The sequence below is a fragment of the Peromyscus leucopus genome, chromosome 2 (genome assembly GCF_004664715.2).
Source record: "Peromyscus leucopus breed LL Stock chromosome 2, UCI_PerLeu_2.1, whole genome shotgun sequence".
Taxonomy (NCBI): Eukaryota; Metazoa; Chordata; class Mammalia; order Rodentia; family Cricetidae; genus Peromyscus; species Peromyscus leucopus.
The window spans coordinates 137879613-138023065 of record NC_051064.1 but is presented as its reverse complement, the minus strand read 5'-3'; the positions used below and the strand labels follow the sequence as shown (position 1 = coordinate 138023065).

The 143453-nt window shown below is 48.4% G+C and overlaps 1 protein-coding gene and 1 pseudogene across 8 annotated transcripts; one reads left to right on the top strand and one right to left on the bottom strand.

Moving 5' to 3' along the window:
- Nucleotides 1–54701: 54701 nt before the first annotated feature.
- On the top strand, nt 54702–125905 carry Zbtb40 (zinc finger and BTB domain containing 40). 8 transcript variants are annotated; one of them, XM_028875387.2, is made up of 19 exons: nt 54702–54860; nt 84743–85469; nt 86102–86235; nt 96501–96663; nt 97220–97362; nt 101607–101799; nt 102027–102110; nt 103413–103549; nt 105003–105204; nt 105708–105841; nt 108454–108622; nt 108935–109396; nt 110056–110262; nt 112905–113069; nt 115968–116182; nt 118641–118803; nt 119442–119528; nt 120417–120643; nt 122214–125905. In XM_028875387.2, the coding sequence occupies exons 2-19, from the start codon at nt 84806–84808 to the stop codon at nt 122406–122408; spliced, it is 3744 nt and encodes a 1247-aa protein (XP_028731220.1). In that variant the 5' UTR covers nt 54702–54860; nt 84743–84805; the 3' UTR covers nt 122409–125905. The 8 variants fall into 8 exon arrangements, with proteins under 8 accessions (XP_028731220.1, XP_028731222.1, XP_028731218.1 ...); XM_028875389.2 differs by lacking the exon at nt 102027–102110; XM_028875385.2 differs by lacking the exon at nt 122214–125905 and having other exon boundaries at nt 120417–120902.
- On the bottom strand, nt 103903–104422 carry LOC114697137 (annotated as a pseudogene).
- Nucleotides 125906–143453: the final 17548 nt, after the last annotated feature.

The window sequence follows — 143453 nt, the reverse complement described above, 5'->3', positions numbered from 1 at the left end:
CCTCACTCCTACCCCCACCCCGTCTTTCCCTCTGAGACACTGCACTGTGGGCAGGAGTGGCTGCTTTTCCACACGGAGCTAAGGCTACCTCTCTGGCCTTGGGTGTCTGACTCACTGGTCTTTGAGCTCTGGCCTCTCACTTGGCGGGCACTGCTGTGCTGGCCTGGGCCCCTCTTGGCCTGTGGCATGTGCCCACATCCCCTGTTGCTGATGGTGGCCCAGCTATCACTTCCCTGTGGCTTCCTTGTCCTGATCCTATCCGGTGCTATGGACTCCACCCTGGAGACATTTAAGGTCTTACAGTCTGCCAGAACCAACAGGGCATCTGAGGTACACTACTCTAGATCCTCCCTTGGTGTCTACACGAACCAATGGACACAGGACAGATTGGCCCAGTCAAATGCCCTCAAAAATCCTGGGCACATTTGTGAGTGCCAGTGCTGCCTGTCTGCCCTGTAGCGGGTCCAGCAGTGCCCCCACCCCATCCTTTCTCCTCCCCTCCTCCCACGCCTTTGCCTCTCCTCGGATGGTTCACATTAAAGTGCTCTCTCTCTCTCTGGTCCAACCTGGCCAGGCTTGACCCATGACTGCAAAAGACACTTTGAACAAAAACCACTCTGTTCCTTTCGCACAAGGCTGGCTTTGGAAACTATCAGTCAGCTCTCTGTCGCTGTCACAAAAGACCTGAGGGCGTTAACTTGAAGCATATTTTGGCTCCTAGTTCTGGAGGCCTCAGCCCAGGGTTGCTTGGGGTCCAGCTGCTTTGGGACCTGTGATGAGGATGCAAGGTGGGACAGAAGAGTGGAGTCCAGCTCACCTCCTGGCAGCCGGGGAGTGGGAGGTAGCCTATTAAAGCAGGAAATATTCGGATTACTGATCAAAGGACTATTTATTAAAGGACTATATTGGGGGGAACAACTCACTAATACAGGATAAGGCAGATTCAGTCGCAGAGTTCTGGAAGGTTGAGAACCACTTCCACGCTGCTTCAGGCCGCCTGATTCGGTCCCCACCATCCAAGAACATGAGAGAGAAGGACCCACATACATGCTTCCCAGGTCTTAAGCTAGCCAAGAGGCCACGTACCCCAAGGCCATAGGTGGAACGAATACCCACTACAGCATCTCATGACAGACTGCCCTCCAAACACCCAAGGTTGTAGAACCATCAGTAGGTCAGTCTATTGGTAGTTAGTTCTCATGACCCAGTCACCCACACACACCCAAAGCCCCTCCTCTCGGGACACACTTTACTTGGGGATGCTTGTGGTCTAACCTGTAATACCCTCCCCACCTCTCCTTCTTTCTCCAGGGTTTCACCAAGTAGTCCTGACTGGCTCGGAACTCACTATGTAGATCCCCGCCTCTGCCTGCTGAGTACCCATGTCACCCGACTCCACACACTTACGGAAGCCAGCCTGGACTCTGCTCTCCCCTTCCTTGAGAAATGAGTCTCTTGGACTTCTCTAGAAGGAGGAAAGGCATCAAGGACATGGTGGAAACAGCCTTCTCTAAAGATAACATCAATCTACTGGAGAAAAGACAATGAAACCCATCAAACCGTGGGCTCATACAGGGGAGTACTGCTCACCGGGGAGTACTGCTCAAGGAGAGGAAAGGGGACCAGCCCCTTTCCTCTCCCAGTGTGAAGGAATTCCCCCAGTGTGAAGGAATGTCAGAGGCGTTGTAGCAGGGGGAGAGGTGAGCCACACGGCTGCCTGTGGGTCTCTACAGCAAAATCTACAGGAGGCAGTTCTGTGGGCTTGAGAGCAGCTCAGGGCTGGGTGAGAATCGCTGTAGAGGGATGGGGGGGGGGGCTTTGGAAGTCACGGGAGTTCTGTGTCTTGCATAGCTGAGTGACCCAATACCCTTGTCAGTGATTAGATTGCATGTTGGAAAATTGTATGTTGTATGTGAATTCTACCTCTGGGGGCCAGGGCTATCAGTCAGTGGTAAAATAAAGCTTGCCTAGCATGCCGAAGACAGCGGGTTCCATTCCCAGCACTGAAAACTCATTAGCCTCGGCACAATGTTTTTATTGTTGTTTGTTTGTTTTTCAGAAAAAATCTTAGAAACAACACAGTTTTAAATTTTAAAGCAACAACGCCACTTCTTTTCTGAAACCCAGAACCCTCTCAGCTGCTTCTCTACTTGAAACCCAGCTCCTCAGGCCCCTGGATCATTCTTTCCCTTCTCCGCCTGTTAAGCCAGCTCATGGCCTCCTCCTGCACCCGTTGCCAACCCCTGGCTGTCTTAGGGCTCTGTGTCCTGTGCCAGAGTCCTCCACACTCACAGCTTCCCCCTTCAGCCACCTGACACCTAAATTCTTCCTTTAAACCCCAGTCTAGATCCTTCTAGATGCACGTCTGGGGTCCCCAGGCCCTGGCACAGCGCACGCTTCAACGTAGAGTTTGCTGAGCGACTCCGTGGGCTGTCAGCAAGTGTTTGCTGAACGAGTGCCTGAAAGATGGGAGGTAGCCTGGAATGGTTGAACAGAAAGTGAGGCAGAGATCTAGAGAAAGCCACATGACCAAGGCTGAACCCCAGAGTGCTGAGGGAACCTGGGGAGGGGAAGGCAACGGGAGAGGTCTGCTGGGGCCCCGCCCACCCAGGCAGGGTGTGGAGTTGACAGATCACAGCATGTGCCCTCCAGGGACCAGGAAGAGACCGGCTGTTCCAAGCCTCACTCAGGCAGTCACTCACAGTATTTACCAAGTGTCAGTCACAGACTCGGGGTAGGTGTGGGAGGTACGAGTTGTTCCAGCTAGTTCCACCACCCCCCCTTTCCGCCCTTGTACATTCATCTCTTCCCCATAAAGATCAGTTTTGTATTGACAGTTTCTGTCTGCACCCAAACAGGCAGGAGAAAAAACAAAATTCAAAAAACAAAAAACAAAAAAGCCCCAGCCCCGCCAGGGCCCGACAGCAGCTAAGTTAATCATATTTCCAAGAACTCAGGCTGCCAAGACCCACAGGCCCGATCGGCTCCCACCTCTGAAGCATGTAGCGCCTGCTTGGAAATCAGAAATGGCTGGAGGAGGAGGACACAGTCAGTCCAGGCACATGCACTGCCCGGCCCCCACGCCCTGCCAATCACTGAGGACGGAGTGAGCGGCGATTGTCACCCCTGTCATGAGGGGCTCTTAGCTAGCCAGTGTCCCAGATGCCGTCCACGTGTGTTCCGTTGTCCGTTGAACCGCCGCTGCTGAACAATCACGTTGTGCTTAACATGCAGCAGGAACCGCTCCAAGTACTTTATAGAGATGAGCTCAGTGCATCCCCCGTGAACCTTCAAGATGCCCATTCTCCTGCTGTGGAGACTGAGGCAGAGAGCTCACCTGAGATCCACCAGGGTGGAGCAGCAAAGCCAGAAAGCAAGACTCGGGGAGGTGGCTCCACCGTGTGTGCTCACATTCCCAGGCAGCAGGGCCTTCGATGATTTCTAGTCTGGTCGAGCATTTTCACTTAGTCACTCAACATTTCGTGAATTCTCTCTGAATACGAGGCACTTTGCCAGGGGCCAGTCATGTAGAGAGAGTAACTCTATTCCCATTCCAAACCTTCAGGACAGGGCAGGGCCATGCTTGCCTCTGCTTTGGGCACAGGGTACAAAGTTAGCAGGGACGAGATTCTGTTTGCTGAGTGACATTGTGGTGGCATTGGAAAAGGCTGTTGAGTTTGGAGCCTGAGAACTTGGATCCCTCCTGCTGGGAAGGAGACTGTTTTGACATGCTCATCTGCATTCAGGTATGCTGTGAGTCCCTCGGGGCTTATATTTAAAGAGCAGAGCCTAGATAAGACAATAATGTCCTCCAAAAGAATGACGTCTTCATGGTGGAATCCTAGGCACCCACCAAGGAGATAATTGGGTAGGTGGGTGGCCCCCCATCACACTGTCACTGCCGGGCCTGTCTCTGAGGGCCTGGGAACACAGACGCCTGCTGGCTTTGCCTGTGCCAAGTGCTCTGCTTGGAGCTGTGAGTCACAAACTGATCAGAGGGGAGCCTGGGCTGTGAAGCCAGGATGCATGTCCACCCTTCAGACAGATAAGCCCATGGGGACCACACAGGGCTTGTGGGAGGCAGGGCCAGGCCCTCCATGCCCCTGGGGGAGGACGCATCAACAGCCTTGTTCTTGAGCCTGGCCTGGGACGGGGCTGCTTCCCTGAGCTGGGAGGAGCCAGGGAGGAATTGATGGTGGCTCCAGAGCTCCCAGGGCTGCTCCAGCAGGATGTCTACCCTCCAGGGGCAGAGGTGACCACCCTGTAGTGGGTTTCCCAGTGGGCAGCTGAAACCAGGGGTACAGGCTCACTATGCACTGTTCTTTCCAGGGACAAAGAGGGCTGGGGTTTGCATTGCTAGTCGTCTCTGGAGGACCCCAGAGTCCCCATCTATGGCTCTACCCCATGGGCCCTGAGATACCAAGGGAAATGGCAGCAGTAGGATTTCCACAGGGGTAGGGTGGTGCCCACCTCAAAGCTCTCCTCTGCTGGGTGGCCTTACGGACTAATGAACATGATGCAGGTGACACTTGTCTGCACTCAGGAACACCGGGCACACGGCACCTCGGCTAGCACAATCCTCTCCCTAGCTCTGTGATAGGAGACAGATGCCCCCCCACACACACTTTTCAGGTGAGGAAATGAGGCCCAGAAAGGTCAAGGCAGTTGCTCAGGGTGGCTCAGCAGTGATGCAGCCGAGCTTCAGGCATGCAGGCTAATGCGGATCCATGCTGTTATGTTGCCGCCCTCCGAGGCACCTAACCCTGACCATGGCACTGAGCTCGGCCCTGGCACAGTGGTGAACAAGAACCATGGTTTAGACATCATGACAAACACTATGAACAACTACAAACACTACAGACACTAACAGCCACTCTTTATTCAGGTTCTTTCAATATGACACTTCCTAGAAGTCAGTGCCCAACACACGCATGCACATAAACACACACTCATATATGCACATAAGCATGCATACACACCAATACACACATATACATTCACACATGCACATACACATATACACAACAAACATATGTTCATACACACAAACATATAAATACAGATATGTATACACATACATATATACAATACATTCACATACATACATGTGTGCATACACATACACACATACATACCCAAAGGCATGTGCCCACACAGTCACATACTCACACATGCACACATTCACCCATGCACTTACTCTGTCACACATGTAAGCGTAGCATGTACTTATGTGCACACATGTGTAACACATGTGCTCACATATCTGAACATACATACACACTGCCCATGCACATATGTGCACACTCACACGCATTGTTGACTGTGCCCTCCTGCCGTGCCTCTAGCTTCCCAGGAGTCACTTGCCTCCCCACGCCCCTGGCTCTGTAGGATTCTGAGCACACCTGGCTGCTGACAGCCAGATGTGCTCACCCTGCTCCTGGCAGACCTGGTGGCCCTGTGAGTGGCATTGGTCCCCACAGAGCAGAGAGGATGCCCAGAGTGAGTGCTGTCCTCTGCAGCACCCAGGCATGAATAGGACCTGGTCCCCAGAGGGTGGTGCTCCTCTGAGAGGATGTGGACCTTCAGGAGGTGGGGCTTAGCTGGAGGAAAAGGGTGACTGGAGAGTCGGCCTTTTTGGGGAAGAGACTGGCCCAGTGCCAGCCAAGCTTTCTGCTTCCTTATTCTGTGGAGCTCCAAGCAATGGTGCTTCCTGTGCTCACAGCCATGGAGCTATGTGGCAATGCTGTGGTCATGACTTTTCTGTTGCTGTGAGCAAGACACGCTACAGAAGGAATGGTCTACTTTTAGCTTCCGGTTCCAGAGGGATAACAGTCCATCACGGCAGGGAAGGCATGGCGGGAGGAGCAGAAACCTGGGTAATCCACCACAGTTTATCTATGTGCAGGGAACAGAGAAGGGGAGCAGGAAGTGGGGCTGGGTGAAAGAGCCTGCCACTCAGAGCCGCACTTCCTTCAGCAAGGCTCCACCACCCACTGGGACGGAGTGTTCAAATACCTGAGCCTATGGGGATCTTTCTCATTTAAATCACAACATTCCACCCATGGCCTCCATAGGCTCTCAGCCATATCATGATGCAAAAATGCATTTGGGTTAACCTCAGAGGTTCCCCTTGTCTTTAATAGTCTAACACACCACTCAAAAGTCCAAAGTCTCCTCCTCTGAGGTTCAAGGCAATCTCTTAACTGTGACCCCTTTTAAAAATAAAATAACTTGGGCTGGAGAGATGGCTCAGAGGTTAAGAGCACTGGCTGCTTTTCCAGAAGTCCTGAGTTCAATTCCCAGCAACCACATGGTGGCTCACAACCATCTGTAATGAGATCTGGTGCCCTCTTCTGGCCTGCAGGCATACATGCAGGCAGAACATTGTATAAATAATAAATAAATAAAAATCTTTACAAAAAAAAATAAAATAACTTACTTCTAACATATAATGGCACAGAATATACATTCCCACCCTGAAATAAAGGCATAGTAAGGAAGATCAGAATCCAGCAGGACAAGCACTAAATCCTGTAGCTCCAGGTCCGGTATCTGGGGCTTCCTTTTCAAAGCCTCTCCAGCTTTGCTGCCTGTAACACATGTCTCTCTCTCGGGCTGGTTCCACTCCCTGTGCGTAGCTTTCCTAGTGGATGTCTCCCAACTCTGGCATCTCCAACATCCTTTCCTGGCATCACAAGTGGCCACGCACAGCCTCCTTGCAAGGACTCGGACCCTGCCACAGGTTGCCTAGCCTTGGTGGCTCTCTGAAATGGTAAGATTCCATGACCTCCTCAATCTTGCATCTTTCTTGTCTCCAAAACTCATGCCAAGTAGGTGGCACTGCCACGTTCAGCTGGCGACTCCTGAGGGAGCCCCACCCGCTGGGGCCACAGTTTAGGAGTTTCTGTAGCTTCCCTGGGCATTTGCTTTGGGGACAGGGGAATCCCTTAGGCTCTCAGTTCATAATTGGAGGCTTAGCTGGGGATGGTCTTGCCCTCGGAGGAACTTCTCCATTGTTCCAGAGCTGAGCAGGAGGCTTCTCTTGAAGGGCGCTAATCTCTTTAGCAATGCAAGCCTCTGGCTTATGCCTGCAATCTAAACTCCCTAGAGCTCTTCCCTCCCCCCCCCCCCCGACTGTACATTTTATTTTCTTCTACCCACTTGCTGCTCTTTTTCACTGCAGACCTGCTAAAGAGTAATCAGTAAAGATGAGGCCGCAGACTCAGTGTTACGCGGCTTTGAAATTCTCGGGACGCGGGCAGAATGCAGCCAGATTTTTAAGCGAAGTGTCACACTATCAGCCCCTTGCCCAGGTCCCAACACTTGCTTCCTTCTCAAACCGCATGAGCTGGGCTTCACTGACTGTGGAGGGGTCAGCACTGTTAACTTCTAAACTCACACAAGAATGACTCATTAAGCTCTGCATGCAGGACTCAAAGTTTCAAATCCTTCCACAAAATACTCCAAAGTATAAACGTTAGAATACCTAGCCACTCCCCAGTTACATGACCACATATGCGCTGTCCAGTAGCCAGGCAAGATGTTTAGTCATCCTAGGGCCTTACGTCATGCATAATCTGTAATCCCTGTGCTGCGTGATCACATAATCTGCGTGCAGCATGGTCATGCCAATCTATGCACATGTGTGGTGTAGCTACGTAAGTTCATATGCACATGTATGGGGGACGGACCTATAAAAGTGGGTTCCACCTATTCCTTCTCTCTCTTCCTGCACAGTCATTCCATAGGCCTAAGCACACCCCTTCGATTCCCTTAATAAACTCTTATAATGGGTTTTGTTGTGCCTCATGGCTTCTTGCATGGTAAACAGCTCTGCTTAATAAATAACATTAAAAGCCACATGGTCAGGTTTCTCACAGCAACAACCCCACTTCTGGTACCAATTTCTATTTAGTCACTACTAGTAACTAAGCAAGTAGTCAGTGATAAAATACCCTGACAAAGGCCACTTAAGGAGCTTTGGACTATGGTTTCAGAGGGGATAACAGTCCATCATGGTAGGGAAGGCATGGTAGCATGAGCAAGAAATTGGCTTGTTACATTTAATACGTACACAGGAAGCAGGAAGGAGCACAAGAAGTGGGGCAGGGCTATAAAACCTCAAAACCTGCCTCCAATGATGATGCACTTCCTTCACTAAAGGTTCCAGAACCTCCCCAAACAGTAGCACCAAGTGGGGCCCAAGTGTTCAAATACATGAGTCTATGGGGGACGTTTCTCATTCAAACCACCACAGCTGCCTTCCACCGTAAGGGAACCAAGTCCACTGACTAAACCTCTCCTGGAGCTATTTCTGTCAAGCATTTTATTCATTCATTCATTCACTCATTCATTCATTCATTCATTCATTTATTTATTGGATTTTCAAGACAGGGTTTCTCCATGTAGTTTTGGCGCCTGTCCTGGATCTCTCTCTGTAGACCAGGCTGGCCTCGAACTCACAGAGATCCGCCTGCCTCTGTCTCCTGAGTGCTGGGATTAAAGGCGTGCACCACCACCGCCCAGCCTGTCAAGCATTTTATCATGGCAACAAGGAGCATGCTTCTCAGCAAACCATCACACCTCCATGGTGACAGTGTCAGAAACATCAGGAACATGGTAACAGCCACTCAGACCTACAATGGCAGCCAGGGAGAGCTCAATAGGCCAAGAAGTGAAGGTCCATCTGAGCCCAGGAACTCACTCTAAGTCCCACAATGGCATACAGCTGGGAGCACAGTCCAGATCTACCCAACTTCTGCCAGGGCTTCATGCCATCCCTGCCAGAGCTCTGCCCTACCCCTTCCATGGTTCTGCCCCATCCTGCCAGGGTCCCACGCCACAGTCCAGCCTCCAGAAGCCAGAGACCTCCAGCGACACTCTGCACAGATACACTGATCCAGGACCACAAAGCCCTGGACCACTGGTGCCCAGGGCCTGGTGGAGGACTCTCCTGACAGTGCTCCTCCTATGTATCAGACAGCCTGTGCTGCTGATAACCTCACACACCCTCTTCTGGCCCCGGAACCAGAACAAACATCACCGTATACTTCACTTTATCACCAGACAGGCAAAGCTGCCCTGCCCCTGTGATGGAGACATACCCTTTGTCCTGAGGCCAGCTCAGCTGAGAGGATAGCACATATGTGCAGAGAGACAGACCAGCCCATTGACAGACCCACTGAGGCATCCTGACTTCGTGAGGCATGCTGTACTCTGTCCCAGGCAGAGGGCAGGGGAGAATCACTCATATTGCCTCCAAGGTTGGACTGATGGTCTCTCTGGAGAGAAAGTCCAGCTCCTCCATGGGGTGAAAGGCCTGTCTTAAGACATCAGATTAACAGAGTAGAAAGTTCAAAGTTGGGAGAGCGAGTAGTTATCGGGTGACCAGCGTGCAGCAGCAGCAGTCAGATCCCAGACTGGCACTTAGCCAATCCGGCTGACACCGCAGAACCAGGGTTCCATGTCCAGTGTCGCTCCACAAGCCCACCCTCATCCCAGGGTGGAGCCAGCATCCCCTTGCCTCTGCCTTTCTACCACAGCGCCATGTCTGACTCATCGCCAAATCCTGCATCACAGTTGGGGATTCTGCTAGGTGTTCTTTCTCCTGGACCTGCCAGTGTCTCATTCATTCGGCTAACGTTAGTGCACACCATAAGCACCAAACAGCCTTGGGGATGAATAACCCACAGCCATGCAGGTGCCAAGCAGAACCGTGGAGGAGGCCAGTGTACAGGGACTTACGCCTGTATACTATATACATACATACACGCACACACCTGTACATGTATTCACACAACAGTGGTGGAGGAACCGGGGGAGACCTGGGGATGTTCCAGGGCGGCTGATCATCCTGGGGTTCTGTCATGGTGGGCATGCCATGGAAATGTGGGTCCTGAAGAGAATTCTCACATGTTATTCTCACTCTTCCATTCCCTACCCTGACTCTATCGGTGGTGGTGGGGTCCGTTAGAAAACCAAAATACCTGGCCTCTGTCCACCTGCCACCCTCTGCAGCCAGTGTGTGATGAGGTCCGAGCCACTGCCGGATTCCACAGTCAGAAGGACTCGTCCTTTTGTTTTGTTTTGTAGAACCTGGGCTAGCCTGGACCTTGTTATACAGCTGAAGATAACCTCGGACTTCCGATCCTTCTGCCTCCACCTCCAGACTGCTAGGATTAGACACGCACCACCGTGTCTGTGGTATGTGGTGCTGGCGATTGAACCCGGGGCCTCCTGCATGCTAGGCAAGTGCTCTCGCCACTGAGCCATGGCCAGCCCTCCTTAGGACTCCTTTCAAAGTGAACAGGGGTTCTCTTCCCTACCCTGCTCAGGCCCTCCAGCGGAGCAAACCCTTCTGTGCAGTGGCCGCCGCTATCCCTCTGACGTCATCCACAGCCTTCCCATTGGCTCCTCTGTCCCTGTCACAAGGGTCTTCGCTGCTCTCTGCGTTTGCACAGCATATCCTGACACAAGACCTTTGCACTGGCCGCTCTCTCAGGTGTGCCCATGGCCACAATCACTGTCAAACGCTTCAGAGAGTCCGCCTCAGATTCTTCCGCCGAAGACGGCATTCCCCTCCTGGCCCTCTGTCCCCGTCCAGGTCTCTATTTCTTGCAATCACAAATTCCTTCCTCATGTTGTACTTCCCATGGTTTGTGGGACTCTGGGAAGTGGGCGAGGTGAGGCCCCAGGTGCCCTCTGGTGAGCGTTTCTGTCTCTAGCGCATAGCATGGAGCCTGGCTTGCAGCACGCAGCGTGTACTGAGTGTTTTGTTTCACAGGGACTTACCAGCGCAGCACTTCCTACCTAGAAGAGAGTCTGCCGTGGGAAGGTGCAGAGCCCCCACGGTGATGCCCAGAAGGTGGGCGAGTGCCTGCCAGCACAGGGCTGCAGCCTAGCGCCGGGCAGGGAGGACATCGGAACTGTGTCTTCTTGCCGTCTCCTTCTGTTCCCATGACACGTGCTACAAAGAGTGTAGACCAGTGGTTCTCAGCGTAGTTTCTAGTGCTGCCGCCCTTTACAACAGTGTTTCATGTTGTGGTGACCCCAAACCATAAAATTAGTTGTGAATCATAATGTAAATATCTGATAAGTGACCCCTGTGGAAGGGTCTTTTGACCCCAGAGGGGTGGTGATCCACAGGTTGAGCGCCACTGGCATAGACTCAACTTTCCCTCAGTGTGACTTGACATCTGGGTTCTTGTTTTTGTTCCAAGACAGGGTTTCTCTGTGTAGCCCTGGCTGTCCTGGAACTTGCTCTGTAGCCCAGGCTGGCCTGGGACTCACAGAGATCCGCCTGCCTCTGCCTCCAGAGACCTGGGACTAAAGGCGTGAGCCACCACTGCCACTCAAACAGCTGAGGCAGGTGGCAGAATGACAAGTGGACCCCGCAGCCGAGACAACAAAACCAAGTTCAAGCAGGGCTAGCCGAGTGTCCTGGCTCGCTTTCTGTTGATGTGGTAAACGCCATGATCAACACCAGGTCGGGAGCAAAAGGTTTGTTTCGTTTTACAGCTCAGTCTGTCATGAAGGGAGGTCAGGGCCGGCACTCAAGGCAGGAACCTGGAGGTGGGAATTGCTAGAAGGAGCAGTACCGTGGGAAGCCCCGGGGACCCCAAAGTCAAGGAAGGAGAAAACCCAGCCAGGGGCATACGTTTTGCCCAACTTCTATGGCAGAATGAACGAAGAAGCCGCCCAGCATTTTAGAAAGGGGGCTAAAATTATTTGATTTCTATTTTTAAATGATTGTCAAAGTTTTTTTTATTTCTGAAAAATAATAAGATATGCTTGTTATAAAATTCAAAAGGCATCAGGGAAAAAATAATAGGAATTCATGTAGTATTCAGCCACATGATGGGCTAGCAAACCTCCCATCGGTCCAAGTGCCTCTGTGTGTGTGTTGCGCTCTCTCTCTCTCTCTCTCTCTCTCTCTCTCTCTCTCTCTCTCCCTCTGGCAGCCCCATCTCTCTTTATAAATCTACAAAAACATTTTACGCAAGTGCATCAAACATTCATGCTGATTTGCAGCCTGCTCATCCCCTGCCCTTTGTAATTTTATGCTCATTGTAAACTTTCCACGCTGGGCATATATTACTTTTATAATCTGGAACATTAAAAAAGCCAAAGACCACAAGAAATAAAGCAAAACCCACAAACACAGGATGAGGGCGTCCTGGCCAACTAGCAAGGCAGAAAAGAAAGGCTTTGGGGTTTGGCCGACCACAGACTCTGGCGGCGGGAGCTGACGGCACCGAGCACGCTCTGATTTCAGTCTGGTCCGTGCTCTCGGGTGATTCCTCGGTTCCTGGTCTGAGAAAAGAAATGGGCCAGGCAAGCAGGCTTCTCTGGGCTCAGCCTGAGGTGGCACTGTATCTGCTGATACCCACCTTGAGGGTCTTAACACCACCCACTCAGTGCAAAACCAGTGTGACGATAAGCTTGTGAGTTTCCTGAGCATTTGCTTTGTGCCAGTCAGTGTCCTCAGGGCATTTTATACGTTCATTGATTTAATCTTCCCACTAACCTAGGACATGGATGCCATGACAGTGCCATTTTTACAGACCAAGAGACTGAAGTCCAGAGAGATTAAGTAACTTACCTAAGGTCACACAGCTTCATGAGCATCATAAACAATACCAGGAGGAGCAAGCTACAGAGGCTGTCATCAGGCAACTGAGAGCTAAAAGACAAAAACACAACCTCACATTCATTCATTCATGCATGCATTCCTTCATTCATTCAACAAACACCAGGTCATGAACACTCATTTATTCAATCCTCTTGTCAATTCCTATTGAGCACCAGCTGTGTGCCAGGCCTGGTGCTAGGCACAGGAGGGAACAGAACAAGGCAAAGCCCCTGGTTCAAGGGAGAGACGGAAGCTCTGAGACATCTGTAGATGCTGGATCACACCGAGTTCAGAAGAACAGAGCAGCGGAGGGGCTGAACAGAGGGGTGGGAGGGAGCGAGATGCAAGGTTGAACATCAAGAAAGGCCACCAGGGAAGGCCTTTGGGATGACAGTTTGGGGAAAGTGACTTGAACACATAGAGAGAGTGAGTTGTAGGCACAGGTGGAGTGTGTGATTCAGGCAAGGAGAATGACAAGCACTGTGGCCCTGAGGCCATAAGCTTGCAAGGCCAAGGAACAGGAAAGAGGATGCTGGGTCTGGGAAAGAGTGAGTGGGAGAATGGAGGGCCTGGAGCAGGCAGAAGAGAGACAGGATTCCCAGGGACAGCTATGACATCACCTGAAAAGCATTGAGACCTTAGGCAGGGAGGCCATAAGATCTGGTGTCCACACTTGAAAGACCACTGGGCTGGGGGACAGCACCTAATAGGGAATCGAGGGATGGAGCAGGTTGCCCAGGCCCAGGGACCAAGCCGCTGGGAGCAGAGTGGGTGGCAATCGGTGCCAGAAGTCAGTATCTGTGACCAGATCACCGCCTGCAAGATCTGCTGGTGGATGGATGCCGGTGGGAAGTGGAGGGGAAGGCAGGACAACTCCATGGTTGGAAACTGGATGCCCTGGGTGTTGTGTACCTACCTACAGGACTAAGACAGGAGGAGCAGCAGCAGACTCAAGAGCGCCATCTGCCTGGAGAGGTGGCAGGACACCTCCAAGAGCAACCAGAAAATCTCAGGCAGAAGGCAGAGTGGGGCAGAGGCGGAGGCAGACAAGGGTCAGCAGTGTGCAGGGGACTCTCCCTGCATTCCCTGTGTGACTCACACCACCCAACATACAGTAGCTCTCGCTCTCCGTGTCTCTCTCTGTCTCTGTCTCTCTGTCTCTCTGTCTCTCTCTCTCCCTCTCTCTCTCTCTCTCTCTCTCTCTCTCTCTCTCTCTCTCTGTGTGTGTGTCTGTCTGTCTCTGTATCTCCCCTAGTCTCCCATGCATTCATCCATGGGTATCAAGGTCAACTCCACTTCTTGGTTGTGGAGAATCTCACTGCCATGAGCATGGGAGAACAGGGTCTCCTCCCTAGAGAGGTCTCCTGTCTCTGAATAAACACCCAGAGAGGGACTGCTGCACCAGGAGAGGGAGGGGGAGGAGGGCCAATCAGACCAGGAAGAACCTGGAATGATAAGACCTGAGATCCCTGAGCAAGGGAGATGGCTAAGCCAGAGGGGCCTGCTGGACAGGAGATGGAGGATGGGGAAGAAAAGGCAGCTAGAGAGTGTCTCAGATCTGTTTCTGATCACAGTTGGTGACAAGTGACACCGTGTGTGGGAGACCAAGGATACCTCTGATGATGTATGTAACCCTCTCAGTGATCAGGGGCAGAATGCAGGATGTCACACAGGGAGGGTGTGACAGATGCTGGAGCCCAGGAAGGGTGCAGACAGAGCCTACACAATGGTTAATATTGATTGTCAACTTGGCAGGGTCTGGAATCCCCTCAGAGTCAACACTGGGCATGTCTGTGAGGGAGTTTCTAGACTGATTAATTGAGGTACGAAGGTGCACTCTGAATGTGGGTAGAACCACCCCATAGGCTGAGGTCCCGGAGCAGATAAAAGGGAGAGAGTATTACCATTCATTGCTCTTTGCTTACTGACCACGGATACAGTGTGAGCAGCTGCACTCCTACCGCCATGTCTTCCCGCCATGATGGACTGGGCACCCTCCAACTGTGAGCCAGAGTGGATCCTTCCTTCCTTCTGCTGCTTTTGCTGAGTGTTTTGTCAGTACAATAAAACAAGGAATTGATCGGCCTGGGAAGGGGTGTGGACGTGTCGCAGGTGTGCCAGCTGTGTCCTTTTGAGAGGAAGGCTGATGCAGACATGGCCGTGGCCAGGGAGGGAGGCAAACAGGAACCTATGATATCCTGGGACAAGACCTGTGGGCAGGAGGGAAAAGGTCTGGGCTCAAAGATCCCAAAAAGGAGAGGAAGAGGTGAGAGACCCACCCCCTTGGCTTGAGGAAGCCACTTCCTAGAGGAGTGTCCCTATGTCTCCGGACGCCAAGCTCCCAGTTCAGTTTTATGAGGGACCCATTTCCCGCTGTCCACAGCCCCAAGAAGCCACTGGCCAGTTGCTGGGTACTCCCTGGTCCAGTCTTCCAGGCACAAGCTGTCCCAGCCAGACAAGGTGATCATGCACGGGTAGCTTTCTGGGACTCTGCTGCAGTATCTCAGTCTCCCCTCATTCTCAATGTGACAGCTCCAGCCAGGGGCTCACACTGCCCCTGTCTGAGATCACTGAGAGGGTTACATACATCATCAGAGGTATCTCTGATACCGCACACGGTGTCACTTGTCACCAACTGCGATCAGAAACAGATCTGAGACAGTCTCTAGCTGCCTTTTCTTCCCCATCCTCCATCTCCTGTCCGGCAGGCCCCTCTGGCTTAGCCGTCTCTCTTGCTCCGGGATCCAGGTTCCTCCGGGTCTGATTGGCTCTCCTCCCTCTCTTCTGGGTGTGTCCCAGTGTCTGCTGAGGAGCAATGGGTAGACTCACAAGCTATAGTGAGAGACAATGCCAGGGAGGGTGACGATGCCAGGGAGGGTGATGATGCCAGGGAGGGTGACCATGACAGTGACGACCATAACAGCAACTACAGCGGTGTTGACAGTGACTGCGATGACTAGATGATGGTAGTGACCCTGACTCTGCTGATGAATGTGTGTCCCTTGCCTCCTTCACGGTGACTGACCAAATGCAACTTTTTATCCATCAGCTTCAGAAAAGGCGCTCTGACCCTGACCTCAGCAGAGTGAGGTTGCTTATTAAGCACTTGCTGTATGTATAGTCTGAGCTATGCACCTTCTATTCTGACTCCAGTGGTAAGAGACAAACGCTCTTTGTGCACATACTTCACAGTTTGCAAAGGTTGAGTTACGAAGAGGAATGAATGGTGGACCAGAGTTTAGAAACCAAGTGGAAGAGACTGGGGCTCCAGGAATGCTGACACAGCGTCCCCTGCGTCACCAGAGACGGCTAGCTGGGACTACACATTGTGTCAGGTGTGGGGCGGGATTGGACACACCCCTCTGAGCTGTGCCTGTGAGGAGCATCAGTGGGTCCCCAGCCTGTGGCACCTGATTTAGCTGCTAGAGGGTGGAGAGAGATGTAGGCGTGAGAGGTACTGTGTCTCCATGTCCCCTGAGGAATGTGGCAGCCTTTGCATTTTTGTGGCATGAAGCGGAAATTTGAGATAATAAAGCAAGGGGGGAAAGAGAGACAGAAATAAGAAAGAAAAAGCAAGGAAACAATAAACTGTTAGCATCTCACAGGCGCCAGGCTGGGCGAGGAAACCGCTAATGAGCCCCAGCTTCTAATTCAAACCAGACAGATAAAAGCCACGTGGTTCTGGTCCCAGTGAGCATGGAGTGCATCCCCACCCCCTGCAAGCCCAGGCTGGGGTGCTCTACCCGGAGAAGAGCAACCTCAGCTGTTGTCTGCCTAGCCACCCAGCAAGCCTGGGCATTGGTGCCCCGTTCTGCCTGCTCTGGAGTTCTATAAAGACGTGAACCTCGGCTCACTTTTTCTAAATGTGTATTAATTTGTTTAATCAACTTCACTTGTATTTTGACTATTGGGCCAGAAGTTCACCCTTCCAAGTACTCTGACTTCCTTGTAAAAATCTCAGAAGCAGGAGCCTGGGCATATTAGAGTTGGGACTCAGGGTTGGATCCCAGCATCATCTGCACCAGATAGACAGAGAATTAACCTTTATGTGCCTGACTGATTTTTCTCAATGCTCCCCAACTCATCCCTAACGACGGCCTGACTATTAGTCTCGCAGCAGCTCATTCTCTCTCTCCCTCTCCCTCTCCCTCCCCCTCTCTCTGTATGTGTCTGTCTGTCTGTCTGTCTCTGTACCGCCCCACACACACCTTGCGTTTATCCATGGGTATCAAGGTCAACTCCACTTCTTGGTTGTGGAGAATCTCACTGCCATGAGCATTGGGGAACAGGGTCTCCTCCATAGAGAGGTCTCACGTCTCTGGATAAACACCCAGAGAGGGAATGCTACACCGGAAGCTGTCTCCATTCTAGTATTCTGAAGCACCTCAATGTCTTTCACCATCTAGGTGTTCATCTGCGTTCCCAGATGTTCCTCCTCCACACCCTTGCCACCATGGACTCTTAACAACCCCGCTCCTCCAGGTAGATCCAAAAGGAAAGGAAGTCAGTCTGACACTTCCACGTTCCCCGCGCCTCTAGCCGCAGTAGCCAAGATCCAGACTCGACCTGAGAGATGACAGGAGAGAGAGGGAATGTAGTGTAGTTATAACCACTGTGCTGCCTGATATTGATATCAACTTGGCAGGATCACCTAGGAGATGCAGCTCTGGGTCTGACTGTGAGGGAGTCTCTAGATGAGGCTAACCCAAGTGGGAAGACCCACCCTGAACGTGGGCAGCAGCATCCAGTGGGCTGGAATCCAGGACTGATTCAAAAGGATAAGATGAGCTGAGCATCCATCTCTCTGACTGCAGATGCAACGTGACCCTGCTGCCTGGCAGACTGCGCCCTCGAACCGTGATCCGGAATGGACGCTTCCTTCCTGCGTCGCTTTTGTCAGAGCGATACGAAACAAATGCAGGCACAATGGAATGTTATTCAGCCATAAAGAAGAACGAGAGCCCACTGTTGGAGCAGCATGGATGAGCCTGGCCGACGTTATAAAGTGAAATAAGCCAGGCGCCGAAGAACAAAGCCGAGCGCAGGCTCGTTCCCGTGTGAAAGCTGAAGTTGCTCTCATGGAAGCAGGGAGTGGAGTGTGGTCAGCAGGGCAGGAAGGGGGTGGGGCGAGGGGAATCAGGGAGAAGGGACGGTTAACAGGTTCAGAAACAGCTGGGAGGATTGCTTTCTAGCCAGCTATAGCACAGCTGGGCGACCACTGCCCACCGCCCACAGGAATTCACACTAGCTGGAAGACTTTGATAGGGGATAGCAGTGATGGGCAGACCCATTTTCCTATGTGCTCACAGGTATACCAGCTAATCCCGAACCGTCCCACATGAACATGCACAGGAAGATGTGTCAGTCAAAAAACATAGAAGGACTTGAGAAAAAATATGTAAATACAAATTTAGAACACGAAGTGTAATGGAAGAGACAGAGGAAAGCACTGGTCTCAGAGTCAACTCCTTGCTCTGTGAGAGGTTGCAGCCCCATGCTGAGTGTCTGAGGAAGGGAGACACTGGTGCCTGCCTGCCTACCAGCTTAAAAGCCTAAAAGTCTCGTGGCTTTCCTGTCTTATTATGGGGACACCATGCTGCGGATCTCCCTATGTCTCTGTGGGGTGAAATCATGGCCGTCTCTCCAGCATCGAGGACAATATTCCTTGCGTTTCCAGTCTGCATAATCTATGCTCTGCATCGTAAGTAAGAGACAGGAGAACCAACAGGAGAAGAGACAGAAAAAGAAGAAAAATGATGTGGAGAAAAGGACCAGACTCGGGGAGGGGGAAGAGGGGAGAATGGTGGTGTGTGAAAAAGCGAAAGATTCGGGAAGAGAGAGGAGGGGAAGATGAAGGGCCTAGGGTGGGACAGGAGAATGCCCGGCCAGGAGGGGAGGAGCCAAGGCTGACTACTCTCTTTTTCCACCATTTGGATCCCTGGGATCAAACTCAGGTCATTGGGTTTGGTGGCAAGCACGTTTACCTGCTGAGCTATCTCGTGCCCCGTTCCCCAGGCTCACTCTGGGCCACGGAGGAAGAGTCTGAGGGTCAGAGGGAACTCAGCCACAGGTCTGGACTGTCCCCCTCCAGCTCATGACTCAAGACTGTGTGGGGAGGATGTGCACTCTCTCAGAAGCCATCCACCCACCCACCCACCCCCAGCCATCCAGAGTGCTGACCTCCATTCCCCCTTCCCTCCATACCGACCTGCGTTTGACTGCCAATGGTTCTAGAAGGTCACCAGTGGCTGGCACCTCCAGAACCAGGTTGTCCAGAGAATAATGAGAGTTCATGGGTCCAAGGGCAATCAGGCCTCAGGTCACCAAGTGACAAGGTGGACATGAGCAGGCAGGCCTAGGCCAAATGGCTACCGGATGAGGGAAGAGGTTTGCTCTCATAGCACGGGGTATTTGAGGAAGCCCAGGTCAGAGCAGAGATACAGAAAGTACCCATCCAAGTCATGAAGGAAGACTTCTTAAACCCCGAGCAAAGGAAAGCCATGGCATGATCCATATCACCAGACCCTTGCTGCACTGGACCTGAGCAGGCCACCGACTGGCCTTGGGGCTTGGATGGAGGTGACTTGAGGTTGGTTGGTTGGGATCAGTTCAGAGGCATTGCATGCTGGTCAGGCATATCTACATGAGGGCAGGTCACTCGGTCAGGATCCTATCTAGCCTACTCGACAGGTGCCTCATCCTCTCAGGCTTCTGTTTTTCTCTGCTCTGTAGATCTTTAGCACTGCCTACCCTGGCTATCCCAAGAAGGTGGGGAAGAGCAAATGAGGTAACACATAGGGATATTATTTATATTTTCAGTGTGTTCTTTTTGAGATGGAGTCTCACACAGTCTAAGCTGATGACTTTGAATTCTGGATCCTTCTTCCTCATCTCCCAAAAGCTGAGATTACAGGCATGTGCCACCATGCCTGGCTTTTAATGTTTTTTTTTTTTTTTTCTCTAAGCACATAATCTATTCTGCTACATTGTACACTCCTGTGGTCTTAGTTTCAAGATCACACAGTCATCATCATTATCTAATTACAGAATATTCCATCATCCTAAAATCTTAAGTCCTCCCTCATCTCAGCCTCTAGTGACTAGCAATGTCCTTTTTGTCTCTATGGATTTGTCTGTCCTGGGCATTTAGATGAATGGAGTCCTGCCATGTGTAATCTTTTCACTTAGCAGTGTTTCACATGGTAGCATTGTGAGTACTCCATTCCTTTCATGACTGTATAATATTCATGTGCTTATGTAGGATGATCCTGAGTGTACTTAAGTCTAAGACCAAGTACTTAAGTGTTCTCTAGGGCCAAAGCAGAACAGGCAAAGGAGCTATGTTTAGAAAGAGGAGGTGTGAGTAGCTTAAGGAGCTCAGTGGCTGATCCTATTTCTCCTTGAAATGCCCAAGAACATTCCAGAAATTTCCTGAATTCTGAACACTGAGAATGATTGTTACCTATAGTTCAAGTACTCTACTACTTTTAACCCAAACCACAGTTACTACAGCCTCAGCAGAACTCACGGTAGTGGGTAAATAGGCATTGTGTGAGTGATCAACAAACAGTTGGGAAGAACTAATGGATGGAGGGAGGGAGGGTTGCAAGTGTGAGTCAGTGGATAAAAAGGGATGAATGGCTGTGAAGGTGGGCGGATAGAAAGGGAGGGGTGGCTGTGTGGATGACTAGATGCATGATTGGGAAGATGAATGGATGGGTGAAAAGATGGATGAGTGGGTGGGTAGGTGGGTTGATGATGCATGTATGGTTGGAAAAGGAAGGTAGAAGGATGGATTATTGGGAGGGTGGATGATTGGTAAGATAGATAGATAATAGATAGATAGATAGATAGATAGATAGATAGATAATTAGATGAATGATAGATGGGTGGGTGGAAAGATGGATGAGTTGATGAATAGATAGATGGATGAATAAAAGATTGGGAAGATGGATGAATGGATAAATTAATGATTAAATGATGGGTAGATTGAAGATGAATGAAAAAATGGATGTGTAGATGAATGGGTGAGTGGATAAAATGGGTGGATGAATGGATGTGTGGGCAAATATATGGGTGGTTGAATTGATGAGTCAATTAGAGGGTGGGATTCGGTGCTACATTCTTACCAAGCTCCACTGTGGGAGAGATAAACTTCTGATCAACAGAGAATCCCAGCACAAGGCACAAGAGCCAAAGAGTCCATTACTCATGTGGTGACTCTTAAATAGTGGGAGGAGGTAATCTTTAATCCTTGGAATTTCAGATTGAAAGGAGTTCACTGTGGTTAGCTCTGGAGTTCAGTGCAGTGCCTAGCAGCTTAATCCCATTGTTGACTGGAGGAATGACTTCAAGGAGTGAGGAAGTCTGTTTCACCCAGTATGTGAACTAGGAAAATGACTTCTAAGGTTGTCCAGCATGCCTAGGGACAGGGTGTGGAATCTCTGGAGAGTGGCAGAACAGAAGAGTTGCCTCAGAGACTGAAGGCCTGCAAAACCCCAGACTTACCATCTAGCCCCTTGTGGAAAAAATAGGGCTAACTTCCACAATGGAGAACTTTTCCCTAGGTCCTGGTGGGTGCCTCCTTCAGCTCTTTAGGAACCATTCCCAGGCCTCCACAAAGATCTGATTGTATAGGTCTGAGGGAGGCCTGAGCATGAGCATCATCTTGTGTGTTTATGATGTGTGTGTGTGTGTGCATTCATGTTTGGGGTGCACATATACATGCATGTAATCATATGAGGTCAGATGTTGAGTGTCTTCCTTGATCACATACCACCTCATATTTTGAGGCAGTGTTTCTCACTGAGCCCTAAGCTCAATGATTCAGTTAGCCTAGCTGGCCAATGAGCAACAGGGATCCTCATGTCTCTTCCTCTTCAGAGCTGGGATTCCAAGCATGCACCACTGCACTCACCCAGCTCTGTATGTGGGTCTCAGGGATCTGAACTCAAGTCTCCATGCTTGTGCTGAGAACACATTTTCTTAACTAACATTTCTTTTGCTGTGATAAAACACCATGACCAAAAACGAGTTGAGAAAGAAGGGGTTTAATCTCACTTAGGCTCCCACATCATAGTCTGTCACTGAATGAAGTCCAGGCAGGAATTAAAGCAGGGAGACCAGGGAGAATGCTGCTTACTTGCTTGCTCCTTCTGAGTTGGTTAGCTTACTTTCTTATAGAACCCAGGACCACCTGCCCAGGGGGCAGAGCCACCCACCATGTGCTGGGCCTCCCACATCAATCATCAATCAAGAAAATGTCCCCATAGAGTTGTATATGAGGCATTTTCTCAGTTGAGGTTCCCTCTACTCAGATGACCTAGCCTGTGTCAAATGATATAAGACTAGTTAGCACAAGCATTACCAACTAGGCCATCTCCCCAACTCCAGAAACTGCATTTTATTTTGTTTTATTTTTAGTCAGGTCGCACTTTATAGCCCAGGCTGGCCTGGAACTCGGAGAGATCTGCTTATCTCTGCCTTCTGAATGCTGAGATTAAAGGTATGTGCCACCATATCTGGCCCAAAAAGATTAAAAAAAGAATCTTCTTTTTGAAGGTGTAATGGCTATTCTTGGTTGTGGACTTGACTACATCTGAATTAACTAAAACCCTAAAATGGAGGGCACACTTGTGAGGGATTTCTGCTTAATATGAAATGGGAAGATCTTTGAGGTAGGAAGACACACCTTTCATCCAGATGTAATCTGGGCCATGTCTTCTGCTGGAAGCCTATATAAGGACATGGAAGAAGGAAAATTTTGCTTTTTGTCTGCTTGCCCTCGCCTTGCTAGCAAGTCCATTAGAGCTTTGGAATTCCAGTGTATACTTAAGACCCATTGAGGTACTCAGCCTTGTGGATGAATCACTACTAGATTCTTGGACTTTCCATTCATAGCCAGCCATTGTTGAATTAGCTGGACCACAGCTTTTAAGTCTTTCTAATAAATCCCCTTCATAGATATAGATAGATAGATAGATAGATAGATAGATACATAGATAGATACATAGATAGATATAGATAGATAGATAGACAGATTCATTCTCTAAGTTCTGTTGCTCCAGATAACCCTGACTAATACAGAAGGGTTCTTGGTGGTCCTGAGGAAGGAGGCTCTAGTCTAGACTTTGAAACCTACCAGACAGAGCAGGGATGGGATTCTGGCTCCACATTTGGGGCTCTGACTGTGAGCAGGTTGCTTGGCCATTCTGACCTGGAGTGTCTTTATCCATGTGGGAACAGCAATGGCTGCCAAGGGGCAACTTAAATGGAACAATCTCTATGGGGTGTCTCCTGGGACCTGGCACAGACAGGTGCTCCCGATGGACAGCTCTGTCCTTCCTGCTTCCAGACACACTCTCGCTGAACATGTCCATTTCCCCAGTTCTCCAAATCTCCCTAACTGCCCCCACCCACCCTCGGCTCACTTCAGTCCTTCAGGGAACCCAGCCTGCCATCTTGGATGAGACTCTGGTCCCCAGCAAGAAGAGCAGCACGGTTGAGAAGCCTGGAGCCCTCAGTCACTTTGTCCTGAAGCTCCCCTCCTTTACACATTTACTCTCAAAACATTTGCTCTCCGTGGCCACTATTTGCCCAGGGCTGACGTCAGAGGAAGACAATCGACTCCCCCCTAGTGCTTTCAAAGAGCAAGGTCAGCCTCACCCTGTCCCCTCCGCAGTCCCATTCCCGGCTCCTCTGCCCAGTCTTCTGACCTGACCGCATGCCAGCCGGAGGGTGACTTAGCAGAACAAGTTGGCAGGAGACCAGAGAAAGGCAGGGTTTGGTCCCAGCCTGTGGCTGACCAGCCAGCCAGTCCCTGGTCATCTGGTCCCTTCCCTGAACCTCAGTGGCCCCTCTCTGCCCTAGACAGTTATCTTCACTTAGCTCTGAAGCTCCTTTCCTCGTCAGGTACCACAGTTCCGTGCCTCTGGGACCCCTAGCATCCCTAGGCTGGGGGACACCAGAAGTTCCCTAGCTGTCCCTCTGTCCTTCCCTCTCCACAGCTCTACTAGTCCACAGCCATGAAAATAGCACTGCCTTTCACCCACCAGCAGAAAATCAAGCTGCCCACCTCACCACAAAGTCCGTTACCTTGAACCACTGGAGGAGCATGGGGGAAGCCAGAGCCATAATCAAGCTTCCTCACACAGGCCAGAGCTCCAGCAAGCTGCAGAACAGCCACCCATGCCCTAGGGCTGACTGTGTTTTCCAGGAGGAATCCCATACAAATTCAAGGGCAGAGGGGCCTGTGAGGACAAGCCAGGACCTTGTGGACATGTGTGGCTGTGTCAAGGACACAGGAAAGCAGTTGGGCAGGGATCCTGTACCTCCAAAGGACTCAGTAAAGGACACCCTGAAGTCTCCTTGTCAGAGAAGCCGGGGACTTGTCCTGCTGGTACACAGCAGTGGAAGCCAGAGTCATGGACCCAGAAGGCTTGGAGCTTAGAGTCCAGGCAGACAGACCACCCAGGAGCTGGAGAACCAAGAGGAAGCCACAGCCACTCAGAGCCTCGGTTTCCCCAACTGTGTGATAGAGCTGCCATGGCAAACAAAATTCAGAGACAGACCCTGTCTGAGGCAGTTTTAAGGTTCTGGGGGGCCCTTCACAAATGTTAGCTCCCACCCCTGAAAAGGATCAGACATACTAACTGCAGTATAAGGAACCCCTGAGTTTAAAGCAGTGTCGCTTACCACAGTCCCATAGGGTAGACCTCACTGTCCCCACTCTGCAGAGGTACAAACTGAGGCTCTAAGAGGTGAAGTATTTGCCCCAAGTCCCCCACAAGTCAGCACTCTGAACTCCAGGTCTTCTTTACTTCTGGCCAGGTCTCTGATACATCCTCTCTCTGGTTCAGCTTGTACTGGCTCCATATGGCTCCTGTGGATCGGGCAGGGTCTAGAAGCCATCCAGGTATTAGCACAGAATGTCTGAATCACTCAGACATCAGGCACACCGACCCACTAGGCGAGCTCAGCAAGAACTGTGGACAGAAAGCGCCACCCAGTGGCCACTGCATCAGCGAGGCATACGTTGATTTCTCAATGGCAGCACCTCTTGGGGACAAGGAACACAGCCTCTTTCCCTCCCTGGTCACTGGCTCCTTTAAACACTGACACAAGGCTCTTAAATAATTCCATTATTTCAACCTGTAGGTAAATTGAACTATAATTTAAAAGAACATTCTAGAAACACAGGAGATATCATTGAAGCATGGGGATTGCAGGAGGTCACATGAGGTGGCAGGATGGAACCCACTAGAGCTCAGATCACCTCCCTCCCTGCAGCCCCAGCAGGAAACTCAGGGCTGGTTCACTGCCCTGCACCTGCTCTGTTCCCGTTTGTCTCCCTTCTCTCAAGGGATGTCGTAGGCAGCGTGGGGGCAGGGGGCGAGGTGCTGAGAAGGGAGAGTGACTGCAATAGGCGCTGGAACTCTTGATGCTGTGTGACCCAACCTTGCTCTTTCCTTGGACTCCTTGTCCTGTGGTAGCATCTTCTCTGCAGCCACCAACAGGAGGTTGTCTAGGTTCTCCCCATTCTGTAGTTTCATGGGCTGCTTTGCGGGTCCATCATCTGCCTTCCCAGCAGTCCCCCCCACCCACCCAAGCCATTGCTCTCTCTCCAGAGCCAGGTTATAGTTAACTCTGTCTCACCAGGTCTTCCTTTGAGCTGCCACCCTTCCACCACACCCTGCTCTGGAACACACCTACACACACACACACACACACACACACACACACACACACTTACACACATAAATACACACACAAATATTCATACATTCACAAACACACATACACACAAACATACATACACAAGCACACACATGCATACACAATCTCTCTCTCTCTCTCTCTCTCTCTCTCTCTCTCTCTCTCACACACACACACACACACACACATGCACACACGCACACACACAATGTGGTATCAAAACTGCTAGGCAAGGACCAGCCCAGAAGATCCCCCTACACTGGGCTCCCCACTCCCACCTCCTCCGATCATCATTCCTGTCACCCTCCTTCACTCCCTCCCCAGCTCCAGACATCCCTGACGACAGGCTCCCTGCTGCAGACCCACCCTTCAGGACAGCTCTTCCTCCTGTACCTGACACACTTCCTGACCAGTGGACCTGGGAGATGGGAGAGGGATAGCTGAGAGCAAGGCCTTTGCAGCCTGCTTACCTGGGCTTTGTAAGATATTTGCTGGGTGTGTGTGTATTAAAGTCTTAGCCCAGTGTCTGCTACATAATAGATGTTCTGTAAATGGCAGTGACCATTTGTTACTATTCTCCCATAGGACTGACAATGGCCAGAGCAAGAATCCCGTCTTAGTTATTATTATTCCCCAGTAACCAGCTTGGGATCTAGCCTGCAGAAGTTGAACAGATCTTTTTTAAATGAATGGAGTGATGGGTGAGTAGATGAAGGAAAAGAGTTGATGGATGGATCAGGATAGATGGATGAATGTATGGAAGGATAGACAGGTTGGTGGGGTGGGTGGATAGATGACTAGGATGGGTGGATAGGTGGCTAGACAGATAAATGGATTTACAGGCAGATAAATGAAGGGATGGGTAGATGGACAGATGGCAGGATGGATGGGATAGATGGACACATGGAAGGACACGTGGGCAGATGGATAGATAGATGGATGGACAGGTAGATGAGATAGATTAAATGATCTATGGATGGGAGTAGGTAGATGGCTAGATGGATAAAAGGGTGGGTGGGATGAATGGATAGATGGATGAATGATTGGGATGGATAGATGCGTGAATTCTTGGATGGATGGATGGATGGATGGATGGATGGATGGATGGAAGAATAGGATGAATGGAATGATGGTTAAATGGATGCAGGGAAGGATGATTTGTTTATTTGATGAATGGATAGACAGATGAACTGAGTTGTGGGAGAACAGGAAGATGGATGGGTGCATGGATGGATGGAAGGATGCCTGGCTAGCTAATTTGAGGAATCAATGAGTGAGTTGGATGCATGAAAGGATGGTTGAATGTTTGGATGGATGGTTGAATGGAGGGACAGTTGGTTGGATGGATAATGTGGCTAAACAAGGAAGAAGGAACAGCAAGAGCCAATGTTTATCCACTAATTAGGCAGAAGCATTTGGAGGACTTTATAAAAGCAATGTCCTCTAAACCCAGCCGTGGAGCTGTTTTTGTTTTTATTTCTTTCATGGGGGAGAGAACTGACTCAAAGTCACAAAGACACCTGCCGGAGTCCGCTGGTGACAACATTGATGATGAAGACGGTATTCGAAGTGGCTTCTGTCTTCAGCAAACCGGACACTTCTGCTCCACATGTCTTCCTGATGTGGGGAGTGACCATTACCAGCACTGGCAAAAGCAATAACCGTCATGTATGCAGAGCCTACCCAGGTTCCTGGGTGCCTCAGACTTACCTCAGGTAAGCCCCACAAGAAGCAAGGCTGTTGCCTATCACCCCATTAGGAAAATGAAGAAAGAAAGTGTGGAGAAGGCAGGTATATCAGGGCCGTGCTTCCCACAGGAGCCATCCTACCTCCTGGATGCTGGAGGTATCTTGAGGCAGAACCTCCCCTGGAGGACAGTGGGGAGGCACACAGAAGAAGGGGGAAGAGTAGACACCCATAAGTGTTCAATGGTTAGTGTGAGTCCTGGGTGCAGTGCTGTGTATTATAGCCATCACGTGATAACACTATATTAAAATTACCACCAGAGCTGCAAGGCAACTGGCAAGCCAGACATGGCCACAAGGTGGTGCCCTTGGCTGAGAAACTGAGGTTGAGTTTGACTGGGATTCACCACCGGCCTGAAGGGCTATGGCTCTCAAGCCACTAACTGGCCAGGCACCCATGCACATAGTTTGTATTTCAGAAAAGCAGTTTCGAGAAACTCCAGCTAAAATACAGGGTCTGTCCATTCAAATCAGATGCCACTCCCATTCAGGTGAGATCCAAGTGTCAAAGTGAATTCACCAGAGTCACCACAACCTCCTGAGAATCAGGGCATGCCAAGCACAGGCCCCAACAGAGATCTTCCTTCCCTCCCCCTCTCCTCTTCTCCCCTCCTCTCCCTCTTCCCCTTCCCTTTCCCTTCCCTTCCCTTCCTTCGAGCAGGGTCTCATGAAGCTAAGGCCGACTTCGAACTCACTAAGTAGCTGAAGATGACCTTGAGCTTCTGATGCTCCCGCATCCACTTTCCAAGCTGGGGTTACAGGCGTGAACCACCGGTGGTGCTGAGGATGAGCCCCAGAGCTTTCGGTGCTAGACCAGTACGCCACCATCTGAGCCACAGCTGAAGAGCTAGACAAGTGGTTCTCAGCCTGTGGGTTGCAACCCCTCAGGGCCACATATCAGATCTTTACATTGTGATTTACATTATTTGCATAATGTAGCAAAATTACAGTTATGAAGTAGTAATGAAATAATTTTATTTCTTCGTGGTGTTGGGGTCAGGACGACATGAGGAACTGTATTCAAGGGTCACAGAATTAAGAAGGTTGAGAATCACTGCTCTAGACCTTTCTAAAGTTCATGGATTACTGCCAACAGGACAGGTGCCTGCTCAAAGGGTTTCCTCTGCAGCTAGGTCTGTCCAACCAAGCAGAGACTGCCTCCAATGGAGAATCATTCTCTAACACAAGTGCACCCCAAGTCTTATACTGACATCGCCATACCTAAGGGTGTTGACCTGGAGGCCAAGTTGGTTGGAGAGCATCCTGAGGCATTTGATGTGCTATATTTGGCAATCTGCCTACATCATTTCATCCTTCTGGCTGCTGAGGTAGGAGGTTCCATCTCCACGTGGCAGGCACATTTCCAAGCTCAGAGAGGGGAGGGGATAGGTGCACCCTGCACGGCTGGTGTGCAGCAGGGCTGCAATTCCTGAACAGGTCTGTCCAGCTCCTGGGCTGCATCCTCATGAGACATGCCTGTTGTTAGCACCAGGAAAGAGGGAAGAGGCCGAAGTCCTGGGCCTTTCAGAGAACAAGCTGCCTCCATAGTGACTGTGAGGGCAGCAGGTGGAAAGAACCTGCATATGAGAATACCGGGCGGGGGCATAGCTCAATGGCAGAAAGCTTGCCTTGTAGGCACAAGACCCTGTTTTCTATCCCCAGCACTAATGTACGTATGTATGTATGTATGTATGTATGTATGTATGTATGTATGTATGTATCAGTTTGCTAGCTGTGTGTGCATGGTGGCTCATGGGATGGTCTCAGCTACTTGGGGACTTCTGGGACATCCATCTGAGAGGCAGGTCTGCCTTGAGTTTAAGAGGCAGGCCCTGGGGAGAGGTTAGGCACTGAAGGACAAGCCATATGCATGGCTCGCTGCTGGCCACAGCAGGCTGTTCAGTCCTCTGAGTGTCCATCAAGAACATGTTCATGACGACACTGTCTGTGCTATACAGACATGAGCAGTAGGAAAAGAATAAGAGGCTTCAAGCATAGGACCTGCCCTTGTGAGCTTCCTACCTGCCGCGTGTTCATTCCGGCCATGCCCAGGACCACACGGCCACTGGGTGGCAGAGCAGACTCAATCCCATGTGGCCAGCCTGACCTGTGTAAAGCCTATCTTGAGGAAGAGCAAGAAGTTGGTATGAATTGGCAGTAGGAGGTCCCACCCCTCCCACCCTGGTGGGTTTAAAGGAACACTGCCCTTTCTACAGTCATGTACAGGACTGAAATCGTCCGTTTCTCTTTTGCTAATGTAATATTTGAAGTTGATTTGATTCCCTCCACAAACCTTAACTGAGCCCACAGCCATGTGGAGTTAGGCACATGGAATATGAAGAAGGTTGGTGTACCGTTCCTGTCCCCGCAGGTCTAGGGAGAGAAAATCAAGTAGACACCCAGAGGCACCAGTGTGGGGTGTCAGCACTGGGAGTGGGGGGCTTGAACCACTGAGAATGCCAGGCAGGCACTGCTGGAGGATGTGACCATAGACCTGCACCTTAGAGGCAGAGAGCTGGCAGGGAAAGAAGGAACAGGAGACAGGTGTGGCAGTGAACTACTGTAATCTCAGCTCTTGGGAGGCTGAGGCAGGAGGATTGCAAATTCAAGGTCAGCCGGGACAAACTCAACAAGTCTCATACTAAACTTTCAAAGTTTAGAACTAGTGCTGGGTTGTGGATGTTGCTCAGTGGTGGAGTGCTGGCCTGGTATGTGTAAGGAAAATCCCTGGGTTCAATTCCCAGTAACTGAAGGAACAAGAAGAAAAGGAGGGGGAGGGAGAGAAGGAAAAGAAGGAGGAAGAAAATAAGGATGAGGAAGAAAAAATAGGAAGAAGAGAAATAAGGGGAGGTGGTGGTGGAGGAGGTGATGGAGGAGGAGGTGATGGAGAGGAGATAATGGAGGAGGAGGTGATAGTGGAGGAGATGATGGAGGAGGAGGTGATGAAGTGGATAATAGATAGGAGGTGGTGGTGGAGGAGATGATAGAGGAGGAGGTGATAATGAAGGAGGTAATAGAGGAGGAGGTGATGGAGAGGAGGTGATGGAAGAGGAGCCTTTTAGGCTGAGGGAACAGAATGGTGCTAAAGCCACAGGCTAGGCAAGAAAGAACAGCATCCCCAGGAGGGCCCAAAATGAGGACTGGAGTTCAAGCTGGGCAAACCAAATGTTCTCCAAGATTTACCTGACCTGTGCAAGGTGGCTAGCCCCCTCCAGTAGGATGGCTACCCCATGGGTAAGGGACAACTGGGCCAGGGAAGTTGGTATGTGATCAACCACTGTTTACTCACACTTCCAAACAAGACTCTAGCCAGAGACATCTAAGGAGTGGCTCTCGGTCTGGTGGAGACTTGGGCTTTGAGCTGCTGTGGATGGGAACTCACGCTGCACTGGGGAGCCAAGCCTGGAATGGGAGCCTGTGTCCCGAGATTCACCAGGAGCAAAGCCCGGATGCCCGGTGAAGGCAGACGTTCACTCCAGCCCCACCTGCTTAATCTTGGCTTGTTTAATACAGAATTATAATCGCTGCCAGGGAGAGGAGCCATGCCCTTTTAAGCCTCTGGGGCTGGGGCTCCTCGGGTGGAGAGGTCTCTGCAGCTGCCTTTGTGCCCGCTTGGATGCTCCCCTGAAGGTCATTAGCACCAAGGTCATTAGTTACACTGCATCTCTGAGAGGCCAGGAATATTTTCTGGTTATTGGATGATATTTCTTCTCGGGTCCCCTGGGGGCCTGAATAACCCGGAGGCCAGGAAACCTGCATTGCCCAGCCATTGATGTCAGCTGCTCTCAGCAGCCCCTGCTCAGCAGGTGCATCCCCACTTTGACAAGGAGTCTCTGCTCCTTGGGAAAAGATGGAGGCGGATTTAAGGGGGGCCTGGGCCTTTGGCCAATGTGTTTGAGAGTCACGGGGCAGTCCCAACAGCATCTTCATGAGCTTAAGGTTTCAGTTGTGCTGGTGGGCAGCTAACAGCCACATGCTGTAGTGGTACCTCAGTCACTCGGCTGCCCATCCTGATGCCCACCTGTCCCTTAGCCCCTTCTCTGTTCATGACCTCTCAGTACTGACCCCCACTCTCCATCTCACCACATAGCTTAGGCTGGCTTCCAACTCCCCATCCCCCTGCCTCAGTCTCCTAAGTGCTGGGATTAGGTGCGTGTGCCGCCACTCCTGGCTGTCTCCATCTACTTTCTCCACCACCCCTCACTCTACCCCGGTCCAAACACTAGTACTATCAAGCCAAGATGACTTGTCTCGGAGGAGTTCCCAGCTGCCAGCAAGCCTGCAACGTTCCTTTGTTGTTCTTGCGTTTATTGTCAACCTGAGAGACTCTAGTATCATCTGGGAAGTAGGTCTCTGGTTAGGTCTGTGTGTTTAGGGGTATCTTGATTGTGAGAAAACCTGCCCCATGGTAGATGGCCCCAGTTCCTAGCTGGGGTCCTGGACTGTATAAATGGGGAAAGCATTTTGAGCAGCAGCAGAGATCATGGCTTTCTGCTTCCCGGCTGCAGATGTGTGGGACCAGTTTTAAGCTCTTGCGGCCTTGTCCTGGGAGCCTCCCTCCACAGAGAGAGTGGCTATGGAAAGGGAGGCATGGTCCCCCAGGGAGGAGGAGACAGAACTGAGGTCTTCAGGCTGTGCACTGAACTCTTGCTGAGCACTGCAGTAGCTATTTGAACTTCCGAAGTAACCAGAGGTGGACATTTGCCCCAGTTAATAGGGAATCGGTAGATGTCTTAGAGGCAAAGTAGTCAACGGAAGAGATGGAGGGTTGATAGACAAGGCTGGGTTCGATCCCTGGATTCACCACACACCTTGAAGAAGTTTCTAAACTTACCTGCCATCAATTTCCTTGTCTTTAAAAAGATGTAGTAAACCCTAAACTGCTGGATGCAGTGGCTTATGCCTGTAATCAGGAGGCTGAGGCAGGAAGATCAGCCTGAACTACATAGTAAGACTGTCATGAACTAGGTGTCTCCTGAATCCCTCCTAGCAAATGGACAGCAAGTGCAGAGTCTGTCATGGAAAAGGGGTCCTAGGTTCAAACTCTCAAGCTGTGTCTGTGTCTGCAGGACAGAAGCCCACCCCCACCCCCTCCCCCAGCCCCAGGAAGTGACAGCGACTAAAGCTGTGTAGGAGGCTGGAGAGGAGCAGGTAGGGGCCGTGCAGGATCCTGGCAGGGTTCTGACGCCACTAGACGTGGTTCTGGCCTGGATGCCTCCCAAGATGCCTGTGTTCAGCATTCACTCAGCACTGGCTAAGGTTTTTATTTTGTTTTTGGCAGGGTCTCGTGTACCTTTGGCCAAATTCTGGTCCTCCTAACTCTGTCTCCTAACTGCTTGGATTAATAGGTGTGTAACACCATGTCAACTCTAAAGTGTGTGTGTGTGTGTGTGTGTGTGTGTGTGTGTGTGTGTGTTGCATGTGTGCCGTGGTATGTGTGTGGAGGTCAGAGAACAGACTTTTGGAGTCAGCTCTGTTCTTCCACCATGGGAGCCGGGATCAAATCCAGGCCAGCAAGCTTTCCCAGCAAGCACTTTTACCTGCTGAGCCATCTCGCCAGCCCTGGACTTCTAATAACTGGGCCAGCGTCAGAAATGCGAGGTCACAGACACCACTGAAATGAAAGTGAAGCCCCTGAGGCCTGCTGCCTCTCATTGGCCACAGAATCTCACAACATCTGGCACACAGCAGGGGCTCAATAAATATCAGCGGAATGAATGTACAGTCAGTGGGAAGATGACCGGCAGAAGGGGTCGTGCAAATTAGGTTGATTACAGGGAGTGGGCTGGACAGAAAGCTGTCTGCGATGGAGAGGTGTGTGTATACACCTCTTCACAGAGTGACGCATTCCTGATCTCAAGCAGACACGGACTGAGAGCAAGTTGTCTACTCCAGACACTGCTCCTGACGTTCGGATAACATGGTGAGCAGAGGAGACAAGGCTCCTGCTCTCAAGGGACTGACGTTCCCACCTGGGGAGGTGGATCATAAACAGGTAGAGCCACACAGTGTGGCACAGGGGTGCTGTGAAGAGAAACGAAGCGAGCCGGGGGGTGGGGGGCAATGGCCTAGCTGGTGAAGCACCTGCTGTAGAAGCCTGAGGACCTGAGGTCGGACCCCCAGTGCCCACGTAAAAAGACGGCTGTGGTGCGTGCCTGCCTTCCTAGTGCTGGAAGGGGGCGGGGCAGGAGGAGCCCTGACACTTACTGGCCAGCCAGTCTAGCCAAACTGGCAGGTTTCAGGTTCATCAAGAGACTCTGTTTCAAAAAATATATAGTGGAGGGAAATTGAGAAAGACACCCAGTGCTGACCTCTCACACAGACACACAGACATAGACACACACACACAGAGAGAAAAAGAAAAAGAGAATGAAACAGGCTAAATGGGTGGTGGGGGCATAGAGATGCTGTTATAGATGGTTAAAAGCCTCTCCAGAAGATGGTATTCAAGCCTGGTTTAGTGGCACCTACCCATAATCCAAGGACTTGGGAGATTGAGGCTAGAGGATTCAGAGCCCTAGGCCTGCCTGGAAGACAAAGTGAGATCCTAGCTTAAAAAAAAATAAAAATGACATTGGGGCTGGAGGTGTAGCTCAGTGGTGGAGCACTTGTCTGGCATGTGCGAGGCCCTGGGCTCAAACCCTGACACCCCAAAGTAAAAAATGATGACATTTGAGCAGAGACATGAAGGAAGCCATGCGGATATCTGAGGCAGGAGATTTCCTCCACACTTGAAAGGAGCGCGAAGGCATTTCATCCGGTACCCAGGCCTCAATTTCAATCGGCTGAAACAAAATAAAGGCTCTTTGAGGAGCAGACCTGAAAGCGGAACAGAAATACACTCCACATGAAAGGCAAACCTTTGCTTAATCTGTTTTCGCTGCTATTGAAATCTTAAGTGCCTCCTTTATGGCAGATGGCTCAAACCTGCCGGGGAAAGTGATGCTTTAGAAATACAGCTCCAAATGAAAAAACAAAACAACACCGAAGACGGCCATGATAATGGCCTCGCACAAAATAACTGGAGATTGTGAGCGCTCCGCTTGATGAGATTAAACAGTTGGAGGCAAATGATGCGGAGCCCTGTAGAGGAAAATATTCAGATAAATCATCGCAAGGTCCCAAGTGGAAACACAACCCACTCAGAGATGTTCTTTTGTGGGAGAATAATCTGCTCATTCAGGAAATATTAACTGGGCACAGTAGTGAATGCCTGTAATACCAGCACCTGCGATGCTGAGGCAGGAGGATTATGAGTTCCAGGTCAGTCTGAACTCCATGGCAAGACGCTCTCTGAGAAAAGGAACTATTATTGAGCAGCCAGGTGTCTGCAACACTCCATGTTTGCTGACTTGAAAAACGACCTGAGAGTGTGAGGATGTGACTCAGTTAGCGGAGTGCACACCCAGCATTCATGGGGCCCTGGTTCCGTCCTCAGCACTGGGTGTGGTAGTGTGTGTCTGCAATTCCAGGGCTGGGGAGGTCAGAGCTAAAGGATCAGAAGATCAAGGTCATCCTCTGCTACACAGTGAATTGGGGCTCTGCATGTAGCCCAGACTACCTGAGATCCCAGCTCAAAAAGATTAAAAAAAGAAAGATGAATGGAACTCATATCTGCTCTTACAAGGTTTCAGTCTGGTCCAGGCTTATCATTTGATTTAGTATTTTATTCTTCAATTTCATCTTGGACTATTTGTCTTTTATTTCCAGCCCCATCTCTCTTATCCCATGAGCATGATTCTCAGGCTCTCTGTCATTTTTGTCTGTGCTTACAAATGCATTTATACTTTAAGCACACATAGCTACTTAGCTAAACAACTTACACACATTGCCTCATGTGTGTTTAGTGAACATAACTGACACTTGGCTGTATTGGCCGTTCTCTTTCTTTGAGGTATGCTGATGTTGACTGGTGTAGATTTAGTCCTTTTGACAGTGACACTGAATTCTTCATTCATGCAATTATGTTTTATTGAATAATTATCTAATGAAGAGCATTGAAGCTGCATCCAAGTGTGTTGGTGTAACAATGCTGGGACTCATTTCTGTGAGTTTAGGTCAGATGTTTCCCTAAGGTTGGAACACAGCTGTCATCTCTGATATAAAGTGGTCCATGACACTAGACAGCATGTCACCACACTGCTTTCCAAACTGGCTGGACCGATCTTCGCCCCTCACAGCAGCTCATTGTTTCAGCTGGTTTTCTCACTGGGACAGGAACAGTGATCAGGGAAAGGTTTGTTTGGGTTCATGGTTTCAGAGGGATTGCAGCTTGCCTCAGAGGGGAAGCCAGAACAGCAGATATGATTTGCTCTGTGGCAGCAGGAGCATGGGGAGGTGGTGTGGATCAGGAGGCTGAGAATGGGATGCAAAGCAGGGCCAGTGTCCTAGTTAGGGTTCCTATTGCTGTGATGAAACACCACGACCAAAAGCAACTTGAAGAGGGAAGGGTTTATTTGGCTCACTCTTCCACACCACTGTTCATCATCAAAGGAAGTAGAAAAGTAACTCAAGCAAGGCAGGAAGCTGCCTCCAGGTTGATGCAGAGACCATGGAGGAGTGCTGCTTACTGGCTTGTTCTCCATGCAGGCTGATTTCTTATAGAACCCAGGACCACCAGCCCAGGGGTAGTCCTACCCACAATGGACTGGGCCCTCCCTCATCAATCATTAATTAAGAAAATGCCCTAAAGACTTGCCAGAAGCTTGATATTATGAAGGCATTTTCTCAACTGAGGTTCCCTCTTCTCAGATGACTATAGCTTGTGTCAAGCTGACATGAAACAGCCAGCACAGAAAGGCTATGACCCTTGAAGGCCCATCTCCGGGGACACCTCCACCAGTCAGACCCTACCTCATATAGGTCCCACAGCCTCCCCAAACAGTGCCACTAGCTTGTGTCCTTACACATCGCAGGAGGGAGGGCTGTCACACTCACACCATAACATTCCACCCCAGTGCATAGCCATTGCACAGTGCAAAGTGCATTCTGCCCAATTTAAAAAGTCCCCATGGTCCTAACAGTCCCAACACCACTCAAAAGCTCACAGACTCTTCAGAGATCTAAGGCAAACTTTTAGCTGTGAGCCCCTGTAATGCAGACCGTGAGAGACCAGCTCCCATGACCAGCTCAGGGTAATAAAAGGAATGCCTCAGAGTAGCAAGGGAAATATTTTTATCTGAGGGTATTTAGGAATAAGTTTTAGCCTATCTATGACTGGTGAAATAAGGAAATACACATGCTTTCTGATGTTAAGAGTCTCTGACTCTTCCTGTCTCCACACAGCTACTGCATACAGCTACATATCTTTACATACATACATCTTTTCACATGGCTACACATCTTTCTTTTACATGTATTTCTCTTCTACATCTCTTTTCTATACAGCTTCATCTCCTTGCCTCCACACAGTCACAAATCTCCACACAGCCACAGCTAAACATCTCCTTTACATAGCTCTCTCTCCATACAGCCCTTTACACAGTTCCTAGGCACAGCTCCTCTATGTAGCAGCAGCTCTTACACACAGCTCTCTCTCACACACACTCATACATCTTTCTTTTACATTATTCACTCACTCTTTACTCACTTTTTCACCCACTCACTCCCTCACACTTCCCTCATGCTTCCTCCTCATCTCTCACTACACACACACACACACACACACACACACACACACACACACACACACTTCACTCACATTCTGCAGCGGCTCTCACAGAGCTCTACACAGCTGTCTCTCTCCACATTGCTGCTGCTGCTCTCACAGCCAAACTCTGGACAATTATAAGTTACCTTTTCCGGGCCCTACCCATTCTCACAACACGAGACAAGTCACGTAGTTTCTCTTAGGCTAGTAATGTCGCACTGACCCATGCACATACCTCTAAGTTGGTGAGGGATCCCAGACAGTAAACAATTGGCTGAACCTGGAGCAGTAAGGGTACATGCAGAATGAGAAGTACTGCAGGGAGCTATATCTCAGTGTAAACAGCGTGGCCTTGATTTAGCAATAAACAACATCTGGGAATCAGTCTTTGTGTATTTTCTGCAGGGGCAGTTTAGTCTGTTTTGGACGCGTTCTAAGGTCTTTGCAAAATGTGCAAAAGGCTGTCTTTGAGACTGAGAATACTGTTAATTTCCTGTGTCAGTAAAGAAGAATATCCTGGTATTATTTCTATACATCAGAATTACACAACTTAAACAGGAATCATAACCTGACCATCCACAACTATAAGTATGCCCAAAGATGTAAAACACACTACCAATGGACTGTGGAAGGACCCCCACAGCTGTTCTTTATGGGAAGCATAGCAGTGGCACCTGAGAAGGTTACAGACAGAAAACAACCAGTCATTTGCGGTCAGTAACCCCATGGATTTGCCAAGTAGGGCCCCCCAAGAGGGAATAACGTGTCTGGTGGGTTGACTTGCCAAACACTAGCTGTCACTTGCTGTATACTCCCATGGCCCTCGGCACCCCTGTAAAAATTTAAAACTTTCTGTGTACAATGGCACAGAGTAAACATTTCCATACCAGCAGTGAGGACCAAGAAACAACTCATGTAACCACAGATGGTCTGGACTCCTGATACTTCTGCCTCATCTTTCACGTGCTGGGATTGTAGGTGTGGACCACAACATCTGGACCACAACATCTGACTGCAGTAAATTTTGAAGGATTTGGGGGGGGGGCTATTTTTGAAACATGGTCTCACTATGTATCCCTGACTGACCTGAAACTCACTGTAAAGCTCAGGCTGGCCTCAAACTCACTGAGAGCCACCTACCTCTGCTTCCCGAGCATTGAATTTGAAAGGATATATCACTATGCCCAGATCCACTGTAGGCTTTTCTTTAAATTATTTTATTTATTTATTTGTTTGTTTGTTTGTTTAATGTATATGAGTGCTCTATAGACTTTATGACAGAAGAGAGAATCAGATCCCACTAGAGATGGTTGTGAGCCACCATGTGGTTGCTGGGAATTAACTCAAGACCTCTGGAAGAACAGCCAGTGCTCTTAACCTCTGAGCCATCTCCCCAGCCCCATGGGTTTTTGATAGAATGTATCAGGGTAAGAAAGCTACTTTAACCACAACTTGATGTTTTTCCTGTGTCTGTTATAATTTTTCTCTAAAGAATCTTGGTAGATTTATCTGATTCTAAATAAACCCTGCTGTGATTTTTAATTGTGAATTTCCCATTTGTAGTTATAGGCTGGTTTATAACAGCCTTCACATACTGTACTGTACCTATTTAGTTATAATTTTAACTAAATTTAACAATTCATTGGGAGACTGTCTCCTTTGTTCTTTGCAAAAACTTTGAAGAAATAGAAATGAGCCACTCTATAAAAGTTTGGTAGAATTTGCCTGCAAAATTTCCCTGGCCTGGTAACATTTTGATTAGGGGTGGGGATGGTTACTGACTATGTTTGAATTGAAATAGTGGCTAAAATTTAATAGGCACTCAATAATTAAATTATTGAATGAGTGAAGAAAAGAATATTTTATTCCACTTTTTTGCCTTGTACTAACTTTGGCATTGTACAATTTCCCCCCAAAGAATGTATCCATTGTTTTCGATTTTCACAGAATGTTGGCACACTTCGTTCCTAACATGGGCAGCTGCCTCTCCTGAAGTTATTCCGATACCCTCCACCTTTCTTTGCTCAGTCACACATTTCAGGGGAGACTTTGGCCCACCTAGTCCTGGGGAGGATCCCAGATTCAGCTTCTGTGGAAACAGTGACCTCAGTGACAGGCTTAGATGTGAGTGTCAGATCCAAGGAAGCAGAAGACACGTGAAGGGAACAGATTTTAAAGAAAGGGGATTTTCTCTTAATTTTTATTTATTTTTGATTCTATGACAAAATAGGAAACCAGAAAAAAAAAGAGTCCCTTTTCTGGTAGTGACCATAGCTGTGATGATGTGACGTCTGGAGCTCCTAGAGCCGTCTTGTGCCTAAGAAGAGACCCGGTGTGCAAGACACTGAAGCCGGGCGGTGGTGGCGCACGCCTTTAATCCCAGCACTCCGGAGGCAAAGCCAGGTGGATCTCTGTGAGTTCAAGGCCAGCCTGGTCTACAGAGTGAGTTCCAGGACAGGCTCCAAAGCTACACATAGAAACCCCGTTTCAAAAAAACAAACAAACAAACAAACAAAAAATACACTGAAGATGGAAAGAAACTTGGCTTTGATGACTTTAACACAAGTCCTTAATTACATTACTTTGGGGCCTCTTGTTACCAGAGGGAAAAAAGACTATTTTAAAATTTATTTTAGGTTAATTTCTATTTCTTCTCCTCCTCCTCCTCCTCATTCTCTCTTGCTCTTCTCCTTATTCTTCCTCTTCTTCACTATCATATCATCATGATCATCCTCATCATCTGTAGCTCAGAGCATCCTGCTGCAGCAAAGCTCTTGCTGTTGTGTATAAATGGTTTTGTAGCAGCTACCTATTCTTTTTATTTTTAAAATATATCTATACAGTGTGTGCTGTGTGTGAGCAGGTGCTGCAGGAGCCAGAGTCAGGTCCCTTGGAGCTGGAGCCACAGGAGTTTGGGTGTTGGAACTCAGCTGAGCCTTCTACAAGAGCAGATGTGCTCTTAACTGCTGAGCCACCTCTCCGGCCTCATCCTGTGCTTAATTTGCTCTCCCTTTGTCAATAAGTGGCATTCCTCCATGATCTCTGTATCAGTTTCTGCTTCCAGGTTCCTGCCTTGAGTGTCTGTCCTGGCTTCTCCCAGTGATGAACTGGAAGAATCTGCAAGATGTAACATGCTCTTTACTTCTCTCTTAGGGTTTCTATTGCTGTGAAGAGACACCATAACCATGGCAACTCTTATAAAGGAAAACATTTAATTGTGGTGGCTTGCTAATCGTTCAGAGATTCAGTCCATTATCATCATGGTGGGACTTGGCAGCATGCAGGCAGACATGGTGATGGAGAGGTAGCTGAGAGTTCTACTTCTTGAAGACAGCAGGAAGTGAACTGTATCACTGGGCATGGCTTGAGCATATTTGAGAGCTCAAAGCTGGTCTCCATAGTGACACACTTCCTCCAACAAGACCACACCTATTCCAACAAGGTCACACTAATGGCAGTGCAAAAATGCATTCAGTCCAACTTCAAAAGTCCCCATAGTCTATAACAGTCTCAAACTTATTTAAAAGTCTAAAGTTCAAAGTCTCTTCTGAGATTCATGCAATCTCTTAACTGTAATCTTCTATAAAATTAAAATGAAAAGCAGATCACATACTTCTAACATATAATGGCATGGAATATTCTTTACCATTCTAAAACATAGGGAAGGGAGCATAGTGAGGAAATACTGGAGCAAAGTAATAGGTTTTCTGTCCCCCGATAATAGGTTTCTCCACCCACACAGTAGCCAGATCAAACTAAATTGAAAAAAATATAACAATGGGTTTATTTGAGTAAAGCAACTCCAGGATGAGTTCTCCAGTCCCAATGATTGAGGCTGGAGAAGCCACACGCCCGAACTAAAGCAGGGAGCTTATATAGGTTGTAGGCAAGGGCTAATGATGCGTCTGCCACAAGCTGGGTTTGTGCTCAAGTTTGGCCAAAAGCTGACCACTTTAGGCAGGGTCTTGGGTGGCTGGTAACTTTGGGGAGGAAGCTGCCATAGCCATCAAGAATGCAGAACTGGGCTTTTTGGTGCCTTTCCTTTGTTCAGAGACTCTCTGAGTGGACAGGGCTTGGAGAGACAGGAATGGAGCTTCTCAGACCGTGCAGGAGTGAGCTGGAGGTTCCAACCCAACACAAAGTGAGACCGAAAAGCAGCTGGGCAAACTCCAAACCCTGCATCTCCGTGTCTGATGTCAAAACCAACTTCAGATCTCCAAGTCCTTTCAGCTTTGTTGACCACAACCACTTCTCTCCCTGGGGCTGGTTCCACTCCCTGTTAACAACTCTCCTCGGCAGGTATCCCACGGCTCTGGTGCCTACATCTTGGGGTCTCCACGGCAGTCCAGGCTTCACTTTCACAGCTTCAAGCAATGGTCCCTCTAGGCCTCCGTTCAGGAAAACCTGACACAGGCCTGGCCTCAGTGGCTTTCCTTGGTCACAGATGGAGATTCCATAATAATGTCTTTCTTCTCTCCTTGACTCTAAAGCCAGAACCATGTGGCCAGAGCTGCCAAGTTCTGCTGCTTTCTGGGGCTGGAACATGGCCCCCTTGTTCAATTACATCTTCACCAGCTTTCTGTTTTTGATGGTTTCCATCACTGCCTGAGCTTGGCTGTTCTGAAACTGAATCTGGAGAACAGACTGGCCTCAAACTCAGAGATCCCCCAGCTTTCTTCCTTCCAAGAGCTGAGATTAAAGGCATGCACTACCACACCTAGCTTGAAGATTTTCTTTAAATTTTTTTTCACAAGTTGGAAACTTAGCTGGGTGGGATCCTACCTGAGGTCACCACTCTATTCCATTTCTTTTTCTGTTTATTTCCTTGAACACAGGACTTAGCTCCATCCACTTCCTGGTGTTTCTTTTCTCCTCAAATTTCACATTTTGTTTTTTCCTTGCTCAACTTGCTCCTTTTCATTATAAATCTTCATTAGAGTTAACACTAATAACCATATGACCAAGTCTATACTAGGCTGTTTTGAGATTTCCTCTGCTAACAGAATTAATTCAAAATTCTTCACTTTAGTCTCAGGCAGACTTTTCGGACAAGGGCAAAAAGCAGCCACATTCTTCACCAAAATATCATAAGACTGGTCTCTAGACCACACACTAACATTCTTCCCTCTGGCACCTCTTGAGCCAGGCCCTACAGTTCATCAAATCACACTCAGCACCACTGTCTTCCAAGCTCCTACTAGTCTGGCCCATTAAGCAGCACTTAAAGCATTCAACTGCTTTTCTAATCCAAGGTCCACATTCCTTCAAACAAACGCATGGTCAGGCCTGTCACGATAATACCCCGGTCCCTGGTACCAACTTCTGTCTTAGGGTTTCTATTGCTTGAAGAACCAAAACACACCCATTTCAAGCAAGCCCCTCATCCCAGCTTGAAATAGGCCTGAGTTTCGAAATTCTCAGAGCTGCTGACATAGGTCCCAGGAACTCAAAAGTACAAAGTCAGGATGTTTGTAGGACTATCTGGTAGCAACTGATTAACCACAGAATGCCCCAATGCCGGAGATAGTCTATAAAGTTTGACAAACAACCAGTCAAAACTGCAAAGTAAGATAACACAGAAATTCTGGAAAGCCCCTAGAACTTGAGCCAATCAGAATTGTATCCATACTAGCACCCCTAACTGATGTAACCTTGTGGTTTTTGCCTTTAAAAACTGAGCTTGCAGAGGGGCGGGCACCTCCTCCAGCCTCCGCTGCATTGGTGTGCTCGACGAGGTCCCTGCTGCACTGTTTGAATCACTCCAATAAACCTTGCTTTTGCATTTTGGTGAGTTCGTGTCTCTGGTGGTCTCTTCGGGGGTCTCTCGCCCAAGGCACAACATTGCTGTGAAGAGATACCATGACCACTGCAACTTTTATAAAGGAAAACATTTAATTGGGGTGCCTCTCTTACAATTCAGAGGTTTAGTCCATTATCATCATGATGGGGAAGCAAGGCAGCATGCAGGCAGGACATGGTGCTAGAGAAGGAGCTGAGAGTTCTACATCTTGACTCACAGGCTACAGGAAATGGTCTGTCTTACTGAATGTGGTTTGAGCACATATGAGACCTCAAAGCCTGCTCCACAGTGACACACTTCCTCCAACAAGACCATACCCTACTCCAACAAGGCCACGCCCCCCATTGGTGCCACTGCCTTTGGGGGCCATTTTCTTTAAGCCACCACATCTCCACAAGCTGCTTCGGGCCATCGTGTTTTATCACAGCAGTGGAAAATAAACTAAACACCCACTGAAGCAAGTCAACAGACCTTTCTTTAAAAAACAACTCTGTTAATCCTGTTTATTGCCCCTCCTCCATAATTGATAATGCCTTTCATTTTACTGTTTACTATCTTCAATTCACTTTGCAATCCTTTGGGTTCATTTAGATGCATTGTCATCCTAGATTTCTTTTGTTTTTATTTACTTGATATATATTTCTCATTGTATTTTTTTTTTTTTTTTTTTTTTTTTTTTTTGGTTTTTTGAGACAGGGTTTCTCTGTGTAGCTTTGCACCTTTCCTGGAACTCACTTGGTAGCCCAGGTTGGCCTCGAACTCACAGAGATCCACCTGCCTCTGCCTCCCAAGTGCTGGGATTAAAGGCATGCGCCACCACCGCCCAGCTCTCATTGTATTTTGTTTTGTTTTGTTTTGTTTTGTTTGTTTTTGTTTTTCGAGACAGGGTTTCTCTGTGTAGCTTTGCGCCTTTCCTGGGACTCGCTTTGTAGCCCAGGCTGGCCTTGAACTCACAGAGATCCACCTGGCTCTGCCTCCCCAGTGCTGGGACTAAAGGCATGCGCCACCACCGCCCCACCCTCATTGTATTTTTAATACACCAAATAATATATGTTCATGTGATTCAAACTTACAGTAACATGGTAAGCTTTGATAAGAGGACTTGACAGGTAGGGTAACCAGGGTTAGTAACTGCAGTAAGTGTTAGTAACAGCTCGTGGAGAGGATGCTGAATGTCCTCCAAAGAAGGAAATGATACACTGTCACTTCATAGATAGGAGATAGATATGCTAGCTATCCTGATATAAGTATTATTCATACATACTGAAATATTACACTAGACCCCATAAACATGTAAAATTGCTATGTATTCATGTATCCACTTAAAGAAAGCCCAAAATAATACTAAAAACTATGCTGGAAGGGGCTGGAGAGATGGCATAGTGGTTAGAGCACTTGCTGCTCTTGCAGAGGACCTAGATTCTGTTCTCAGCACCCATATGGCAGTTCACATCTATTTGTAACTCCAGTTCCAGGGGATCTGATGTCCTCTTTAGCCTCCAAGGACACCAGGCACATACATAATGCGCAGACATACATTCAGGAAAACACTGAAACACATAAAAATAAACAAACTTTAAAAAATCTCTTTCCCCCCATCTGACAGGCCTTTTTCTAGTTTCCTGACTTTTCCCTACTCACTTGCACATAAATGCACATCTAACAGTTTGAAACTAGTATCTGCGCAAAAGAGGGAACATAAGGTGTGTCTTTCTGAGGCTGGTTACCTATTAATGTAGTTCCCAGTTCCATCTATTTCCCTGCAATTTCATAATTGCAGGTTTTCTTTATTACTGAATGAAATTCCAGTGTGTGTGTGTGTGTGTGTGTGTGTGTGTGTGTGTGTGTGTGTATGTGTGTGTGTGTCACATTTTCCTAATCAGTCCATCAGCTAGTGCACAGCTAGGCTGCTTCTATTTCCTTGTGAAAACAGCATGAATGAGTAGGATAGGCACATGTCTCTGAGGTAAGACCAGTCTTCTTTACGCTGTCCTGAGACACTGAGCCTGAGGCACCTCTTGTTTTATAAATCAAAGGCATAAGGCAGCCTGGCCTTGAACAAGCCTGACAGCCCCACTTTCCCAACAGCTTGTGCATATTTTGGGTCTCAGAGTCATCTTTTGGCAATTCTCAAATAGTCCAAGCCTTTTCATTATTATACCTGTTATAGTGACCTTTGATGACTGACCTTTTAATGCTGCTATTTTAATTGTTTGGTGTTGCTATGGACCATGCCCAGAAAAGATAATGTGCTGAACCAATGAATTTATGTGTCCTCTGACTTCTCTTCCAAATACACTTGTTACCCCACCCTCTCTCCCCTGCAGCTTTCTTATTCACTAAGACAACGCTGAAATCAGACCAAGTTATAACCCTATGTGGCCTCTAAGTGTTCAAGTCCTAGAAACAGCGGGAACTATGGCAGGCCAAATGTGGGCTTCTTGCCTTAGTACCTCAACTTGTATGAAGGAAATTATTAGTACAACAACCCCTTCAGTAAGCAAGGAATAACAACAACCAAAAGGCAGAAAACCTCACTGTTGATGCAGAGGAATGTCTAATGGTCAGAGAAGTAACAACTTTCTCCAGAGCAGAGATGCAACAGACGTCTCTGTTGGGAAACTGTCTTAGCAGAGTGGAGCAGAGCTGAGCTGTGATGGCTCTCTTGGAGAGGAGCAGGATTGCTACATTCCTGCAGGGAAACCATCTGCCACTGGAACACAGCTAGAGGTATAGCCTAGCTCCGACAGTCAGGACACCTTTCCCTTCAGAGCTGTAACACTTACAATGTAGAGACATCCTGTCTCACAAAAACAACAAGAAATATATATCTTACCAAAGAAGTGAAGTATTTCTACTACAAAAATTCAAGTTATTGAAAAAAATCACAGAAGATACTAGATAATGGAAAAATATCCCATATTCCAGAATTGGCAGAATTAATATTGAAATAGCTATAACCAAAACCAATACACAGAATTAATGGAATACTTATCAAAATTCCCATGTCATATCTCACAGGTTTATAAAAATTAATGTAGGAATTCAAATGGAACCACAAATACCCAAAGCAATACTAAGGAGAAAGAACAATGTTGGGTGTAATTGTACTACAGAGCTATAGTGATAAAGACAGACTGGCATAAAAATAAAAGAAGAGCCGGGTGGTGGTGGCGCACACCTTTAATCTCTACATTTGGGAAGCAGAGGCAGATGGACCTCTGAGTTCAAGGCCAGCCTGGTCTACAGAGCAAGTTCTATGACAGCCAGGGCTACACAGAGAAACCCTGTCTCAGACAAAAAAAAAAAAAAAAAAAAAAAAAAAAAAGGAAGAGGAGGAGAAGAAGAAAGGAAAGAAAGGAAGACCAATGGGACAGAATAGAGGCCCTGGTAATAAAATGGCAAATTCCCACCTAATTCATAACAAAGACGGCAAAAACATACTTTGAAAAAAGATGGCCTGTTCAACTGAGGGCACTGACAGAATGGATGTTGCCTGCAGGAGAATAAATTAAATTCTTTTACCTTGTACAAAAACCAGTTCAAAATAGGTCAAAGACCTTAATCTAAAACTAGAAACATTGAAACTTATGGTAGAAAACACAATAGAGTACCCTTCAAGATACTGGGGTAGGCACAAACCACTTATTTGGTTTTTGTTTGTTTGTTTTTGTTTTTTGTTTTGAGAGAGAGGGGCTGTCCTGGAACTCACTCCGTAGACCAGGCTGGTCTCGAACTTAGAGAGATTCACCTGTCTCTGCCTCCCGAGTGCTGGGATAAAGGCATCACCATGGCAAGAACTTTTAAAATAGAACACCAACAGCACAGAAAGTAACCCCAGTATCAACAGATACACAAGTTTAAAAGTTTCTGTACAGAAATGGACACAATCAGCAGAGTTAACAGAAGCCCACAGAATAGGAGAAAATCTTAACTAGCTATACTTCAGGTGAGGGCTTATGTGTAGAATTTACAAAGAATGAAGAAGTTAAATACCAAGGTTGTATAAAACTGCCAATCAACACATGGGCAAATGAATGAGGGAGGGAGAGAGAGAGAGAGAGAGAGAGAGAGAGAGAGAGAGAGAGAGAGAGAGAGAGGAGAAGGAGGAGGAGGAGGGAGAGAGGGAAGGAGGAAGGAAGGGAGGGAGGCAAATGGCCAACAGCTATTTTTAAAAGTATTCAATGCTGGATGGTTGGTGGCTCATGTCTTTAATCCCAGCACTCAGGAGGCAGAGGTAGGAAGATCTCATAGTTCAAGGCCAGCCTGGTCTACAGAGTGAGTTCCAGGACAGCCAGAGCTACACAGTGAAACCCTGTCTCAAAAGAAAAAGGTGTTCAATATCCCTAGCCCCCAGGAAAATGCAAATTAAGACTGTAAGACACCACCCCATTCTATCAGCATGGCTGTCATCATAAATCTGATGACAAATGTTGGAGAAAACGTGGAAAGAACTGGAACCAACTGTTGCCCATCTGCACCCAGTGTGGGGTGTTTACCCCACCAACTCCACAGCTCCCCAGAGTTTTCTTGAGTGTGAGCAGCAGGAAATATTAGATAGAGGATTTAGATTGTGGAGACAAACAGATAGAAAATAAAGGATAGCCTTGAGAGGGCCTGAAACCTATTCAAACAGCCCTGTCTCTGCCCTAGGGTATTTATAGAGACGCCAAGGGGTGGAGCAAAAGACCCCCCTCCCCGCCCCCAGCACAGCCAAGTGCAGACCATTTCAGACACCTGCACTCAGGCCCGTGGTCCAATCATCCTCTCTATGAGGACCTGCTAGGTAAAGCCATGAGGAACCTGAAAACAGGCTCCAACAACCCAGATGAACGGATAAAGGGAATTTTGTACATATGTAAAACGGGACACTTCTTAGCTCTAAAGAAAATGAAGTTAAAAACTTGGCAGGAAAATGGATGGGCTTGAATGTAAGATATTAAGCAAGATCACACAACCTCAGAAATAAACCACATGTTCTCTCTCATATGTGGAATCTAGCCGTTAATATATGCATATGTGTAAGCAAATGTACATGTGGGTACAGTATAATATGAAGAAGGGAATAAGAAATGAATAGAAGGGGATGAGGAAGAACTGAATGCAGGTAATGGACAGCAGTTATGAAGGAGGAGATAAAGATAACTGTTTTTCTAGTTCTAACTCCTAGATTTTTTTTGGTTTGGGTTTTAGTGGAGGATAAGAACATAAAATATATTTGACTCCAAATGTGGAAAATTTAAGGTGAAGTTCCACATCTGCTCTGAAAGCCTACTCTAACTGTATAGATGTTCACGGAGTTGTATAAACTTTGAGTCTGGTTAATTTTAGTATGTGATGTTTTTATTTATTTGCAAGGATTTTTATAATAAAGTTTATAAACATAATTTTAAAAAGGATTATAAGAAATCTCTCCTCTGCTTGTTTGTAGGTACAGAACAAGCCTTGATGAGTGCACATCTGTTTTCAATGTGATTTACTGACTATTTTAAACCCTCTGTTGAGAGGAAAAAAGACTCCTTTCAAAATACTGCTATTGGCAATGTATCTAGTTATGCAGGAGCTCTGTTGGAGACATATAATGAGATTAATGCTGTTTTGGTGTATATGTTGAAACGTTGGGCTGTGATCTAATTCAGTGGTAGGGCATTTGTCTGTATGCAAGAGGCCCTTGTAAGTCAGTCAGCTCACTGAAGGTCACTCTTTTAGAGTTACTATTGCTGTGATGAAACACCATGACCAAAAGAAACTTGGGGAGGAAAGGGTTTATTTTACTCATACTTGTGTCTACCAATTCATCATGAAAATCAGTGAAGGCAGGAACTTAAGCAGGGCAAGAACCTGGAGGCAGAAGCTAATGCAGAGGTCATGGAGGGGTGCTACTAACTGGCTTGCTAATCATGGCTTGCTCAGCCTGCTTTCTCACAGAACTCAAGACTGCCAGCCCAGGGGTAGCATCACCCACAATGGGCTTGGTCCTCCCCCGGCAATCACTAATTAAGAAAATACCCTACACGCTTGCCTGCAGCCCAATCTTATTGAGACATTTTCTTAGTTGAGGTTCCCTCCTCTCAGATGACTTTAGCTGTGTCAAGTTGACATCAAACTAGCCAGGACAGTCACCATTGTCTTGTTCTAAAAAATTGCCAGTCGCCCCAAGCATCAGCAACTATCACCCTGATCAGTCAGCAGCCATCAACACCAGCGCAAAAACCTACACTAGCAAAAAGATTATACTTTGGATTGAAAGGTGAGCTTGGAGCATGTGCTTGCTGCCTTGTTCCATACCCAGCAACCCCTCCCCAGACAGATATATCACTGAAGGCTCAGATGATAAAAGAGATTTTAAACAATCTCTCTCCATGGGGAGAGAGAGAGAGAGAGAGAGAGAGAGAGAGAGAGAGAGAGAGAGAGAGAGAGAGAGAGAGAGAGAGAGACTGTGAACTCGTGTACATGCCTGTGATGTTGGACATCAAATTAGAGGTAAAATCCACAGGCACTGATGATTAGCTGAAGGCTAGAAAGAGAAACATTGAAGAGAATGGTGGATGGTGGTCACCATCTCTGAGCTGAAGGGAAGAAACAGGCTTGAGGGGAAACCATCACTTGGGTTTTGGGTGAGACGAACATGAAGGGCCTGTGCACTGTGTCAGCAGAGACACTGATTCAAGCGTTCTGAATGTGAGAGTGCCTTTGGCCTTGGGCCCAACTGAGACACTGAATTCATCTATAATATATCAGCAGGCGCAGGGCTCAAGAAGTGCTCCAGGCTGGGCATCACAGCTAGAGCAAGACGATCGCCCTTTTGTCTTTTGTCTTCTAGGCCAGATGAGCAGCAGCTGACCTTTCTGAGGTATTTGGCAAATTCCAACAGCAGCACCATTTGGGACTGAGGTGGCCACTGGGCGTGATCTGAAGACTAGGCTTCACAAGGACTGAAGACAAGGAAGGAGAAACTAACACTTGAAAAGGAAGGAAGGGGGACTTGAAGCCCAATACCTGCTCAAACTAACACAAAGCACGTGTGCAGCCTGCAGCAGACTTTGATTCCACAAATAACACCACTGCCTTGGGGAGCAGCAGAGCCAGCTGACCCCACAGCAGCTGCATGGAAAACGCTATTTAAAGACTCAGCTTTTGCAGCGCAGGGCTCAGGGCTTGGAATTTGATTGGAAAGGACCAGATTTGGGGAAAACATCAGCAGGTGGTTGGCTGCTGTGAACTCTGAATATGTCCAATGAGCTCATTTTAGTAAAATGATGTCTCTCCACCTCTCTCCGAGTAAATTAAGTATGTTGGTTCATGGAAAGTGCTTAGAATAATACCCAGCACACAGCGATCAGTGAATAGAGGCTGTCATCAATTGTCATTATCATCTCCACAGCCACCTACTAATGTGAATATGTCCAGAGATGGAGAGATGCTCAGCTCTAATGGCAGGGTACAGCTAAGTGGTGGGATTTACAATCACTGGCCTCCCACTATCTCTCTGTTTTCCTGTAATCTTTCCATTCCTTACAGTGAACACATTCATTACATAAAAAATAAGTTAATATGCAGGGTTGAAGGATGTGCAGACTCTGAAGTCAGACCTCCTGGCTTAATACCCAATTCCTTGAAGAGCTGTGTGTTTGTAGGCAAATTATTTTCTTTCTTTGAGTCAGTTTCCTCTTTTTTAAAAAAAGATTTATTTTTATTATGTGTCTATGTGTGTGTTGGGAGGGGGGGTTATGTGCCCATGAGTACAGGTGCCCACAGAGGCCAGAAAAGGGCGTCATATTCCTGGGAGTTGGAGTTATAGGCAGTTGTGAATTCCCTGATATAAGGACTGGGAACCAAACTCAAATCCTCTTCAAGAGCCATAAATGTTCTTGACTGCTGAGCTGTCTTTCCAGCCTCATAACACCAAGATCACTGAGTGGTTACAGTTCAATGAGATACTCTAGACACCATGTGGCATGGCATGTGGCAGGGAAGCGTAAAGAGATAAATGGCAAATGCTCTCATTAGCAGTGAAATGCTGTGGCTGCTTTATCTCCCAGTTCAGTGTCCTTGGTATGTGTTCAGCTCTGTGGAAATGGCAGCTTTTCATTTTGTTCATTTTTTGGTGATGGGGATCCAACAGGGCCACTTGAATAATAATCGAGCGCTCTAGCACTGACCTACATTCCTGAGACTTCACAGTGGATGGATGAACTGGAACCATCTCGGGTATCTTCCACAGGGCATCTTCCATAGGGATCTTACATAGGACAGTGGTCCCAGAACCAACTCTATTAAGGTAGACAGAGTTGAAAAGTCCCCAAGTGACCTTCCTATCAAGGTCAAGTTTCTACCAAAGGGAAGACTCATGTTATTTTTACAAAAGCTGTTGCCACTCTCTGAGAAAGTGAGCCTACTGTACTAGAAGGTCCAGACACTGTTTTCTTATTCTTCCATGGGGCAATCAGCCAGAAGGCAGGTGCAGTGCACTCTCTAATGCTAGGCTTCCTCCATTCTCCACCCTTCTCCTTCCTGAGACAGGGTCCTCCTACGTTACCATACTGCCTCAAACCCCTGGGCTCAAGTGATCCAACTGCCTCACCCTTTTGAGTAGCTATGACTATAGACATGTGCCACTGTGCCCAGTCAGAGTTTTACTGTTTTGAGATATAGGCTCACATGGGAGGGACTGTTCACCTGCAGGTTGTCAAAAAGAGGTACTTATCCCTATAACACCAAAATCAATTGCTGGAACACCTGTCTCCTATGCTTGCTTCCTCTATGGTCAAACTAAAAAGGAACACTTTTCTCCCTTTCTGCAGCGGGCAGCAGTCAATGCAAAGATGCAGAACTGGTCAAAGTGCTGGGAATAAGTGTCCACTGAACATTACATCAGACACACCTGCATCAACCCCGCCTCCAAAGCTCAGGGAACACCTCCAAAGAGAGGTGGAAAGAATGTAAAAGCAAGAGGCTGGGAGTGTGTGTGTGTGTGTGTGTGTGTGTGTGTGTGTGTGTGTGTTCTGCCTGCATGTATGCTGTGTTTGGGACATGACATGCCCATTGCACCCATGAAGTCATGGTTACCTGCACAAGATCAAGCCAACAAGATTAGTCTGGATTCCATCAGGCAGCACTAATTGGACTCAGTGGGCTACAAAACTTAAAAAAATAAGTCATGAAGGTTGGAGGGGGACTTTTTGATGAGTGTCCAGAGAAGTGTGTGTGTGTGTGTGGGGGGGTGTTGGGGCAATATGGTCAAGACGTTTATATCTACGAAATTGCCAAAGAATAAGGAAAAGATATTCTTCAAAATGTTTCATGTGAGTATGCTTGGGACTAGAAATATTTTGGATTTCAGATTTTGGAATACTTGCCATGCATATGAGAAATCATGGGGACTGGCTCAGAAAGTCATGGGTACTTCATGTACACCTTACATATGTAGGCTGAAAGCTATATAAAATCAGATCGTCAGTGTACCGATTTGTATATATGTGTGTGTATGGGTGTTTCACCTGCATGTATGTCTGTGTATCATGTGGGTACCTGGTGCCTGAGGAGGCTAGAAGAGGACATCAGATCCCCTGGGACAGGAGTTACAGTTGGTTTTAAGCCACCTTGTGAGTGCTGGAAATTGAATCCAGGTCCTCTGAAAGAGCAGCCAGGGCTCTTAACCACTAAACCATTGCTCTCTAGACCTTTCACCTATTTTAACTGCAATCTGTCACAGGAGATTTGATGTGGAATTTTCTACCCATGATGTTGTATTACCACTGGAAAGTCTTCTGAGTTTGAAGCATTTTGGTTTTCAGACTCTTGAATTCGGGATTCTCAATGTAAAACTTCAAGTAAATGTTACTGGGAAACTGCAGTTAAGGGTGTGTGTGTGTGTGTGTGTGTGTGTGTGTGTGTGTGTGTGTGTACTAGAGAAGGCATTTCCTGTTTCTCTAATTGAGGGTGTGTGGTTTTCAAGATGAGGTTTCTCTGTGTAGCCCTGGCTGTCCTGGAACTTGCTTTTTAGACCAGGTTGGCCCCAAACTCACAGAGATCTGCCTGCCTCTGTCTCCTGAGTGCTGAGATTAAATGCGTGTGCCACCACTCCCAGCTATTATTCTAATTTTTATTATTGATGTATGACATGTATCTATGTGCGAGCACAGTGCACATATGTGGAGGTCAGAGGACAACTCTCTAGAGTTGGTTCTCTTTCCCCATGGGTGCTGGCGGTTGATCTCAGGTTCGGCTTCTGACAAGAGCTTTTATTCACTGCCTCATCTCACTAGCCATGTAGTCTTTTTATTACACGTATATTATTTATTTGCATATGGGTAGACATGTGCCACAGCATGTGTGGAGGTCAGAGGACAATCTGTGGGAGTCCGTTATCTTCTTTCAGCATGTGGGGTCCTGGGGATGGAACTCAGGTCATCAGGCTTGGTGACAAGCGACTCTACCTGCTCAAACATTTTGCCTGGTCCCATGTATTCCTTTTAAAATAAGAAAAAAGCTTTTTAAAATCCTATTCTTGGGATTGGGGGATGCAGCTCAGTGGTAGAGCCGCTGACTACCAAGAGCACTGCCATAGGTGTTTACTAAACCAACAGGTCTACATTGTGGGGCTCTGCTGTACATGAGCTCAAGGTGCTGGGTGTGGGGGATCAGAAGTCACAGCAGCTGTAGGTGAAGCTCTAAAGGCTACACAAGTGCTAAATCTGATGCTGAAGGTGATTAGTGACCTGTGAGGATAACAGTGAGAGTTGACTCAAAAGGTGGCTATGTACCAGGCAGGGGGCTGTTAAATACTGGTCTGACTGTGGCAATAGCCAAGTGATGACAGTGAAAACAACTGGGACAACTGGTGTGATGTTTAGCTTTGTCAACTTGACACAACCTAGACTCATCTGGGAAGAATGTCTCACTAGCGGATTCTCTCTCTCACTGTGTGTGTGTGTGTGTGTGTGTGTGTGTGTGTGTGTGTGTGTGTGTTGGGAGTGTCTTGAGTCATCCAATGCCAGAAGCCCCAGTCCACTGTGGTCAGCACCACTCCTCAGATGCGGGGTCCTGAACTGTGTGAGAAATCCAACTGCGCACAAGCAAATAAGCATGTGTGCATCCACTTCTCGCTGCTCTTGACCATGGATGTGATGTGACTAGCTGTCTGAAGTCCTTATCTTGCTCTGGCTTTTCTGGACTAACTTGCAATTGTAAACTGAAATAAATCTTTCTCCCCTTGGTCCTCCTCCTCCTCCTCCTCTTTCATCTTACTATGTAGCCCTGGCTGTCCTGGAACTCCTTCTGTAGACCAAGCTGGCCTCAGATTCACAGAGATGTGCCTGCTTCTGCCTCCAAAGCCCTGGGACTAAAGGGTGGGCCACCAACTCTGACTCACTATGTTGCTTTTTGTCAGGGTATTTTATCACAACAGAAATGAACTAGAACAGCTGGCTAGAGTGCTCTAATGAGCAGAACTGTTCGAAGTTTATAGGCCTGGCAGTGGGTGCAAACCGCACAGCGACAGTGACTACGACAGGCCAGGTGACAACAGCAATTCAAGTGACAGCTCTGGTCCATTAAAAAGGCATTGCATTGAGTCAGGCTGACAGCGACCGTGCTGGGGACCGCTGAATACTGTCACTGCCGATGGACACCGAGGGGGCTCGACACTGTAACGAGAAGCTTGGATCTGGGCATCGGTAGTGGGGACAAAGAGGTGATGTGACGCAGGGACAGCGTTCACGGGCCAGCGCCAATGGGACTTCTGATGTTAAGGGAAGCCGACACACACACGTTGGACCACCAGGACGCCCGGATCGGGGTTCTAAACTAGCGTGTGCGGCTATGAGCAAAACGAGAGAGAACAAAGGTAAAAGAATCGCTGCGAACACTCCCGCCGAGCCCGGTCCAGACATCAGTCCCGCCCCGCACGAGGCCGTGTGTGTTGTTATGAAAACAGGAAAGAAACCTTTGTTGTCTCCCCGCTGCTAACCTCAGAGCTGCCCGGGGCAAGCGGCGACTACACCAGGTAAACTTCTCCCCGGGAACTGTGGCGCAGGTCAGAGGTCAAGAGCAGACTATTCGCCCGCTGGTCCCGAGAGCCTGCCATTGGTGGCGAGTGCTCACGTGACGCAGGCACCGCCTTCTCGCGAGACCGCCTCCCCCAGCACGTGAGCACATCCGGGCCTCTGCCCTCAGCGTCCCCGGCCCCAAGATGGCTGCCTTTTGGCGTCTCTGGCGCTGTTGAATGGAGAAAGCTTTATTGTTCCCTTCGGGCAGGAGTGTTCGTGTCCTCTATGGCGCTGTCAATAAAGAACGGCAGTTTGAATCGGTACTGAACAGGTAACCATAGAAACGGCGCTGGGACTCCGCGTGGAGACCCCTGTTGCGGCGGAGGCCCCAGAGACTCCCTGAGTGAGGGGCACCCTGGGACCCTTGCGCACTGCGGGCTACGTATGTGGCGAGCTCTGCGGGGCTCGCGTCGGTCACAGCCGCCGCTGTTCTCTGGACGTGGCCCGGGGGATGGCCTTCACCCCGGGCGTAGTCTCGGTCGTGGTCACCTGCGGGAGGACACGGGACCCCTGCCTGGCAACTGCGGGCTTTATCACCCAGCTCCCTGCGACGCGCCAGCAGACACCCGCACTCCCAGGGATCCCTCCCCGTCCCTGCTCTCAGCTTTGGTTTGCTGCGAGACAAGAATGGTTTATCCGTTTTAAAACAGTTGTGGGGAAGTAGAAGTCATACGAAATAAAACTTCAGCTCCCAGAAGTGAAGTTGCAAAGACGCAGCCTTGTTCATTGTTTATGTGTTGTCTCGCCGCCTCCCTGCCGCGGGGCGGGGGAGTGCTCGCAGTTGCTTGGCTTCTATTCGGCTGGAAAGGCCCATAAAGCCGGAGTCATTTCTCTCTGGCGCTTTATAGAAGTTTGCCAACCCTGGCCCGAGGCACAAGTAGATTGAGCTAGTGTTCAGTTGACACAGTACTCTGGCTTCCATGACACGCTCAAGCTAGTAGTTTCTCATACTTTGCAATGTTACCATCTGCCCAGTGCGTGCAATAGACCATCTACTTTATGTTTATACATAGCGTTGCAAATATTTTTCTTTTGCAAAAGGAGTGAAGTGTGATTAAGCTGTTTTAGGGTGTACTAGGTTATAGGGCTGTCACTGGAAACCCCCTGTAGCCTAAGTCAGATTGCCTCAGACTGTTAAATTTTCTCCCTCTGGGAGTGTTATTCCTTGGAATTGTATCCAAATCTTGGTATGGGTTGTAGTTGAGTTTAAGTTGAGTTGTATGAGTTGCTGTTTGAGCAATCTCAAAGTGCAAATTTTTGGTACGTGGCATAAATTATACCCACCGGTCATGGTGACATGGTTCTTCTGTGACGGTATTTCCCAACCTGTCTTTTGTTTGTTGAAACTTGGTCTCATGTAGCCCAGGCTGTCCTAGAACTATAGTCAAGGTTGGCCTTGAGCTCCTGATCCTCCTGCCTCTTCCTCCCAAGTGCTGAGATTACAGGCATGTGCCCCCTTCCCAACCCCCTCACACATTTAACAGTTGTTTTGTTTTGTTTGTTTGTTTAACATCTATGCTTGCATAAGTGAATTTAATCAGTAGTTCACTTCTACTGTGTGCATATATAATACATTCCTGGAAATGTATTAGTGCACAAGATAACCATGACCTCTGTCTCTGTGGAATTTAAATTCTTCAGCGGGCTTGGGTGATAGGTACATAGAAATAATTTTTCCTCCCTCTTTTGAAACAGGGTCTTGCTGTGCATTCCAGGCTCACAGTCCTTTAACTGAGATCTTCTTGCCTTAGCTTCCAAATGCTGGAATTATAGTTGTACATTACTCTTGTCTATCTGACAAAAATAATTTCAAACACCTATCTCATAGCATCATAGCAATAAAATACTCATTGAGCATTTCTTTGTGCCAGAAACTGGCACCAAAGCTTAATGTGAACTGTCACTTAGTTTTGACACAGATAGTATTAGGATTAACATTTCCCCAGGGGAGAGATGGCCAGTTTACATGGCTTATGCATAGGGAGCATGGAGCTGAAGTAAACAGATCATGCCATGCTGTGTTCCATCTGTTGTCTTTCCTGCTAGCTTGTGAGGTCCACAAGAGTAATGCCACATCTTACTTTTGGGGCCTCAGCTGCTAGCCAGTGCCACAACTTGGTTTTCAGGAAGATAGTAAATATACAAATCTTGAGCACCCATTGAGCAACTGTTTGAAATTTGTTCTCCACCAAGAGCACTGGTAGAGCTGGGTGGCTTGGCACATTGCAGAGTTTTTGTCTGTTCTTACAGTGGGGCCTCCTCAAAAAACCACTGCTTATTGAAGAAGAGAAAATATCTTAATAGGTCCCGAGTTTTCTTTCCGAGATAGAGTCTTCTTGGTCTTGAACTGGTAATGCAAACTATCCTCTTGCCCCCAGTATGGAGTGCTGGGGTACAGTGTGCTTACTATTGGATATAATTACATTTAATTGGAAAGACTAACCCAAATTTTACCCCAGATGTATTAAATAATAGTGAAAACTCAGACATGTTACAAACAAAGTGAGGGGCGAGAGGATGTGGTTTTCTGTCTTTTGGGGAGAGGAGGAGATAGATTTCTTTAGTGTTTAAGGGCATAGAGGGCAGCTTTCCCAAGTGGAATTTAATTGTTCTTTTAAATTATTTAAAAATTACATTGTGTGTGTGTGTGTGTGTGTGTGTGTGTGTGTGTGTGGTGGGGGAGGAGAGTGTGGATGGGTGTAGGTGCCTGGATGTCATAGTGTGATTGTGAAAGGAAGAAGACAATTTACAGGAGTTGGTTTTCTCCTACCACCATGTGGTTCCACCATGAGGGATTGACTTGGCAGTGGGTACCTTTAGTCCACTGAACCATTCCACCAACCCAGAGTTTTCATCATTTTGTGTTTTAAGCTTAGAACTGTTAGTGTTCTTCCATCAGAGATACCTGCATTTTGGGGGGCACTGGGAATGGAACTGAGGTCTGCCGCACACCAAACATGTGCTCGGAGCCTGAGCTGCACCTTCAGCCCCAATATCTGCACTTTCTTAAGGCTTTTTGAGGAAATGCTGGGTGGTGACTCTAGGGTGCGTTTGCAGTTGGTTGTGGGTTTCTTTTCTATGTCTTTTTAATAGTAGCATTCTTTAAGCCAAGCGTGGTGGCACACACCTTTAATCTGTGCATTCAGAAGGCAGAGGAGGGTGGATCTCTGTGAAGTCTGATGCCAGCCCACAAAAAAAGCAAGAATCATGAGGCTCTGTCTCAAAGAACAAAAGCATAGCATCTTTACCGTGGTGTGGAATACTTGAAAAACACCTTTTGAATAGGTGTGAATGGAGCAAGAGCATGAGAAACTATAGGCTGTGCTAAATCGATGGAATGTTGGAGCTGTCATATGGAAGAATGGATGTCAGATTTTGCTTTATACTGTATGCAGTAACCATGTTAGGCATGTCATCAGAAGATGTCATCCAGGCCAGTAAATGGAGCTGGGATCTAGCCACAGAGTGGCATGTTAATGCAGTATTGAACTGCAAGCCCAGAATTAAATTGCTATTTTGGGTTAGGGTGGGACCTTTCCATCTGAGCTTTGCTGTTTCTACTTTGTGATTTGGGTCTGTTGGGTTCCAGTAAAGAGTAGGTGGTAACGCCAGCTTTGAAGCATGGTATGAAACTGCAGGAGGAGCCAGGGCATACCAATTTGTTTTTCAATCTATTTTATTTCAGTTCAGAGCATCAGTGCAGACGGCAGCCCAGGAAAACAAGCCGCACTTTGGCAACACTCAGCTGCGTTTACAGATTGAGGAAGACTGAGAGTAACCAAAGAGCGGCTTGTTTTCCTGGGCTGTCTGTCTGAGATGATGCTCTGAACTGAAGGAAAATAGATTGAAAAACAAATTGGTATGCCCTGTTGCTTCATTCTCAGGACCCACGTCACCCCTCCCCAGCACACCTGGGGAAGGCATCGGCCCCTGAGCCCTTCTCAGCTTTCAGCCCTGTGAGCATTTTGATTTTTCCAAGGAAATTGAATTGGGGTATGTACTTTTCTGAACTTCCAATAGCTTACCTTCCAAAGCCATCATCTGGATAATGTGGAGAAGCAAGCTACTAACCACCAGGAAGGAATTAAATATTAAGGACATTTAAGTTCAGAGATGAAGCTGTCATTTTCTTTACTCTGTGCAGAGGGTACAGTATTTCATTCCCAGAGAGCACACAGTGTGAGGCCCTGGCAGCCCTCCGGGGAACATAGGGCAAGGAAAGAAAGAAAGCCACTTTCCTTCTGTTTCCCTGACATTCCGTAACTTGGATCCTCAAAACTTTGACACCAAGTAACTCATTTCCTTACACAGAGTAACTGGAGTATAGATGATCAGTGAAAAACCGACATTGTTAATCTCCAGGGGAATGTTGACTCCCGATGGATCTGTGAATCCTTTGAAGACGCTTACAAATCCTTGAGAATGCCATTCTTCCAGGAGAAGAACCCATCACTTTAATCAGATCTCAGAGTCCTTGACCCCTCAAAAGGAGCAGAGCTGATAATGAATGTCATATGTAACACTAGACTGAAGCCATGCAATCAGTCACTGTACAGATCTGGGCCCTTGACCTGGGTTTTCAAAGTCCTTTTTTAGGTTTTGTTTCTTGTATGAAGTGGTCAGACATAATGGATAAACTTAAGAACATGCTTCAAAACGCCTTGGGAATGTTAGTGCTTTACAGAAGACTAATGAGATATGGATGGTGTCTCTTAGTGACCTTGTTAACACATCTGCCTGCCTGCCTGCGTTGGATGGGTTCAAGTGGCGCAGGTTGGCCTTGAGTTCTCTGTGTCAACAAGGATGACCTTGAAATTCCTGATTCTCTTGCCTTTTCATTCCCAAGTACTAGGCTGACTGGAATTGTTTCTTCTTTTTTAAATATTTGATGTCTTTCTTTTCAGTGCCAGGGATTAAATCAGAACCTTGTACATGCTCACCATGCACCCTATCACACAGCTTCATCACTGCTGCTAATTTTGTATTGTTTAGATTGACCTGGTGTGTGTGTGTGTGTGTGTGTGTGTGTGTGTGTGTGTGTGTGTGTGTTTTAGTGTGTACGATGTGGTGGTTGATTGTGTATTACGTTGTATCACCTTGCAGAATGGTAAAGTCTAGTTGGGTTGCCTCTTTGGGTCAGCAGGAGATGGTGGTAGAAGCCACTTTTCTGTTGGTCTCTGCTCCCCTTTCTCCCTCTCTGGTTAAAGCTACTATGACCTATGTGCTGGATGTTGCAAAGCCTTGTAGCATGTAATCAGATGCTTCATAGCTACCCTTTAAGGGTATTTCATCCCATGATGTTGCCCCCTCAAAGGCCCTTCTATTGTCTGTTTCCACAATTTACTGTTCAGTACTTAGCACTCTGTCCTGTATTTAGGAGGCAGTCAGTATCCACGCACCAAATAGATGAACATACTAGAAAAGGGGAAATGAGAGAAGGTAACAGTGAGAGGCCCGGGGAGGTCCCTGCTGCTTCCACACCCAGGTCACCTCTGTCTGCAGCCACTGGTGCCCAGAAATACCATAGCAGAATAGAAACTACTGTTGTTGAACACGCACAAAGTGCCATGCACTGAACTAGGTGTTTTACATAACTATGTAACTGTGTGCCCCTCACAGCCACTAGGCATTGGATACTATTAGCCCTACCCCTACCTCCTTTGGTATATTCGCCTGAATATGGAGCTTTCACCTATTTTATTTAGATTTTCACATTTTCTAACCAAAAGTGGAAGCCAGTGAATACAGGTTTTACTCAAGATGAGTAGGGTCATTCAAGTTTGCTCCAGTAAAAGTGTGCAGCCTGTGAGCCAATCCTCATTTCAAAGAAAATGCCGTACAGTAGCCCCTTGTCCACTGTACAAAATGACTTCAGCTTTTAGCTCTTTGGTACTGATTATTTGAGCATTTTGTTTTTGAGAATTTCATACACAAATCCTATGTTTACATCATTTCCTCACCACAATCTCCCCTTTCCTATTCTTCCCATGTCACCCGACTACCTCTCAACTTCATGACCTCTGAACTGTTATTGTTACATATATGTGTATATAAATAAATACCACCTACTGAGTCCATTTGGTGTTTGTATGTGTCTACTTTTACAATTTAAGGTTGCAATTATTAGTCTTGTTTTTAAAATTATTACTATTGTGGTGGTACTAGGGCCTTTTGGACATGCTAGGGAGTGCCCTACCACTGATCTAGTCTTTCAACTTCTCCCAGCGCCCAGTTCTAAAAACTAAAGAAAAATTCCCAGTGTATTCATTTGAGGATAAGGCACCGAGCTCCTTCTTAGGCTTGGGAAAGCACATGTTGAAGGCTCTGTACGAGAACTGCAAAGCTAAACTAGGCTTAGTTCTGTGTAAGGCCTCCCTCTTCAAATGTTCAGCTTCAGTTGTCCCGGGAAAGGCTGAAGGGAGGGAGACGGGAGCGCTGTCCTCAGCCTGGCTGTATTCTCAGCTTTGGCAAGAGCCTCGTCCAGAATGCTTCTCACTGCTGTCTGCAGTCAGCAGCTCTTATCATGCTTCACTGCCTCTATGTGCTCTGCTTGCTCTGGCTCCTCCCTCTGGTTTTATTAGAGCCCTTGGTAGTGATTGATTTTCACAGGGCTGCCCCTGTTCTGAGTGCCTGGCTCCTAGCCTGATGTCACGAAGTCATGAAGGTAGTGACTTTAAAGTAAGTGACAGTGAAATTTGCTCGATTAGCCCGTAGGTTTGGCATGGCCTTGCAACTTTGGAGTGTTTCTCTGAGGGCCTGGCAGTCATTAAGTGTGACCACCCTGGACACAAGCTGCTCATTCAGCTGGCCTCTGCTGTCAGTTGCCCTCAGTTCCAGGCAGGTTAAAACCAGAGGGAGACTTCTGAAGGTCAAAGTCCAGACGGTGGAGTAATTGGCCCCTAGAGTTCTCGGTTTCTTTCCTGGGCTGCAGCATGATGAGGATGAAATTTTCTGTGTTTCTCTTTGAACATTTTTGAGCAAATAACGATGGAATCCCACAGGCTCTTTGCCAGAGTTGAAGGCGGTGGAGAAGCTACACTTTGCATTTTCTTTTGTTAGTTCCTTAAGATAACCCTCTTGTTACACTCCCTTGTGGTGGACTGGGGGAAAGCTCGAGATAAAAGCATTTCCCAATTCTTCAAAGTAAAAGGAAGAAGTTACCAGCACAGGAGAGGAGAATGACGTGGCTCTGTGGAGCTCACACAGAGGGTACTGAGGGCTGAATGATCTGAGCATTGCGGTAGGACATGGTGCAGAAAGACAGGCGTCTGGAGTCGCTCTGTGCTTCCGTTCTTTACAAAGGTGGAAGAGAAGGTGGATATAGGTAGAGAGAGGACTCTTCTTCCCAGCTGGGCCATGAGTTTCCTGAGAGCAAAGTGTCTTGTCGATGTAGTGCCAGGCATCAGGAAGGGCACTGGCCTGGGCTCGGCAGAGCTCTGCTGGGTGCACAGGCAGACCCCATTCACAGCCACTTCTGGGAAACTGAGCATGGGCTGTATGGAATACCCGAGAGATAGCAAGTCATAAAGAGAAGAGTTTGGGCTCATTGTCTGGAGGTTTGGGGCTCCTGGTTTGGTCCCTGGTTGGTTGCCCTGTGCTTTGGGACCCGTGATGAGGCTAAGAGCACGTGGAGGAACAGAGTTGTCTGTCCCCCTAGATATTCCCCAGGGCCCAGACTTCCTATATACCCCACCTTTTACATTTTCACCACCTCCCAGGAGCTCTGTTCTGAAGTATAAGCCTTCAGCTTGTGAGCCTGTGAGAGCATTTAAGGTCCACACTGTGCCAGGGCTTCACACAGCAGAGAATAGGTAGGTTTTACTCTATTTTCAGTCTCACTGGTGCTGGGATGGAATCCGGGGCCTCGGGCATGCCACATAAGTGCTGCACACAGGAGTTTCACACCGCTTCCTGCTGTTATTTAAAACTTCTTTGTTTATTGTATGTGTGTACTATACCTTTGAGCAGCAGCAAGCTGTCCAGATGTGAGAAGACTAAGATGCCAAGGTTCATAGAATTTGAGGTCCTCAGGCTAGGACCTTATGATTTTCTCGAAACAGTTTCATCTCTGGCATCAGACAGTGTGAGTCATTTACTGACTGGCACTCACTGACTTGGTTATTTGGGCAAATCCCTTCATCTTGCCAGGCCTCCACTTCCTCAGTGGAAAGAGGTTAATATTAGTAACTGACTCACTGGTTTTGAAGAGATTGTGTAAGGCCACTTGTATACGATACTTGCCACCATGCTTAGGGCATGAAAAATGCTTGATACATGTTACCTACTATAGATAGGTCCCTATGGCAACCTCACAACTGTCTTCATCTTTCCAGATTGTTTTCCTCATTGCTTACCATTTAGAATATACAGTTGGCCCTGTTTGCCAATGGGTTTTTCATCCATGGATTCAGTCAACCTTGCATTGACAATATTTGGGGAAGAAGACAGCTATTTACATAGCATTTGCATCTTTAAGAGATGAAAACTTACAGAAGAATGTGCATGGATTATTTGGAGTTCTGCACAATGTTCTATGGGCTTTGGGCATCCAAAGGCTTTGATAACTGTAGAGGACTAGAATCAATACAGATGGGTACCAAGGAGCAGCTATTTATTACTGTGAATTCAATATAGACTTAGGGCTGGGGTGAGTGTTTATACTCAGTATTAATACTCTGGGTTTAATCCCCAGCTGCGGTTGACCATCAGTGAGGAGTGGTAGGTATCCACAGGATGTCCTGGACCAATTACTGTGAGATGCAGCTGCACATGTAAGATAGGAAACAGGAAGGGTCTTTCTAGACTTCTATCATTAAGGAAGTGCAAGATGAAACACTCAGCTGTGAAATGTGAGAACTGGGCCAGGGTCACCTGAGAACTTCCTCCTTCCCATTATATGCTAGATTTTGTATGAAATTTCTCAGATCATAGCCTGGTGTGAGAGGCCTCACGTTATCCTGCGTCATCCTTTCCTAGCTGTCTTTCATCCCAAATCAGCTGTGTTAGATGAGCAGCAGGACTGTATCAAGTCTTTGCTCTCAAGAGCCATTATATAATATCTGACACCTATATCAAAGATAAAAATATAAGTTAAAAATGATGATGCACAGTAATAACAACAAACATTTCAGCAGGGGGACTTTTGTATTCTCTCCTTGAAGCAGTGTCCTGTGCTGGGCAATACCAACTCACTCTGATGAGTGTCTGTGAGGCTACTGGAGCTGCTAATATGTATCACCTTGCAACACCTCATGAGGCAAGCCCTGATGTCATCCCCATTTTTACTGAGGAGGAAACTGAGTTCCCATGAATTATCAGCCTGCTTCAAGCCTTAGCTCATTAAGGGGCCAAGCTGGTGTTCACCCCTGGGCCACTATGTCTAGAGAGCACACTCCAGACCTTTACTGTTGAGTGCACAGCCTCTGGAATCACAGTGCTTAGTGGGGTACTGGGTCCCTGCCAGAGTGCTTTCATTTGTACATTAGATGGGGATTTGGAGTTTAGAGCTTGGCCCTGTGTTAAATGTGTAGTCCAGATGTATTCCCTGCCGAAGAAAGATGTATTCAGATAATCAAGTTATGAGAACTTGTAAGTCATCCAGGTTTTCAGGTCAGAGCAAAAGGCCTATCAGTGACAAAGCCGAGGGTCTTTTGTACACCTAAGAGGCTGGATTTGAAAGCATTAAAGCAGTGATTGCTTGTTGAGACTCTTGACTGCAAGATGGAAAAGTTGGCATTAAGTATAATGCAGTCACAATCCCCAGTCGCTCATTAGGCGGCTGTGCTGCTCAGGGGATTTTGCAGTGGAGTCTGTGAAGAGTAATCTTGGATGAACTGGATCAGAGCAGCATGCCCAGAAAGGCACCTAAGTCCTGCAGAGCCTCCTTCTGTTGTAATAGGCCTGCAGATTCGCTTGTTTCTATGAATTAGTCAGACGATAAGAGGCGAGGAGCAGTTTGCTATGCTATTTTAATGTTTTTGCGTCGTTGTCTTTTAGAACGCCTCAAGAAGAGTTTCATTAGAAATTGAGAGAATCTGAGAAAAGCAATTAGTTGCCTAGGGTGGTTGTTAGAGGCGAGGGAGGAATCAGATGTCTGCTCCCAGCTTGGAGTTGTGGAAACCAGCCTTCCCAGTGATCCTTAATTTTCTTTTTAAAATTTTAAATAGTTTTAAAGATTTATTTTTAATTGTGTGCATATGTGTGGGTTAGTGTATATTTGTGCAGGTGCCAGGGGAGGCCAGAGGCATCAGATCCCCTGGAACTGGAGTTACAGGAGGTTGTGAGCTACCGTCTTCTGGAAGGGCAGAAGACTTAAGCACTGAGCCATCTCTCCAGCCCCCTTTTCTCCGTTTCTGCTTCCTTGAGGATCTGAGGAGGTGATGCTGATGGTGGTGACTAGCAGCTGTTTGATTGATTGGCAGTCAGTGTCTTAGCTGTGCTCACCCAGCCTTTCAGTAGACCTGTTTAGGAGGTGAGGAAACAGCCACCTAGACTCCACAATTTGTAACATAGTCTGTTTTTCAATTGGAATTCACACCACACTGAGTAGTAAGCCATACCTGGGGAGAGAAAACTCCTCCCCCCAGAAAACGATGCAGTTGGGCATCTGTGGGTAATGTAAGGAATTTGGGACTTCTCTTTCCCTACACTGTGTGGGCCTAAGCCCCACCCTACACTTAAGGAAATTCCACTCTGGCATAGTGGCTTGTTTACTGCAATTGGTATGTAGTAGCAGTGTAAATGCTTAGTGAGTGGACTGTGTTGGAGAAGACCCTGACTTTGAAGCCATCCACACAGGCTTACCTGGGTTTCTAAAGTTTTTAATTTTTTAAAAGACAGATTCTCATGTATCCCAGACTAACCTCAAACTGTGTGTCCAAGGACAACTTTGAACTTCTGGTCCTCCTGCTTCTGCTTCTTGAGTTCTGACTTTATGTTTATAGGTTTATGCTACCATACCTGTTTATATGGTGCTGGGGCTAGAATCCAGGGCTTCGAGCATGCTAGGCACGCGCTGTACCAACTGAACCACACCCCTAGGCCCTGGGCTTCTATTTTTTAAATTTCCTGACTATATAGCACATATTTGAGCTGGAGGTAAGGCTCAGTGGTAGAGAACTTGCCTAGCATACACACACACACACACACACACACACACACACACACACACACACACACGCTTTTAAAGTACACCTGCACTTAGATTCCATCAGATACTGGTTGTTTTCCATTTAGTAGATAGAGAACATTTTTCCAAACTGGGCATGGGGGTGCATGCTTGTAATGCTAACACTTTCAAAGTGGAAACAGGAGGATCGGGAGTTGGGAGGCAGCCCAGGCTACATGAAACCCTGTGTTTGTGTGCACACCCATGTGCACATACTGGGTGTGGTGGCACATGGCTTTTAATTCCAGCACTCAGAAGGCAGAGACAGACAGATCTCTGTGAATTTGAGGCAGCCTGGTCTACATAACAAGGACTAGGCTAGCTAGGGCTACACGATGAGACCCTGTCTTAAAAAATTAAAAGACAAAAAAAAAAAAAAAAAGACATTTCCCTCACATTATTAAAAAGATTTTTGAAGTGTCTAATTTTTTTTCTGAAAATTTATTTAAATGTAATTTATTAAAATTAACTTATTAGATCTAATTTATTTAGATATAATTCAGTTTAAATTGTATGGTTAAATGTCTGTAACCATTACTTGCTAATTTCAGGACTTCTTTTAGATCACTTCAAAACAATCCTATTACAGACATTCTTCACTTCCTCCCTGCAGTCTGTAGTAACCACTCACCCTTTGGCAGACTCTGTGAGTTTGCCTTCTGTGGACATTCTCATGCAGTATGTAGCATGTGGTAAGCATGCACTTCTTTTTATGGCTTAATGTTATTCTATGTTGTAGGTGTGTGTTGTACTGATGTGTGTGTGTGTGTTTGATTGTTGGCACTGTCTGCTGGGTTTAATGTTCCAGTTCATACCACCGCACAAGTTTCTGTGTGGATGTGTTTTCAGCTCTCTCGCATGTATACTAGCAATGGAATTGCTGGGTCATTTGGTGTTTAACTGTTTTCTTGAGACAAAGTCTCACTATGTGCCCGAGCCTCCCGAGTGGTGGATTGTAGGTGTGCACCATTACATCTGGTGAGTGTGGTTAGCTTTTTGAGGAAGTTCCACATGGCTCCCCAGGGCTGCTGCACCATCCACATGCCCACCTGCACCTCTGTAGGCTTCCAGCGCCACCACATGCTCAGCAGCACTGTGATTCTCTCCTTGTCTGCTTCCTTACAGCCTGGCATGCATCCTTTCCTGTGCTTATTGGCTGTTTGGCCTGTCCAATCCTTTGCTCACTTTTGGTTGGCTTATTGGTCCTTTTGTTGTTGTGAAAGCTAATTCTGCTATGCTGTCCTTTTCATATTGATGATTTCTAAGTAATGTTTTTTGAGTTGTCTTTTTACTTTCGCAATGATGCCCTTTGATACGGAAGAGTTGGTTGTTTTGTTTGTGAGATCTTATATAGCCTAGGCTTCCTTGAACTCCTGATCCTCCTGTCCCCACCTCACAGGTGCGCAGATCATAGGTGTGTGCCAGCCATGCCTGGCTCTGAAAAGCTAAGATGACATGATATTCAGGTTCTCTGTTGTCTATGGTTACTTGTCCTTTGGTTTCATAGAGAACTTTGTCCAGTGCTGAGTGTTGAACCCAGGCCCTTAACATGCTAGTCAAGCAAGCATACTCCTGATGAGCTATACCCTAGCCAATAGCCTGTTTGAATGGCTGCATAATATTCCCCAATATGGCACTATACCATGTTTACTTAAAAATCTCTCTTGTTTTTTGTTTGTTTGTTTGTTTTTTGAGACAGGGTTTCTCTGTGTAGCTTTGGAGCCTTTCCTGGAACTCACTCTGTAGCCCAGGCTGGCCTTCAATAGAGGTCTGCCTGCCTCTGCTTCCCGAGTGCTGGGATCAAAGGCATGCACCACCACTGCCCAGCTAAATATCTTGTATTTTAAGTATTCAGAGTTTTTTGTATTTTTTTTTTGTATTTTTTTTTTTAACCATTAATACTATTGTTTTGAATACAGTGCAGGTGAACATTTCACCTGCTTTCTCCATTGACGGAATTCTAAAATGGACCTAGAGAAATGCTTTCTTTCTATCAGGGATTACTTATTTTCTGTAATTATATAAATGATATGTGAATTCATTTTGGTAAAACAGTCAAGCAGCGGCACAAGAAAATACATTGTTCTCCACCCCCAAATATTCCTATCTTGTCAAAGGGTATTTTTCTAGGTCTAGATGAGCAGGTAGGTTCCACATGACTTGCCAGTATGTACTTCCTCGGCCTCATGAGTGCCCAGCTCGTTCCCTCTTTTGCATTAACATGCTGGCATTTTTTAAAAATAATGTGAGCATCTAAGCTGGGGTGGTTCATTGCCTAAAATCCCAGCTCTGAGAGGTAGAGGAACAAGGGACACAAGTTCATGGTTAGCCTTGGCTGTATAGCAAGTTTGAAGACAGCCTGGACTACATGAGACACATACTCTCTTTAATGCTTACTGGGTGTTTAGTGTTGACAGCACTGTTAAGATGCTAAGTTCAGTAATTAAAGAGACTTACCCAGGTCATGGAGTTTTCCAAGGAAGTTTATCAGTGAGTCCTGTGTCATAAAACTCCTTCCCAATTAAATATTATCATTGAAAAAGATTCCTGATTTAATTGCCTCCAAACTGTATTCATGTTCTTAATTGTTTTTTTTTAATGTGTGTGGATGTTTTGCCTGCATGTGTGTCTATGCACCATTTGCATGCCTGGTGCCCACAGAGGCCAGAGAGGGCATCAGGTTTCCTAGAACTGGAGTTACAGATGGTTGTGAGTTGCCATGTGTGTACTAGGAATAGAACTTATGTCCTGTGGAAGAGTATCGAGTGCTCTTAACTACTGAGCCATCTTTCCAGCCCCAGTGGTTGGTATTTTAATCGTAGTCAAAGAAGGGGTAAAAACCGTGCTGTGTGCCATGTCCAGTTCTGTGACACAGAGCCCTCCCTGCTGAGGGCCTCTGTTGGGTGTTTTAGTTTTGGCCTAAATACAAACATAAGATCCAGAAACCGGGATCCTGATTCTGGCCCTAGCATTACTTAGATACATGAGTGACTTGGGCAGGCCACTTAATTTCTGTCAGTCCCTTCATCCATGAATGGATATGGTTGAGTTACGTAGTCTCTAAGCATAGTCTAATTGCACAGTTTTCTGAATTTTATTTCTTAGTTTTTGATGGGATCCTTCTGGGTAGCCAATGCTGACATCTGACTCACCATCCTTCTGCCTTCTGTGTGCTGAGGTTGCAGGCACACCCAGCTTTCATCACCTTCTTACAAAGGATCATTTCATGGTGGTATACGTTGATGAATTAATTTCCAAATTTTAATCTGGTGATGAATGACAGGAAGGTAGGCCAAGTAGTTTGTGAATGAGGCATGTGGAGAAAGCCAGGGAGGAGTGGGGATGAGGGGCGAGTCTGTTGCAGCCAATGTGTGGTTGGCAACATGAAAGGGAACAGGCTGAAGGCGAGTTTGAAGTGAGTTGGGAGCTTCCTTGGGCTTAGGCAACTTGGAAGAGGGAGAGATCTGATCTGCAACAGATAGATGCTCAGAGCAAAAGAAAGGCTTTGGCCAAAGTCAGTGAGGGTCCTTGCATTCTGATGGAGCCATCAAAACCTCAACTCATGGCCAATGCTCAACAGTGTTCTGTGTGTACCTATCACAGGAGAGACCAGGGTGCAGAAGAGTATGGGACCTCAGTGGCGGAAAGAACAAGACACTGTCATTTGGCATCGCACCTTGATCCTAAAACTTGTCTGCTGAATTTGGAGCCAGGCATTTATTTAATGACCAAGGTGATTTACAAGGCTTTCTCTAAATGTCAGTTCCATATAGCCAGCCTCCTTTGGTTCTCACCCGTGATCTGTAAAGGACTTTCTGGTGTTTTCTGCTCTGGCTATCTTTTCCCAGATAACTGCAAAGAATAGGCATAGCTCACATTATGAATTGATTCTCTGATTTATATTGAGTTATTTATGTTTCTCAAGTCCAGCCAACTGTGAGAGTACAAGGTTAGGGTTAATGTATCTGCAAGGCTGAAAGCCAAGTCAGACCTTTTGGTAAATTAAGTTCAAGCCATCTGGGGAAGTTTCTTGGCAGCCAGTTAGCTGGCCTGTGCCAGGAGCACTTTCCTAGACGCATAGCGTCACTCAGTCTCTAGCAAAGTGTAGTAAGGCTCCTCAAATGGGCACTGCCATCAGGCCAGCTAGCATTTCATCTCTCCTGGGAGAGGCTTGGTGAGCCCTGGCAACCAGAGAAACTAAGGCTGTAAATGAGAGCAGGGAGCCAGGAACTGAGAGGAAAGCTTAGTGGAGAAAGGCACTGAGTGTGTGAGTCTGGTGACTTGAGCTCCATCCCATACACCATATGTTCTATCTAGCTCACTTTCTGTGGCTGTCCTAAAACACACTGACCAAAAGCAGCTAAGGAGGAGAGGGTTCACTTCAGTGTACAGTCTGTCATTGAGAGAAAGCAGTGGAGGAACTCAAAAAGTGCAGAAACTTGACAGCAGAAACCATGGACAAGCACTGCTTGCTGGCTTACACACAGGTTCAGGCTTAGCTAGCCTCCTTGTATATAGCCCAGGGTCAGCTGCCTGGGGAAGGTTGCCACCCACAGTGGGCCAGACTCTTCCTACATCAACCAGCAATCAAGACAGTTCCCCACAGAAATGCTCATCGGCCAGATCAGGGCAATTTTCTGAGACCCCTTTTCCAGGTTACTCTAGGCTGTGACAGTTAACTAGGATATCACATAAAGCTAAAAGGAAAGAACTGACTCCAAAGTTTTCCTCTGACTTCCATATGCATGCTGTAACATATCTCCACTCTTCAATAATAAATAATTTTTTTAAGGGCAAGGAGCCAAAGATCTGCATTTGAGCTGTGTCTAACATTAATGACTCCTGTGCAGTCTGGGGCAAGTTCTCTTGCTGGATACCAATTTCCTCCACTGTAAAATGGAGATAGTGAGCTTTCCATCTGATGGGGATGTTAGGGGAATTAAACGGGGGTTGGAAAGTGCTTAGCATGCACCAGACGTTTGTCCTGTGCTTGTGGCATTGGCATTTGAGAGTAAAGGATATGGAAAAGGGCAGGTCTAGTGGGCTGGCCAAAAATGATGTTTTATTTGCCTCCTGCTCCCCCCCTTGATGAGAAGGGGTTCCTGTCTTAGGAGTCTGGGGTTAGCCCTACACAGAAAGCCTGACAGTTAGAGGGCGAGAACAATGTGCAGTGTGCAGGAGCCCAGTGAACACCAAGTGCATATGGGAGGCAGCCTTTGTAGAGCTCAGAAGACGTGACTGGCTTCTTCAGCTACTTTTGGGGAAGCTGAAACCACTACTGAGGGACAACTAGGAGCTGCATGTGGTCTCTGATAGGAAAATTGTTCTGCTGAGTAACCTGGAGCTGAGTGGGGAGAGGGACTGGGGTTAGGTCCTTTGAAGCCTTCCCAATAGTGCCAAATTCCAAGGCAGCATATGATATTGAGTTTTAATTTTTGACACCACAAAAGAGAATAGTGGTCTTGAATGCTATTAAGGGCAGCTTCCAGGCTCTGTCTAGTAGGCTGCTGAGAGGTCGAGTTGTGTGGAGGAAGACAGATGTATTGTGTCTAGAAAAGAAATGCCACAGTAGGTCATGTATAGTGGCATAAGCCAAGATCTGTTCACTGTACTCAGTTCTGCATATATTTATGGCTTGAGTGTGCCATCAGTGACTCTTCAAAGGCCTAACCAGGTCCCGGCGACTGCTTCTTCACCTTAGGTAAGGAGCAATTTGCCCTGAAAGTGAACCTAGTTAGATTGGCAGCAGCCGGGGAAGTACGAGTGTCTTGGAAGACCAGGTTGTTGGAATGCGGGCCAGAGGCACTTGAGTTGGTGCCAAGAGGCTATGAAGCTGTTTGCCTAAGACTGGTCTGGCTATAGAATTCTCGATATTCTCTAGATTATTCCCAGAGATACTAGAGTGTTGTGGCTCTTCTTGTTTTGACTAGAGCCAGTGCAAAAGGGAGGGATGTATGGATGACTTGTAACTTCATAGACATGAAATGTTGCTTTAACATAGTTGAAAATAATTAGACATGAACAGATGTGACTTGAAGTTAGGCCGTGACAGACGGTACCTGGCTTCTCCGCAGCATCTGTGTCACCCAGAGCTATTAGAAATGCAGAATCCGGGCTTCACACTAGAACTTCTGGGGCAGAATTTCCATTGATAAGATCCCAGTGTGATTCTTGGGCACATTAAAGCCTGGGAAGTTGTTCTGGTGGATGAGATGACTTGAGTTTCAAGTCAGACAGATGGGATGAGACATTCACTGCCTGTACTGAGTGCCTGTGCCCTTGGGCTGTTCCTTAACATCTTCACTGTCAAGGCCTTCTTGTGAATGGAGTTTAATACCTTACTGGGTTGTTAGTGTTAAAGAGCTTAAGGAGTGCTTAGAGTTGTAGTATGGTACATCATTATGGTGGCTATTAGTGATTCTTTGAAAAAAGTGACAGCCTCATATAAACTGGTAGAATCTGAAAAAGGAAGACTAGGCTGTTGTTAATCCTGACAGGAGGCATGACTTGGCAATTTAGATAAATTGGCCACCAGATATAGTGGCACTGGGTTGTATAACAAGAACCTGTTTTAAGAAACCAAGTCCTGGGACTGTTGCTCAGTGGTACAGCATTTGCTTAGTTAGCACCCAGAATGCCCTTAGTTTGATCCCTTAAAACCTCAACAAAAGAATAAATGGAGAATGAACGGGAAGAGAAAGATGCGGTCTTCCTGAACTGCTGGGCGGTAGGTACGTGGGTTCCCTGACCAGTCAGTCTCCTGGAGGAGACTAGAGGTGCTTCTGTTAAGTAACCAGTAGTTGACAGCTCAGTTCCTGGGAGGAGAATTGCCTACAGAGGGGTGGATGGCTAACCAGTGTGTCCCTGCATGGTAGAGCACATAAGCATGGCTTGCATGTTGAGGCCTGGACTTAAGTCAGAACTTAGCCCTAATTTATTAGCTCTTTGATCCTTACACAGGGAATTTAATATCTCGGTGCCTTAGTTTGCATCTGCACACAAGGGTAGATGGGATTGTGAGCTGTAAATCCCAGTACATAAGCAAGCTGTGTATCTATGTTTCTCCTCGCTCAGACATAGTCTCCCAAATATCTGAAGGTGTGTGCTATGCCTGGGTCAGCCCTTAGACCTTTCCATGCTGGAATTCTCTGGAACTATTCTAGCTGCTCGGAATTCCCAGTGATCTTTACAAAGGCTCAATGGTTGAAACCAAAGAAGGCTAGCATCGGGGGCAGAGTGATGATGATGGTGATGGTAACTTTAGAAACAATTCCACGTGAGAGACACGTGAGAGAGAGTAGCCCAGGGGAATCTGCATTCCTTACACTGCAGCTCTGCCTATCAGGCACTCAGTGTTTGAGAAAATACCAAATGACAGCTGCTTTTGAACTTGAGAAATCCAGGCCTGCTGAAAGCTACAGTTACCCTTTGCTAACCCCTCCAATCCTCCTCGCATTCTCAGAAATAATTGCCAGGGCTTCTCTTTTAACTCGGCTGATTCCTCAGATACCGTACATTTTAAATCATCTTTTCGTGTGGAGCAATCCCCCATTTCTTGTCTCTGAGTGTGTGATCTTTGCTCTAATTATGTTGAGCGAGCCCAGTTGTTTCACCTGGCCCTGGTTGTTTGTGAGATACTGAAGAGCCACAGGGCTAAGGCAGACCAGGATCAGAGAGCAGCCCAGCCTCTCAGGACCTCAGTTTCCTCCCTTGAAAAGGAGGAGATAGGACTAAGGTCATCTGGTCCTGTGACAGGAGTACGTGACAGAGAAAGTAATGAACTCCTGCACCGTGCAAGCAACGGAAAGGACTCTCCAAGGTCCCTCAGCTCTCTGGCTATCACAGCCCCAGGCCGTGAGACAGAAGGCAAGATTGCAGAGGAGACGGGAACTATCACCAGAGAGGATAACGCAAGAGGTAGAAATAGTAGGGGACCCATACTGACAATCCTTGACCAGGAATTAGAATTGCTTTCTCTCCTGCAGTGGAAATCCAGCCTTTGGGCACCTGTAGCTGGCTGCTGGTAGACGATGCAGCTAGGATCAGGTCATCCACCCTCGATGCTGGTCTCTCTCCTGCATCCACTCATCCCACCTCTCACTCCTAATGCTCTGACTCGGTTTCACTCTTCCCATTCTGGGGGCTCTGTCCTCTAAACACAGGCGCCCTTTCCTCTGCTCTGTAGCTGCCCACACCCACTGCGCTGTTGTCACATAGTGTACTGGAGACCTCTGTCACTGGTGCAGTGCCGTAGGATCCCTTCAAGAAATGGGCCCAAGTGTCTCCTCTGGCTAGCATGCCTGACCTTTGCCCTCACCTATTGAGGTTATACTGAAGTGGTAATCACAGCTCCAACCTTTTCCCTTTCCTTCCTGCTCAGCAGGGGCCATGCCTGTCCATTCTCTCCTTCCCTTCCCCTCTCTGGTCTCTTAGAGACTGAGCCCATTTGAGAGTTCTCTTTTCAGTTTTTCCGGGGCTGGGTGGACCACGTGCTCCCTGTGGACAAGGGACTTGGTTTATGTTTCGCTTGGCTCCCACTCAGCACCTAGCGGTGTGCCAAGTAGATGGTGGTGTGTGGGCTGCTGCCCTGAGACTCATGGGAAAGTAAGTGCAGGAGATCTGGTGCTCTGCTCTCTGGTAGTGGCAGCAAAGGCCTTCACTAGTGCCTTGTCAGGGAGCTTGCCTGCGACTGTGGAAGCAGAACTGTTTCAGTTCCACAGTGAGTGTGGACATTGGAGTCCTCAGTGTTCCTTCCTTCCTTCTGCGTTCTTTAAAGAGCTGTCACCTTCCCTCCAGACCGTGACTTTGTTCCCGCTTGCCTTCTCTGGTTTGTGTTCCTTGGAACCTAAGGAACCTGAGACTTCCAAATCTTCTTTGGAAGGAGTCAGGATAGAAATTTAAATAAATATTCTCTGTGCCTCTTTTAGAAAGCTGGCCTAGTTTTCTGCTTTGTGTTGAATTCCCATTTGTGTTTTGGGTCATTATACAGCACTTGGTTCAGCCAATTAAGTTTCTTCTGTCTGGTGTCTTTATTCTGAGTCAGTATAGCCTTTTCTTGAGGCTTTAATAGTGCTCCTTTGAGAAGCATCCTTCTTTCTGGAGTTCTTTCTTGTTGCTTAAACGTTTTCCCCACGGGACCTTTGACAATTTCCCCAGCCTAGCAATTTCTGCAAGTGCTTTGTAACATGCTTTATATTGCTCCTGTGTCAATCTTCAAGACTTAGAGATTTCAACACTCGGTGATCTGTTGTAAGTTTCTTTACCTCCCAAACCACACTGTGGTGAGTGTTCTATTCCCTCTCCGTGGGACTTCCTGCAAAGGGAGTTAGGCTGAAACAGAAAAGCATGTTGGCAGCTGTGGCCAGTGTTGCTTAGCCTCTGGACTTTCTGTTGCTCCCTCCCCCAAGTCACATCTGTATGGCTGTCACATGCATTTACTTAGTAATAGAATTCTGTAGCAGAAAGTGTTCTGCAAAGGTTGTATAGTTTGCATAATTTGTTTCTCAAGTGTAGCTTAGCGAGCTCTGGGCTTTCTGTAGCCCACTTTCCCAAAGTGGTCTGCAAAGGCTGTGTAGTTAGTTTCTTTAAAGACGGATGCTTAAGCCAGAAGGTTAGTTTCACAGCCTCTCTTGAAAGTAAAAATAGCTAATTCATTAATGTTTACTATACACAGCACTATTTTAAGCATACACACACACACACATGCACACACACGAGACTATTTTAATAGTGCAAACACAGAGACACATACATGCATGCACACAACAATATAGTTTTTAAAAGTTCAAGCAGAGGAGCCCTACTTCTTCACAAGAAAATTGTCATCTGTTTACTTATTGTGATTGCTAATACTTAACACTTTATTGCTTCCATCTTAATTTGTTTCTGTTTGGTACACTTCCCTTGCTCTCCTTTTCCTCCACTCACTGCTATTTTCCTTATTCTTTCTTATACCTCTGTTTTGTAAATTCCTCCTTTCTTTGTGTCCATTGTTAAGGGATCAGAGCAAGGTTCTCATGCATGCCAGGCAAGGGACTACCCTGTCACTGAGCTGTCCCTAGCCTTGACTTTTGTTTCCTTATGTTCTTACATGTCACCATGTATGCTTAACAGGCCAACGTTATTTGGGGCATCTTCTGACTTACAGAAAATGAGTCTGGTCTCACTTCTCTTAGCTTTCCGTGATGTTGATCTTTAATTCTAAGAGTCAGTGGTTGGTGTCTGAAACCACACCCCTCAGACTGGCTTTGAACTCAGAGCTCTGTTTCACCCCTCCAAGTAGCTGGGATTATAGGTGCACACCATCATTGATCACCATTAGTGATCTTAAGTATTCTGTGTTTGACAGTTTGGGGTGGGGGTGGGGCAGTGGGACAGGGTTGAGACAAACAGGGTCTCACTGTGTGGCCCTGGCTGGTCTGGAGTTTGATTTATAGACTAGGCTGGTCTCGAATTCACAGAGATCCACCTGTCTCTGCCTCCTGAGTGCTGGGATTAAAAGCATGCATCACCATGCCCAGCCTGTATTTGATGAAATTTGGCAGATTTGCTTGTAAAACCTAACTCACATGGTGGGGGTGGGGATAATTCAGTGATAGAGTACTTGTTTATCCAGCCTTGTGAGGCCCTGACTTCCAAACCTGGCACTCTAAAAGAGAAAACAGTAGGAATTACCACTGCCCAAAAAAGTATGGAGAGCATCTGCATTCTGCCAGAGTTCTCCCATGTTCCTCATTCTGTCTCTTTCTGTGCCCAGCAACAGCTTCCTGATGCCACCACCTGATTTTATCAGTTTTGCCTACATTTGTGTCTTGTATGCAAGACTATCTAGTCAGATACTCTTTTGTGTCTGCTTTCTCTGGCAGTTTCTTTAAAATGCATCCATGATGTTGTGTAGACAGGAGTCTCTCCATCAGTATAAATTGTGTGGTTTCTCAAATAGTTACATATATGAACCAACAGAAGAGGTTCCATTTCTCAGTACTCCCAGCGTTTCTTATCTAGCTGAGCTGGGAGCTTTGTGCTGTCTTTGCTGCTGCTGTTTCTCGTACCCTGTCTCTTCTCTCTTAGCTCATTTTCCCTCACAGTGGCTCTGTCACTGACGGTCTCCTAGTCTCACACTCGGAGGCTCATCTCAGGTGGCACTTGATCGTCTTGTGCATGCTTGGTTTATAGGCCAGTCCCTGGAGGTGAGAACACCGCTTCTCCACTTCTTTTGACACCATTACCATGATTGGGAAGTCGGTAACGTGTCTGCCGTTCCCAGGATGCCCTTTGCTTAAATTCTTTTTCTGTGTTAATAATTCTAAAGATTTATGTCTATCTGTAATTTCATTTATTTGTTTGTTTATTTGGGGAGGTTGCTCATGTCCATGTATGTTCTTAGAAGTGTGGCAGAAGCCAAGGAGTGTTGTGGGCATCCCATCCCGCTCTGTCACTGGATGACTTATTCCCTTGAGACAGGGCCTCTCTCATTGAATCTGGAGCTTGCCGTTTGGGCTAGAGTAACAGAATTTGCCTGTCTCTGCCTACTCCCCACCTCTCAACGCTGGCATCTTAGGCACACATGACCATGGCCAGCCTTTACATGAGTGCTGGGGATTCAGACTCAGATAGGTCCCTGTGCTTGTACAGCATTCACTGTGATGCACTGGGCCATCTTCTCAGCTCCGTCTTTAATTTTAGAAAATTCTCAGAAATGGTGTATTTTCTTACATGTTCCCAGCATGTCTCTATCTAGAATGCCCACCAGATGCCTGTCAGGCTTGGTATTCCGTCTTCTATAGTCTCAGCCTTCCTTTTCTGTTCTGTCTTTTTAATTCTACTGTCTGCAGTGAGCAGTTGTCTCAGACTTCTCTTCAAGTGAGTACCTTTCTCTTCAGCTCTGTCTAATCTGTCGAGCAGTGAACGGATTTCTGTGACTAGCTCCCTTTGTTCCTCTCTCTCTCTCTCTCTCTCTCTCTCTCTCTCTCTCTCTCTCTCTCTCTCTCTCTCTCTCTCTCTCTCTCTCTCTGTGTGTGTGTGTGTGTGTGTGTGTGTGTGTGTGTGTGTGGTCTTGACCGATATATAATACTCTTGGATATGTTTGTAACCTGTGCTCATGGTATTGCCTGCTGTCTCGTCCTGCTGGTTTGGTTTTTATTTTTAATCACTATTGGGTATTGAAGTTCTGCCCATGTCTATGTCTCGATGACAAGATGTTTTCCTGTCTGGTGGCCTGTCTTCCATGGTGTACACCTGCCATTTCTGCTCACCTATTCTCTCAGACTTGGACATTTCAAATGCCTCTTGTCTCTCTGCTACCACAGAGAGTGCTCAGTGAGTGCTGTTTCCTAATGGGCCTGTGTGTGTGCACAGGAGAATGTTTCCCAGTCTGCAAGGCATATGTGTGCTGCCTGTCTCCTGAACTCTTGACCAGACCGCCTTCCCCGAATAGCTGTATGGATTACATACCCCCAGTGATAGCCTAAACCCAGGTTCTGCTACAGTTTCTATTTGACTGTGAAGAAATTGAGCAACTTCTCTGGACCTTAGTCTTCTCATCACTAAAGAGGATAGTATTAGTATATGCTTCAAAGAAGGGGCGGTGTCAGGGTCTGCCTCCTTAGTGTTATGAAAATAAAATGAGTTAATCAACAAAATGAGTCATTATTTTATAACAGCATCATCACTGCCTGTGAGCCCCTTTGCTTGCCCGCCTCTGCAGAGTTCAACTTTTTTCTCTAAGATTATAGGAATTTGTTTTATTTTCTAGTTATAAATTCCTTGATGCCTTTAAACTTTGCAGATGTTATTTCCCATTTGTAAATCTTTGTAGAGAGCTCTGTTGATATCTATACACTCAAAATATGAACCTCCTGTTTCTTTCAGGGCACTACTTAAGAAGTCTTTTCTTACCCCCCACTTCAAAGGTCCCCTCTGAAACTTTCTTCTGTTATCCTGCATCCAGTTGCCTTCTTCACATGATCTGTGGTGGCAAGCATCCTTCCTGGGTTTTTCTGTTTCTCTGTGTGAGTCTCTTTGCTTTGGATTATGAAAGTTTCTCAGTATCTTCTGATGCATACCAGAGACAAGTTTTTGTGGTAATTTCTCAGATTGGGATTCCTGTAAGACACAGAATGCTTGCTGTGCCTGTGTGGCATGGGTCTGTGTGTGGTTCTCTGCGTCAGGTCTAGATGACTAGCCGCTGCTGTCTACTTGCTGGTGCTCAGCATGACTGTAGCATGGGGGTTGAGCCTAGGCCCCGGGCTTCACACAGGGTCTCTCTCAGTTCTCCTCCCTGTCTTCTGCCTGCTGGAAGTCACATCTCTTGCCTGCATTACTGCAGCGTCCTTCAAGTCCAGGGCCTGCACATGAGCTTGAATCCCCCACAGGGCCGCTGGTCTCAACTCTCACTTACTATTCTAGCTTTGATTTTGATGTCTCTTTCATTTTCAGGTGCCTGGGGAATTTTTTTTTTAAACTTGACTATGTATTTTAAAAGCATTTTTGTGGGTTTTATCCAGCATTTCTGTGTGTCTGTAGTGGTAGAAAAGATGACTTTATATCACCTCAGTGTGCTGTTTTGCCAAAGGTCTATTCTGAAATTAGCATCCCTGTTAGTTTTAGTTGTTTTTTTTTTTTAACTTGTAATATTGTCCGCTTATACATTGATTGAGTAGCTCTTGCCTGCCCTTGACTGTTCTTGGCCATAACTACCTTCATTCTCTGTTTATTGTTCAAATTTATGACATTGCTACACTATCTGTATACTCACTGTGTAATGTACTGGCTGCTCTTCTAAAGGACCCAGGTTCAATTCCCATCACCCACAAGGTGGCTCACAGTGGTCTATAACTCCAGTTCCATAAGAGTCAACACTCTTCTGACCTCCGTGGGCACTGCAGGCATGTGGTGCACTTACATACATGCAGGCAAAACACCCATATAAATAACAAATACAAATAAAAATCTTTGTTACTCTTTTTAAGAGATTCTGCCCAACTGTTTATTCATAATCAACTTATTACATTATTATTTCTAAATAGTTTGCCACAAGATCCCCTAGGCAATGATTATTTAAATTTCTGCAACTTTTTTCTTTTGCTATAAGTACCATGAGATAGTACACATTCTCATGCTGTTCACACTGCCGCCTGCTGTCACAGGTCACTCAGCCCTGGGGACTGTTCGTGCATTTAGAAACACACAGGACTTTTCTCCTCTGGAGCTTTTGTGCGGCCCAGCTGGCCTGGCAGTTGATATGTAGACTTGGGTAATCCCTACCTGCTCACTGCTGGGGTTGCAGGCATGCACCACCACAGACAGCCATGCCCCTTTTTAGAACATAGGTGTTAAGATAGCCTGAACTCAAATGGTAGGGCTAAGTGCTTACTATTGGCCCACTTCTCTGAAGAAACTGAAACAATTGTATGAATTAACAAATGCCACCCATCATGACTCCCATGAGGTGCGGAATGGCTAGAAGTGGAAACAAAGTCTACAGTCGCTTGGAAATGACTTTGTAACCTTTTTTTAAAAAAGATTTACTCTGTGTGCGAGTATTTTGTCAGTGTCTATGTCTTTGCGCCTTGTTTGTATCTGATGTCTGTGGAGATCAGGAGAGGGTGTCATACCTCTAGGACTGGAGTTACGGGTGGGTATAAGTCACCCTACGGTGCTGGTGGAGCCAGGAGGGAGAACTCTGGCAAGTGAGAAGAGTGCCCTGTGACTTTGCCCTGTGCCCTGGGTTCTCAGCCTTGGTCAGTTCATCAGCAGGGATCAGGTTTTCCTGACACAGGCTTGTATGAAGGGAGGCTTTTGTACTGGGCCTCAGATTCTGGTAATTTTCTGTGTCTGCCTGGCACCCAGCTTAGGGAGACAGTGATCTCTGCTCTAATCAAGGCTTTTCTGTCATTCAGCTTTTTAATTATTGTGAGGACCATGGTGCCTTATAAGCCCTTCAGTGCACAGTGGAGCCTGGACTCCAAATATGTTTGTTTCTGCTTTTATGTGTCCGTTTCATATATCAGAAAAAATAAAAATAAAACTAGTGGTGGGTAAAAAGAGAATCAGCTATGATTGTTTAACAAAGACAGCTACTGTTTCTCTCTCCTCTTTTTAAACAGAGGTTTCTCTATCCTTCTTACTTTCTGGAGATGCTACAATTTTATCATCACTATAGAATCCACAAACCCAAACCTGAACTGTGCCCTCACTACCTGTCTCTTCAGTGTCATCTGGACCTTCCTGTCAGTGATCTGCTTACCACGCCAGGGACCTGGGGTGATGTTTTTCTCTTCCTTCATGCCCTTCAATTCCTAAATCACTTGGACTCTCCTCTTTGTGTCTCCACCTCTGGTGAAGACCCTCACTGGTTTGTTTGAATCTCCTTTGATGAAAGTGTCTGCCTTTAAAGTTATCTTCCTTAAATTCTGTAGAAACACTACTGATGCCAGGCATGGTGGCATACATCTTTAATCCCAGCGCTTGGGAAGCAGAGGCAGGTGATCTCTGTGAGGTCAAGGCCAGCCTGGTCTACAGAGTGAGTTCCAGGACAGCCAAGGTTACACAAGAAACCCTGTCTCGAAAAGTCAAAAAAGAAAAGAAAAGCATTACAGAAATAACATGTTTAAAGTACATCCTTGACCATGTGACTTTCTACTACAAATCTCTTCAATGGCTCCTCTTTGCCTTTAAGAGAAAACCCAAGTTCTTTGAAGTGGCCTCGTCATCAGTCTGTGCCTCTCCAGACCCATATCTTGACTCTCCCAGCCCCCTACTTTATATTCTAACACCACTGATTTTTTATAACCCTCCTCTACCCCAGTGTTCCTCCTGCCAGCTGCCCTGCACACACTGTCTTAGCCCCCAACCCTTCTTACGTCCTCATTTTTTAAGATAGGTCAGGGAGCTGGGGAGATGGCTCAGTGTGTAAATGTGCTTGCCACACAACATGCGGACCTGAGTTCAAATCTCTAGAACTTACATAAAAGTTAAATGTGTATCACATCCATACTCCAAGTACTTCTATGGGGAGATTGAAGGTGGAGACAGTAGAATACCCAGAAACTCATGGGCCAAGTAAGCTGATGTCTGCATTCACACACATGAATATACATATATGTCATATATATGTACACACACACACACACACACACACACACACACACACACACGTCAATACTCTTCCTCCAAGTTTTACTCCAACTTCTGGACTCCTCTGTTCAAAATTAGGTTGTTACATGCATATTGCAAATCCCTATCATTATATTTCCCTCTAATTGGTGTTTTATTCTATCAGGTTACCAGTAATATGTATGCTAGGCAGCATTCTAAGCACTGAGAGACAGTGGGTGGCAAAGAGCCTCTCCCAGTAAAGCTTGGGCATTACCTAGGAGACAGTGAGGCACAACCAGACACCACACACCAGTGGGTGATGTGTGATAGGTGAAAGCAGGGCAGGGTGAGGCGAGGGCGGTGACACCGACCAAGTGCTCTTACCTGGGAATGTTCCAGACACAGACTATTTTGAAACATCTGCCTATGGAGACTTAAGGATAGGCCCCTAAATATAAACCTGGTATTCAAATAAATAAATAAACACAGTAATCATTCTTGTTTCTTACACACTAGCCTGAAGCTCATTGCACATAGATATAGTATTGTTAGTACACTTGAGTGTTGACTTTTGAACCTGTCACATGAAGTCAGCTGTGGATTTCTTTTTCTAATGCATTGGTGTTTTGCCTGCATGTATGTCTGTGCGAAGGTATCGGGTCCCCTAGAACAGATAGTTTCAAGCCTGCCATGTGGGTGCTGGGAATTGAACCTGGGTCTTCTGGAAGAGCAGTCAGTGCCCTTAACTACTGAGCCATTTCTCCAGCCTAGCTGTGGAATTTTTCATCTGTGATATCATGTTGGTGCCATTTCTGGTTTGCAGCCAGGAATGGTAGCACACACCTATAAGCCAATATCCCTATAATCTCTATAGTTTGGGAGGCAGAGGCAGGAAGACCATGAGTTCCAGACCAGCTTGGGCTACATAAAAAAAGACACTGTCTCATAGAAGGAAAAGAAAGAATGAAATAGTTTCTGATTCTGAAGCATTTCAGATTACAAATGCCCCACCTGTATGGCCCTTGAGCAGTGTGCTGGTGGAGGTGAGAGAGCCAGCCTGGCAGGACTGTGAGGAACCCTATGGCTGAAGTATACTCCATGTGCTCCTAGGTCAGCAAGGAAGGCAATGCACTTAGAGCTGAGGGCGGAGGAGCAGAATGTAGAGGAGGTTAGACAGCCAGTGACAGCTGGATTATGAAGGGCTGGTGCAGTTCATTATAAGAACCTTGACTCTGATCTGACACTGAAGCCATTTAAGGCATCTGTAAAAGAAATACCAGGCTCTAGCTGTGTGCTAAATAGATCACTCTGGCTGTTGAATAGAAGGTAGGGCAGGCAGAGGCATGGAGATCAGCTGTGCGATTTTTGTGGAAATTTGGATAAATGGGGATGGTGGCTTCGACTGGCCATGAAGGAATGAGAGGTGCTGGGATTTGTATGTATTGCAGGTAGAGCCATGGGGTTTTGAAGGATTAGATCTAGTGTATGAGGAAACACAGGCATCAGGGTTAACTATAGATTTTTATTTGTTTTATTGTATGTGTATGAGCATTTGGTCTGCATGTATGTCTGTGTACCACATGCATGCCTGATAGCCTTGGAGGCCAAAAGAGGAAACCAGATTCCCTGGAACTGGTGTTACAGCTAGTTATAGACATAGGTGCTGGGAATAGAACCTGGGTCCTCTAGAAGAACAGCCAGTGCTCTTAACCACTGAGCCATTTCTCTAGCCCATTATAGGGTTTTGGTGTGAGCAATTAGGATAGGATTTCTGGGAAGTGGGGAAGATAGCAGGGAGCTTTGGAGACATAAAGTTTCAAAAGCCTTTTAGGTTTCCAATCGGAGACATTGAAAAGGAACACCAGGAAGCTGGTACACCAGCTGTTGGAAGTATACACCAGAATTTAGAGGAGGCTGGAGCTGGAGAAGTGATGAGGATGCCCAGCATAGGAAGTGGGAGCCTGGCCCGTGAGTCAGTGGAAGCATGAACCAAATGACAAATGTGTCCAAGGGGAGGGTTGGGATCTCTGCCCAGTACTATGACAGCTTGAGTACTGGGACGCAGTAACTAGAGTTTTCCTGCCTTGCCCACAGTCAGGACAAATCTTTATCACCTGCCAGTCCCACAGCCGCTCAGACCCAACCAAGTAAACACAAAGACTTATATTGGTTACAAACTGTATGGCTGTGGCAGGCTTCTTGCTAACTGTAATTATATCTTAAATTAATCCATTTCCATAAATCTATACCTTGCCACGTGGTTCGTAGCTTTACCGGCATCTTCACATGCAGCTTGTCATGGCGACGGCTGGCAGTGACTTTCAACCTTCCTGTTCTTTCTTTTCTCCTCTCTGTTAGTCCCGCCTATACTTCCTGCCTAGCCACTGGCCAATCAGTGTTTTATTTATTGACCAATCAGAGTAATTTGACATACAGACCATCCCACAGCAGGTGCTGTAGTTCCAGTCTGTGTCTGTGTCTGTCCCTCCTGCTGGCCAGCACTTCTGGGGGGCAGATGTGGCATACAAGGGAGCAATTACAGCTTCCAGATCAGCCTGTAATGACGACAGGCCCTTCCATAGCTGATTTTCCCTCAGCTACTCTGGGGAATAGGGAAGGAAAGATGACTCTGAGTCACCATGAGGAGCAAGTGAGACCATGCATGCAGGACACTAAGCACAGTCCCTGCCTCTAACTAATCACATAGAATTATCACTAACTCAGGAGTCCTGGTGCCCTGCCCCTCCCTGTTGAGCAACACTGAATGAATGAAGTGGATGCTGTTATTGAATGAGTGAGTGAACTGTCCTTTGGCTTGTTGAGCGGCTCCCACTAGACCTTTCCTGAATGCCTGTTTATTTGACACAGTTCTTTGTGGGTCTCTCTAGGGCTGGTCCTCGCTAGGTGGAGTCTGGAGGGAGAGAGGAAGGCGTTGAGGGCGGATCTACACCATGGAACTCCCCAACTACAGCCAGCAGCTCCTGCTGCAGCTCTATGCCCTGTGCAAGGAACAGCGCTTCTGTGACTGCACCATTTCCATTGGCAACATCTACTTCAGGGCCCACAAGCTCGTCCTGGCAGCGGCCAGCCTCCTGTTTAAAACCTTGCTGGACAGCACAGATGCCATCTCCATCGATGCATCTGTGGTGAGCCCCGAGGAGTTTGCCCTCTTGTTAGAAATGACATACACGGGCAAGCTCCCCATGGGCAAACACAACTTCTCCAAGATCATCTCCTTAGCAGATAGCCTGCAGATGTTTGATGTGGCTGTTGGTTGTAAAAATCTTCTGACCAACCTTGTAAACTGCTCTGTCCAGGGGCAGGTGGTAAGGGATATCTCAGTGCTGTCCTCAGAGGCAAGTGGCAAGGAATCAGAGAAACCTCAAGTAGAAGTTATTTCTTCTGAAGTTCCTGAGGAGCCCTCTTCTTCCCTGGAAGTTTCTGCCATGCCAGCAGGCCCTGAGAAAGCCAAGACCCAGGAGATAAATTCAGATCCTCCCGTTGTTCAGGTGGCAGCAGAAGTCACAGGGGTGACCCTTCACACAGCTGGAGTTTGTTCCCTTTCCCCTGTTGGACAGATCCCAAGTGAGGCAAAGGAAGCCAACACAGAAACAGGTAACAGTTGTTTGATTTTGTATTTCATTTCATTTATAAATTTATATTTAATTGAAGTCCAGACTTCTATTGCCAATTACAGTATTTGATGGTTTTTAGTTTTTGAAATTCTTTGTTTTGTTGTTGTTTGTTATTTTGAGGCAAAGTCCCCATGTGGAGCCCCAGTTGGCTTGAAACTCACCATGTAGAGCAGGTTGGTCTCTAACTCATGACAATCCTCCTGCCTCTGCCTCCCAAGTGCTGGGATTACAGGTATGCATCAGCATGCCCTGCAGATGCTTTGTTTCACTGGTAGTTTGCCAAACATCACCATTAGGTAGGAAACCACAATTTACTGCAGCCCATACTGGGATCTTGTTTTAAAAATGCCTGGTGTTTGGTATTGAAAGCTGAAGTGAGCACAGAGCAGAGAGGCAATACTAAGACAGCAGTGTTCTGCTTCCCAGAGCTCCCCAGGACCGTCACCAAACAGATGATGTGTGGAGAAAAAAGCCTCGAAATGCTGACATCCTGCTTATCTACCATGTGCTAGGTGGGGTAGTCTGGGACTGACGGTTCTCCTCAACTGAAATTGCTCTTTCGTCCTTTCAAGTAATAAAGTCCTGTTTTGTTCCACCCTGCTCTTTATTCAGAGTGTGAGAGGAAGCAGGACCAGCTGAATTTCCTGCTAGAACATGAAAGTGTCTTCTCAAATGCAGTCTTGCTTACCCAGGACACACTGAAAAGACTGGAAGAATGCCCAGAGATTAAAGGCTCTCAGAAGCAGGTAGGTGTCTCTAGTTCAACATCTCAGGAATCAAGTTAGTATCCCTCACAGGATGGAAATAGAAAAATGCAAAACACCCAGGGTTTCACTTTCCCTAATGAAATGACCTCCCTTCTTTCCCAAAATAAGGGTCTTGAAAGACTGCTAAGCAGTATATTTCCCAAAGGAAGTTGTATGTTGATCACCATGAAAGTCCAACTTTTTAATCATTTTTTTTTGTTTTGTTTTGAGACAGGGCCTTGCTCTGTAACCCAGACTGGTCTTGAACATCTTCCTGCTTCAACCTCCAAGTGCTGGAATTTCAGGTTTGCACCATGGTGCCTTATACCAAGCCTTCTTTTAGCCACCAACCAACCCCCTAATCATGACATAGAGACTTATTATTAACGAATACTCAGCCTTAGCTTAGGCTCATTTCTTGCTAGCTCTTATAACTTAATTTAACCTATTTCTTATAAATGGAGGTGGAGTTTTCTTGTCCCAACCTTCTGGTCCCAAATAAACACACAAAAGCTTGTATTAATTACAAAATGTTTGGCCAGTAGCTCGACCTTATTACTAACTAGCTCTTACATTTAAATTAACCCATTTCTATTAGTCTATCTATTGCCACATGGCTTGGGGCTTTACCGTCCTCTAGCATCATGCTTCTTGGGCAGCTCGCTGGCATCTCTCCTGACTCTGCCCTCCTTCTTCCCATCATTCTCAGTTTGGCTTTTCCACCTAACTTCCTGCCCAATTACCATCCTGTCCGCTTTTTATTAACCAATGAGCATAATCCACAACAGTTTCTCTTCATCTATGTTTGCCTTTGGGCTTTTTAACTTTCTTTCTGTATGTCTTACCTTCCTGCTTTTTGTGTCTGGCTGGCTGGCCCCAGGCATCTCCCTTTCTTTCTCCCTCATTCTCTTCTCCTGAGCCTAGATTCCTCCTTCTACTTATTCTCTCTGCTTACCAGCCCCGCCTGTCCCTCTTCTGCCTAGCTATTGGCCGTTTAGCTATTTATTAGACCAATCAAGTGCCTTAGGCAGGCAAGGTAAAACAGCAACATATTTTTACATAACTAAACAAATGCAGCATAAACAAATGTAACACATATTTACATAGTTTAATATTCCACAACAAGGTAGTCTCAGATAACCCCAGATCAGAGAGGTAGACAACAGACACTCAGAACATGTACAAAGAGTATTTAGTAGAAGCACACAGCAAATGGTATCATGTGAGGAATATAGTGGCCCTTTTGAACATTAAAAACACAATGATAGGCATTTGTTTGGTAATGTTGTGCTAAGGTTGATACATAACTTATCTCATTTAATCCTCACAGAAATTATGGGTCATTTTTTATCCTGTTTTATGGTTGAAAATGCAAAGAGGTGAAATAGCTTGGCTAAGACACAGAGCACGTAAGACTCAGAGCCAGAACAAAAACCCAAGGATTCTGACTTTATTTCTGGGCCTGAGGATAGAGCATAGGGCCTACCTTGTGGCTGTAAAGTAAGTACTGTACTGCTGAGTACGCCCTCAGCTCCAATTCTGACATTAGAGAGCTTATCCAGATTCCAGCAGGGCAAAAGTGACCCATATGTGTAAACACGTTAGAAATCTCCTGCCAGGAAGCTGCCAGATGGTTGTCATGCTGTTTCTTAGCTGCCCTTTTCTGTTGTCAGTAAGGTAACTGAGACCCATCCCCGCCTGTTCTCTGCACACCTGACCCTGCAGATTCACTCCACAGGCACTGAGAATCCCACCTGCACCTCTGGGGAACCTGCTGAGAGCCCGCCCGGCAGGGGCCTCCAGCAGGCTGACAGTCTGATGGGGGTGGTCGAGTGAGGATCCTTTGCTGCTGTAGGCTTGTTGACTGCTAATTCTGTCAGGAAATGCCACCCAGCATTTCCTTGTTTTCCTGGCTCATTGTAGGTTACATTTTAGAAAACAAATTCAGGATTTAGTAATGATTTTAACCATAGTAGCAAATAGCTGTCCATAGTCATAAGTCTCTGCCTTGAGAGTAATACTTTTTACACGACTGGGTCAGCCCTGATGTCTCTCCTGGGGTTGCAGTCATAACCCCACCACCCTTAGTCTGATTGCTCTGAGGGACGTTATGGCTTTTATATTTTTGGCACTTGCATGTTCTCTTCACAGCTTAACCCGTCACTTTTGTCGTTGGTTTGTTACCTTGATAACTTCTAGACACACTTCCTCCTTTCCTCCCTTAGGGCTTTCTCCACTTCCCTTGGACAGCACTCCTTAGACCAGCAGTGCTCAGATTATTTGAATTGTGTCTCCACCCTTTTTGGATAACACTGTACCTAAAAGTGTCCATTGCAGGAGCCAGAGAAATAGCCCAGTGGTTGAAAATACTCATGCTTTTGCAGAGGATCTGGGTTCACTTCCCAGCACCCACATGGAGGCTCACAACCATTCATAACTCTAACCTCTGTGGACACCATGCACAAATGCAATGTGCATACATACATGCAGGTAGAACACTCATATACATAAAAGAAAAATAAACTGCAAAAAAAATATCTTTATGTGGGTCTGTTGGATACTACCTTTTTTCTTTCTTTCCTTTCTAATTCTTGTTCTAATCTTCTAATGGCAGTAACTTTAACAGTGCTTTAGAAGAGCCCTGAGTCACTGCTGGTGATCATTACAGGCTTATGTTATTTCTCCCTCGATTTTAGAGGTCAGAGTACCAGCTTTAAAAATCACTTGGTGGCTGTACTTTAAACTGCCTATAATACATCTTTTGACTTCAGGAAGCAAAAGGAAATAGTCCTTAAGAACATAAGATTAAATTAAATATAAGAGCGGAGGATGTAGCTCACGGTAGAAGTCTTGCCTAGTAAGCACAAGGCCCTGGATTTGATCCCCATCACTGCAAAAAAATGAATTACTGGCTTAGGTTTAGGGTTGGGGAGCCTCTTGTTCCAGGTTCTCCTGCTCTTGTTCCTTTCAGCCAGCTCTAGAGAGGCGTGCTTAGCTGCAGTACACTGCTCACTTGAAGTGCACAATTTCACAAGTTTTTGTGTATGTCCAGAAACCATTATCACTGTCAAGGTGGACATGCAGCACTCCAAACCTTCTCATGGCCTTTGGTAATCCATCCCTCCATTCATTTATCCCTTCAGTCAAGCTTCACCCTTTTCTATTCACAACCCTGGGTATACAGGTATATAAAGCAGATATGCAGATCTAACATTTTCTGATAATAAATCATCAAGAAATTTATTTTAAGATAATTCTTTGGTGTACATATAATTTCATCATTTATTACACACAAAAGCAGATTTGCATACTAATGAGATGGATGTCTATTTTTATGTGAAGCAGTAAATCTTGGCTGAATATTTGATGCTACAGGATGCAGAGAGCATCTTCAGCATTTTCCGAGTTGATGAATACTTGGGCTTCCCAGTCGTGACTGCAGAGTGCTGCTTCATACAAAATGGCACAAGTTATGTTTTAGGCCATTTCAGAAGTGATGTGAAAGTGTTCTAATCCCAAGTCAAAATTCATTTGACCTTTTTTTAAAAAATAAAATACAAGTTAGCAATTTAAACAGCACCTTGAAAAATCAAGCATTCTAGTACAACACAACCCCAAATGCACTAATTCAATACTCACATTCTAGAAGTGGTGGTAGAAAAATATTCCAAGTCTTTGTTTTCCATAAACCCTCTGTGTCTGTAAGCAGAAAACGTGGCGAGAGCAGTAGAGCCCGGTAGTTCCTAGAAGCAGGAGTCTTGACTGGTCGCTGAGGTGCTTGAAGGAGCCTTGGTGGCACCGCCTGGCAGGCCGGTGTGTGCGGAACAAACTGTACACAGTGTATGTCCAGAACCAAGGCTCCAGTGAGGTCACACTCAGACCCAGTGAGCACTGCCAGAAACCCACAGATTATTGCCCCTTTGATTTTAACTTGGATTTTTTTTTTTTATTGTTGCATGGTCAGAAACATTTTATTGCCAAATCTTTTGTAATACTGCCTCCCCTCCCCCACCACACACACAGTTCTCTGATCCCAGTTGGGCCAGGCTCTGGGTAACCACTGATTGGCCTTCTGTCAATTTAGATTAGTTTGTGTTTTCTAGAGTATCACATAAATGGAGTGTGTGTATGTGTGTGTGTGGGGGGGGGGGTCGGTTTCCTTCCCGTACTTTGTTGAGATCTGTCCATGCTATTATATGTTCATTCCTTCTTCTGGCTGGGTCGCTCCATTGCAAGCCTAATAGTTTATTTGCCTGGCTTGACTACTTCCTTTTGACCTTGAGCAACCTAGTCTTTGTAAGGCTTGGTTTCTTATTTTATAAAATGGGAATGTCACCAGGTACCACCTTGTAGGGTCATCATGACATAATTAGGATTATTTATGTGGTATCTACAAACTGCCAGGCACACCGCAGGAGTTCAGTGGGTAGCAACTGCTGCCTTGGTTTGTAATTATCTCCGTGCTTGTTGGCCTCAACAGCCTCAGTGCCCCCTTTTCACGGAGTGCCTCATAGTGTCCTAGTGCTGTGTGCTTCACTCTGACACACAGGATGTTTGTGTGACCCTAGGCTTAATCTGTCGGGCATGTTTTCAGAGAGGTACCAACCTCTTGAGTGGAAGTAGCTTCCTGAATTGCAGGGGTGGAGTCCCAGACAAAGTCCTTGGTCTCTAGAACAATAGTGTGTCCTGTGTGGTCTGGAGTGCTTGTTAAGATGTGAGTCTGGTCACAGGAGAGCTTGGGAATCTGCCTTTAGCAGCGTCCTCAGTGGGCTGCCACCTTGGTGTCTGTGGGCCATGAACCCTGTTTGGAGAAGCACTGCTGAAGTTAATGGCCTCAAGACTGCTATAGTAAGTGGTGGCAGAGGACATGATGCCTGTGTCCTAAAAGGCTGTGGAGCAGTGGTTCTCAACCTTCCTAATGCTGGGACCCTTTAATACAGTTCTTCATGTTGTAGTGACCCCCAACGATAAAATTATTTCGCTGCTACTTCATAACTAATTTGCTACTCTTATAAATCCTAATGTAAATATCTGTGTTTTCGATGGTCTTAGGCAACCCCTGTGAAGGGTTCCGACCTGCAGGTTGAGAACTGCTGCAGAGAGAACCTACTTTCTCCAAGTGTCGCTCTGCTTGCCTTGGATCTGGCAGATGTTCAGTGAGCACCTGCTGTGAACCAGGCACCCTGACCCTGTGACTGCAGGGTGTCCATCCTTCCGAGAATAGCCAGCTCCTGGGGGCCTGCTGTAAGACTCTGTGAGGGGAGCACTCAAGAACTGCTCCTCGGGGAGCACGTTTTAAGCTCCAGCACAACCACAGGGTTTGGCTTTTCTCGTTGGCGTTGCTGGTTTTCCTGTTCTTACATCTTTAGCTCCCAAGGGACTTTGAATGTTATTGGCTAATCATCATGAAGTACCTTGACACCATTAAAAATACCCCACTGTGTGTGCCATTTGAGGCCTGCTGCCACTGGTGAGTGGCACCCGATTCTGGTTGAAACACACAGATGCAAGGTGTACAGATGACCTGGACTGAGTTCAGGGAGAACTTGGGTTCCTGGTGTCCTGATAATGTTTATCTCCCAAGCTACCTGATGAAAGGTGGCAAAGCCATTCCCTAAGCATGATTGCTGAAACAGAGAGGCTGGGCGCTGGAACCCAGAGAATTTCCACAGCCAGAACTGATCACAACAGGTCTCCTGGGGCTGGGGTGCGGGAGCATCTCCTGCCAGACTGTGCACTGTAACCGCCACTACCGTTAAAGCAAGTGGTAAAACCTGTTTCAAGCCAACCCATACTTTCTTTCAGTTTGTGCTGTAACTTTTAATTGTCTTCTTCCTTTATCCCTGGCAAGTCTCTGCTTTTAGTTAATTGTGTGTATAGCAAAGCGATCTTTGTCAGGAATAAGAAGCTAATTTCTCCACTATTGGATTTCTGTTCTGGACTGTCTTATTTCACTTTCAAATCTGACGTCCTAGTAAGACCCCCAGCACTGGAGACCAGGGAGCATTTGCTCCTTTAGCTGCATCTCAGAGGCAGCTAGTGTCCTGCTCTGTGAGTCTGATGTTCTCGGCAGTGGCACTGCTTTGCCTTGCGGTATGGTGCAGCTTTTTGTCGTAAGGACAGTGCTCACTGGCTGGGCTAACCCTCTCAGAGCAAGTAACCGGCAATCATTTCACAGGTCTACAAGAAGTGAAAGTCAGTTGGTGTTTTTCAGATCGCCTTTGTACATCAAGTCTGGGCCACACAGCTAGAGCTCTAGAAAGACTTGCAGTTGTAGGAAAAGGTTCAGTTAAACTTGGTGTGAGCACTGCGTACTGGTCTCCGAAGTGAGACTGAAGATGGTGTGCATATTACCTGTGTTCAGTGACTGGTTCTGGTAGGTCCGGGGGCATCCAGTGCAGATGGATTTAATGTATCCAGTGTTTCACTCAGACTACTCTGCTTGCTGCCCTGTGACCTTTGGTAAGTTCCTTAGCCTCTCCAGTGCTCATCTAGAATAGCAGAAGGAATGCATCCTGGGATAGTGTGAGGAGTAAAGAAGACAGCAAGTCTACACTCAGTCCAGGACGGTGTGGAACTATTATTTATGGTCTGTATTGTTTCTTTTTATTTATTTTTGGTGCCAGGGATTGAGCAGGGCCCGATGTATGCTAAACAGAGCTACACCCCAGCCCCATCTTTCTCATTATTGCTGTCCCCTGGCCCTCAGCATGGAAGGGAGGGCCTGGCTGTCACCCGAACAAATGTGAAGGTCCTAGGCAGAAGCAGTTGATAAGTACATAAAGCCAATGAAAAGGCTTGAGTGAAGGGACAGATTCGATGCCTTTCCTGTGTTGTAGAAGGAGAACTAGCTGCCTCATCTTTAAATGTGTGTACCTATATTTCACTCGGTAATTTTGACTACTTGTGTGAACATGTGTTGACGTGGATTTGCTAAAGTACCTTTAACCCCTTAAGAGTCAAAGAAGTTGTAGTGTTTGGTTGAAGAACTTGGCCCCAGTGACAAGGCTGTATTTTACTTGGGATCTTGGAGTTACGTCACACAGTAGCAGCTCCGCACAATATATGGCACCCTCTTGGCACCGCTGTCTGGGCAGAGTGCTGCTGCAGAAGGGGTCCTGCTGCGCTACAGAACGCCTGCAGCCTGGAGTGCCAGGTCTGATGGGGATGCCCAGTCGGTGCAGGAGTGAAGAGCAGGGCTGTCCAGGCAGGCAGCTGACGGTTCCCTCCTGCCCTCCCATCAGCCCGCCCCTGCTTCTCCTCCCAGGTGGTCACCCAGCACCACTGCTGAGCAATGAAGTTAACAAATGTTTTCATTTCACCGCTGAGTAGTTCTGCAGAGGGAGAGACCGCAGACCAGAGCACTTCAGAAGCCACTGTTGGCGGAAGCTCCATTCTCCTCGGCTCAGATGATAATGCCAGCCACAGTCGATACCCAGAGAGTGTGGGCTAGTGAGAGAGCCGTAGGTGAACAAAGGAAACAGCCTGGCCTGGGGTGGAATAAGATGGCTGTGTGATCTCAGTAAGAAAGGAAGGAAGGAAGAAAAGGAAACAGGAAGCGGTGTGTTTACCGAGGGTGTTAGGAGTGAGGGGTGATGCTGAGCTGCCCTTTCCACTGCACCGTTCAGCAGCCTGGGAACTGCAGTACTTATTCCCACAGATTCTGCAGGTCCGGAGTTGGGGTGGAACCTGCCTGGTCCCTGATTAAAGTCTCACAAGGCTGCAGCTGGGCTGTCAGCCAGCTGTTGCTGTCTCAGCTCAGCTCCCCAGGGCCTTAGTGAGCTCCAGAAGGTGTGCTTTCACACTGCACTCTGTTGCAACTGGACCTGATCCTTCCCTTAGTGAGTTCCAGAAGGTGTGCTTTCACGCTGCACTCTGTTGCAACTGGACCTGATCCTTCCCTTAGTGAGCTCCAGAAGGTGTGCTTTCACACTGCACTCTGTTGCAACTGGACCTGATCCTTCCCTTAGTGAGCTCCAGAAGGTGTGCTTTCACGCTGCACTCCACTGCAACTGGACCTGACCCTTCTTCCCAGGGGTCTCTTCCCTAGGGCAGTTCAAACATGGTGGCTTGCATCTCCCAGAACAAGGCAGAGAGGGACAGCAGATGAGCAGAGCAAGCCCATGCTTCCCGTCTCTTACATACACACATGTACTCATGGGCCAGACAGAAAAGCATAGCAACCTAACTCCCAAAGGCTTATCCCATTGCTTCTGCCATAGGCTCTTCTTGAGAAGTCAGTCATGAGGCTCAGCCCAAGGGTGTAGATATCTGGAGGCGGAAGTCTTGGCAGCTGTTTTGCATGTTGTTGACCCCAGAATGCCTACTGCTATTAGTGAAGGGTGTTCTAAAGAGATGGTAGACTAACTAACAAAAAGCATGAGAAGTTGAATTAATTTGGCCAAAGGGGATTTAATCATTCACCTGATGTCTTTATTTCTTGTTCATTGTTTTATTAGTAGACAATATGCTACCTAAGGTTAATGGAAATTATTTCTAAAATATGTATGTAGATTTTTTTAATGTGTGTGCACCTGTATAGATGCAGTTTGTGTTCAGATGCCTGCAGAAGCCAGAAGAGAAGGGTATCAGATCCTCTAGAACTGTAGTTACAGGTGGTTGTGAACGTCCCAGCATGGGTGCTGGAGCCTGAACTCTGGTCCTCTCTGTAAGAGCAGCAAGTGCTCTTTGTCATGGAAGTGTAGATTATTAAACTAGGTTTTTGTCCACGTTTACTTTTGGAGGAGACCAAAACCATAAAAGAAACCCCTTTTAAAGGTTAATATAAAAGTATACATGCCGCCAGGCGGTGGTGGCACACGCCTTTAATCCCAGCACTCAGGAGGCAGAGCCAGGTGGATCTCTGTGAGTTCGAGGCCAGCCTGGGCTACCAAGTAAGTTCCAGGAAAGGCGCAAAGCTACACAGAGAGACCCTGTCTAGAAAAACAAAAAAACAAAACAACAACAAAGAAGTATACATGCAACTGTATGAAGGAATTATGTTTTGGTAACTTCAAGTTTTCAAAATAAATTTTTGTTAAAATAGAAATATTAACTCCACCTTCCATTGGTCTTCCTCCCATTTACATAAGAGATGTCCTGTCAGATCAAAGAAAGGCATGTTAATTTTGTTTATTTTGCCACTGGGGTTGCTGATACTTTCCTGTGATCTGAAATATTCAAGGATGTGGTCCTGAGACCTCAAGTCTAAGGCATATCTCACAGAGTAGTGTGGCTCTGGACCAGAAGAGGCCTGGAGATTGGACTCTCTTTACAGGATTGTCAGGGAAAGAAGCAAGGGTTGGCAGGAGGCTGGGGCCAGCCAGGCTGTGTAACAATTCCCAGTCTCCTCCAAATAATGTTTTAGATCCTGCTGTGGTTATGGATTTGGGAGAAAGTTGAAAGGGGCTGGCCACAAAGATGGGTTTTTAACCATAGTACTTCAGCATCCCTGATGTCAGGAAACCATGACACCAAGGTGGAGTGATGCCTAATGCTATTGGAAGGTCAGCACGGGGCAAGAGGCAGGACAGGCTATGTGTGAGTGTTGCTTCCAGAAGAAACTTTGACACTTTCCTGTCTAGAGTAGAAGCAGCCATCACCATGGGGTAATTAATATGTGAATCATGTTCTCTGACAGCTGGCACCTATAAGCCAACACATTGTTAGCCTTATTACAGAATATATCTAAAAGTAATAAGGCCCATGTCTTTCTAAATAGTCTATCATTCAGAATGTAAATGACTTAAAGTGTTCTTTTTTCCTAACTCCCAAGATTTTAATTGCATTCTCAAATAGTAAAATGACAGTTCATTCAATTTGAAATTCAGATATCTTTGCCTGAGAAATATCCAGTGTCTTAAGATTCAGAAAGGTCTAATTAGGCAAGAAGTGCATTGCATTCGTTAGACATATATGCACACCTACTATGTGCTGTGCTTCTTGCTGAGGCTGTAGAGTCCTGGCAGCATGATTGCTGCCTTCCCAAAAGTCTCCAAGGAGAAAGCTGTCATGAAACAGTTACAGTGTGTGTCCAGTACAGGGAGGACCAGCAGGGAGGAAGTGGGCCTGTGAGGTCCGGAAGGAAGGCTTAGGGGATGGGAGTGGGGGCAGCTGAGCTGGTTGGGTTGCTATACCTACAAGCTGGTGCAGTGGGTGAAGGGCTGAGGGAGAGGTGTAAGGTCAAGTTGTCAGAGCCCTTACGCCATAGGTGTAGTTCTTGTGGGTAATTAGTCTCTCTTTCTCTCTGGGCACTTGGTTCACAGACCATAATGGGATGTCTCAAGGATGAAGGAGAAGGCTCAGCATTCCAGAGAATCCTGGACAAAGTGCACGATGGGAGCCTAGATGTGCAGGTGGTCTTGTCTCTGATGAGACTGTACCAGGAGTCCACACCTGCAGAGAAGGTGTCTCAGCTTCAGCCAGAAGGTAGGAGGGCACTCTGGCCACCTGGGTGACCCAGCTTTTAGAGTTCCAGCCAGTGATGTGTATCATTGGTGGCTTTCATGTAGGTTCTTGTGCCATCCCAGAAGCTGCATGTTAAATATGTACAGGCTCCATGTGAGTCTCCATTTCAGCCCTAGTTATCTAGGCTGGCACCTCAACAAACTGAAGCTACTGTCACTGTCCTCATGCCTTTCAAAAAGCCAAATGTCCAAAGCAGCGTCTCAAGTGACTGGTTCGCTGCCAGCACTTAAAGCTGAAGTTGCTCTCATTTGGGTTAGGTACAAAGCAGTGGCCTTGCCTACCAGAAGTTAACCTCTGGCTGCCTCTGAAGCTTTGTATTTCGACAGATAAATGAAACATTTTTCCTTTCATAGAGTTTAAACAGAATAATAAAGTATTTTCCTCTCCAAAAGTGATTCTGCATTCAGGTGCACCGAAGCACTTTACTATTCTGTTAGATCTCTCTCAACAGACCACGCTGTCATTTTCTTCAAATTGACTAGCTTCTCTTGTGTGTCTCTAATTCTTTCTCCCCCAGGGAGCGCAGGGGAGGGAAAGACCTTGTCTGTTCTGTTACTGGAACACAAAGAGGACCTGATCCAGTGTGTAACACAGCTCAGACCTATTGTGGAGTTCCTGGAAACAGCCAAGGAGGAATTCCTGCCTGTCTCCGAAAAAAGGGTAACTGTGTCAAGCCTCTGCCCCTTCTGAACTTTGCAGAGCGTGTTCCTGGCACCTTTGCTGCACGAGGTGCTTTCTGCCTTGTGATGTTTTGATACTTTCTGCGTAGTAATCACCTTGGCTGATTGGAGGTTCTTGCCACATGCTCCTTTCCGTTTCTTGCTGTAGCTTTGCAGCACGTGGCCACTGGGCAGGTGGATGGGCAGGTGACACTACTGCTGCCGCTACTCTGACCTCACGCGACGCCACTGTAGCAAGAGTTGAATGTTGTGGCACATTTGCGATTGTGATGCTTTTCGTATTTATAGAAGTGATACATGGTTAATATGTAGATACAGAAGAAAACAAGCAAAAGTGAATTTGTGAAAAATCAAGAGGCTGCTGCTAGTAGCATGCGCTTCCCTTTGTCTCCTTGGAGTCGTGGATGAGGCAGTACAAACTCGTGGCTCTTCTCTGCTACCACACATCTCTATCTGCACTAAGGGATGGGGGAGCATTATATCCTAATGGGCATCCATGACTCATTCACTCTTTATTCTTGGGCATTCGTTGCCACTACTTTGTCTTATAAATGATGTTGTAGAGGACATCCTTGCAGGCAAAGCTCTGCAGACTTCTCCATATTATTTCCTTAGGGTAATTTTTAAATGGAATTTTAGAATAGAGCGTAAAAGTCTTTGTGGACATTGTCAAATTGCCCTTCAGGAAGGTCATAGCAGTTTATTCTCCCAACAGCTAGCTGCTAAAACCCTCATAAAACTGCTGGCATGACTTCTTAGGGCAACTAGATAACTGTATTTGTTGGTGTTATCGATTTCAACTTTGTGCTAAAAATATGTCTATCTAGAAGGAAGGGTGGGGAGAGAGAACTTTCGTGGCATTACTTCTTAAAACTGAGAGTGACTTAGATGCTCAGGAGAGATGGTTTCCAAACCATTGGTGTGATAGCACTAGGTTCATAGTGGTCTGGGTCCTAGATTCCATCTGCCTGGGCCATCTTAGGTTGACTATCCAGGCAGACAAATAGTTGGGGGAAGCTTCTAATCTCAAAAATGTATTTTAGAAATTGATGTTTTAAAATTCTGTAAAATTCATAGACAGTGCTGATATGGTGGGAATGAGCTTGTGTTTTCCTCCTGAGGTTTCAGATTAGGTGTAATCTTAGGCACTCAGTTTCAGTAAGTTGCTTATTGCACCAGAAGCCTCTGATTCCCTGTTGAGAGATTTCATTCGATTATTCCTCCCAGCTCTTTCCTGATGAGCTAGGCTGAAAGTGGCCTTTGAGCTGTTCCATTATCTTGTAAAACAGCACTTAGAGGTGGAACCGGCCCCAGCCCTAAGCTCTGCTGCAGGATAGACCACACTGTCATTTTCTTCTGTCACTTTCGGTTTACTTGACGGAAAAGGCTGGGCAGAACTTAAATTAGTTGCAAATCACAGCAACACTTCTTAAGCTGGGGTCATACAGCCGCAGCAGCTGCTCCTAGAAGACTCAGAAGCCCAGCCAAGCCGACTCCAGAGGTGAATGTTGAGTCCATGGTCACAGTGTCATGGCACCACGGGGAAGAAGCACAGGCCTTTCAGAACTTCTTTTATGAAATTATGCTTTTCATGCTTTATCTGTAAAAGCCTTGAGTTCTTTCTGTGAAAAAATGAGAAAGAAAAATGTCTTACTTCAGGGCATAAGCATAGCAATTGCTATAGTTGCCTTTTGCTTTCTGCATATGGCCTGCTAAGTGATGTACTAAAGACTCTGCTGTTCCTAAATTTTCCTTCTGAGCAGCTCTGTAACCTCATGGAACTGGGAGCTTGAGGAGGCCGAGGCTCTGCTGAGCTCACCTGGGCTCTGCTGGGCCTGAGCACACTGAGAGCATCCTTACCACTGTGCACATGTCTTGTTGGTAATGGCAGCATGCTTCTGAAGGAGCATGCGTGTCCTTAGCAGTCACACCAGGCTCTGTAAGCAGCAGCCTCATCTCACAGGATCCTCAGAAGGACAATGCAGGAGTTGATACAGTTATCTTCATTTGCAGGTGGGGAAAACGAGCTTCCAAGAATCATGTAACTTGTCCGAAGTCACACAGCATGAATAGCTAGAACTGGGGTACAAACTGAGTCAGTGTGGCCATAAGAGCCATCCCTGAGCTGCTTCGTTGGGCATCAGAAGGCTGCTCAAGAGTGAAGGGTTGGTGCTGAAGTCACTGCAGGTTTTTAAATACAGGCTCTTAAATTTTAAATTATGATTTTCTTAGTCGATATCTACCATATATTAGACTTTATCCAAAGAAAAATGACTAACAAGGAATATGACAACTTAATTATCATATATATATTCCTTTCATATGTAGAAAGCCAATTTGGTTTTAAAGCTCAATTTGTTATTTTATAACAGAGCTAATTTGATAATGGCAGCTGCTGGCATGCTTCTGTGACTAATCTGCTTGACTGTCTCCTGAGAGCAGGCATTTCCCAGAGGAAGGCTCACAGCTCAGTTGCTGTGGATCCATGAACCAAATGCATTGAAATAATCTGCTCTCTTAATTCTGTAAGAGCCATACTATGCATATTGCACCGTGGTCCATTAAGAAATAGTTCTATGCCAGGGTGTGGTGGTGCACACTTTTAACCCAGCACTTGGGAGGCAGAGGCAGGTAGATCTCTGTGAGTTTGAGGCCAGCCTGGGCTACAAGTTCTAGGACAGCCAGGATTGTTACACAGAGAAACCCTTATAGTGATAAACTTGCCTGAGGTAAGAACTAGTGGCTAGCTGTCTGTTTCTCTGATCCTCAGGCAAGTTTATTAGGGTACACAATATATCACTACAAATCCTGTCTCAAAAGAAAAGAAATAGTTCTGTGGCAGTAGGAAAATGTCTGTCATATGTTTAATTGTTCAGCATATTTTCCAGAGCCTTGTAACCCTTTTGTTGAGAAAACCCATTGACAAACCAAGAAAGATCAAGGGAAAGTGACTGTTGAGTCGTGAGTGGAGCTGAAATGTGTGGCCCTTGAGAGACTGGGGAGATGGGTTGATGGGTAAGAGAGCTGCATGAGCCTGAGGACCTGAGTGTGGATCCCAGCACCCAGGTACTAAATAGGCAGAGTCACCATGTGTGCCTGTAGCTCCAGTGCTGGGGGTGGGGCAGAGAGGATCACTGGGGCTGGCAGGCCAAGGTCTGAGTTCAGTGAAAGACCCTAGTCTCAAGGGAATAAGGTAGAAGTTGATAGAACAGGACACCCAGGTCTTCCTCTGGCCTTTGCATGTACAGAGCATAGGTGTGTGTGTGTGTGTGTGTGTGTGTGTGTGTGTGTGTGTGTGTGTGTGTGTGTAACACCCAGGTCTTCCTCTGGCCTTTGCATGTACAGAGCATAGGTGTGTGTGTGTGTGTGTGTGTGTGTGTGTGTGTGTGTGTGTGTGTGTGTGTGTGTCACAGCACAGGAGTACCGGCATGTAGACACACAAAAGCCTAGGGGCACACACTGTAACCTCAATGCTCAGGAGGGTGAAGCAGGAGAATTTCCTTGAGTTTGAGGCCAAACTGTGTTGCAGAGTGAGTACCAGGATAGACAGGACAGCCATAGTGAGACCTGGTCTCTCCAAACAAAAGATTTTACAAGAAATAATCTGAAAGAACACTTTATTGTTTTGTAACCAGAGACTAAAGTTTTTTTAGTGTTCAAATAAAGTAGAAGTCCATAAACAGAATTGATGTGGAACAGAGATAGTGTTAGGTGTTTAACAGTGTTGAGCGCTGGCCTGTTTCTCAGTCTTGGTGTCTCAAGCAGAGAGGCTCCAAAGAGCTGGTCAGATGTACACTACTTCCTGGACTATACTAGCCAGGTGTGAAGGGCTTTCAGCTGGCTGTGCTGGTGCACACCTGTACCTCTAGCACTTGAGAGGCTGAAGCAGGAGGATTGCCATGAGTTCAAGGCAAGCCTGGGCTATATAACAAGTACTAGGCCAGTCCTGTTTCTAAAAATGGTTTTCAGACAGTGCAAGCTGTTGGAAGCAAAGGACTTACCGCTGGGCAAGAGTTTCATAGAGCTATTTGTTTGGAGAATGTTTGAGATTTAAAAAAAAAAAAAAAACCAGAAAAATGAACTATGACAACAAGTAGTGCTGGAGACCAGCTGGGGAGGCTTGGAGATGGCATCCGGTAAGGCTCTCTCTTGCTGGCTTTCCGGCAGTGTTCGATCCATTTTGAATTGCAGTAACAGTGTCTGCCTGATTGCATGCCCCTGCAGGTGATTCTGAACTGCTGTGAGGGCAGAACACCCAAGGAGACGATAGAGAAGCTGTTGCACAGAATGGCTGAAGAGAAGACCCTGCCTGCAGAGAGCCTGCTAAAACTCCTCCAGGCTGTGAGGACAGCGTTCCCAAACCTGGGCCTCCTGCTGGAGAATTTGCAGAAAGTAGCGGAGTCACCTGGCACTGCAGGTACTAGTTAATTGTTCAGTCTCTGGACAGGAGCTGCTTGTACAGAAAATCACAGTTTAAAGCTCCCTCCTGGCCCCATGCTGGGAAGAAGAGCTGTGTTAAGGAATGGCGTTGCATTGCGAAGCAAGCTCGCTGTCAGATCAGTTGGAATCTGAGGACTCTTCTTCATTAAGCTCCTTCCTAGGGTCTCTATGGTTCAGGCTTATTAATGGACCCTCCTCCCACAGGGCTAGCCAGGGTCACCTGTGAAACTAAACGGAGGACAGAGGGGCCCAGGAGGCTGTGCATCCCAGCAGACCGTGTGGGTGAATGTGAGTGGCTAATTCAAATCCTGATTGCCCCCTTCCCAGCTATGTGTTCCAGTCCCCAGGTAGCCCCCTTGGTGTCCCTCAGCTTGGGGGAGAGAGCTCATTTCCATTCTTAGCCCAGCTGGAACTACTTTGCCCCATCCCAGAGCATATAGGACCAAGATGGCTTTCCGGGAAACAGGAGGGCTTTTCTCCAGCTTACAGTGATTTATATATACATATACACAAAGTGGGACAGTTTCCACAAATGAAGAAAATCAGCTATTGCTTTACCCACCCACCCCCCAGTCCTTTACTGTTGACACTGAGATGTGTGCTCATGTTTATAGATTACCTTATACCTTTTAGTTGTATGATTGCCCACTTAACAATAGCAAAAGAGTCTCTTGCATTTCTAAAAACTCCAATCTTTTTTGAAGGGTGTATACTTTTCTATCACACAGATGTGCATGGTATGCTACGTGCCCTGATTGGGGCAGATGTGGTATGATGGGAAGCCTGGAAGTCATGGTGCCATTTTGTGGCTGTTTGACCTTTAGCATGCAGCTTCACTTTATGAACCTCATAGTCCCTGGAATGGGTATAAGAGTTGCACCAGTCACATTCATTTTTGTGGCCATTGTGAAGTGACACCAGTAAACATGTAGTAAAGTGCCTGGCACACAGTGGGCTCTCAGCACATTAGATACTGTCTCCACAGTCAGTGTCATCACCATGGCTCCACCACAGCTCCACATGGCAATGGGTCTTTGCCTTTAGGGTTTTTTTTTTGTTATTGTTGGTTTTTTGGCTTAGTTTCCAGAAGTGGATTTACTGGGTCAAAGAGAAAAATAAAAACGTAACTATTTATAAACTAAGGGATTTAGTTTTGTGGATTTCCTGTATTTTCTTTACCTTTAAGGAAATCTGACTTAAGAAGTAGCTAACAGATGGGCTCAGAGGGCATCTGAACAGCCTGGACTGGTGGCGGGTGGTGTTTGGGATCACCATATGGATCCTTTGCCCTGGGCGTTGTGAGGACGACCCCCTGAATCTGTACGTCAGAGCCTCTTGCAAGTGCAGGCTCCTCATTACCCGCCCGCTGAGCATCCCTGCCTTCTACCAGGCACTAGTCTGTTTCAACAACCCTGAATCACAGGTGGTTCTGTGTGGACCAGAGGAGACCTGAATGCCGTGTGTGCAGCCGGGGGCTAGCGGCGGGCCTCCGCTCTGCGGCACAAACAGCTCTCCCGCTGCTGTTCTCCCTCACCTGTCTGTGGCTGCTTTTGAGCATCAGGCCTTACTGTTGTACTGCTCTCCTTCCAGCCCTCCCTAGCCCTGAGGACTATGGTGCTGAGCTGTTGAGAAAGTATCACGAAAACCTGTCTGAGGTTCTCACAGACAACCAGGTGCTGCTGAAGATGATCTCACATGTGAAGAGCTTAGCCCCTGGAGACAGAGAGGTGAGCGGGAGGGAGGGAGGGGAAATATGGCTATGTATACACACACATTTGCATTTTCTATAAATACATATGCACCACTATCTTGAGAAATGCCAAGAAGGAGAACTAGAAGGTGACTTGTTTTCTAAGGGTAAGTGCCAAATAGAACAGTTGCAGTTTTTTCTTTCTTTCTTTCTTTTTTCTTTTAAAAGATCATATCCACTTTGCTACAAGTCAGTTTTACTTAAATCAGGACTGTCCAACAAAAACACTGTGAGCCATTCATGATCTGCTGAATTTTGGTGTATGAAATAAATTATGGTACACATTAAAAGCCATGAGCCATTTGTTTTATAATAAATAAGGCAGTGGAATTACTCATTAGTAGTCTTCTTCAGCTAAGCAATTAGGTCTGCTCTTTCTCCCTTCTTAATTCCATCGAAGATCATTTTTGTTCCAGGGATGTACTTTTTGGGATTACCAAATGCTCCATCAGGGTGTCCTCTCCCTAGGGAATCAATCCCTTTGTTCTTGTTGGCATCTGTGTCTAATCATCCAGCGGCCACACCTGTCTTCCTCCCAAACAGACATGGAGATTTGGTCCAGTCTTATGCTTGCCTCCCCTTTCCACAGTGTGGCACTGGGCACACTTCTGAACAAAAGTCTTCTTGCCTTTCTCAACATCACCCACTTTTAATTTGCTCCCGATCAACACCACAATTACTATGACCCAAAGACGGACATCCCGCTCTCTCAGTTTCTTTTTTTTAAAGTTTTGTTTATTTAGTTTGTAGAGTGGACAACTTTCTCTCAGTTCTCTCCTATCAGGTGAGTTCTAGGAATCAAACTGAGCTCATTGGACTTGGTGGCCAGGGCAATTACTCCCTCAGCCATCTCACTGGCCTAAAGAGTTGTATTTCTATATTTTGCATTGCATAGTTCTATAGTAATAAAGAAAAGCATTCATGAAAAAGAATGAAGAACTTTGTCACAAATAAGAACTCTCTCAGTAGCCAGGTTTGGTAGTGCGCACCTATAATCCCATTGCCAAGGAGAAGAGGATTATGAGTTCAAGGCCAGCCTGGGATGCATGCGTGAAATCCTGCCTATAAACCAAACCCCATACACACAGAGAGAGACAGAGAGAGAGAGAGAGAGAGAGAGAGAGAGAGAGAGAGAGAGAGAGAGAGACTTTCAGCTAAAATTATTTTGTGTGTATATACACACACCCAGGGCCTCATGTATGTTAAATAAGCTTTTCTGCTACTAGGCTGTGTCCCTGACTCCATCCCCCAGCCCCTGTACACAGAGTAAATGTGATTGTAAAAGCCTCCAAGGTTGAAAGAGGTGAGAGTTGCAAAGACCTCCCCTCCCAGAACACAGAACACCTTCATCTGACCCCGGCACCGAGCCTTGACTGCTCCGCCACCCGCTCGGACCGGTCTCACACTCAGGTTTGTGTTGCCTCTCGAAGGTTATGGAGACTCTCGTGAAACAGGACTCTGGCTCAGGGGCCTTCGGTTCCCTGACATCAGCAGCTCTGGAAAGGCAGACTCTCTCTGCAACAGCCCTTTGGCAGCTGCTGCTGGTGGCTCCGGAGACCCAGGCCCGCCCACTGAGCCTGCTCCTGGAAGAAGTGGGGAGGGAGCCTGGCGCCGGGGCTTTCTTCCGGGCAGGTGAGTTGTCTCCCCTCTGCCACGGTGTTGCCCCAACAAAGACAACCGTTGACCCCTGGAAACAAGAAGTCTCCCTTACAGTTGCCACCTGTGTCCCTCCCCTCAGGAGCAGTGGCATGTAGTTCCCATGTTCTCCTACACAATGGGGTGACCATAGGTGACCAAGGTGCTTTGTGTGTGTTCAGGAAAGTGGTGTTTGAGGAGCTAGCTAGAGAGTCCTAATCCAAACATGGCACAGCATCCACGAGCATGTAAACATCGGGTGGTAAGACACACAAAGGCTTGTGTGTCAAAGGAAAGACAAAAACTGTTCGGGGATGTGGGTGCTGATAAGCCCTTATTCATTATTATGTTCTGGCTACAGTGGCTGGCTATCCTCCTCCCTCCTAGCCCAAATGAAGCGACAGATGCCGTGTGGTGTCTTGGTGAAGAGTGGAGTTGAGAGGTGAGGGAGAAAATGATGCCCATGGTTTGGCTGAGTATCTGGCCTCCCTTTCTTTCAGTGACTGCCCCAGAGAGCACTGTGTTGGAAACAGTCCTGAGGCACAGCAGGCTGGTCACAGAGGCCGTCCAGCAGATGAGGGAGCTCAGGCACTTCTCTTCAGAGGATGAGCGTCTGGCTGAGATCCTGAAAGAGGTGGGGAGTGGAGGAGTGGGTAAAGGACAGTGATTATCGAGTTCTGCGGAACTTGCGGGGTCCGTGCCTGGAGCCATCTTCATCCTCGGTGGCGGCGGCGGCGCGCCTACTGCACACCTGCTGCTCCACCAGCTCTTCAGAACACCGTGCCAGGCTTTTCCTTTGGGGTCATCAGCCAGCTCCCAAATCATGACGGGAGACTTAGTTTTAGTTATGCATGCTCGGCCTAGCTTATGCTGGGTGCTAGCTGTCTCTTTTATCTTAAATTAACCTGTTTCTCTCTATCTACCTTTGCCTCGGGGCCTTTTACCTTCCTTCCTTATGTGTCTGCTGGCCCCAGACGTCTCCCTTCTTTCTCCCTTGTTCTCTTCTTCTTCCTCTTCCTCCTCCTTTTTGAGCGTAGATTTCTTCTCTCCTGCCTAGCTATTGAATGTTCAGCTTTTTATTGGACCAACCAGGTACTTTAGGCAGGCAAGGTGAAATAAATGCAACAAATCTTTACATAATTAAAAAAATGCAGCATGAACAAATGTAACACACCTTCACACACTTAAACTAATATTCCACCGCATAAGCAAATGAAACCCATCTTTGCCTAGTTGAAATAATATTCCACAACCGAACACCTTTGCTCTTTAGCTTTCAGGCCCTAAGTGGCAAGTGATGTCATCTGCCTTTACAGAAGAGTTCAGGCTTTACACAGTGGTTTCCAGTCTTGGAAACTGGTGAGTAAGTGGTTTGTGTTTCCGGTCTAGGACACTGTCGAGTAAGTGCTGAAGCCAGAATTTGAATGAAGCCAGTAATACAACCCCAGCGAACACATCTTCCAACTGCCTTAGCTTAGAATAGCTGGAGAAATGGTGACTCTTTCTCTACCATGTTCTCAGAAGCAGCTGGTCTCAAAAGAAGGAAGTTGGTCTTATTGCATGTTTTCTTCTGGCTTCTTGAAAGAGCCAAGATAAACATAGATAGAACAAAGCTTTACCCATGTGGGCCAGCAAATAGTGCCAGCTCGTTTTCGGTGAGGCATCTCACAATGTGACCAGCATCCCAGAATCTAGGTGGGGGCTGAGGAAGACTCAGAGATACCCAGACTTGGCTATGTACATCTCCAACAGGGGAGGATACTAAAGAACATAAAATTAAACCACGGATGTACCTGGAGTGTCCTTTTGATCCACATAGACAAGGGCAGGTTTCTAACCATGCCCGCTGGTGACAGCCCCGCCTCAGTCTGCCTCTCAGACGGGAAGAAGGCGGCACACGCTCCTGCAGAGCTCCAGAGGCGAGGCTCATCTGCCCATCTCTCTCCAGAGTGCTGTGCACTTCAGAGCTGGGACCTCTGCCGTTGATCGCTTTAGCCTCACTAATTAGTCTCCTGCCTGCCTCCAGGGGCATCAGGGTTATTTAGATAGACCCGAAAAGAGCAGAAATAAAATACCTTCCGAAATGAAAGTTCCATGTGGCCCTCTGTGGATGGTCTCACTTCATTTTCTCAGTGTGCTGACTCGCTGCCCACAGCTCTAACATTCTGAAAGAGGACAGCTTTGAAATCATATTCCTGGCCTCTTTAAAGCCCCTATTTGAACTTGCTTTAAAACGCTGAGTTTCTTATGAAAGAAAATGATGTTTAAAAGGGTACATCTAAGTGTCTAAAAATATGAAGCCACTCTCTATGCAGAATTACTTCTAGATGTGGAGACAATTATATATTATGAAAAATTACCCTGATCTCTACAGAAACAGCCGCTGCCAAATGCTATAGCCACACACACACACACACACACAAGCTTCCTGTGCTCACTTCTGTAATCCTATACCCTGCTCCTCCCAGGCTTCCCATGCTCAGATCTAGAATCCTATACTCTGCTCCCCCCAGGCTTCCCATGCTCAGATCTAGAATCCTATACCCTGCTCCCTCCAGGCTTCCCATGCTCAGATCTAGAATCCTATACTCTGCTCCCCCCAGGCTTCCCATGCTCAGATCTAGAATCCTATACCCTACTCCCCCCAGGCTTCCCATGCTCAGATCTAGAATCCTATACCCTGCTCCCCCCAGGCTTCCCATGCTCAGATCTAGAATCCTATACCCTGCTCCCCCAGGCTTCCCATGCTCAGATCTAGAATCCTATACCCTGCTCCCCCCAGGCTTCCCATGCTCAGATCTAGAATCCTATACCCTGCTCCCCCCAGGCTTCCCATGCTCAGATCTAGAATCCTATATACCCTGCTCCCCCCAGGCTTCCCATGCTCAGATCTAGAATCCTATACCCTGCTCCCCCCAGGCTTCCCATGCTCAGATCTAGAAAGGCTCTTGAGAGGTGCCAGGTGCTAAGAAGACAGTCCTGCAGGAAACACCAGTGCCCCATTTGTTTCTCAGTTTGCACATCTGTCTTGATATGTGCTTCCCTGGTTTGCACTTTGCTAATTTTCTTGTCCTTTGAAAAACAGGGCTCTTCATGTGTCTCAAGGAGAAACATAAACTACCTAGAGAGCTCCATGTCTTCTATAATTCATATCACCCCACTCCACCCCCACCCCTGACCCCCTGGTGTTGAAGAACATGGAGAAACTCTGATGTTAACACAGCTCTGTCTCTGGTTTTCATTTAGATGCTGAGCATATCCTCTGAGACAGTGAGTCCTGAAGTGGCCCTGAGAGCAGTGCTGAGCAAGGGCATGGAGAAATCTGTCTCGGCCACTGCACTCTGTCGCCTCCTGTGTAGTGTCCACAAGTCTTTCTCTGGCCTGCAGCCCCTCATGCAGGAATTGGCCCATGGTGGTAAGGAACAGGGGTTGGGGCCTGCTAGACCCCAGGGCGCTTTCTATATTGAGTAGAAGAAACAGTGGTTGATGTAAGAGGTTGTTGTATCTCAAGATATTTACTCCTTTTATGTGCTCTTGGTACCTAACAGCCAGGAGCGCAGGTGTGATATGATGCTATTTGTGTTTAGTGGGAAGTAAAGATGATAGCAATTTTACTTCTGAGTTTCCTGAGCATCCACATAATCCAGTCTCCTCTAAGAGTGTGTTAGAAAAGTTGCAAAGCATAATAGAAGCTGAGCCCTAGAGCCACGAGTGTTCTCCTGTGCAGGGTTTCTTACCAAGGAAAATGGAGAGGAGAGGTTCACGGTGAGTGATAGCTTTCACTCTGGAGCCAAGGACAAAGAGGAGAAAACAGCCAACGCAGCCAGAGAAGACTGCCAGCCGACGGAACAAAAGGATCCAGGGGAACCTGAGTCTGTGCCAGAGCAACAGGAGAAAGACACTTCTGCCTCCCCGGACCCTGCCAAGAAGAGCTTCATCTGCAAAGCCTGTGACAAGAGCTTCCATTTCTACTGTCGTCTGAAGGTGCACATGAAGCGCTGCCGGGTGGCCAAGAGCAGACAGGTGCAGTGTAAGGACAGCAGTGAGGCCAAGGACTCGGAGAAGGGGCTAGAGAAGCACCAGCTGCAGACCCACGGCACGGCGGGAGAGCCTGACGCCCCCAAGAAGAAGAAGAAGCGGCTGCCTGTGGCATGTGACCTCTGTGGAAGAGAGTTTGCTCATGCCTCAGGTATGTCAGAAGGCAGTCGTGGAGGACAGTGGCTGCAGATGTTGTAGTGTGGGTTCCAGCCTGGCCCCGTGTGTGTGCCGTGAGCGTGGTGGCTTCAGCTCTAGGACAGGTTCATAGAAGCATGGTGGTATCTGAGAAGAGCATAAGCACTGGGGTCGGCCCCTCAGAGCATTGCTCTCCCAACTGTTGGGGAGGTCCCTCGCCCCACTCTTCTACACTGTGAGGAAGTTTAAAGACAGAAGAACAAAATACCTAGCACCACACACTGGTGAATGTAATTGTAGCCAGATGTTTGACGTCTGGTTTGTTGGTTCCCACATCCCATTTACTTATTGATAAGAAACTTACTGATATGGACCCTAAGGTATTAAGTCAGAATCATTTTCCCTTGCCCTTAATGTCTGGTAAACCTAATGAAACATGAAAGTGAGAGGAGTGAGTGGGGAAGGTCAGCTAAAAATCTCAGATTCAACCAGGAGTGAGACTGAGATGACTGGGGAGCGGGGTGGACTCGTGGGCATGAGTGGCTTGGCGGGCAGCGCTAAGGCCTGGCGTGTGGCTCAGTCATGAGCCTGGCGAGTGCAGCTTGTTTGGACATCCTCCGGCAGTGTTCCCAACTGACTGATGGTGTTTCGTCTGGGCCTGGTACCCCTACCTAGGCATGCAGTACCACAAGCTGACCGAGCACTTCGACGAGAAACCTTTCTCCTGTGAAGAATGTGGGGCCAAGTTTGCAGCCAACTCCACCCTAAAGAACCACTTGCGCCTTCACACCGGGGACCGTCCGTTCATGTGCAAGCACTGCCTGATGACCTTCACTCAGGCCTCAGCCCTGGCGTACCACACCAAGAAGAAGCACTCGGAAGGTGAGGGCACCCTTCCTTTTTTGTGCTGAGTGCCACTGGGGGAGCTAAAACCATTTGGCCTTAGGCAGGCACAATAGTTGGGGAAGTAAAGGCAGAAGTAACTATGTATGCACAGGCAGCAGAAAGCTTTCCAGGAGGGCTTCTGAAGAGCTTCTAGAGCAACAGCAGGACTTTGTGGTCGGTATTTACACACAGCAGGGAATTGTTTGCACTTGCAATAGAGTTGAAGCAAGAGAAAGAGCTGATGGAGTACTTCTGTGGCTGGGCCATGCTAAGTGCCAGGTGACTGGCCTGGAATCCTTGTGCCCTTGTACCTCCCGGCCTGAGGGCTGGGAGGGGTAGAGATGGGGGGAGCACTATCAGTGCATCACAAGGTAGCATCCCAGGATGGTGGAGGGGACTGTGGTGGGGACCAGTCCAATGCTGGGTCAGGGAAGGGCTCAGAGCCCCCAGGTGTGAGTAGCCATGCCTCCGTCCACTCCTCTGCTCAACACTGCAGTGCTTTTCCTCTGCAGTGGAGTCTGCCAGGCGACCCTGACTCAGCCCTGGCGCCACTCTGACAGCTCTTCTCATGGCTCCTGTTCATCTGCTGTGTGCCTTAGTTTCCCTGCCAGGCCTCAGGCCCACCAGGCACTTCTTCCAGGATTGTTTTCTTTCTGGGGGCCTCTCCCTTCAGAGGTCTCTGCTTCTCTTTCCTCCTCCAGGCCTTCCCTCCCACACCTTCTTGTGATGGTTCTTTGGCCTCCTAGTGGAAACTGCCCTCAGCCTGTTTTGTTTTTCAGTTTTCTCTGCATGCTTACCATGTGACGGGCATTGGCACCATAATTCTTCACCCTAGTGTCCCGTTAGAGTGCAGGTCTGTGATGACAGAGTTGCTAGTCTTTCAAGGGGACTTAGAACAGTGCATGGCAACAAAGAGCCCTCAAGAAACACTTGCTTGTCAGACAGTGGTGGCTCATGCCTTTAATCCCAAGAAGCAGAGGTAGGTAGATTCCTAAGTTCAAGGACAGCCAGGGCTATACAGAGAAACCCTGTCTTGAAAAACCAAACAAACAAAAAAGAAAGAAACACTTGCTGGTGAATGGCTTTCTTGAGTGCTATTCCAGACATAGATGATTTGTGAACATGCTTGCCCTGCTCTTGGGGCACTTACATTTCAATAGGCAAGATAAATAGCACATGTGCGGTAGGAATGGAGAGGGTAGCTGTTGCTATGGTGGAAACTAAGGCTAGGGAGCCATGGGGAAGGACAGGGCTGGGTGTGCTGTTCACACCATCAGTGATGGCCTCAGAGAGATGTGCAGTCCAGCCAGAGGGACATCTGGAAGACACGCACACCTCTCCTCAGTGCAAATGAGCTTCGGGTGGACCACAGAGAGCTGGGAGCAGAATCATGAGGGGCCCTCACAAGAGGCAGTATGCAGAGAGGGGCTGTTGAGGGCTAAGACGTGCAGGGTTTTCTCTTCTGTCCTCATGAATTACCGAAAATAATAGCCTGAGATAACACGTGTTGTTACCACCAGGGAGTTAGAAGTTATTTTTAGAAGGGTCCTGAATGCTAAAACGAAGGTTTCATCTGGGATGGTTTCATCGGCAGACTCAGTTCCTGACCTGTGAACCTTCTAGACACTTCCTTGGCTCTAGGCCACCTTACTCCAGCCTCTGCACCTATTGCAGGCCTCCTCCTTAGACTCTGTGTCCTCCCTCTTATCTGGGATTCCCCTAGGCCACCTGGATAGGATAGTGTAGTCTCTCATCTCAAGACACATGACTCAGTCACAGAAGTGACTTTTAAGGTGACAGTAACAGATTCTTGCTACAAGAAGCCACCAAAGAGTTTGGATCAGAGTGATGCTAGGCTGGGATTCATACTGTACATATGTGTTGGTATGCATGTGTGTACATGTATAAAATCTTACTCAAAACCTGGTCAGTAAAAAAAAACAAGAGCAAGGCCATTGCTCTAGCTGACGTGGGGCCTAGCACTGGCCTTGCGGATCTGGAACCTTCCTCCCCAGTGGCTGTTTCCTGGCCTGAGAGGAGCTGGGGCCTGGTGCAGATGCCAGGTCTCCAGGCTTGCTCCTCACCTGTTTCTAACTCTGGGTACGTTCTTGTGCACATGGGAAATTGAAGGAATCGAGGGCCATGTGCTGACTGAGTGGGTCTCTGGAAGGCTTTGTCCCCTCTGAATCCCCAGCTCATCTTTGTAGTAGTGGGAATCCATGCTAGATTTGGTTGTTGTTTGCTTTGTTCTCTTGTGAGATGGGTCTCCCATAACCTAGGCTGTGTTTTGCAAGAACACACTGTGTTTTGTAAGATCTAACTCACGTTTCTGGACAGCAGGGCCTATCTCTGGCTGGAAGTGGAGTGGACTCTTCCTCTCTGTGGAAACCTGATAAACAAGCAGGTTCTCTCGGAGACAAGAGCTTTGTTCCCCGTCCAGTCGTGCTCACCCACTGTGTGATGGGTTATGTTTGTGAGGTGCATGCATTTGATGAGGTGCCTCAGACTTACCCAGCATTGCCTGAGGTAATGTCACCTCCCAGTGACATTTCTCTGGTGTGTGCTTTAGAGTAGGTTCTGTTTGCAGAAGTGCCATCCGTGTTCAGTGCTTGTTCTTACACGCTCATGTGCGTTTGCAGGGAAAATGTATGCATGCCAGTACTGTGATGCTGTGTTCGCCCAATCCATCGAGCTGTCCCGGCACGTGAGGACCCACACCGGGGACAAGCCGTATGTCTGCAGGGACTGTGGAAAGGGCTTCCGGCAAGCCAATGGCCTCTCCATCCACCTGCACACCTTTCACAGTACGTACCTGCCATGGCAGCGTCAGGCACCGCAGGCCGTGCTTGGCACTGAGGCGGCCTGTGACGGTGCTAACGGGGCGATCCCTGCACCAGAGCTGGGCCCCATTCCGGCCCCTATCCTCCCAGTGTTGTCAACCCCTCAGTCCCTCCTGAGCATGTCTCTGTCTGTGTCCTGCTTCTCTGTCCAGCCTGTCTCTTTAGCTCACCTCACAGTGTTTGGCTGGCAGAAGCAAATTAGGTTGGAAGGAGAGTGTCTTCCCTGTCAGGCTCCCAGGACACTGCACTGGAACAATTCCATCAATTCATCCCGCTTCCATTTTCTACCCGCCCCTTCTCCACATTCATCCTGTTTTCATCCCTGCTTTTTCTAAAGAAGCAGGCCTGGCTCCTTCTGAGTTAATGTTCACTGTGCTAGGCAGTGCTACCATGTTCCCTCCAAACACAGTGCCACTGGCTTTCACTGAGTTATCTGGGGCTGCCCCAGCTGCCTGCCTGTCTCTCTCTCTCTCTCTCTCTCTCTCTCTCTCTCTCTCTCTCTCTCACACACACACACACACACACACACACACACACACACACACACACACCAGGAAACACTGTTGGGTGATTGGCCCATCATTTTCTTCATCCTCCTTTGCTGTAACCATATACATATATGGTCACATATATGGAATTAGCATATGTAGTCAACACAACACAGCAGGTAGACTGAGAACACATACTCTGAAATCAATCACATGAGTTTAGACTCGAATGTTGACCCTTCCACATACATTTCTTTGCCCTGCTAAGCCTTCTCTGCCCCTTCCAAACTGGAATAAATAGTAATAGTAATGCCACCACCTTGGCTTGTCACAAAAACTAAATGCGATTATCTTAGTCAGTGTTCTGTTGTGGTAAAGAAACACCATGAAGTCTAGGTCATCATCGTCGTGGTGGGAAGCATGGTGCACGCAGGCAGACTTGCTGGAGAGGAGCTGAGAGTGCTACATCCAGATCCACAGGCAACTTGGCTTGAGCATTTGAAACCCCTTAAAGCCCACCCCCAGTGACCCACTTCTCTGACAAGGCCACATCTAGTCCAACAGGGCCACACCTCCTAATCCCTGTCAAGTAGTGCCACACCCTAATGACCAAGCACCCAAATATATGAGGCTGTGGGAGCCATTCCTGTTCAGACCACCCCAGAGATACCACATGGAAAGGACTAAATTCTTTGCCTGACAGAAATGCTCACTAAATGCCAGAGACTGGTGTTATGGGTGGTAAGCACATCCTTGTTGGGTACCATATGCCACTGCAGAGTGTGTGTTTCTTGCATACTGTTATCTGCCTGTCCCCACTTTCTTTCTCACACCAGTGTCTGGCTGTGGGCACAGTGTCTCACAGCATATGCTCTCTGTAAACATGTCCACATCTCTTGTCAGCCACCCATCAAGGACTTTGCCAGAGCTCCTATGTACCTAGCATGTGTGAGGACTCCTGGGTCATGTACCCCCGAGGAGTTAGCAAGACTGTCCAGAACTCGAATCACAGTGGCCCTCCAGATGAGTGGGGTTTGGCCCAGACCCAGTGCCACACTTCCGCTGTCTTCTCAACCTCAAGAAATGATGTTCTGCTTTAGTCTTCTTTTCACAGCAGTAGGAGAATTGGTAAAGGGGACCACTTAAACTTCACACTCAATCTTTCATACCCTAGAGCCCACTGGCATACCCTAGAGCCCACTGGCATACCATAAAGTGCACCATTCACACAGGCTCAGCATTCAGGCCCCACTTTTGCCTGACCACAGCTTTGCTCATAGAAACTGTCAAAAGTGTCTTAAAACACAGTGCAAACCTGGCCTTTCCATGGGGAAACTAGCCTGTGGTTCTGAAGGCTGCTGTGGGCAGGATTCCTGAATTTAGCAGAGTCACTATATATACAAGTGGAGCTTATGGCTTGGACCTTTCTTGTGGGCAGAGGATTTTATTATCAAAATATTTTGCTTTCAGTCACTTTAAGAAAAGATTGATGTTTTCTGTCATCTAGATGGCAGAGGTGTCCAATAGTAGCTCCTTTTTGTTTGTTTGTTTGTTTGTTTGTTTTTTTATGACAGGGTTTCTCCATGTAGCTTTGGAACCTGTCCTGGATCTCACTCTGTAGACCAGGCTGGCTTCGAACTCACAGAGATCCGCCTGGCTCTGCCTCCCGAGTGCTGGGATTAAAGGAGTGTGCCACCACCTCCTGGCGTAGTTCGTATTTTTGAGGTCCCACTGAGGATGTCATGTCCATGGATGTATATCTTCCCAATTAGATCCTTGAGCAAAGTGTTGGTTGACCTCTAAACCTTGATTTTCCTAAAGTAGACTCACACTAGACCCTCCAGGCTGTGAGGGAGCTAACATGCATAAAATTCCTGAACACCACCCACCCAGTGTTCACCAGGAGTCTGTGCAAAGGCTTTACTGCTGGGTCTCAAGTGGGGACCAAAAAAGTGTCCCCTACTGCCACTGGCAGGAGACACAGCGACACTCTAGAGGTGTGTTGGGGAGGTCTGCCGGGAAGTGGAAGGCAGACCTGTCGCTGCAGACAGGAGGAAAAAGCATGGCACTCCCTGTAAAGTAGACCCAGGATGGAGGGGGGTTGACATGTAAGCAGGAAGCAAGTGGTGGAGGTGAGCAGTTTGACACTGTACAGGTGGTAAGTCCAAAGGCCTGGAAGAGTCCCACATCCTGGGGGAAAGGGAGTAGAGCCAGAGTGCTGCCACACTGACTTGGAGTCCTTGGACTCTGGCCCCGCAGGAAGGCTGAACAGCCTTCCATCTTGCTGTACGAGGCAGTGGCACATCACTGACTGCTGCTTGTGCTGTTGTCTCCCTCTGCCCCACCCTCCAATGGATGCCCTGCCTGGACGCAGACATAGAAGATCCTTATGACTGCAAGAAATGCAAGATGAGCTTCCCCACACTGCAAGATCACCGGAAGCATATCCACGAGGTGCATTCCAAGGAGTACCACCCCTGCCCCACATGTGGGAAGATCTTCAGCGCCCCTTCCATGCTGGAGCGGCACATGGTGACCCATGTTGGAGGGAAGCCCTTTAGCTGTGGGATCTGCAACAAGGCCTATCAGGTGACCTGACCACTAGGAGCATGCCTACTCCCCATTGCCGTTTGTTGCCTACATGTTGTCCGAGCTTGTCCCCAGGATGTGACAAACAGTTTGATTCTGAGAAAACCTGGCTGTGTACTGCATGAACACACACTTAGCATCCATGAGGACCTGGGTTACACCCTGAGCAGACTAGTCACATTTTTCTTTGGGCTGCCAGCTTGTAAATGACATAGAGACTTATTATTAATTATGAAAGCTTGGTCTTAGCTTAGGCTTTTTTCTAACTAGCTCCTATAATTTAATTAACCTCTTTCTATTAATCCACATTCTGTCACGTTGCTTGGTTACCTTCCCGTCTTATATGTCCTCTTTGTTCCATTGGCATCTCCTGCATGCTTCACTTACCTCCTTCTTCCTCTCTCTGCCCAGAAGTCCCACCTATACCTCCTGCCTAGCTGTTGTCCATCCAGCTCTTTATTATACTAATAACAGCAATATATCTTCTAAACAGAAAGGAAAAGTTTTAACTCTAACATAGTAAAGCTATATACAATTAGAACAATTATCAGGTAAGAATTACACTCACAATGTCCAGCCCGTTTGTATTTGGCATATTTGGAGAAAATACTCTATTATCTATCTTACCTTGATGAATTTAAAGTTTTATTAGATAATTTTTTTTTTTTTTTTTTTTTTTTTTTTTTTTTTTTTTTTTGGTTTTTTGAGGCAGGGTTTCTCTGTGTAGCTTTGTGCCTTTCCTGGAACTCGATTTGTAGACCAGACTGGCCTCGAACTCACAGAGATCTGCCTGCCTCTACCTCCCGAGTGCTGGGATTAAAGGCGTGCGCCACCACTGCCTGGCTAATTTAACCTTTTATATTTCTCCACTTTATAAATGTTACATCTCTTATGTAAGTTTCTTTTTTTGAATTTGGTAACAAGGAAAACTGTAACTATAACTGTCTTGTGTTTAACTCCATTAGAGACCTGAGAAGGATATAATATTACCCAAGTAAATGGGAAATACAGAGCAAACAACTTCCAAAACTATAGAAACAACAGGGACAGCTGACTGCCTGGACAGTCACTCAAGGTTCCTCTGCAACATTGGGGCATCCATCTTTGGCCAACAGACCTAGAATATCTGACAGACTTTTCTGTGAAGCAGAAATTTTGAAGGACTGTCCTACCTTATCTTGACAAAGTTTGGCAGTCACTGAGACCGCTTTCTCAGGCCTTAGTGGAAATACATTCCCCCATGTTGAATGCTATATATAATTGGATTTTTCTTTGGGCCACCAGCTCACAAATAATGACATGGAGACTTATTAATTATGAAAGCTTGGCCTTAGTTTAGGCTTTTTTTCTAACTAGCTCTTTTAACTTACTTAACCTGTTCTATTCATCTATGTTGTATCATATGACTCAGTTACCTTTCCTCTGTCCTGTATGTCCGATCTGTTCAATTGGCATCCCCTGTGCACCTCTGTTATCGCCTCCTACTTCCTCTCTCTGCCCAGAAGTCCCACCTATACCTCCTGACTAGCTATTAGCTGGTCAGTTCTTTATTAAACCAATCACAGCAATATATCTTCACACAGTGTACAAATATCCCAAAACAGCAGACATTCTGTGAGGAGTCCTGGTCAGAATGATGCTGAGGGGAAGAGTTAGCTGGCAGAAGGTCCCAGCCTCATTGTGTGAGTGTGGTTTCCCCTTGGGTGCTCATGTCCTATGGACAGTTGACTCTGGCATGAAGAACATGCCAAGTGAAACTTTACCCAGGGTTGCTGTGCTTATTGTAGTCACTGCTTGCTGTTTGCCTCAGGAAAGGGATCCAGATCTGTGTGTAGTTAAAGTGAAATGGCACAGAGGTCCTGAAATAAACCATACCTGTCAGAAACTGGTCACAGAGAACCGGTGCTGGCTTATGACTACGGTTTAGACCGAGCAACCACTGTTTGAGATATGGAAGGCTCACTCTGTGCCAGGCCTCATGCTGTGATGGGGAGTAAGACTGGGTATGGTCCCTAAGAGCCCAAGGATTTGTAGAGTGGTGCTCCTGGTGTACTTTTAGAGCTGGAGACAGAGAGGGATGCAGCTTCTGGCCCTGCTCCATCAGGTCACTGTCCACACCCTGGGCCTTGGCAGCACTGAGGTCCAGCCTAGCGTGCTGAACACATAAATGTTCCCGTCAGGCCAGACTTTGGTTCTAGTCTGACTGTTTGCTGATGTGTTCCTAGACAAGTCCCTAACTCCTCTGTGTGGCAGTCTGCCTCCGTGGGAGGATCCTTACGCCCCCCCCCAAGCTTGTGTGAGTGAGGACTTAGCGGAGGATCCACTGAGTTCTGCCTGTAGTGACCTCTTCACTAACATCAGCCTCCAGGGGCCTGATTCTAGATCCATGAGCTTGTCTCAGAACTTTCTGTCATTGCTGAAACTTTCTAGGAGCTAACAGTGACCAAATGCCTTGCAGCAATTGTCTGGTCTGTGGTACCACAATCGGACCCACCATCCAGATGTGTTTGCTGCCCAGAACCATCGCTCACCCAAGTTCTCCTCACTGCAGTGCAGCTCCTGTGACAAGACCTTTTCCAGCACCATCGAACACAAGAAGCACATCAAAGCAGAGCATGCAGGTGACGCTGGTGCAGCTGGGGGTGGAGGGAGCCATGTCCTCTGTCCAGGCACTGTGGTGATTGCCTCTGCTCTGCCCTGGCTCACCTGTCCATCAGGAGCTGTAGTTTAAGTGGCAGCGTTAAGTTCTCAAGCCCCTACACAGGGAGCAGTGTAAGCTCCAGCCAGCCTCGGGACACCCAGCTAGCTCCTGGAAAGGGTGTCGGCTTTCATGGCAGATGGGGCCAGGTGGGAATCTTGGCTCTAGCACTTAGCAGCTGCATGACCTTGGCAGGTGACATCTCTTTTCTGAGTCTGTTTTCTTCTCCTCAGAATGGAAGTTATTAATACCTCCCTTGCAGGTACATTTGGGGATAATCACAGCAGCTGTCAGTTACAGAGCATTTCCTATGTGCAGGGCACCAGCCAAGCGCTCTGTATAGTTTGTCATTTAATTCTCCCAGCCCCCTTGGCATCCACACAGTCTGGACCAGATCAGTGCTCTTTACCAGTAGGTTCCACAGAGCTCTGCAGGCACGGGTTCCTAACACTTGGCAGATGCTGTGTGGAACCTGGGTCCTCGGCCACCAGCCCTGTCCCCTCCACTGTAGCCCTGCCACCCTTTATCCTTTCCACCGCCCCCTTCCTTTCACACTCACAGATCTGAAGTTCCATGAGTGTGACCAGTGCAAGGAGCTCTTCCCCACACCAGCTCTGCTGCAGGTTCACGTCAAATGCCAGCATTCAGGTCAGTGGCCCTTCTGTGTCCCTGAGCTCACAGTGGGGGGTGAGTCTTGGTTCCACCATTCACAGCTCCACAGCCCAGCCTAAGTCTTTTTACTGACTTGTGCCTCCATTTCATCTGGAAGACGGCACGTTAGTACCAACCTTGTATGAAGGAAAACCTAAGAAATAATTTAAGGGAAGACTCTCTGGTCCCTTTTCCAGTGTTACTCTGTCATCAGAGCATTGATCCGGGGCACAGGCTGTAGGGTTCTGTCAAAGGACAGGAAGCCATTGGTTTGGTGCCCTGAATCCTTACAAAATCAGGCTGCCTTGGTCCCAGTCTTAGACTGTAGCCAGTACTTCATTTGCCTTCTTCCTCTTAGACCACTGGATCCCTGGGAGGTAAAAGTGGGCTGCATCCTGTTTAGAGATGTTCTACGCCACAGACTCTGGTCCTGCAAGCTTTGATGTTTGTGCATGCACAGTTGTTGATAATGCACCCAACTGCAGTCCAGCCTGCAGCAGTCAGGTGCCATCCACCCCATTCAGAAGTCTTCAGGTGCACTCACTTCCTGAGGCTGAGAATATAGTTCAGTGATAGGCTTCTTGCCTAGCATATGAAGGCTGCAAGTTCAATTCCCAGCATAGAAAAAACTGCTTCTTGGATTGAGGAAATGTAGTCCCATTGGCAGGCTGTCTGCTATTGAGTGAGTAGCGGACATTAGCAGAGGCGACTCAGCCAGAATCCACTGCAGATGGCACTGTATGTGCAGTTTTAGGAGGATGTATGAGCTTTAGGTCCTGTGAGCCCTGCCTTACTCCCCCATCCTCACTGTGCCTCCTTCTGCCTCCCCTGCTCTCAGCCATCTTTCCCTTGCAGCCGGATAATGTCTTCTGCCTCCTCCTTCAGGGTCGCAGCCATTCCGGTGCTTGTACTGTGCGGCCACTTTCCGCTTTCCCGGAGCGCTGCAGCACCATGTCACCACAGAGCACTTCAAGCAGTCGGAGAGCACCTTCCCCTGCGAGCTCTGTGGCGAGCTCTTCACCTCCCAGGCCCAGCTTGACAGCCACTTGGAGTCTGAGCACCCAAAGGTAACGGGCACTGAGACCCAGGCAGCTGCTGCTCAGACGGTGCAGGTGAGTCTGGGGCCAGTGGATGAGCAGAACGTGAGCACAGAGTTCCGAGGGCTCCTCTGTGGCTCTCGGTCCCGGCATCCAGTCCCACTCTGGGCTCTCACAGGTCCTTTTCGTGATGCCCTCCTGATCTCAGCGTCTCTCAGCTGCCTGTCGACAACAGGAAATTCTAGTCTGTGGTGGCCCCTAGGTGGAGGGAGCCTGGACCAGGAATTTGCCAAGGTGGAATAGCAATTTCTCTTTCAGCTCACACATTCCCCACCTTCTGAAAAGCACTATCTGGAGGGTTGTCAGGAAACCCTGGAGAAGGCTGGCTGTACTCTGGGGGTCAAGGCCCATGGGTAGACCCCCTAGCTGGTTACAGTACACATTCGTGTAAGCTTCTGCCTTCACTTACCTGCTGAAAAGTCTGCCTCTTGATGTGAGAAGGCCATGCTTGAGCCAGCCTGTTTCCCTGCTGCTTCCTGCTCTCCCACCTTCTCCAGAGGCAGCAGAAAGGAGAAGAAGCTGGCTTCTGGCAGCTGTCAGTGGTTCCTAGAGAAGTTGGGGTAGGGTTGTGTACTCACGGAGATTTCTCTGCCCGGCCGTCACACTGTCCAGGTGGAAGCCAGTCTTGTTTTGCAGCCTCTGGGAGCAGTGAGGTCAGGTGGGCAGGATTCCAGGTGAGGCTCCCGTTGTCATCCCACCTTGAGCTACTCTGCTTCTGTCTTGCCTAGAAACAAGGCTTGTAGACAGGGTGTCTTGCAGGTGGGTGGGAGAAGACTCCAGTCCTAGAAGAAAGAAAGGCAGCTTCCTTTTCAGTTTAGTTTACAGCAGTACTACTGGACCAGATACCTGGTGACTGGCCACCAGTTATCCTCACAACCCGGCCACAGAGCTGAGCCTGCCTTCCTGCTCAGTGCCCACTCTCCACCCCTAGCTGATCCTCCAGAGCCAGGTGGCCATGCCCTTGGAACACACTCACTGCCTTAGAAATGTCAAGGCATCAAGCTGTCAGTATCAGCTTGGAGGTGCAGCGGGAACCAAGAAGAGCTGGGAAACCTTGTTAACCGAGGGTGCAGGTTTGCAGGGGCAGCCGTGGCCTGTGGAGGGGACAGGAGCCTATGCCTGCCCCACCAGCCACTGAGCCAAGTGCCTGAGTGAGTGTGAGAAGCCACAGTTGAGCCAGTTTCTCGCCATGAAGACTCTCATCCTCTTGGTGGAGTACTCTTGTTCCTTGGAGCTCTTGCATGGCACTTACTCTGCAATGCCATCCCTGAGACAGGAGAGGCCAGCGCACGCCGCAGCACCAGTGTTCACTGGGGTGTAATCACAGAGTCCATGCACCCCAAGGTGGCGTACTGAGCAAAATTATAGCAATTTAGTGCACAGAGTTATTTAAATTGTCTGCCTGCCTCTCTTTTGCATCGCTGGTGTATGAAACTTCCCTCTTCCCATTAGGTGTAAGTAATTGCTCTCCTCAGGTGAAAACATAAATATCATCATTACAGCATGAGACGGGAGCCATGTAAATTCTGGGGAGCTCACTGTGGACACTGCCCGGAGCAGCCTTCCTTCCTGTCTTTCCTTTCAGGTGATCCAAGCTCCAGAGCCAGCGGCCCCAGCTGAGCAGGTGATCACTTTAGAGGAGACTCAGCTTGCTGGCTCACAGGTGTTTGTGACCTTGCCAGATCCACAGACCTCTCAGAACAGCTCTGAGCTTGTAGCAGTGACGGTGGAGGATTTGCTGGATGGTACCGTCACCCTGATCTGTGGTGAGGCCAAGTGAATGGCTGCTCCCACCAGTAGAGGGGGACTGTACTGTACCAGAGAGGAAGCTCGTGGCCTGCCTGCCTCTGCTCTAGCTGCTGTCCCAAGTGCTGAGCTGCTTGGCTCAGCTCCACCCTGCTGCTCTCACTTGGAAATCAGAGGCTTCGTCGTCGTTGTCTTCCTCCGAGGATCCCGTGGATCGTCTGAGGCATCCACTCTGACACCAGCACTACCGCCTTGGTGGCAGACAGCCTCAGTCCTCCAGGCTGCAGCTCAGGCCTAGATGCCACCTACCCCCCAGGGAAGTCTGGCTTCCGAAATCAGAGTCCGAAGGGTTAGTGGATGCGAGCTGGTGGCCAGGGTGGCCAAGGAGATAGATATACAGCATGCTGGGTACCCTCTGGAGCAGGGGGTTACCTGAGTCTGAGCCAACAAAGGGCCTGCAGACACCACCAGTGCCTCTACCAGTAAAGCACCAACACAGCCTCCAGGGACCCCAGCTTGGCGGCCTGCCCTTCCCCACTTCCCCCCTCCGTCCTCCCCTCTGCTCAGGTGCCCCTCGGAGTTTAGCTGTAAAGCAGGTGGCGGTGTTAACCGTACAGCAAGTCCTCATTGTCGTTCTGGATCCCTCCTGCTCTGCCCTTCCCAAAACAAAGCTTTGGAGCATTGCTGCTGGGAGGCAGCTTCGAGTGAGGGTGTCCAGCTGTGTCTGCCTTCCTGGATGTTCTTCACTGCATTCCTTATGGACAGCTTCCCTGGGATCCCCAGGCCTTCCACACCTTCAGTAATCGAGGCTGAAACATCTCCTCAGCCTGGAGACCTCTTGCTGGCTTCCTCTGGAGCATGTGATGGCCTAATGAACCAGCTTCTGGGGGCAGGCCTGTGCCTGCATGTGGTGGATGAGAAGCATCCGAGGTGGCCCACATGCCTGGTGGGTGGCCTGCTCTCTGGGCTTCCCCTGACTACATGCTTACAGAGTGGTGCTCCGTTCAAGTCTGAGTGTCCCAGAGCCTTTTATCTTTAGTTCCTCAAGTACAATCTGGTAATCAATCGATGGCTTGTGGAATCTGGTTGGAAGTGCGATTAGATAGATGTTGGTTCCTGCTGCTTAGAAAGAAGGTCTTGCATTGATCTTCCTTTCCTAGAAGCCCAAAGATAGAAGTGGGCTATCCCAGCTTTTGCCCATCCGCCAGGGCTCCCTGCCACCTAAGGTGGCTTGACTCCCTACAGAGGGGAATGCCCTGATGTGGTCACTTACCTTTAAGCCACCTGCTGTCTGAGAGAAGCCCACACCTTCTTGCCAAGTGCAGCTCACCATGTGCAGGGATGAGGGTCCAGTCTGGTCATAGTAGAGATGCATTGCCACGTCCCTGCACCTGGCTCACTGCAGAGGTCGGGAGGTCGCCATGGAACCTGACAGCAGTGTTCAAGGGCTGCCCTTTGCCCTCAGCTCAGCACAGGCAGCCCTGCTGAGTTTCCAAGCTGGATTCCAGCTTCGGCCAGCCTATCCCAGTCAAGCCCACCCTCCTCACTGTATATGCTGGTTGCTTGAATTTATCAGCTAGCGAAAATCTTTCCCTTTCTAAAGTAAATGTTTCTCAAAGCCAGTCAGCCTCAGAAACCGAACACTGACCAGAAGATGGTGCTCAAACATCAAGGCTTCACCTCCCTGGAAGCTCAGCGTTCCCACATGCAGCCGGCCTGCTGCCTTTCAGACCTGTGGCAGCCGGCCAGGGGAGCTCTTGATCTGTAAGTGGTGTGATAGTCCCCTGGTCCCTCTGCATCAAGTAACCCACTGACAGACAGTGAAACGGCACATGCTTCCCGGCTCTGTCTGGATCAGCACCTCACGTGCTGTGTGGTGGAGTTAGGAAGCATTATCAGTGTCACCACTGATAAGTGTCTCTTCCCGACAAAAGGCAAAATAATGCATTGCTGAGGGCATGTGAGAAAAGTCAGCCTGAACACAAAGAGCTGGAAGTCAGAGACCTGAGTGTCAGATCCTTCCCAGCCTGAGAAACCCAGTCTCAGTTTCCTGGGGACCCAGGTGGTGCTCAGGCACATGCTCCCCTCAGTCACCAGCTGTAGTCTGCTGTACTGTAAAGAGCCGTAGGGCAGGTGGGCTTGCTGCCCATCTTGGATGCACAGCTCCGGAGCACACGCTGCTGGAAGCATTGCAGCACTGGGTCTCACAGGAGCACGGAGAGTACGTCCCCGTCCTCAGTGGTGTGCTGTGACTGGTGGCCTCCGAAGAAGCCTGGGGAAAGTCTGCCGCGGCTGCCCCAGCGGCCTGACCTACTGCAGGGGGCATTGTCAGGGGGCTCCTTAGTTCACATTGCTTTTACAATGGAAGTGTGGTGCCGTTTGCTTCATCCCCGTGAATGTTGCCTGCCTGGCCCTTGGGCTGCAGCCAGAGTCTCCGGCTTCCTTGAAGTTTGTGTGTTTGAACAATGGGCCCCAGTCCTCCCCAGGGCTCCTGATCCAGCCGCTGAAGAGGGGAAGGTAGATGCCAAGCTGAAGTCTGGTTGGTCTGTCACCAGTGCATGGTGACTGAAGAGCAGAGACCGCTGTGAGCAGGTGAGACTTGCTATCCAAATGCACGAGCATTTGGGCCAATGCAACAGACAAAGGTCTTTCTCAACTGTTTTATAAGGCTGGACTCTGTCTCTAAAGCTCTAGTGGGAAAAGCTTAGTCAGTACCCAAGCTTAGGCTCTAGGCCTGCGTGTTGTGCTGGCCATTCCAAGGAAGCCTCTGGCCCATGCCGACTGCAGGGGGATACCTCAGCCTTGTCCCTAGGGCCTGAGTTCCGATGGTCAGGGCTGAGGGATGAGATGAGGGACAGAGAGATGCCAAATAAGGAAAAAGGATCTCTGTTCTCTTGGGGATGGGAGGGTGTGCCTTTAAATTTTATGTGCCTGAGAACCCGCACTGACAAAAGATGGAGACACTGATGGCCTCACTCAGAGCAGGCTAGTGCTTCCAGGGGACAGGAGGATTCCTTCGGGAACTAGAAAGTTGACTGGTGGTGGCAGTGACACTGGTTTGCTCCAGTCAGCTCTCCCAGCCCAGCCTGGTTCTGTAGGGCCCTGTGTGTCCCAGCAGACACTTGGGAGCCTGGAAGAAAAGTGGAAGACATGGGGCCGAGGCAGGTTAATAGTTTTGTTGTTATGGAAACATTGGAGCACTGAGGACTTACTCTAAAAACTCAGAAAGAAACTCAAACTTATTCCAGTCTGACTGGGCGTATGAAAGAGAGGAGAGTGGTAGGTACCTTCTTTGGGGACTGTTGTTGAGGAAATTGTTCTTTGGGCTAATTTACGTGGCCTCCAGATTGTGAAAATGGTCATGATTTCCCCGAGCAAGGCCAATGACGTTTGTTCCCACCCATGCCCAGGACAAGCAGCCCCATGCGGTGTTGTGTAAACTGGACTGCAGACTAGAACTCCGCTCAACAGGCACTGTGGATAGAAATAAAGTGAGTGCTTTGGAAGCAAAATACATTTCAGGAGACTGGTGTTGTGGACCCTTTTTCTTTTTGGTTCTGGGCAAAGGGCATGGTGTCCTCAGACCACTGTGTACCTTTAGGCTATGCTTGTGGCCTGGGGGATAGCTCTGATCATGCGGGGTTTCATTCTAAGTCCTCTTTCCAAAGGAGCAGTGTGGGCCCCATTTCAGAGCATGGGATCTGGTGTCTACCTGAGTTGTCCGGCAGTATCCTACCTGCAGGGCCCCGGGGGACACCTGCTCAGCTCCTTCCTGGGCTTCCAGCAGTAAGAAGGGGGATGGTGGCTACTCTTAGGGCTGGGAGACAAGTTCAAGTCTGGATTTACTGAGTTTAGTACAGAAGATTTACCCACAGGCCGGCCTCCTGTGTTCTCTGATACAAGGAGAATCTTTTCTTGCCCCTCCCCTTGTCTCCCCGTCCCGGAATCCCTTGAGACCCTGACGACATCCACTGCTTTCATTTATGGATTGAATCTCAGTGGCCCCTGAAGTGCCAGGTGTGCAGCAGATAAGTAAGCAAAGCTGGAGATGTCACATTGCTGTCAGCTGACAGGGGACAAGAGGTGGTGCTGGAGGGACTAGAGTTGAGGGGACGCCTGCTGCATCTTCGAACTGAGCTTGGCCACAAGGCTAGGAAGGCAAGACTGGGGGGACTCTGCGCTCACTTCTGGAACAGCCTTGGGGCACAAAGATGGATGTGTTCAGAACCCACAGACACCCTTCTGTCCACATGAGGTTTTTGCAGAGATGCCAGAGCTGGCCAGGTCTCGTCCAGGGCAGTAGTCCTGAGTGTCTGCACTGCTGTGAGATCTAACTGAACTGATAGCACGTCCTTGGGCCCTGGAGGAAGGGGAATACAGAGGGGCCTGGCCTGGGATGGTGTGCGCAGAGGTAGGAAATGGGCTGAGGGATCCCTGGTGAGCCAGTAGTCTGCCTGGATGAGGGTCGCTGGCTGAGAGAGGCAGCACAACACAGGAGAGAAATGGAAATGGGAGCCCCACCCCCACCCCTTACTAAGAAGATGACCTTGGACAAGCCTTTCCTAAGAGTGATTGTGAACAGTTATTAACATTTTAAAGTACCTGAGTGCAGAGCTTCCCAAATGGTTATCGCTGTTTGTGATAGGTTCCAGGGGAATGAGTGAGGGCCAAGGACTGGAGAGGAGGGAGGCTAAGAACAGGGTCTCTAGGCTGCACTGCAGTAAGCCTAGAGCTTCCCTAGGACAAACGGGCTCCTGGAGTCCTCTGCAGCTCAGCTGAAGGGTCACACCAGAGTAGAGGCACCGGACCAAGTCTGGTGAGCGTGGCTAAGCTCCCAGCTGCCCGGCTGCATCTTCAGCCTACTGTTCATTGTCTCTGTGAGCCTGTGATCATGGATGTCCTTGGGTGGAAAAAAAGAAAAGCTGCCTAGTGTGATGATATGAGCCTTACAATCCCAGCCTTCCTAGGAAGAAACAGGCAGATTGTCAGCAAGAAGCCTGCCTGGACCACAGAGCAAGCTGGAGGTCAGCTTTGGCTACTTGGCAAGATCTTACCTCAAACAAACAAACAAACAAACAAACAAATAAATTCCGGCCGAGGTAGCACACTCCTTAACCCCAGCACTCAGGAGTACCTCTGAGTTCTAAGTTCAAGACCAGCCAGCTACATAATGAGACCCTGTCTCAAAACACACACAAAGAGGAAAATGGGAGGAATGAGGTACTGGGTGGATATCATCACCACTGTGGCTTGGGGGAGCCTAGAACTCAAGGATTCTCTGAGAAGAGGCATCTAGGCTGTGCAGACACCATGCTCCCCTGTCTCTGCATCTCTTGGCTCCCTCGCTAAGTGCCATCAGAACATAAGTCCCACATCAACTATGGCGTGTGTGTCTGCAGAACTGGTCACGGACCGTATACTCACTGGGCGCTTAGGTGTTGCCTGCCGCTGGAGGTGGAGCTCAGCCCAGGCACGCTGTGTGGAGCAGGGATAGGGCTTGTGCCCCCGTGCCCTGCGGGAAATGTTCCCCACGGGTGGCACGTGCTATAATTCCATCCGTTCCTCCCTGCTCTCAGCACATCTGCAGCTTGGCCTGGGGCGAGTGCTGCTGGAGTCCCACGGAGGTGGGATTTGCCCGGCTTTCCTCCCCAGCTGCCGCACAGTGGAAACTCCTGGCAGCAGAAGTTAGGTTTTGCCGCAGTTCTGCAGCTCCATCCCTGCTGGACTCTGAGCCTTGAGGAAGGAACCAAACCTGACAAACTGTTTCTCTAGGAACAAAGGGGACCCTTACTCTGCTTGCTGTCTTTATCCCAACTCTGCTTCACATCTCCGGCAAGGCTGATAGATACCTGTGGGAGAGGCTGTGGGAACATCCTCCTTTCTTTGTCCTCGGAGATGAGATTAGCAGAAGGCTGAGCAAGCTAGCCTGAGCTCCCCAGCTGCTCTGATCAAACAGCATGCCTGCCGTTCTTCTCGAACCGGGCTCCCCCAGCGCAGGCCAGGGACAGCTGATCAAACACATCCGGACAAGGTCAGTCCAGGGACCCGCAGGCCTTTCCAGGAGAGATCTCGTAGTCCTGCCATCAGGAGGGTCTGATAAAAATGGACAGGGTGGGGGAGAGCCCTGGGGACTGGCACAGGGCCCAGCAGCTTTTCACCCTGTGCAAGATAGAAGTGCCTGATCCAGGCAATGTCAGGACAGAAGCAGACCCTCAAGGCCAGCATTGGAGCTGCCTCAGAGCCCAGGGGCTGCAGCTGAGGAACAGGGTGACTGTGTTCATGTTCCTGTGGCATGTAGGGGAGAAAGTTGTAAAATGGCACCCAGGTGAGCTTGGGTCCGTGAGATTATTAATAGGGTGAGTTCAGACCTCCCTCACCAATTGTCTCACTGCATGGCTGTTAGACCAGGGGTCCTGGCAGGGACTGATCCCACACACATGCACTGGACATTTGGGATGAGGCTGAAAAGATGCATGGCTTCTGTGCCTGGAAAACTTCCACTAGTTAGCCGGAAGGAACCACACACTAGACACAAGCTCGAGAATACCATGCCAGCCTAGACTAAAGCTGTAAGAGCTACAGATGTGTAGTTTTCATTTATTTGTCTTGGGGAGGTGCTTTTTTTTTTTTTTTTTTTTTTTTTTAAGAAATATTCTCATAGTTGTCTGGGGAGATAACCCAGTGGGGTGTTTGCCATGCAAGCATGAACGTGAGTTCAACTCCTCAGCCCTTATGTTAGCTCAGTGCCAGGGAGGAGGAAATAGGATCCTGGGGCTTGATGCCTAGCTTGTATATAGCCAATCTGAGCTCCAGGTTCAGTGAATGACCTGTCTTAAAAGGCGGAGGAGTGACTAAGGAAGACACCAGCATTGACCCCTGGCCTTCACATGCACACACACACACATCCATGTGCACCACACACAAAAAGATTCTCATCATTAGTAATTGGTGTTGAGTGCTTACTACACAATGGATACTGGACCTTTTAAGATTCCTATTACAGGGGTCCGTGATTTAGCTCAGTGGTAGAGCGCTTGCCTAGCAAGCACAATGTCCTAGGTTCAGTCCTCAGCACAAAAAAAAAAAAAAAAAAAAAAAAAAAAAAAAAAAAAAAAAAAGATTTCCTGTTACATAGAATCCAAGTGCACACTGTGCTATAGAGGCTAATGTCCCCATGACTGTGGGGAAACCAGAGAAGTCACGGTGGCAGTGAGCACAGCTAAAACTTGAATCCAGCTGTCTGACCTGGAGATGGTTTGTAACCTTCTTCTGTTTCCTGCTTACTGTCTGGTCATCCAGGTAAGTGCCAGATCCCCAACTCCATTCTCCTTCACAGGCAGCGTACTGTCCAGCATTCCCTGCAGGCCGGCTCTCCTTTCCCTCCTGGCCCTGCACTTAAGACGCAGTACGGCACTGTATTCAGCTAACAGTGACCTGTCCCTGTTTTGGATCCCTGAACCCCTTGTAGCTTCACCGGTATTCAGTTGACACCCACCAGCTCAGCCAAGCCTCCCCTGGAAGGCAGCGCAGTCACAGACCCTTCCAGGGCTCCGTGTGGGTGTCTGTGCTCAGCACAGTGTGCGGCACACTGGGGACCTCCCTACCGAGCAACTTAGGGGAAAGGTTCTCCAGCTTCCCCTCTCACCTTGGGCTCCTAAAGCAAAATGTTTCCCATGCTGCCAGAGTGTCAGATCTGAAGACGACACTAGAAAGCATCAGGGCAGAGCCAGCTTTGGAGTTGCTCAGATCTGGGCTCCAGTCCCTGCCCTGTCCCTCGCTGGGTGTCCCTTTGGTTGTGCTGTCTTGTCCTGATGGTCTTGTCTGTAGGCTGGGGTGATGAACACTCGCGGAGAAACAGACGGACAGTCACATGTGAAAGGCTCTGGCATGGTCACTGAGGTGCCGTCAGAGACCATAGTAACCGGTCACGTAATGAGTCGGACTCTGCGACTCTGCAGGTGCTGCTAGCGCTCAGGTGGGGTGGGACTGGAGGAAAAGGTGAGAAGCAGTATCAGAGGGCAAGGCCTGGTCCCAGCTGTCTGTCTGTCCCTGCTTCCCTGGTGCCAGGCCCATGGCTGGCACTCTGGAAACTTCTGAAGTGTGTATACAGGGATAGCAGAGGCCACTGGGCAGGTAGGTGCCTTGGGCCAGCACTCCTGCAGGGACACCTCTTGCGTGGGCCAAACAGGTCATCTTATCTATGCATTGTCCGTATTTCTGTCCGCACCAGAAGACTCACGGCTCTGTGGCAGGTAGAGCTCAGAAGAGTGGCCAAGGCTCCACAAGGCAGCCTCGGTTGTGGATGGGCAGTACAGACGTCAAGTCGAGCCGCACTTCCCGGTAGCACTCCGCTCTTTCACACGGTTTCGTGTGTGTGTGTGTGTGTGTGTGTGTGTGTGTGTGTGTGTGTGTGTGTTCTGTTGATCCTTACAATGTGGACATTCAGAAGCCCTCCCCCTCTGCAGTGAATGGATGCCTCATTCCCAAGCTTCCTCAGCTAGCTGGAGTCCGGCTTCCCTGACTCCAGACTCAGGCTGTCATCCTGCTGTCCCTCTGTCTGTCCTGGTCCCCTTATTTCAGGGCACTTCTGGTCGTTTACTCGTTGATCTTGGTGTCAGCGCTCTTGAGGTTGGGAGGACATGGCATTGTTTTGGGAAGGCAGCTCACTGTGTCACAGGAGAAGACAGTAGCAGACCAGCAGTCACGACAGCTGCTTCCCAAGGAAAAGTGATGGCATGCGTCACAGCAGAGCACAGTGATGGGGGCACCGTTTGTTCCCTTCCAATGTGAGTATCCCCAGTGCAGGCACCACATCTGTGTTCAGGGCCCTGGATCAGCAGCGTCCCATGGGACTCCGTGACAATGGGAGCAGTCTACCGTGTCATTCAGTATGGAAATCACTAGGCCCACATGGCTGATAGTACTTGAAATGTGGTGCAACCGAGGGACCTGATTTTCATTTCCATCTCAGCATCAGATGCAGCTTGTCGAGACTGTCACTGAACAACAGAGAACTAGGCTCAGGGACAAGGACCACAAGTGGCAGAGCCCACCTCCCAGCCCAGCTCTGCCATCCAGTCCCAAAGCCCGTGACATTCCCAATGGTGACCAGGTCAGGAAGGTGAGGCACCTAATTTGGGTGGTACTGGCTGAATGGGTGGCATCAGCTCAGCCGTGAGCTTCAGAAGACAGTGTCAGCCCTAAGGCTGTCCCCTGCCCTGAGGTCCCCTAGGAAACGGATCCCAGCTCTGCCTTCACCATCTTCCTCATCCAGAGGGACCAAATGGATCCTCAGAACACTGGGAAAGGAGCTTGCTTAAGGTCATTCAGCTTTCAGAGTCGTACTGGTATCAATGGAGAATCCCATAGTCTCCATCCTATTTATCTCCAGTGGTAGACGAGGACTGAAGAGAAATGAGGAGGCCAAGGAGGCAGCCAGGAGGCTCTCCCTCCCACAGCTTTAAAAGGCTCCATTGCACAGAGGATCAGCACATGAGCTATGCACCACCACACACGTGATGCACCCCATCTATGCCAACACTTCTTTGTCTGTGATGCCACTTGCAGTATGAGGAAGGAGTGAGATTTTGTGCCTGGGGCCAGTGTGCAGTGAAGGCCTTTCTAGGTTTTGTGCTGTGCGTACAGTGTCCCTGCAGCCTCGTGGCCCCACACTCAGGAGGTGGAAGAAGAGCTCTGTCCTCAGATGTGGAGGGATTGTGTTCTTTTTTAGGCCAAGATGCCAGACAAGGGCTGAGAACAGTTCCCAAGGGGTCTCCCCTCCGTAGGTGGGGCCTCATAACCACTTAGCTGGCCTGGAAGAATGATGTTTTCCAAAGTGGGAAGAGCCCTGCCCAGCACAGCAGGGTGTAAGGACAGTGGCATTTCCTGCCTGCTGCATGATGCCCATGAGTGATGGGAGACTCTTGCTAGGAGATTTCTGTTAACCTACAGCTGTGGCCTCAGTGCCAGCTGTGAGAGGCAGGGCTGAACACTGAGGGGTATTCAGTGCTTCCAGATGTTGAGGCTTCTAGGTCATACCTGCCTAGCTAGTTGAGCCCAGAGCGCTTCCTCATCCTATCACTCAGGAGGCCTGAGAAGGGGAAGCCTTTCTTGGGGTTCAAACCTAGGGAGTAAGGATAGTCACTGCACTTCAAACACTAGGGTGTGCCCCAGACATGTACACATTCCCAGAGCCACTGACCCAGCTGTGGCCACCCACACCCACTGCCTGCCTTTTCTCCCAGCTTCTTCATGCCCTGCACAACCCATCCAAATGCTTGCACTCTAAGATAGCTACCCCTCACCAGGCTGCTCCCTGGAATTCACCTGACAATATGCAAACACAATACTAAGTTCATAGTCATTTATGTTAATTTGGGGGGTTTGGGTTTTTTATTTTTGGGTGATAAAATATATGTAAGCATAAAAATCCACCACCTCATTTTAAGTAAAAAGTTGAGCACTTTCAGGCATAGTCCCACCATGCCCCTCACTACCAGGCTGTTTCCAGCTTTCCACATTACAGCCCTGTACCCATGAAACATTTTCATCACCCCAGAAGAAGCTTCCTGTCCATGAGCAATCAGCCCTCCCCCACTGCCCTGCCGCCACCAGTTCACTATGACTGTCACTCACCAAACTCTCATAAGAAGATCTGCGTGGTGTTTCTGTTGTCTCGATGCTCTGTAGAGCCGGTGAGGAGTGATTCAGAGTGCATGCGGCTGGGACTATGGCTTAGCATGGGCAAGGTCCTGGGTTCCACCCTAAGACTGCAGCTCTGCATCTGTGAGGTCTCCAGCACTAAAGCAGCAGTAGAGCAGAAGAAAGGCGGTGCCGTACCTTTGGCTGCCAGAGCCCAGCACTGCACCCTAGCACACCCGTCACACATCTCCAGTCAGCCCACAAGGATTTACTGAGCACTTACTGTGGCTTGATGGCGGTCATGGCTCTGGGATAACCACAGGAAAAAGATCAGGCTGCAGCCCGTGCCGTGGGGCTCTCATGTTAAGAGAACAGACAGATAAGGAATGAGGAGTGTGCTTGGTGGTGGTTAAGCACCAGGGAGAAGAGTTGAAATGGGGAAGGACATGTAGGCAGGTGTCAGGCAGTGTGTACCATTTTAGATGGTGTTTTAGTCTGTTTCCTGTTGTTATAACAGAATGCCTGAGTCTGGGGACTTCATAAAGAAACGAGATTTATACCCCTGGCATGGTGTGATCCCAGCACCAAGGTAAGCAAAGGCAGGAGGATCATAAATTCAAGGCTAGCCTGGGTTACACATCAAGTCCCAGGTTAGCCAGGGCTTCACAGTGAGACATTGTCTCATTAATATCAAAATAAAAATAAAAGGCAGGAAATGAGGGGTTTTTTTGTTTTTGTTTTTGTTTTTTTGAGACAAAGTCTCTACATAGCCATGGCTGTCCTGAAACTCACTCTGTAGACCAGGCTGGCCTAGAACTCACAGAGATCAACCTGCCTGTCTCCTGAGTGCTGGGACTAAAGGCGTGTGCAAACACGCCCAGCTGAAATTTACTTAATGTACACCTCTGGAAGCAGAAAGTCGGTGGCTTATCTGTGTGTCCTCTGGTGAGTGAAGCCCCTAAGGCTGCATCACTTACATGGCAGCCAAAGGGAAGTGAGCCAGCCAAATGCAAAGAGAGACAAGCCTGTGATGTGACCTTGACTCCTAACCACTTAGAACTGACTCATCCTATGAGACCAGAGTTAATACCTTCCAAGGGCAGCATCCCATCACCTGATTCCCTTCCTCCAAAGCATCCCACTGGGGCCCAGGCTCCCTGCATGTGATCTTTTGGATGACACATTCAAACTATCCTAGCCATGGCAGTGAGTGTAATCAAGACGAGCCTTGCTGACCAAAGGATTTGAGTGAAGCCCTGGTGGCTTTCGGGGAGTGACCACACAAATACCTTAGAACGTTTCTGGCAGAGGCAGCAGCTAGTGCGGAGACCCCGAGACAGGAACATTTGTGTGGAATATTGAAGTGGTCGCTGTGGCCAGGGCAGAGTAGGCAAACTGCAGACCATTTGGTGGATAAAGCATGGGAGCTTGTGGGTCATCTTACAGGTGTGGCCAGAGAAGGGTTTTGAGCAGAAGCACTGGGCAGTGTGGAGAACAAACAGAAGGAAAAGGGTGGGTGCTGGGGGCTTAGTTAAGGGGTCTTCAGTCTCCTCACAGCAGTGCTGTATACACATGGAATGAGACTGGGGCAACAACAAAATTCTGAGACTCTGAGGCGAGCGAGCGAGCGAGGAAAGTGATGGGTGGCCGAGGAAAGCAAGCAGATTTGCTGGTGGGTTGGACTTGGGATCTCAAAGGAAGGAAAAGAGTCCAGGATGGCTGCCCAGGGTTTGGGGGTTGTGGGAGAACCTGGAGAAAGGCATGTTTTGGGGAGAGAGAAGGAATGTACTGGGTGCTTGGATGCCTGTTTACTATTACAGAACATGCTGGCCAGGGTTCCTCTGCTGTCTCCTGTCTGGCACCTGGCATCACAGAAACCCCCTTGGAGACCCTAGCTCTGACTTACCACCTCAGTGTGAGGAAGAGACAGGGGTCAGTTTGCCCTCCAGTCTATCTGTCCATCCATCCATCATCCATCTGCTCTCCCAATATGACCTGTCTAACCTGAGTCAGACCCAGCCAACTGATTCAGCAGGGAGCAAGTACTGGCCTGACCTCCCTACTCCAGGGGCTCTCACTCCAGTTACAGACTCCCCAACCTCCCCTTCCAGCTTCTGCTCCCACCCCCAGGTCTCCGATGTCCAGGTTCCTCCAGTAAAATGTGGCTCAGACTGTCTCCTGGCGCCCCAGGAACCCAGCCCTCCCTCCCACAGCTTTACAAGATCAGTATGACTGCCCTAATCTTCCAAGCTCGGGGAGGGCTCTGTGTCAGCACCTTGTGCCATCCTAGAATGCACAGCTGACCAGCAAAATGTGCCCTGACATCAATTTTGCCATCTACAAAGTTCCTTGGAGAAGTGATTAGCCTTGGCGAGGCAATCACACCAGCCCAGCATGTGTGCTCAGGACCAGGGCAGCTTGGGTTGGGGTGTGTATCCTCAAGGGGGTGATAATGAGCTACTGGGCTGGAAAACCTTGCTTCTTGTTAGAAAGCACAGAGATACACAAGGTGTACAAGCTGCATACACAGACATATAGTCCATCAATAATATGAAACTTTTATTAGGAAAAATTCTTATAAAGGATCATTGGGGAATAACACTGAAAATAAGATGGGTCAGCCCAGGCCAAGGGAAGGAGGACTGGGTCAAGGCTGGGAATACAGTGGCCAACCCTGGTGCTGGGAATAAAGATGAGCAAGCTCGGGGACACTGCCCTTGCACCCACAATCTAGTGAGGGGCATGCAAGATCAGGCAACATGACACCCTGTGGCCAGAGCCACCAGGCCAGGGGCCAGGAGAGGAGAGGCTGGGCTTCAAGGTTCCATGGACCGGCCTGGTACTGCAGGTCAGCACACTGACGCTTATGTAGGCTGATCCCTTTGGACAGGTAGGATAAGGAGGCCCAGAGGCTCAGCTCAGGGTAAATCCTGGCCTGCTGTTCCTCAACAGCAGATAGTGTTCTTGTAGCTACCTAATTTAATGTCAGAATTCCAGTACTAGTATGGGGGTGGGTGTCTAGTGTCCCCAGACAGGCCATTTCCCTCTCAGATTGGGCTTGGCCATCTCTGAATTGAGAGGTGAACACAGCCCCCTTCACCCCACCCATTACCACCACCTGTTTCACTCGACTATTGACTGGAGGAGCCCATGGAAACCAAAGATTACAGCCTAGGGATAAGTGAGTCCACACATGTGAGGGAGAGATTCTGCCCCGTTCTGTAGGTGAGGTAGGCACAGCTAAGTTAATCACTTGTCAAAAGTCACCCAGGTAGGACTGAGCCAGGGTTTTAGCCCAGTGACTGAAAGCAGGCACAGAGCAACTAAGAATACGGGCGTGTGGTGGTGGGGTGTTATGTGACAGGGGGCAGGCACCCACAGATTTCCTGTGCTTGACTTCCCTAGGGGTGGCCTGGGCTGTCTGTCCAAGGGCCGCCATCTTGCTCTCCCAGAGCTGTTAAGAAGCATGGCACGTACTAAGGAATTGGGCGGGGGCGGCTGGAGGCCCTGGAGACCCGCAGCAGGGAAGGGGGAGCCCAGGCGGCCGGAGCTGTCTTCACAGGTCTTTCAGCTGTCAGATCCGACACTGGACACAGATCAGACCACACAGAGGCCTGATACGGACCCCTGTGGCACCCAAGATGCGGTCCTGGCAGCTTAACTGGCCAGTCAGGCTCCCCCGAGACCTGACCTCTTCCAGTCCCCCAGCCCCATCACTCTGCCCTCCCCTCATCCTTCACTCAGATTACCTCACCCCCATGTCTGCTGCCCCAGTTCTGGCCAAAGAGAATCTGCTCGGCTCTGGGAGCCTCTAGGGCTCCCTGTGTGGAAACATGACCCCTCAGCTTTTTGGGGGGGGGGTCTCTTTTGTGCAGCATCTGGTCCTGGAACCTGGGCTCTGCTGCCTTTGTCAGTGCCCATCTTTCCAGCTACCTCTAGGGGTAGAGTGACTGTCACCACCCCCACAGTAAATCCACCGTCCCCATTCAACACTGAAGCAACCGAGCTGGGAAATCACTTGCCTAAGGCATACTCCGAGGTGGCACTGGATAAAGCCCCAGAAATCAGGCTTCGGAGCCTCAGTTCTGCCAGCGCAGCCGTGATGGACCCCCCCCCCCCAAGCCACAGTCCAGGACCCAGATGCTACTCCGCTGCTGTCCCCTTCAAGGACAGCGCGCCTTCCTGCCCCACAGGGCAGCTCATATTCTCCTTCCTTCGACATGCCTTTTCTTTCTCTCCGAACTGAGCCTTAACATTTTAGGTCTGTCCCCACCATGGGGACAGCCCCTCCAGGGTAGGGACATGGCCAGCTGTTCTCGTTGCTGGGTCCCCACAGCTGGACTGGTGCAGGTGCCCAGGAAATGCTTGCTGAGTGAATTCCCTTCACCACGTGGCCAACCACATCTGTCACCGCTTGATCCTCTGAGCAGGCAGCACATGGTTTCAGGTGAAGAGGTAGGGATCCACAAAGGCTGGCCCAGGGCTAGTAAGTGGCAGACTCAGGTGGCCAGGTTGGCCTGATCGCCAGGCTCACATTCAGACCTCCTGCCACAAAAGAGGGTCCTGCACCCACTAACATGGCTTTGCCAAGGTCATTCAGCCAGCTCTGGCTCAAGACACTGTCTTTATTCTTTGCGGGGCCTTCAGCTGAGTCCCCAGGGCCCAGGCACGGAGCCGCTAATATCTTCAGGACTTCATTCTTGTCTTCTATTCAGCCATGGGAGGGCTCTGCAGACACCATAATCGGCTGCAGTTCAGCTTGACCGGTCCCCCCAGCCCCCTGCGGCTTTTGAAATGAGCGCACTCCTTCCGGGCTGTGGTGTCATGAATTCCCTGGCCCTGTCTTTGATGAGGCCTCCGGCTGGGGTCAGGATCTTCTGACAGCCTTGGCAGGAGCCTTTTCAAGCTCCTAATCCACCTGGCAGGTGTTTGAACTCTGGGAAATTATGCCTTCAAATCTTGTCCTAATGAAAACTCAGCCAGCACTTGCCAGAGGTGGGGAGGGAAGGGGAGAGGGTGAAAACCAACTACTGGTCTTGTCCTAGCTCTGTCCCCAAGACCCTTGCTGGGGTCAGTGTTCCAAGCACTCCTTTCTGGCTCCTGAAACTGGAGAAAGTTCCTTCCTTCTGGCTTCAGTCTCCTTACTGTGTGTGTGTGTGTGTGTGTGTGTGTGTGTGTGTGTGTGTGTGTGTGTGTGTGAGAGAGAGAGAGAGAGAGAGAGAGAGAGAGAGAGAGAGAGAGAGAGAGAGAGAGAGAGAGAAACAGCTCCTGTCTGTAAACTGCCCAGTCGAGGAGGTCAGGGCATCAGATGAAGGTCAGGACAGCTCTCAACAGGACAGTGACACAGACATGGCACCTCTGATCTTGGGAACAGCCATGGGCTAAGTAAGCGAGGCTGGGCAGCAGCACACAGGCATCCCCATGCCCTCTGGATGAGACCTGTCTTGGGTCCGCTGGGCACAGAGTAGCTGTTCAGCAAATGCATGCTGGCTGTATGGGCATCTCTGTGTCCCTGCATTCCCTCCGTTCGCCATAGGTGTCCGCTGCCGTTTCCCGTCCTTTCCTGTTCTCTGGGTCTCCCTCAGAGCTCTGTCAACATTGGCTTCCAAGTCTTCCAGTCTCTCTGGATCTCTGCTCTTTTTCAGTCTGTCTGTCTGCCTTGCCTTCTCTCTCTCTCTCTCTCTCTCTCTCTCTCTCTCTCTCTCTTCTCTCTCTCTCTCTCTCTCTCTCTCGTTTTCCCTCTGGAGCTAATCATCCCTCCCCCACACACTTTGGTGTCTCTTGGTCTCTGTTGCTACCCCTGGGGCCCCAATCTCACCCCTATTCTCTTTTCCAGTCATCAGCACCTCCTCCTCCTTCTCTTCCTCCTCCCCCTCCTCCTCCCACTCTGTCTCCCTCTCTCTCAGCTATTATGTCCCCTCCTAGTCACTTGTTTATCCCTCTCCTCCCCTAGCTTCAATGGGCTCCTCACAGACTCCCTCTCCTCCCTGGGAAGGCAGCAATGGAGAAGCCCATGGATGACAGCCGAGCCTGCGCATCCCTCGGAGCTGTCACCAAGGAAATCACACACCACCGCCTGAAATTCAAATTAGAGTTTTGCTGAAGCTGCTAAAACTCATCAAATACTATCTTTGAAGTCCCCTAGCAAGCTGGCCACTGCTCTTAAATGAGTCCCGGTGGGAAACAAGCCGTGGGGCTGAGGCTCTGGGCAGCAGGCAGGGTCACCAGGAGAGGGAGGTCCCTCTTCCTGACCATACCCGCTGGCCACATCCACAGAACAGGCTCAGGGAGTTAGCCACCAGCCTCACCCAGGCACAGCTCCGCTACTGGGGCCTCACACCCCTCCCACAGATGGGGGAACAGGAAGCAGGAAGGAGATGGGAGGCGCCCTGGTCCTGCCTTAGAGCCTTTGCCCGAGGATGAGGTCTGAGTGGGCACTCTGGGGTCAGATTTGGCTTCGGGGTTGTCTTTGTACCTCTGCTGCTCTGTGACCCAGGACCACTGACGTCGCCCCTCTAGGCCTCTTCTGCATAGAGTACGGACTCCCAAGGCGTGGTGAGGATAAATTCATTATGACCTGACTAGCCCCCAGTCCATGGCAGCTGCTCCATAGAGGACCAGTAGCAGAATAGTGGTAACAGCAGAGCACACGTCATCAGTAACAGCCGATCATAAGCCCTGGGCATTGTTTCAGGAGGTGATGTTATGGCATGATCTCCATTTCACCAATGGGCTGAGAAGGTACGTGACTTCTAGTTCTTATCCCACATGCCTGCCCTGCCCACCACTTCAGAGACACCACCAGTGGCCCCAAGCCCAGGTCTGGTTTTCAGTTACTTCCTGCACTGCGGTGTCCCCTGGAAATGTCCACCTGCCTCTTTTAAGGTCACAGATCCTGCTGTCAGCCCCTCCTGACAGGGTGGCTTCCTACTTGGAGGTATCTGGAATCTATCTCTGTCAGACCAGGCTGCCCCTCTGCCATTGCCTGGCCTCTACCAGACGGATCTTTCTGCTGTGAAAAGCCCTCTGGGTGTTGGTCTTATTACCAACTACCATCAGGCCCAGATGAAGGGGCAGTTTTCTACTTGTGGACTTCAAAATAAAAGTCCTTGACACTCTCTTCCTGTCATCTGTGACACGTGACCCCCGGAAAGGACAGAAAGTATGTCCAGGAGGGAATGAAGGACCTCTGATGGCACTAGAGATGTCCCCACATCACTTCAAGAGAAAGGCGGTATGGCCTGACTTGGCTGTGCCACCATGATCAGTCTGAGAAGACAGGACGTTCCAAAGGTTGGGGAAACCCTGAGGACACACCTGGTCTGGCTGGAGAGGTACAGGAGGCTTTAGATTTGGGGGACAGAGCTACACTGTGTAGCCCGGGCTAGCCCTGAACTTACCACCCTGCTTCCACCTCCTAAGTGATAGGATTACAGGAGTATGGCGCCATGCCCTCCTCAGGGAGTCTTTTGGAGACTTGAAGTGGTTTGAGGCTGAATTCAATGAATGGGGGGGGGGGGGAGAGAACACACCAGCTTAGAGAAAGGCCGCAGCAGCCAGGGAAAGGGAAGTTCAGGGTGGCCGTTGCAGGCACAGGAGTGGCGAGACACACAGCCAGAGAGAGGAGAGCCGGAGTCCCCAACAGACCTGCTGGGAACAGTGCGGCTGAAGGCACCTTCCTTTGAGCACCCCCTCCCCCACCTCCACCCCGCCACCCCAGCGCAGCATTCCCTGGTACCTCCACGGGCCTCATGTCCAGTGCTGAGTGAGCAGAGATGATGGCATGAGATGATGACTCAACAGGGAGGCCAGGCAGGTGCTGAGCCCACCGCCAGGCTGCAGCAACCACTGCCCACCGATACCCAGTACTCGATTTCAGACAAACCCACACAACGCCCTAAGGCAGGGCAGGAGAGACCCTTTTCCCCTAGCCAAGGTTGGAACCTGGAGCCCAGAGTCCCCATCCAGGCTTTGCGGCTCCATCAATAGGACTTGGCAGATTTCCAGTTTCTCCAGACTGCTCCTTGATGGCCAGGGCACCTAGCTCGTCTCTTCCAGTGCCCGGCATCGGGCTACACGTTTGGAGGGTGGGTTGAGGGACAAGGAGGTGTGATGTTAATCAAGTAGCATGTGACCCACAGCCTTTTTAGAAGGACACAGAGGACGAGTGAGTGCTGCAGACATGTATCAAATGTGGCCTGGAAGAGGGTGCGGACTAGAAGACGGTCTGAGGCCTCGCGCTCCCCCTGGAAGGGGCTGCTCGCCCTCCTCTTAGCCTTCTGTTCCGCCCCCTGAGCTGCAGCGGGGTATGCTTGTGCTCAGCTATGTGTGCTTGTGTCGAGCAGGCGCAGCTACAAGCGCCCCAGGTGTATTTCAGGGCCGCTAAAGCTCCGTGCTTAATGGCTGGAGCTACAGCGGTCACGGCTGTCACCCGGGATTTCATGGGTTCGTTTACATCTTTAGCATCGTCCTTCTCTGACGACTTCATCATGCCCAGCCCCCAGCCCCTTCCCCTAGTGGGGAAGAGGCAGGGCCTGAGCTAAGCCCCTACGGGGCTTACAAGCTGTTCTGGGGACAGCAAACAGAGCATGCCCAAACCCAGTGCCGGGTCTGGGTGGGCTCCGGGATCGGGGCACTTCTCAGACTGCCCATCATGGCACAGAACTAGCCAGCAGCAGTTATGGCATGTGAAGTGAGGACGTGAAGATCCAAGATGAGCAGGAAGTCAGGACTGGAAGCTCAGACATGAGGGTGATGTGTGGCAAGAGGGCTGGGTAAGTCGGAGCCCTTGGGTTCCCCCCTTATGTAGGCACATCGCCCCCCCTCTTTTGGCAAGAGCAGTTCTATGGCCTCTAGTTTGGGTGGTAAAAAATGAGCAAGTATCCCCGTGGTCAGTGCTGGGGTGGAATTCCACACCCCAGCCAACAGCACCGTTAGCTGGCTTTGAGAGCACCCTGCTGTGATGACAGAGGGTATTAAGGGGTATGTGATGGGGGTGGGTTCACTCTACCCACCACTGGGGCTTTGATTCAGGAAAGGCATCAAGGAAGAGGTGAGGTGATGTCCAAATGACACCTGCATAGGTCCATGGGAGGCAGAAAGAACCACACATGTAGGGCCCGGAGCCAGCGAGATGTGGGGTGAACTACAGGGACAAGCCACACCACAGGCATGGAAGGTCTTTTCCTGGGTCGGGGCATTGCTGCAGCTGAGAAGCAGGGGGATGCCCTGCTTTGGGAAAGCACCCTGGTCAGGGGTAGAGTCAGAAAAACTATTGAAGCTGTGGCCAGGAGACAAGAGTCAACAGTTAAACAGGGTTGGATGTGGTCACTGGTCTCTGGAGAGCAATGAGTCCCAGGGTTCCTGGGGAGGAGACCCCATGCTGAACCCTTGCCCAGGAAGCCACAAAGCAGCATGAGGGCTGATCTCTGTCCTCTGTGATACTCCTCCACAGCCAGAGATGAAGCTGTCATAGTCTCAGGGAGCTCCCCATGGAGACACTGTGTCACCATGGGCCTGTCACCACCTCCCCCAGCCAGCCCCTTCCTAGGCTTTCACTAGAAGCTGTCTGTCAGCCCTGCCTGAGTCCAAGCTCAGTGGGAAGCAAGGGCAGGCAGGAGCTGCTTTCTTTCCCTCAAAGATGACCTTGAGTTGCAGATTAGCTTGGTAGGCATTAGGCCACCCCGACACAGGGACCTCTGGCTGGGCCCCTGAGGCCCTGGCTCTTCAGAGGGGAGGGCTAGCCCTGGTTCTCCATTATTCTCCACTGTACATGTTTGCAGTTGGGGCCATTCCAAATTAAAATGGCATCTCAAGAACTGAGCCATTAATGGGTCTCTAGCTTCCAAGTTATCCCAAGAAATCCATCTCAGGGACTCCTTTGGCTGATCGGGCATATGCAGGGCTGGCATCTCAGGCCCACATCTCAGCCTCCCTACTTCCAGATCCTCAGCAAGTCACTTTCCCACCGTGAATCTCCAGGGAGCCTAATAGAAATGGTCTGGGACCCTTGCAGCCTCAGGGCAAGGCCAAGAGTGTACAGGGACATTGCAAAGCCCCCGGCCACTATGAGCACCTCACCGATGACAGCTCCTTCCAGCTGTGTGTCCCCCCTGCACCGCTGGGGGTTCACCATGCCACACTCTAGTCCTCCTACTCAGGGAGCTGGCATGCATACAGGCCAACAGCCTGACCTCTCTGTCTGCAGTGGCTCCGTGGAGAGATGGTTTTCTGGAGGGGCCAGAGCACTAAGTGAGGGATGGGAGATCAGCCATGCGGCCTCAGGGGAGTCATCTCCTCTCTCTGGTTCTGAGGTCACCGCCTCTGCTCCCACATGCACAGTGTCTTTGCACATTCTCTCCTTTGGAACATTCCTGTCTCACTGTCATGAATTGGTGACTAGTCGGCTTGGCCTGTCCAGTCTCCCCGCCATCACGCT

Coding starts and splice junctions, on each gene's coding strand:
- Zbtb40 (XM_028875385.2), top strand. CDS start 84,806: ATGGAACTCCCCAACTACAGCCAGCAGCTCCTGCTGCAGCTCTATGCC. Junction 105,205..105,707: donor CGGGGCTTTCTTCCGGGCAG/GTGAGTTGTCTC, acceptor CCTTTCTTTCAG/TGACTGCCCCAGAGAGCACT. Junction 109,397..110,055: donor AGAGTTTGCTCATGCCTCAG/GTATGTCAGAAG, acceptor ACCCCTACCTAG/GCATGCAGTACCACAAGCTG.